The sequence below is a fragment of the Marmota monax genome, unplaced genomic scaffold (assembly GCF_021218885.2).
Source record: "Marmota monax isolate L192 unplaced genomic scaffold, Marmota_monax_Labrador192_F-V1.1 WCK01_AAM20220418_F8-fsc00206, whole genome shotgun sequence".
In the NCBI taxonomy this organism is placed as follows: domain Eukaryota; kingdom Metazoa; phylum Chordata; class Mammalia; order Rodentia; family Sciuridae; genus Marmota; species Marmota monax.
This window is the reverse complement of record NW_026694490.1, coordinates 1,699,838-1,810,831: the sequence shown is the minus strand read 5'-3', so window position 1 is coordinate 1,810,831 and position 110,994 is coordinate 1,699,838. Positions and strand designations below refer to the sequence as shown.

Below are 110,994 nucleotides of genomic sequence, written 5' to 3'. Positions count from 1 at the left end.
CATAAAGAAGAAAGAAATTATATCCTTTGCAGGAAAATGGATGGAACTGGAGAGCATTATGCTAAACAGTCAAGGGTCAAATGTTTTCTCTCATGTGGAAGCTAGAGAGAAAAAAAGGGAAAAAGAAAAGGGACAGTCTCATGAAAATAGAAAGGAGACCAGTGAGTAAAAGAGGGAATAGGGGGAAAAGAGGTGGTACTGGGTAATGAGATTAACCAAATTACATCGTGTATGTGTATGAACGTGTTACAATGAATCCCACTATTATGTATGATTAAAATGTACCAACAAAAAAAAAATTCTAAAACACTCAATTTTCAGTTTAGTAGAAAATATATACTTCATGAAACTTTCTCAGGCCTTTCTGTTTCCTCTATAAAAATATATCCTTACATAGGAAAATAGTTACCCCTAGGAAATCTGAGTTGAAACTAACACAAATAGTATTGATTCACATGTTCCTCTATCCATTCAGTGAAACAGAGCATTGAAGTTTTATAAATGGACATCCCTAGTAAATTATGTCATTTAAAGTATGAAAGTGAAATCGTTTTTCGTCTTAAATCATGTATGTATGTTCAAGTTTCAGTATGTATTGTTAACATATTGATCTATATTGTTATAGCACAGAATGTGTGTTAATGTCTGATTTCTCAACCAAAGTGTAAGTTCTTTGAGGGCAGAAACTGGATGTCAAATAAACGTATGTTATCTCTAGAGCAGTGAGTTTAGAAGGCATTATCAGTTCCCCATCCATCCTATCTCATCATCATTGACATCATCATTCACATCATAAGGAGCCATTTACTGCTCTGCAATTGCAAAAAGTCCTCTTTTCATGGAGTAGAGGTGGATGCCCAAATTTTTTCTGCTTGAAATTTTGCTTTAAACATATACCACATAACCAGAAAACAGGAAAGTTCCATTGATTTGGTCACACAGAGCTTCACTGTTGCTTTGAATATTGACCTAGGACCAACTCCTATAACATCTTGCCAGACAACTAAGGTCCAAGGAACAACTATTGGAGAGTGAATTATTGCACTTTCAGTCTTTATCCTAAAATTAGAAAGGCCTAACGCAAAAAAGACATAGAATGGATAAATTACACACACACACACACACACACATACACACTCATCCTATGAGGTATCCTTGTACTAAAAACAAGTATCCAAAGAAGTCTTGCTAACTGCATCTTAAACAGGAAGTTTCTTTTGAAGCTTAGGTTTGTACCATGTCCTGGAAAGGGTTTTCACTTTGCGCCTGAGAGCAAAGAAATATTTCTGTGGCTGACAGAAAAACAAAATTGCTAAAAGCAAAAGCCACATCTTATTTCCAAGAATGTGTTGACTTTTCTCCTCACCCTTCCTCTGCCACTCACAACGCTGCTTTGTTTGAACAACATCCTTGCCAAATTAAACCAGAGACTGACATGGAAATTAATATTCCTATGGCCACAACACCTTGCACTAATGCCTCCCACCCTGCTACACCCAGTCCCCCTCACCTCCCACCTCTGCCATGCCACCAAACTCAGAAGTTCAGTTCAAACCTAAGCCAATGTCCAGGTCCAAACCCAAACCAAAGGGATACTTAATTCCATCTAAGGCAATTTAAGAAGTGTTTCTCTAGTCCATAAGATATTTTTTTCTTAAAATATTAATAATAACTGTAATAGTGAGCACTAACTATGTACCAACCACGGTTGCTAAGCACTTGATACTGGTTACCGTGTGAACACATCACAAAAGCTCTATTATGAGATCAGCATTGCTACTGCCCTCATTTTACAGATGAAGATACAGGTTTAAAGAGACTAAGTAGCTTCCCTAGGTCTAAGCCCAACCTGTGTCTGTTTCCTTCATCAGAAACAGGGCCTACTCTCTGATGAGACATGGCAGCTGTCGTACAGCTATCTTGGCTCAGAATAACCGGAACAAAGACTGCTGTTGCTCAGACATTTAGCCACAACAAGGACTCTTTGGAGCCCCTGAAGCATAAGTAACTTGATGATTACCCCAATTCTGACTTGCTCTTGGGAAGTTTTTGTTGAGGTTTACTCTTGCCTTCACTCGCATAACACAATTCAACATTTACTAGAGGTTTGTGTCCCTTCCCCATTAACTTCCTGTAACCTGCATGATTAGGTTTAAATGGCTTTCTTTGGCAGACATCAGGCAAGGGAAATGACAAACAATCTTTTGCTTTTAAATTCAGACCTCTCCTGTGCCACTCCGACCTTCCACCCCTTCTAAACCCCCCCCACAACACACTTTTAACCTATTCCCCACCACTTTTCCAGTATGAATTTTCTGTTCCATACCAAGCCAATATGATTATCCCCTCAATAAGCAAGGCTTGTTCCCTACTCCCTGCCCACCCAAACCCAATTTCTCCCTCTACTCAATGTCCATCTTCACCCCAACTAAATGAGAATATTCCCTTCCCACACCCCACCTCTTTCTCTAACATCAGCACTCATAGTCTGACCAACACTCACTCTAATTCAGACCTTTAATCACTATAGTACCTGCTTTACATTTCTACTTACCTACTCTACATCCTGCTGTCTAGATGTTCAGAAACTACAGAAGAGCCAGTGTGGCAGGGCTCCTGCACTTTCTTTTATACCCTCCTGAACACCCTAGGACATAATGCTCAATTGATGAGCTCATTGGGTGCTCAGCCAATCCCTGTTGAGTTCATTGCTCATTAAGGTCTTGGCTGGTCTCTAGAGATACCTGCACAGTAGTTACTCAAGGACTGATTATTTAAATCAAATTAAAAACTAAGTGTTTAAGACACCCCAATATCACACTATCATAAAACTGGAAAATTAAGTTGAGCTGCTAGATGAGGTCTTGAGATATTCCTACTCTGTGTTAGGAACCAGTAAAAAGGCATCTGCCATTTCACTCAGAATACATTTTATCTCTTATTCACATAATAACCTTTCATAAACACACATAATAAACTTTAATTTTCTAGTCCCTTTTCTAGCATCTCTCCAATTACTCTTTGGCTAAGTGCCTATTATGAAATTTCAAAGTACCTCTTCCTTATTTTCTGAAAATGCCATATTTTATGTTATGATCATGTGATACCTTACCTTTTCATCAGTTAATTCATATCCTCAATTAAAAATTAATTTCCTGAATAGTAATATATACTTTATTTCCTATTGTCTCTTTTTTATTCCTGTTATCCTTCCCTGAAATTCTCTTGCTGTGTCCAGATTTTGATCATTTTTTCATCTACTCTTTTCAGATTCTCCATGAAACCTTTCAATCCCTGATATCATCTTATTCAAAACTCATAATAATATAGTTTGGGACATAAAGAAATGAAAACTCCCTTTTGAATGGTATCAAACTTTACAATCAATACCTGTTTTCTGACAAAGTTGTTTCCAGTCAAGCCTCATTGAGCTTTGCTGAGATCTCACCTAGGTAAGTCACTTTCTGTATCTAGTAATTTTTTAAAAAACAATACTTTATTGACTGCTTTTAAGATTAAGAGTCAAAGTTTAAAATGGTACTAAGCATTAAGAAATTTAATAAGTTTAATATGTATTTTGTCTATGTCTTTGTCTTATCTTCCCATCCAAACCCTACAGATAGGTGGGATTTTTTTTAACTTCCTCACAGTATTTGTGTTCTACACACATAGAAGTTGCTGTAAAAATAAATTTTAAAGTAACCCCACTTGTTTTGGATAACCTCTCCATATTACTTTCCCCAGTGCTTCACAGGAATGTTGTCCCTCTCGTATCACTTATCCTATTTATCGCTCTATGATTTCCATATTCTCCCCACTTCACTTTCTTCTTTGACCTTTCTTTGTTTCACTCCCTCTAGCTTTAAGTGGGATTGAGGCCCTATGCATCTCTGTATTGGGTGCTTAGAATAAGAACAAGGCTAAAACAAAGCCCTTGCCCTCTAGGACCTCACAGCTTACTAGGGGTCAAAGATAAATGAAAAAAAAAATGACCATAAGGGCAACAAGTTCTATAATTGAAATGTACAGTGTGCTGTTAGAGATAAGGCAGCCAAAGTGAACTACCTCTGACCTAGATGAGCTGGAGGAGCCTTCTCAGCAGAAAGGATGCATACAATTTCAACAGGCCAAGAAAGAAGGAAAGGTAATACAGAGTAAATATGTACAAAGGCACAAAAGCATGAAAGGAAGAGCAAGAAGATCAGTGTATCTAGAATGAGGAATCACAAGATGAATGTTTAAATCTAGGTTGAGGACACAGATAGGGTTTGTTTGTGATGGATATGGTATGCCAGGCTAAGAAGGTCAGACTGTATTCTATGCCAAGAGGGAGCCAGTGAAAGTTTATTTTAGAAAGAAAACAACCCTGATAGAATTTATTGCTTTGCCTGTTCTGTCTCTCATATTCTACTCTCTCCCTCCCTCCCTCCCTCTCCCTGTCTTCTCTCTCTCTCTCTCTCTCTCTCTCTCTCTCTCTCTCTCTCTCTCACAAACACACACACACACTCACACACACACAAACACTCATTTCTTATATTTACTTTTTCCTAACATATGAATTCAGAATCAACTTATAAATTGAATCTTCTATCCCAATCCTATTTTTTATTCAATTTTGTTTCCTCTCACTCCCTTGAACCATCTTACCCAAAGGCCCCTCCCACTCTGATCTAACAATGGAGCTCCTATCTATGTCAATTTCTTTGCCTGAGAATAAACCAAAGTTCACCACTCCCCAGACACCTCCCTCCTCTCTCCTTCTAGAGTCCTGAGTCTACACTATAGCTTCTAGCACTTTGTTACTGTATAGTGTTCCATAGTTTTCTAATTATCAATGTCCCCCTTCTCACCTCTACTAAACATAAATTATCAGGAAGCTTGAAAGTAAGCTCAAATAAGATGAAGGATCACACATGTCTTTCTCACCACTGTATCCCATATGCTTGCCTTCTAGTAGATGACCAATAAAGATTCCTGAACACACACAATTGTAATTAAGAATATTTTTGCTTGATGTCTGTCTCCTCCACTCCATAAAGGCAGGGATTTTTATACATTTTGTTCATTGATGTCTCTCAAGCACCTAAAACAATGTGAGGCACATAACAAATGCTCAACAAATATTTGTTGAATTAATTAGGATGTCAGGGATTTTGTCTTGTTCCCCACTATATTCACCATCTCTGTGTGACACAGTAGATGCTTGATAAATTTATTGAATGAATTAGGTCAAGGTCATGTCTTCTGTTACTCTATTGCTGTCACAGTTTTGAACACATGGCACATATTCAATATGTATTTGTGATTAATTGGATATGAAATAGTTTCAGGCTGGTTACTAAACTTTGTATTATTTTAAGTACAGTTCTTCCCTTGATGACTGAGAAGGAGTTACCAATTTGCTTATACACATTGAAGAAAAACCCTTTCAACAATGGTTAAACATTTTTTCATCTACAACCACTAATTTTTCAAGAGATATAAATATCAACTTTGCGGAAAGAAAGTAAAGATCCAGTCTGTACTACTCAAGAATAATCTCATTACTGAATATCAAGATGAAGAAAGCTTGTTTAGTTAAGAGAAACAGCTCTCCATCAGAGATGACTGGTAACTATTTAGCAATGGCTACAAATTTGCCTTGCATGTATCATTTAGATTTGCTTAAAATCATCCCACAAAAGCTTCTCTAGGCATGCTTTTCCTCCATTCTTAATATGAAAAATCAGTCTTGATTCTTCTGGCAAGAAAGGCATGGTAAAGTTAGTGAGGTAGCTCAGTTGTAGAATGCTTGACTGTCATGTGGGAGGCCCTGGGTTCAATTCCTAACACCACACACAAAGTGCATGTTATTTATTTATTTTTTTTTTTTTGTAAAGATAATTTTATCAGAAACTGAAGTCCTGATAAATTAGGTCATTGGCACAAGGATTTCAAAGCGTGCCTGGCCCTGTACCATATAGATGGTAAGGCAACTTGGAGTTTGAGAGTACTAAGAAATTATAGAAGAAATCTCCAGGGAATGTCAAAGTCAGCTAACACTCTTCTCTTTTCCTTGGAGTTTGTGAAATTCCTTTTCATTCAATCCTGATGTAATGCTGAGTAATAAAAAGTAGTGTGTTCTTCAGCACAACACATCTCTGGAAGTCCTTTAACCAGCCTCTGTTAGTCATCACTATACTCACAGGCTTAGGGCCAGTGCCAGTCACATTTCCCTCTGTTCTGCAGCAGACAGACGGAGTTCTTCTAATCCTTCTGTCTCTTCTTCCCCATCTCTCTAAAACTCTTCTGTAAGGGAGGAACAGCTATAGCTTTGGGGATAATATAGCTTTAAGGCAACTTTTGGCAAATGTTAACGTCCTAACATCTGGGCAGTGTTAACAGAATCCCGGAGGCCCAGACAAACCAGGAGCCACTCGTTCTAGGAATGTTAAAGTAGAAGTTTGTTGTTTCCCCCCCCCCCCCGGCTGATGAGAGGAGCAGAAAGGAAAGAGAAAGAGGAGGAGAGAGAAAGAACACAAAAAAACTAAAACACAGGTAAGATTTTCAATTAACTCTTCATACTACTCTACCTTATTTCACAGCTATGGACTGGTAAGGAGACCCAGGACTTGGACAAAGTGACTGGGGGTTAGAACGGGGAGAAGATGATCTTTTATGAAATTGGATCACATGCTGTTTTCATTTGTAACCTGACCTGGTTGCAGACAAATGTTCCCACTAACTTCTCAGCCCACAATAAAGGATGGCTGTCTCTGGTGAGTCACATTTTCAGTCTGAGATTGAGGAGGAGGTGGGCACGTAAAGGGTCACTGAGTATTAGGTCTGAAAAAAGGAAAATCCCTGCTGCAGAACAAAGGAAGTGAATTGAGGCTAGATGTGGGAAAAGGATCAGTGATGATTTTCTAGCTGTTCATTTTCCTGGTTCTTTCTTTAATCCCTTTTTACTTTCATTGCCTCTTCAATCCACCTCTTTTCTTTAGCTTTGTCAGGTTTTCTTTTCTTTCTAGCACCCTTTCTACGTATTACCATTTTCCTTACCTCCCTTATTTACTTTCACTTTTTTCTCTATTCAGCTTAATTGACACTCTCTAGATAAAATCTGAAGCCAGGTAGTAATGAACTGCAAAATGTCCTAAAGTGATGCTGGCCAGAGTCTGCCATCATTTTGCTTTTGCGTTTCTGGAACTGACTCCTCCTCTGAGCATGACATTTCATTGAAAGCATGTGGGTAAGTGGGTGCTTGCTGAAAAATGTCCAGTGACCAGTTTTTACCAATGGGCATCAAATTTTAATACTGTCATTTATGAAGTTTTTGCCCACTGGAACCAAAAAGTTCCCATCCCATTAAAGTGAAGGCAGACTGGGAAGTAAGAGGATAATTGGAACCTGCTCACCCTCTCCTCATGGACCCTAACCTCTCTGACTGGCTCAGCAGGGTGAAACTAGAAGGTTAGATGGGACTTGAAAGTCAGAAGCCACTACCAAACCACTAAGCCTCAAAACCCAAAGCTAGGAACAGAGCCAAGGTATCGTTACTGCCTGGGAGACTAGAGAAGGTAAACATCCAGTCCTGTCCAGTGTGAAGTTGGTAACAATAATTTCAATATATATTGATTAGTTCCCTATATGTCAGGTAATAATATATTCTATAAGATAGATGCTATTCTTATTTCCATTTTATAGATAAGGAAATAGAGGCTCAAATATTTAAGGAATTTGTCCAAGGTCCCTTAGCTAATAGGTGACAAAACTGGATTCACATTCTGATCTGTATAACTTCAGTGTTCAAGCTCTTAGACTATATGCTAATACTTTCTCAGATCAATGGTTAAGAAATACTAGATGAATAAATGAAACCATTAACTGGCAGCCTTTAGATCACCAGATTCCCTTCTGGTTCTGTATGACTTTATGTTAGCCTTTTCCTGGTCTTGTACTTAAGTGTCCATCCCCATAACTTGGTCCAAGGAACATCTTCATCTGATCCCACCAGGATCAGTTGAAGATAGTTCATTTAATGTCTAGGGAAAAGGGACCATAATAACAGTCTTGTTATTCTATAAAGTGGAACATCTTTATGTAGGGGATGGTATGGCAGGCATTATTAATTTTAAAATCTTTCTTTTTCCTCACAGATCCCATACATCTGCTTCTTCTCACTTTTGGAAGCTCATAGGCTTCTGAAAGCATTTTCCTTTATCTGGGTACTTTGGGCTACATACCCTTGTTTTTTATTTCCCTAATCCTCTCTTTCAAGGATGGTTGGTCAACTAATTCAAAGAGGAGCTCTCCCTCTGCTGCTCTTCCTAACTCCAGCAGTGACACCAACATGGTATGCAGGTAAGTTCTAGAGCTGATGACCTTTATTTCCAGGGAGGGCAGAGCTGAGACCAAGACCTGGAGAAGGGAAGAGTTAGACTATCACGAAAGACCTTTATTTTAGATATAAAGAAAAGCTACTAAAGGGCAATAAAGATGGCCAAATATTCCAATTAGCTACCAAGGATAGCCTTTGAGACACCCTAACAAGAGCTGTTTGAAAATGGGTTGTGAGAGCATAAAGCTGAGAAGGTTGGACAGCATGGCCTTTTAAGCTATTGTCTAACCTGCTTTTGCACTTATCTTCCTAAAAACTCTTCTCTAATCATTTCTTTATGAGTTAAATCTTTATTCAAATTATGACTCAAATACCCTTGTCAAGATTGCAAAAATGGAACTTAGACCAATTACCTCATTTGGGAAAAAAATGGGGGAGACAGGCAATCCATCATACTTCTTCTCTCTCTTTCAACCTCCAAGAACTTATGTATGAGATTGTGACAGCCCCTTTCTGGTAAAGCTGTTAATAGCAATACAGATCACATTCTCTTAATCAGGAATTTCCCAGTTTCTTTTTCTTGTTCCTTACTTCAGAAGGGATGGAGATTTCTGGATTCCTCAATGTTTCACCCTCTGTCCCCGGGGACAGAGAGCTACAAGAGTGGACTCAGTGAGGAGAGAGAAAATGGGAGGTGGATGGGGGTGAGGGAAGGATAATGAACTGACATATAGAGGTTTCTGATGGGGGCCCAGCTGGCATTCCAAGTGCTAAGAATATTCTGTGGACTGTAGTGTCTGCCCTCACAGGAACTGGGGGGGTGGAGGATAGGGGAATGAGACAGGCACAACCATTGGGATTAGGAAAATATCCAGAGATGAGTAAATAACAAACTGCTCTCATCACAGCCACAGTCATTGCAGCTAAAATTTTCCACATACCCTTAGCTCCTGGTGGAGGCCTTTGGCAGTAGCTTTGTTTGTCTGGAACAGCTGCATCAAGCTTTCATACAAATATGCAAACTTCTTCCTCTTTTTGGCTTAACCTGGCTTTGTAGGGGGTGAAGCACAAGGGCTGACATTGAGATGAAGAAATTCAAATGAAGCCCTTGGCAGAGTACACACTGTTTGGGGTTAAAGGTGCCCCAAGTCTCCAGGAGGTAAATATGCAGCTGTCCTCCCCAGCCTCCCACTTACTTCAGTTCAAGCATGGAAGACCAAAATCCAGGCAAAGATCACAGGACTAAGGGAACAAAGACAGATGGCTCAAAACCCAAATTTGAATAACTGTGTGAAACCTCATTGCATGCAAAGGCCTTTCCCAGAATAGAGAGCCTGGACTGTTGGAGTTCTGGGGAAATGGTTGTTTTTTGTTTTGTTTTGTTTTTTAATTTAGATTCATTTGAGGGTCTCAAAAGGGCTTGTTTGCAAAGGAGGCACTCCCCACTTTCCTGTGAATCACTGCTGCTTTTGAGGAGCCCAGGCTGGTGAGGTGTCTGACAGCCCTGCAAATCCTTCTTAGGAGACTACATAATTTGAGGTCCTATGATTCTCCCCTACTTTGCTAGCTAAGCCACTGGATTTTCCTCCAGGAAAAGGATCCAGGTATAATTAGCAAAGGGTGGGAAATTTTACAAATATAAATGAAGCCAAGAGAGGATTAAAAGTGTGTATTGGCATAGCTGTGCAGTTCAGGAAGTCAGAATGTATTTGTCATCATAAACTAAGCATTAATGAGGATCTTAGTCTTCAACTATCAGTTACATTTCCAACCATTCCTTTATGAAAGACCATGTTTAGAGGGTCTGACTGTGCTATGGAAGTTGAAGGAACCCAGTAACAGACCACACTGTAACCAACCACCGATTAATCTAAAGAATTGAGAAATGCTGTCCAAGCCCATTCCCCAGTGCCAATGAAGGACATGCAAATAGAATAGTGTACAGAGTTTGCTACTTTAGTTTCATTCTTATACTTCACCTCAATATCCCAATATATGCATAAAAATACTCAAAGGCAGGCAAGGAGGAAAAACGCAGAGGTATAAAGTATTAAGTGGTCTGAGCCCATTCCTGGTACAAAGGAAATTTGGCACTGGTCTACCTACCTCTGCACGCTGGTGGAGACTGTAATTATCTGATTGAAGCTTCTCCTCAGTTTTTCCACATCCCCTGTAATTCTGGATTGATGTAAAACACTTGGTGGCCTTCCTCCCCCTACACACACACACACACACACACACACACAGAGCTGGATTCCAAGAAAGATTGTGGTTTTTTAAATTCATGCTACACATTGTAAAAAGCTCTCCTCTACAATTATTTTTAGTGGAATATCTGACTTCAGAAAATAGGGGTCAAATAGACCTGAGCTGAAATGCCCACTCTGCTACTTACTAGCAACTTCCTTAATTACTCTGAGCCAGCCTCTTCCTCTGTACATTGGAGAGTGTTGATAGTATCTACCCCATTGAGATATCACAGTGACATAACATATGCTTAACCCAGAGTAGGAGATGAGTGATGTTGGCAGTCATTGCTGTCTTGCTGTTATTGTTATCCAGCCATAGACCTCTGACACTCCTGTTTTCTCTTCTGGTAAACAGCTGTTTGCTCCCTGCTGAGCATTTCTTCCCAAGCTAGCTCTGTAACAAGAGTGGGGAGACCTAATACTTTAGGGAGTCACACACATCTGGTCTCCTGTTTACAGGAGCTGTGAAGCTTTGAGGCTAGTACTAAACTGAAACAGCTGACAAGAATTCCATGCCTCACAAAGAAACCTCCCATGTGGGAAAAGAGAAAGCAGGGTAGATGAGGTCTAAGGAGAAATAAAGGGAAGCCAGAAGAAATTAATTGGGAAAACAGAAAGAAAAAACACGAAAGGGAAAGAGAAAAAATGAACTCTTTCCTTTGGAATGAAGGCAAACCAACAAGGACATGATTTCATAAGGCAAACTTTCAATTTGATTCATTCCCTTGTTCACCAAGTTGGACTGGTTTCCCAACACTCCCCACCCCACCCCCATCTGGACCTGTGGAGAGTAAAGGAACTTCATCATCTAGCCCACTGCTCCACCCTTTAGTGCAGGGGGCCCTCTTCATTTTCACAGAGAGGAGGCCTCCAGCTTGTGGTCTGTTTACACAGACACTAAAACTCAGCCTTGTTCTAAAAGCACACCTTCTCCTAAAAAATGGAGAATTCTCTCAGACTTCAGCACTGGTTGGTTATCCTATTCCTATGTGCATTAGAGCTCAGGGTGCGCTGGAAGAAGGGTTTCCTGAAACTTCACTCCGGAAAGAACCAAGTTGTTTTCCAATTAGTTCCTATTCATGACTGATTTCCTGCTGTCTGGTGGAACATACTGTTTAGTCTCCCAGACAGCTGCAGACCTGCCTCCACCAGGGAATGAATTGCTTAACTGGATGGAGGTAGATTAAGAATGTCCTCTAGTTCAGCCGTTCCCTACTAAAGCTCCTGCTGATTACAGGAACAGGAAATTTATCCAAAGGACTTTGCCTTGGGCTGGGTTATAACTCAGTGATAGAGGGCTTGCCTAGCACGCATGAGGCCCTGGACTCTATCCCCAGCACTGCAAAACAAAACAAAACAAAAAAGTAAAAGAAACAAAAAGTATTCTGTCTCCGTATTTCCCCAAACCAGGACAAAGTGCTCATGAGACTGTTCTCATTCATTCTTGCCTTTTGAGCCATCCATCTCTGCCTTGGCATGCCACCCCCAGCAATAGCAGTCAGGTGACAAAAATACCCCTGCACTGTAGACTAATGGGAGCTTGAACTATTTTCCTCTGAGGACTTTGAGCAGGCCTGTCACTAGCAGAAGGAAGACACTTTGGCTTTCTTTTTTCCTCCTACCTGAGACAAGAGTCCATCTTCTGAGTTTGGTCATCAGTGTCTCACCAAGAATCTCAGGTTGCATCAAGGAAATGGATCACTTATAATCCAGATTGACAGGACTGCTGGATGGTCAAGAATTTTAATTATTTTTCATTTGAAAGGAGTCTTTCAGTGCTGTTACTGTGTTCCCTGGCCATGAGCTTGCCTTTTACAGTGATCCTCTTATATACTGAAGGTCACCCACAGTAAATACAAGTTTGCAAGTCACTTGGCTCCCTGACCATGGAGTACAAAGTTGTGGGGGAGTTGGGAAGAATTTAGGAAGAAATATACACACCATCTTGATACTGTCTTCTTTTTTATAGGCTCAGGCTACTATCCAGATGAAAGCTACAATGAAGTCTATGCAGAAGAGGTCCCACAGGCTCCTGCCCTAGACTACAGAGGTAATCTTCACTTCTCAATCTCAGGAACACTCTCTCCCTGGCCTCAGGCCTAGGCACTTCCCTGAAGCATCCTCCTCCAGGCTTGGCTCATATGTGCCAAAAATGCAGCACAAGGAATTATTGAGGCTATGATTTTAAACATGAATTTGGTTACTGACATGCTGTGGGACCTTACCTTTCTAGCCTGAGGTTGTCCATCTATTATTAATCCTTAATATTGACTGAGTACCCCATGTATGCCTAATCCTATGCAAGGTAAGCCATTGTGTGATGCAAAGATAGGGGGTTTATCCTCCTTAAAAAGCTGATATTCTGTTGGGGGTGAAGGGAGGATAAAATTAGCACATGCCAAGCAAGTAAGCATGAGACTCTGTGGTAGCAGTAAATGCAATGGGAGTTGAGACAAAGAAGCCAGGAAATCATTCATGAATGATGACATTTAGGCTAGACTTTCAATGATGAATAGGATTTTGAAAACTGGAAAGGGGAGGGAAGGGCACTTGGCAAAGGAGGTGGCCAAAGATATGGAGATAAGAGCAGACCCATTACAGGAGGGAGTTAAGAAAAAAATAGCCTGACTGGAGGAGATGGAATGTCAAGGGAGTAATAGAAAATAAAACTAATATAAAGAGTGAGATCAAATTAGGAAAGCCTTTATGACATAGGGACCATTCTAAGGAGAGGCAACGGACCACCTGTGACAAATGCTAAATAACGATTCCTGCATTAAAAGGAAGGTTAGGCCAGATGATATCTAATATCCCTTCCATTTCTGATTCTCTGTTTCTATGCTTAGCATGTGATTGCAGAAAAGTTTAGCTGTTGTGCTAAAAGATATAAGGACCATATCACAGGTTTTTGCAGAGGGAAGCGACAGTGTAAATGATAATCTTAGAACACTAACCTGCTTATTCTGTTCAGAAAGTAAGGATTGGGAGGAGTAGAGCCTGCATCTGGGAGGCTCTCCAGGAACCAGTTATAGTAATGTTAGCTAGAGATGATAGAGAGTGTGGCACTGAAATGCAGAATAAGGATATGCTGTAGAATGGGCTGGGTTGCAGCTCAGTGGTAGAGTGCTTGCCTAGCATGTGCAAAGCCCTGGGTTCAATCCCCAGCACTGAAAATAAAAAGATGTACCCCAGATACACTTCAAAGAAAATGACCAAGATTTGGTACAGATTTGATGAACCAAGAAAGAAAGAAACTGATGTCTGAAAGCATCCAGTCTGAATACCTAGGAGAACTGTAAGACTCCTCTAAAAGACAAAGTTAAAAAAAAGAAAACTAGAGCTGGCTGCAGGGGTGCATACCTGTAATCCCAGTAACTCAAGAAGCTGAGGTAAGTCTGAGGACAAACTCAGCAATTTAGCAAAACTCTGTCTCAAAATAAAAAGGGCTAGGGACATAGATCAGTGGTAAAACACTCTTGGATTCAATCTCTAGTACAAAAAAAAAAAAAAAAACAGAAGCGACAAAGAAAGAAAACAAACTGGTTTGGTAAAGATACTCTATGAACAATTGGAAGTGGAAATATGAAGCTTTGTGAGTCCCTGACTTAGATGAATGGGCTCTGAGGAAGCAGAGAGCCAAGGTCAAAGCCTTAGAAGACATCTGTAGATATGAGTAGGAAAAAAGGAGCCAGCAAGGTAGAGAGAGTTAGCAGTCAGCCATATGAAAGAAGATCAGGGTAGTGTGTATCATATTACAGAAGACACATAAGAAGAGAGTTTTAGGAAAATGGAAAGGTTAAGAAATCAACTATGTCAGGTATTACAAAGAGATCACATCGAAGGGAGAAATTTTATTTAACAAAAAGAAGGTGACCTTTGACAAAACCATTTCAGTAGAAAAATGATCAGAGTTTTGGGTTTTTCTATGCCACTTTTTAGTTACTTTGTCTCTTCTTGTTATCAATGGTCCACACCCACTGCCTCTGCTTCAGTGCCCACTAAATTCTAAACTTCCTATAGTCTGTTTTCCACCCACCTACTAATCTCCAAACTGAAACATCTCTTGAAGACAGTAATTCCCTCCCATGATCAAATCACATAGCTTTGAGCTTTAGTCTCCTTAGTCTCTCCAACAGCACTGAGCAAGCCCCTTTCTTTTAAACCCCTCTTCCTTGGGATTCATGACATTTTATTACTATGTTCATAGCTGAAGCCAAGAAAGAAGATGGGTTCTCTGGTGGCAAAAATACAGAGAATGAAGCTGGGATCTTGGGCAACCTTGACTGGTCTCAAGCTCCTGGACTATATCTCCAACTGCTGCTAGACACTTCCATTTGGAGATATCTAAAACAAAATTCTTCCATCTTGCCTGAAGAAGGTTCTACCAGTTGACCTTCCTACTTCTGACATTCTCTTAGTTAGAATACCTCAGTATTACTTCTAATAGTAATAGTTCCTTTAATAGTTCCTTTTCCTCATTCACCAAGACCTATCATTTCATTATTAATCCATGGGAATAAAACTTTTATTACTTCACACATGAATAATGCTAGTTGCCCCTAACTGCATTCTCTGACTCGTGTTTTTCTCCCCTAAACCTAGTGTCCCACTATGACCATTTTTCTTTTTTCATTTTTCTGATACTAGGGATTGAACCCAGAGACCCTTAACAACTGAGCCACATCCCCAGCCCTTCTTTATTTTTTATTTTTAGACAAGGTCTTGCTAAGATGCTTAGTGCCTCACTAAGTTGCTGAGGCTGGCTTCAAATCTGTGATCCTCCTTCCTCAACCTCCTGAGCCACTGGGATTCCAGGCATGTGCCAGCATACCCAGCTCCACTATGACCATTTTTAATCAGAATCTGTCTCCATCTATCTTCCCAGCTTGACATCTTCTCACCCTTCTCCCCACTTGAAATCTGTGCTTCATTCAGGGTGAGCTTTTCCTTACTCTCTCACTCTCACTGAATATTGAGAGGTACTACTATATACCTCTTATGAAATCAGTATTTATTACCTAAACTACTCATCTGTACTGACTCTTTGATCTACTTTTTATTACTCTCAACAAAATATCTATCCATTTAACAGAAGGAGCCATGAATATCACTCCCACAGAGCTATGCTAAAAGTAGATGCTGACCGTCAGCATCCTAGGAACAGAAGCCAGATTGTAGACTCCAAATGGGATAGTAAAAAAGCAACAAACATAGAAGGTATTTTTGAGGGGTCTGGCAGCCCTATAATTAATATTATCTGCCTCATTGGCTATTTTTAAATTAGCAAAAAGGCCTTTAGAAAAATATAAGTCAGTCAGGTGTGGTGGTGCACACCTGTAATCCCAGTGACTCAGGAGGCTGAGGCAGAAGGATTGATTGCATGATCAAGGTCAGCCTTAGCAACTTAGTGAGGCCCTAAGCAAGTTAGCAAGACCCTGTCTCAAAATAAAAAGTAAAAAGGGCTGAGGATGTGGTTCAGTTGTAAAGTGCCTCTGGATTCAATCCCCAGTACCAAAAAAGAAAAATATAAGTCACATGGCAACATTTGGCCTTGGGGTCTAATGTCTTATAGCTCTCTTCAGGACTTACTCTCAGGACATAAAATGAATCAAACATAGTTATTAATGATGAGTGGAAAGGAATAGCCAGGAAAAGTACAACCTGAGGTCCCAACCTCCCTTGTAAGACCCTTGTCACTTCATAATCAACAGCTCTGCAACTGTAGTGATTAAGGACTTTCTGTAATTTGGTGTCCCAGATGACAATCATATGTGTCACAGCTACATGCCAAGACACTGGAAATCACAATGTGTTGTTATTTGAATACTGATGAGAGAGGGGCTCAAACCCAGACATTGATTTAGGAAATACAACTCATAGGACTAAATATTTTACATGTGTAGTTTTAATTGATTCTTACCACAGCTCTATAGAATTGATTTATTATCCCTTGTTTTACAGATCAGGAAACTGAGCTCATGGAAGTTAAATTTAGGGTCACAGAGCTTAGAGGAGACAAAACAGGAATTTGTTTATTTTTAAAAAAATTATTCTGTAGCTGTTGATGAACAGCATGACTTTATTTTATTTGCTTAATTTTGTTTGTGGTGCTGAGGATCGAACCCAGTGCTCCACACATGACAGGCAAGTACTCTGCCACTGAGCCACAGCCACAGCCCCACAAAACAGGAATTTAAACTCAGGTCTGTCTGAATTCAGAGCCATGCTTATTTCATCTCTTTCATTAAAAATGTAACTCACTGGGGCTGGGGCTATAGCTCAATGGTAGAGCACTCACCATGTGTGAGGCACTGGGTTCGAGCCTCAGCACCACATAAGGATAAAAAAATAAAGATATTGTCCATCTGCAACTAAAACAAAATTTAAAGATATTTAAAAATGTAACTAATTATCTAAAAAAGAAAAAAAATAAAAACAACTGCTAAGCAATAAAAAACATATGATTATTGTAGAGCAAACTGCCCATGTAGCTTGGTACCATTTTCACTAATCTTGCATTTCCTGTTATTCCCTTATCATGAAACAGCTTGGAGTCAGAAATTCTTCTCTCAGGTGCACACTCAGTCTGCTGGGCTGCTGCTTTCCTCACAGCTTGACTCAGCCCTGAGCAAACTAGTCACTCTGCCTGGGTTATCTGAAGGTAATTACAGAGAAGGACCTTTCAAACCTGTTGTCAGTGCTCTTTTCATTACAAGCCTTTTTAAAAAGAGAGAACCCTTATAGCTCTTTGGCCCTGGACAAACTCTTATTATGTGCCAGTCAGTGTACTAAATATTTTATGTTATTTCATTTAAACAAATCACATCCTTACTAGGTAGTGATATGGAAATATTTCTAAGCTACAACATCCATTTTATTTTTTTAAAAAGGTAATGGTAGGAGCTGGAGGTATAGCTTAATGGTAGAGCATTTTCCTGGTATGTGTGAAGCCCTGGCAGAGGTTCAAGCCACAACAACACACCAAAAAAGCAATGGTGGCAACAATAGACATGATATACTGCTCCATGTGTTATAAAGGAGGGGAAACAAGATGCTGTACCAACATTTGCATTATATGCATAAAGAAACTATTAACAATGGGGTCTTAGAAGAAAGTAAGATTGGGTGGGGACATTTTACTGAGTAATATATTATACCCTGGGGGGTTTGACCCATATGCATACATTACCTCTTCAAAAAGGTCAATATACCCTTCAAAATAGCTGCTGCAGTAGCAAATTTTGTACTTAGAAAAAACAAGGGTTTTAGAGAAAAAGTTCTGGTCAAATCCCAGCCCTATTTCTTATTTGCTGAGGAACCCTGGGAAAGTTACTTACTCATCTGTAAAATAAGGATAAATACCTACTTAGCCTCAGAGGGCTGTTGGGAGAACTATATGAGGTGATGTATATGAAGGAAAATTATGTAGTATGGTACCTAGTCATAGTAAGTACTCAATATAGACTAACACACATTTCCAAGCAGACATTCTCACCATACAGTATTTAATTTGTTTTGTTTTGTTTTGTTTTGTGGATTGAATCCTGGGGCACTTAGCTACTGAGCCACATCCCCCCAGACATTTTTATTTTTTTATTTTGAGACAGGGTCTCGCTCAGTCACTTAGAGCCTCACTAAACTGCTGAGATTGGCCTCAAACTTGCCATCCTTCTGCCTCAGCCTCCCAAATGGCTATTACTGGCTGTAATAGTCATGTGCCACCACACCCAGCTACCATGCAGTATTTAACCATGTTCTTAGTTTCAGTTTCCCATTGGCATTCTTTGGGTACAGTTGTTCAGCCAGTTATGAATCTCTCTAACTGTATTGTCACCCCTCCCATATTTCTTCCTCTCATCCACATCACTGGCATGAAAAGTATTGACACATGCTTCACGTCATTTCTCCTGTTCTACCAGTCTGGTGGCCCTACCCAAAAAGGAAATGAGGTCAGTCTGCAATTACTTGTTCTCGAGTGCTCCTGGAGATCATCACTTCTCTATCAGATCATAAGTCATACCTTTAAATATTCTAGAAAACTATGCTTTCAGTGTCACCAGGCTATAGTTCTCAGAGGCTACCTTCTTTCTTATTTGAAAATGGGGATTGTTGCTTTGCCCTTCACCAGCCTTCCAATGTTTTTTCTTTATGCCAGGATTCTTCTGGGCCAGCAAATTTGAACTTATTTACAATAGCTGGGCCTCTCTTACTGTCTCAGTATTTATCCTGAGCTTTCTATTTCCCTTTACCATGCTTGCTTTTTTATCAGTTTCAATCTGATGTGTATTTTCTTTGATGGAATACGAGAAAAAATAGAATGGAAGTGATTGCTGAGGTCCCAACCTCCCATTTAAGGTCGTTGTAATATGTGTTGTGGCCTTATAATCAACAGCTCTGCAACTATAGTGCTTAAGAGACTTTCTGTAATTTGGAGATGGTGTCTCCAGATGGCAGCCCTGTCACTGCCACAGGCTTGAAACTAATACTGGGAGCCCCAAACATGGCGTTAGTTGAAGAATAGTTTTCTCTCTGTCATCTGTCTTCATTCTCCAGCTGCACTCAAGCAGAAGCTCCAGCCTTTCTTTTATCCTATAGCTCCTGATGTGCTTTTTGTTAAGTCTCAGAGTGGTTTGGGTTTTGTTTGTTTGTTTGTTTTTGTCCCTAGGATTTGGGAATCAAATCAGCTCACATGGGGCTTTAATTTTCCCAACCTTAGGCAAACAGATGTGGTACATGCTGTATAATCCTCCTTGGACAGGTGGCCCTCCATTTGTTTACATGTGTCTCTTTAAAATCCAAACCCATTGAAGAGTCATTTATTTATTTCGTACAGTCTGTGAGGCATCTTTATGATACCCTGTAACCTCTTTTGCTCAGTACTGAACTGAGATTAGACTTTCATTTCTAAGCAACCTTCTTTGCTGTCACTTTCCTTTTCTATCTCTAATGTATAGTTTTGTGTTTTAAAATTTTTTTGTTTTACATTCACATATAGTAGACTTCATTTTGGGGGGAATATAGTTCTGTGTGTTTTGACAAATGCATAGAGTGGGATAACAACCAAGATAATACAAAATACTTATATTGCCTCCAAAACTTGCCCAGTGCTACTCCTTTGAGATTATCCCTGACCTCAACCTCTCATCTTCAACAACCACTGATCTGCATCCTGTCCCTATATTTTTGCCTGAATGTGTCCCTATAGCTTTGTCATATAATGGAATCCTACAAAATGCAGTCTTTGGAATCTGGCTTCCTTCACTTCCCAAACTGCTTTTGAGATTTATTTATGTTGTTGCATGTATCAGCGCTTCATCCTTGTATATGGATAAACTAAAGTTAGTTTAATCATTCACCCATAGAAAGACATATATTTCCAGCTTTTGGCAATTATGATAGAATAACTTTAAACATTTGTGTATATTAAAATATTATTTTCAAAATTTTAATTTGTTCTTTTTATACATGACAGTAGAATATACAAGGTTGGAATATATCTTATTCTAATTAGGATCCCAGTCTTGTGGATGTACATGATAATGAGATTCACTTTAACTTTAAAAAATAGCACATCCAAAAAAAAAAACTTTTCTGTATAGGATTTTGGTGTGAACTCAGGTTTTCATTTCACTTGGGAAAATACCTTAAAGTGTATTTCAAAATCATTTAGTAAACATATTTTCTTTGCAATAAGATTTATTATTACCTTCATAAGAAACTACTACTAAATCATTTTCCAAAGCAGCTATGTTTTTGCATTTCCACCAGCCATGTATGAAAGTTCCAATGTCTCTCTTTATTACTGCCATTTTTTTAAATTTAGACATTCTAATGTTTCTACTAATGATATCTCATTGTGGTTTTAATTTGCATTTTTAATGTCTAATAATGCTCAACACCTTTTCATGTGCTTATTTACCATCAGTACTTTGGTAATATGTCTGTTCATCCTTTGTCCATGTTATAGCTAGATTGTTTGCTTTTTTTACTGTTGACTTTTGATAGTTCTTTTTATATTTGAGATATTAGTCCTTTGTTGGATATGTAGTTTGCAACTATTTTCTACCAATTTGTGCCTTGTCTTTGATCTCTTAATAGTGCCTTTCATAGAGCAAAATATTTTAATTTTGACAATGTCCAACTTATTGACTTTTTATGAATTGCAGTTTTGGTGTTATATTTTAGACTTTTTCGCCTAGTCCTCATTCCCAGTGATTTTCTACTAAGTTTTTTTCCTACAAGTTTTGTATTTTTCTTTTTTACACTTAAGTACATCATCCATTTTGAATTAATTTTTGTATAATTTCTTGTATTAGTTTGTCTTTTCTTTTTTCCCTTTTCTTTTCTTTTCTTTTCTTTCTCTCTCTCCTTTCTGTCTTCCTATGAAGTTTCAATTGTTCCAGCTCCATTTGTCTGAAAGGTCCTTTCCTCCATTGTATTGTTTTGGCAACTTTGTCAAAAAATCATTTTGGTACACTGGTGTAGATCTATTTCTGAGATCGCTGTTCTGTCCCATTGATATGTTACTGCCCTTTTACCAACACCATACTGTCTTAATTATTATGATTCTAGCTTACTTTTCTCCTGTTGCTACAGTCCCCCAATGGTGTTACACATTAAATATCCAGGATGGAGAAGCCACATGCTACTCACCAAGGGGAGAAAATTATCACAGTAGCCTAGGTACTCGTTGCGAGCTCTCCTGTGACCGTGGCTTTCGACTGATTGGACGGAGATCAGTGCAATGCCTGCCAAACCGCCGTTGGTCTGGAACTGCCTACTGCAGGCGTAAGTTGCATGTGTGCACATGCTGACATGAGCATGAGAGATGCCAGCCAGTCACTGAGGGTATCTCCCTGGAGGTGTTATTATGCCTTTCTTTCAAGTTTAAATTGGGAATTTTCCAGAGCCCCCCCCCCCCTCCATTGAGGCATTTCCTCATGCTAACATTCTACTTTATTTTCTATTCCTGTAGTTACTGTCTGAGTGATTTGGGCATTTAAGTAACAGCCAGCCCTTCCAACTCAGGGAACTCAGAAGTGCATGTAGGAGGTTGAGGCTTGACCCCAAGGTCTGATGTGGACCTGGGCCTTCTTTTGGAGTTCTGGAGGATTTACAGTTTCAGATTCTTTCCCATTTGTGGTCAAGTTCTGTTCTTCCTGGCCTATAGCCTTAGAATGCCTTGCCAGTGAAGCTATGAAACGTCTGCTATTATTCATTTTCTTCCGAAAGTCAGAAAGGAGAATCCCTAAGGTTAGGAAATAAGGATATTAATAGACACACATCCCAAACCATGTCTCCCTTTAACATCCAAACCCCCAGCTATTATTCAAACTCCATAGTCTACCTCCTTTTAGCAGATGAGCTTTGAATATTCATGTGTCCATCACTGAATACTATTTGTAGGACATCCTGTATTGTATAGGGGGCCTGTATTGGTCACTGCAAGAGCTTACTCAATTCCTCACCTACCCTCAGGCCACTTATAGCCTAATGGGATAGAAATGTGTGCACATGAATGCTGTATACCTGGACACAGAGGACTGAGCATTCAGAGAAATGAGGTTGGTCAGAGAAGTTGGTGTGGAGTAGAGGAGAAGCCTGATAGCCAGAAAGAAGTCAGTACCATCCTCTGGGTGACTGTAATTAAGTTGTTTTAGGATTTAAACCCCATTATTTCCAAAATAAATTTGAATTGGCCTGACAAATTGAAATAAACAAAGCTATAAATTATAAGCAAGCATAAAACCAGTTAAAAGAACGGAGGCATGCATATTTCCAGGTTCCTAGATTGAGTTGATTATTACATTGAGCATTAAATCTAGCTTTGAGCTTCCTTGTAAGAGACAAAAGGACAAACACTTTGGATCTATTATTTTCACTGTCATATAATACTAAACAAACAAATTCATCTGAAGACACAAACTTTTCTCTTGGCTCTAATTTCAAGGAGATCATTTTTGCATAGGTTTTTACATATCAGATATTGGAAAACAAAAAAGGCAATAAACTTGAAATCTGGTTTGGCCAAGAAACAAAACGAAAGTAGCTTATATAGAATCTTCATTCAAAGTTTCAAATATTCAACTTATGCAGGATTTGAACTAAGACAATCTAAAGAAATATATAGCCCTACTTCTCTTAAGTATCAATTATCACAAACAAGACTTCCACAAACACAGGCTTACAATTATTTCATGGTGGCAGTCTCTGATACACCACGTGGTATCTAAAGCACACAGATTCCTCCTTAATCAAATACCACCACACCTGCCCTTCAGGCACTGGCCTGACTTGTACTATCACATGGACATAAAGCCATCCCACTCTGGCATGTAAGTGAGAAGTGGCTGTGCAAGCATTGGAATGATACTCAAAAGAAGCTTTGAGCATACTCAAGAGCTTATAGCATCTGAGGAACAAGAGATGAAAACTAACAACTGCTGAGGCTCTAAATGAGCCTAGAGGTTTATAGGCATTGTATCTGTTAATTTGTACAACAATGTTGTGAAGCATACACATTTTACAATTAAAAAAAAACACTGAGACTAATAGAGATTAGGCAATTTTTCAAGTCATAGAGCAAATAAGAGGTAGAGCTGGCATTCCAGCTCAGGTCTGACTCTGAAGTTCAAGTGCTTGGACAGGTAATTTACTTCTTTGAGACACCCCCACCCCCTTGCACATACACCAAGAGTGCTTCTACACCTTGTAATATGAAAATTAAAAAGGCAGTTCAGGGGGAAAGCAGTGTGGCATAAAAATGTAAAGCAGTTTGGGTCAGGTTTCTGTATATTCATTGTCTCTGATATGGTTCTCCATGAGCTAGATGCATCACCTCCAGTTAGTCCCACAGGCCACTGAGCTTGCCACTTGCTTCTCTCTTAGAGATGAGATGTCATGCACTGCCATTCATCGCTAGTGGCACCTACAGCTGCACAAATGGAGTACTTCTTGACTCCCGCTGTGACTATAGTTGTTCTAGTGGCTACCACCTAGAAGGTGACCGCAGCCGAATCTGCATGGAAGATGGGCGATGGAGTGGAGGCGAGCCTGTATGTGTAGGTAAATGCCAGTTGCTCCTATTTTTCCTGCTGCAAAGAGTCATCCTAGCATTATGTCCACAAGCAAAATGGAATTCTAATTGCAAAGATATTCCTGCTCACTATGAAGGGGGCCCCATGAGCACAAGCTTAACAAAATGATTACTTCCCCTAGAGTCAGGCTTCTTTCCCCAGTCTCCCTGAAAACCTTGAACTTTCTACTTACCCAGTGGTGTGTGGTATTGTTTCAATGGGTCCCCTCCAGGGAAGGCAGGGGGCCCACAAATTGACACTTGATTTTTGACCTTCATAGACATAGATCCTCCCAAGATCCATTGTCCCCACTCACGTGAGAAGATAGCAGAGCCAGAGAAACTGACTGCTAGAGTCTACTGGGACCCACCCGTGGTGAAAGATTCTGCTGATGGTACCATCACCAGGTGAGCTTCAGTAACACATGCTTTCCAACAGCATCTCCCAGTCCCTCAGTCTGTTCATATTGAAACTGCACAAGCTGAGACCACAGTGATTATGTTCTTCAGATCTCAATTCTAAGTATCTTTTTCCTCAGTAGCTCCTTCATCCTATCTCAATCAGGGTAACACTTCGGGGCCCAGAGCCTGGTTCTCACTTTCCTGAAGGAGAGTATGTGATTCGTTACACCGCCTATGACCGATCTTATAACCGGGCCAGCTGCAAGTTCATTGTGAAAGTACAAGGTCAGAAGAAAATTCTTCGGTTTTCACATTGTTCATTGTTCCTGCTCTACCCTGAGTTTCTATAAGCCCACGATGACCCTCTCCTCTCTATGCCTGAAACAGGCTTCACCAAAACAGGTTCATTAATGAAGCTTTCATTACATGTACATACAAATGCTACAAAAACTTTGACTCTTTTTTCTTATTCTCCTAAAACTAGATAAAATTCATGAAGATACTCTGTATCCATTTATTTTCTTTAAAAAAATAGTTGTAGATGGACACAATAGCTTTATTTTATTTTTATTCATTGTTATGTGGTGCTGAGGATCAAACCCAGTGCCTCACACATGCCAGGCAAGCACTCTACCACTGAGCCACAACCCCAACTCCCCCATTTCTTTTCTTGACTTTCAAAATTATCAAATCTCATCAATCTTCAATCTGAATCATTCACTTCTTCTGAAACAGGTAGTGTTGTCTACTTGATTCTTCCACCTTTGCTTTGTGTCACATTGGTTTGTTTTGCTTTTCTCATTATAAAAATAATTCATACTCATTACTGGATATCCAAAAAATAAAGAACTATATAAAGTGAAAAAAAAAAATCTATGACCCCATCATCTAGAGGCAATTGCTATTAACCTCTTGGCATTTCCTTTCCAGTCTTTTCTCTATGCATACTTGACAAACATAATACTGAGATTAGGCTGTGTATTTAATCATGTATCACACTTTTCATTTTTCATTAAAACATATTTTCCATATTCCTTTTTTATTTTATTTATTTTTATGTGGTGCTGAGGATCGAACCCAGGGCCTCCCATGTGCTAGGGGAGCACTCTACCGCTGAGCCACAACCCCAGCTCTCCCATATTCTTTAAGATTTCTTCAGAAATATTATCAATGACAGCATAACATTATGCTCTAAGAATATATCATGATTTGATTAATCCTCCCAGTCATGAACATTTACCACTCTTCCAACTTATTTCTACTATAAAAAGTAATTCTGCAAGGTGTTCATATTCATACAGGGCATCATAGTATCTGTAAACATAGATGACAATATTTTCTTTCACAGATTCATAGTTTTTTGAAGACAATGTATATATTAACCGGTGTTTCTAATCTCTGTTTATATTTCAAATTTAATTCCTTAAGAAAGGAAAATTCTTGCTCTATCTCCAATCACTGGAAATATAGAAAATCATCCTGATTATCTCAAGTCTCTTGTTCTAGAAAGCCCAGAGTAGGCACCTTCTAGAAACACCATAATCCCTAACTTAAATTTCTCCCTGACAGTGAGACGCTGCCCAGTTCTGAAACCACCGCAGCATGGCTACCTCACCTGCACCTCAGCAGGCGACAACTATGGCGCCACCTGTGAATACCACTGTGATGGTGGTTATGAGCGCCAGGGAACCCCCTCCCGGGTCTGCCAGTCCAGTCGCCAGTGGTCGGGATCACCACCTATCTGTACTCGTGAGTGAAATCAGGAAATGGGAAGAGTTAATCAAGGGTACTCTGGAGGATTCCCCCATAGCTTAGGGGTCTAATAGTGATGTGAATGATGTGGGAATAGGGGCTTCTGAGACACATCTATTATGAAGGGCAACATTCCACCTAGAATATGCCTACCCCAAGAAGAGTTTAAAATCTCCAAGTTTCTTTCAGGATTTCTTTCCAGGGAAGGGAGAAACAACCAGAAAGATTAATTCAAAAACTGGAACTCCTCAAGATGTTAGCATTACCAAATCGGTGTGAAAGAAAAGGACAGTCTCTGACTGACCATCTGCATCTGCCCTAGCCATGAAAATTAATGTCAATGTCAACTCAGCTGCTGGCCTCCTGGATCAGTTCTATGAGAAACAGCGACTCCTGATCATCTCAGCTCCTGATCCCTCCAACCGATATTATAAAATGCAAATCTCTATGCTACAGGTAAGGCCCACTCCCCTAAAGAGGACTTAGCTCCTTTATTTTACCTTCTTATCTTTCTCAAATCAAATTATTGCTTTCTGCAGCACAAATCCCACTTCTTCAAACTTTTACTTGGTAGCATTTGATCAGTTATATCCTAGATGTATTTAGTAGATTGCTAAAACCTGCTGTGCTTTTACTGAAAAGGCAACAAGGCCACTGAAGTGGTAGATGTGACTTTTGGGGGACTGGGTGAAGGTTGGGAAGGGAGTGTGACAAAGCACTCTAGAGAGACTTATAAGACAGATAAGATCAAATGTCAATTCTAGGAGTTAAATCCATTTGTGTTTTCAAGGAATAATAGCACTAAGGAACACTTAGATCAGAACCTGGTTCTGATCTACATGTTTTGCATATACTCATCTAATTCTTACAATAGTCCTTGTAAGGTATATGCTATTATAATCTCCATTAAATAGGTGGGGGAACTGAGACATAGTGAGATTAAGTGATTTACTCAGAGTCACTATATAGTAAGTGGTACACCTGGGATTGAACCCAGGCAGTCTAGCTGCAGTGTTTGTGCTCTCAACCACTACCAGTAGGACAGTGATTGTGATATCTCAAAGCAAAAATAAAGTTGTACGATGATTGTGTTAGCTTTGCATCGCTATGACTGATTTAGCAAATTAAAGTTTATTTTAGGATCATAGTTTCAGGGGTTCAGTTCATAGTTGGCCTACTCCATTGCTCTGGGCCTGAGGTAAAGCAGAACATCATGGAAAAAGGGGAAAGCAGAGGAAAACTCCTCAGCTCATGGCATCCAGGGAGCATGCAAGCAGTTACAGGGAAACAGGGACAAAAATATATAACCCCCAAGGGCACATTCCCAGTTACCTACTTCTTCCAGCCACATTCTACTTGCTTACAGTTACCAACCATATAGTGGTCCTTTCAAATTATTCATCCATCAAATGGATTAATTCACTGATTAGATTATGGCACTCATAATCTAATCATTTCACCCCCTGCCTTAACATAGGAGCTTTTTTCGGGGGATACTTCATATCCAAACCATAACAATTATTTTTAACATACTAAGAGATACCTAGCCAAACTCACTACTGGGGAAAGGAGAGGTAAATAGGACAGAATAGATATGACCATGAGGACTTATAAAAAGAACACACTAGGTTGCTAAAGAGAATGTTCTGACATGACTAAGTGGCTCTAGGGAGCTTCAAGGGGCCAAATATTTAGGTAAATTAAGCAGCTATTTAGGGGTTTCCTAAAGGTTGAATCATAGAAGTTGTCAAGTCAATGTTAAGAGGCCCATGACGGCAGCAGTTTAGCCAAAAAGGTGAACCTGGGAGTCTAGACCAAAAAGGACCTTATATCTCCATGGATCCAAAAAATAAAACAGACAAAATCAACAGTTTAGTTTAATGGGAAGCAAGAAAAAAAAAGGAATCTGCCAGCAAGGACAGTGACTTTGAGGTCAGGATGAGAGGAGGAGACCAAAGGCAAAACAGATGCGGGGCACCAGGGAATGTTCAATACTACTTTAAGCCTCATTCTGGCAACTGGCTAATTGGACCTTACTGGACAAAGCAGGACAAAGAGCCAGTATAGGTAGGGTTACAGGAGTTTGCTACCCAGTGCAAAGAAGGCAATTAAGGGGATAAAGACCACTGGCCATTATTTTGGATAAATCGACTGAGAGAAGGCCCTGGGATGTAGCCTAGTGATAAAGAGGACATACTTGGGTAAGTGGTATAAGTCCTCAGTCTGAATCTTTGCTCATCATCTTATTGTCATACAAATTTGGGCAAGTTACTTTTGCCTCTTCAGAATGACACCACCTACCTTGTTAGGTCTATTGTAAGGATTAAATTAGTTGATTTCTACAAAGTATTAAATAAATGTAAATAAATAAGAAACAACAGTAATTATTATCATATCACAATAGCCATCCATTAAGAACCTAAGTAGTTTAAAACCTATGAAAAGCTAAGCAATGATTGATTATGTTCCCACAGTAGCAGCTTAATAATTATGCTTCTCTTTTCTATTCCTCATTGTATAACCAGTTTCATACACTTCAGTAGAAGGAATGGAACAATTTTGTAGGACTGATGGAAGGAAAAGGTTTTGTAGATCTCATATTGTGATCAGTGTGATCCTATGATTGTATGATCCTATGATTGTGTGATCATTGCAGGAGAAGCCCCCTCCTGTCCCACACTGCCTCATGTGGTCCCAGAAGGAATCAATCAAGTAGCCTGAGATTTGAGGGCAAAGGCCTGTTCCATTAAATGTTCTCTCCCTCTTCCCAGCAATCCACCTGTGGACTGGACCTGCGGCATGTGACCATCATTGAGCTGGTGGGGCAGCCACCTCAGGAGGTGGGGCGCATCCGGGAGCAACAGCTGTCAGCCAGCATCATCGAGGAGCTCAGGTCCAGGCTGGGAGGCTATAGGTTGGGGATGGGCAGAAACCCTAGGCAGGACACTAGCAACAGAGGGTTGTGACAAAACTACTCTCTTGAATTACTTCTTGTGTTTGAACTCTTATGGATGCATATAGGTAAGACCAGAGAGTGATTCTTAACACTGGCAAGGCATGTGAATCAAATGGGGCTTGAAAATGCAATTACCAGGCCCCACCTTTGTGGTTTTTTATAATGGCACCTCAGGTAACTTTGAAGCACAGTCAGGACTGAGACAGTTAACCCAAACTTGACTCATAGCAGCCTGAGATCCTGTTGCTTCATGACTTTCTCTTTTTACTGTCTGTCTCCAAAAGGCTTCTTAAGGCACTAAAATCTGAATCATATCCATCAGCCCATAGGGAAGAGGTTAGAAGTGACAGGTGGTAGAAGTTGACTTTTCTCATCATCTATACATTATCAGCCTTCCAGTGCTTCCACATATACTCAGGGACAGTAAAGCCATCTGTGTTGTCTGTTCTAGAAACAATACCTGCCTCCAGGGCTCAATATTAGTGGGGATATTCAGTCTCAGTTAGAAAGACTAAGAAATACTCAGAGGAAGGACACTGAAGACTTGCAGCCTTGGATGGAATAGTTAATCAGGTAGTATTTATCACCTTCAGGGTTGCCATGTATAATGTGCATGTGTATCATCATGTCTATGATGGGCACCCCCTGGAGTTTTTCCATGCAGGATTCTTAGTCCTGCTTAAAGGAGTCTACAATAGAAGCACAGCCTGGTAATAACAAAGTTGCCCCAGCTGGGATGAGGAAGGGAGAGCTTAGCAGTGCTAAACACATAGAATCAGCAAGATTTGGACTTTAGCAGAAAAAAGCAAAGGAACTTGAGATAGATAGGTAGTAGAGGGGATGGAGATGGGATTTGGGAGAGACTAGTCCATCAGTGGAGCTGTGAAAGATCAGAGGGTAGTAGAGCCCTGTGGGACAAATGCCCAGACAATGTCTCACACCTTCCTGGGCTGCTCTCTCTAGGCAATTTCAGCGCCTTACTCGCTCCTACTTCAATATGGTGCTGATTGACAAGCAGGGTATTGATCGGGAACGCTACATGGGACCTGTAACCCCTGAGGAAATCTTCACATTCATTGATGACTACCTGCTCAGCAACCAGGAACTGATCCAGCGCCGGGAGCAAAGGGATGTCTGCGAGTGAACTTGAGCCAGGGCAAGGTTGATGTCAAGGGAAAATTACCCTAGTTAGCTGAAACTGAGGCCTAATAAAAGAAAGAAATGGTTTCCCACAGTTCTAGGGACAGGATTCTGAGGTGAGTGAGGTTTGCCAATCCAGAGATATTTCTAGACATCATTTTAGGACTGTGCCATAGTTTCCGTAAGCAAGTCTATGCTTCAGTTAGCACTGGAGGAGACTCTGAAGCTAAGCAGGGACTGAGTACAGGCTTTGAGCAGTGCATTGGGGGTAGGAAGTCTTCATTTCCTAACCCGGGCCTCTGCCCTGCTCTCCAAAGTCTTTCAGATAAGTAAATTCTAAATTGATTCACTTACCAGTTGTGTTTTAAATGCTTCCTATACCCAGAGGTGACAGCAGAGGGCAGCACCATTGCAAAAGACATCCAGTACACTTCAAGAAGTGTAGCTGCATTTTCCTTACAATTTAACTATCTCTGTGGCTGGGATGGGATGGCATGGATCTACAAAACATTATTGAACCTATTTGTCATTTCCCTTTGTAGGGCATTGGGCTAAAAATATTGTTTGAACTATTGCTTCATCAAGAGTTACAAAAACATTGCCATGGGAGGGAGTTTGGGAAGAAATAGCTAGTCACAGCATAATGCTGTCTCCTGGCCCTTCCAGCTGGCTCACAGGCAAGAACCTCTATCTACTGAGGCCTCCATTCCCCATAACAAAAGGTAGACAGTATTGTTCCTTCATTAGGGGAACCTCCTTCCCATTCCATGATCTAGGATACTTCAAAACTACCACTAAAGATAGTAGGGAAAGAAAGCAGACTCCACCTCAGGTATTAACTTCCTCGGATAGCCACAGAGCAGGTGGGAGCTACAGTGGCACAAAGTCAAGTCTTAAGGAGCAGGCCTGAAAGTAAATTGAGGATGGGTTATTGGGCTTTTAGAAAATGGAGCCCCAGAGTCCTGGTTTTTGTTTCGTATGTATATGTGTGAGCTAGGAGATGAACCCATGGCCCTGCATAGACTATGCATGCACTCTACCATGGAACTACATCCCCAGCCCCAGATTCTTCTTCAGTCCTACCCAATGGGGTGTCAATGTTTGAAAGAAAAGTGTTCTTCCCCTTGCTGTTGAGAACCTTCTTTTATAAGTTCATGGAATCCATAGTCATAATTAAGACTAAGCAGTCTTTTTCCTTTGATTTTAACCAAGGGTCATCAATGGAAAGCTAGAGGGTAGAGGAAATAGGCTGGCTGGGAGGCTCAAGCATTCACTATGTGCCAGTGCCATTCTAAATACCCTACTGACTCACTCTGAGGTCTTCACAAGAAACCTATAAGGTAGGAACTGTTATTTCCTCCCTTTTACAGATGAGAGAATTGAAGCTCAGTGAGGATAGGCAATCTACCTAAGATAACTAATAAGTGCCACTTATTAGTGACAGAGTCAGCATTAAAACAATAGCAGTCTGGCTCCAGAGTCAATGTTCTTAGTTTGCCATCTGGCTTCTACTTCTTTTTCTACTCCCCATTTAAAGTCAGTTGAACACTCTAAGCAAGAAAGTTTCCATCTTCTAAAATCCTACTCAGATACAAGACTCAGAGTAGTCCCTGGAGGAAAGAGGGAAATGAACATCTTTCCACCCAAGAAAATTTGCTCTTTAAAGCAGAGTGATAGGACATAAATCATGAGTCCAGAACATATGGGGGTAGTAGTGAGTCAGAGAGAAGCTATTTCCACTGGGGGTTTAGTGGAAATCTCATTTTCAAAATGCAAAATAAAATGTTAGGCAGCTTCTGGGTGGAATGGAACATGGAAGAAATGATCAAACTTGGAACAAAAAAAAAAAATCCCTTCTTCATCTTCCCTTCAGGGGAATACAGAAGCTTTGAAAGGCCAAGGGCGAGTTATGGGTAGAAGGCAAAATACAATGAGTTCATGTGGGAAATTTCTGGTTAGACAAGGTCTGTGGTTCCAAAGGCAAAGATTGCACACTGGGGAAGATAAATGCCCTTCCTTGTCTTTATCACTAATATTCCAAGTGGCAAGCCAGGATAGACTGCAAGCCAAAGGCCCAACAGATAACAGAGGGGGCTCATTACTCCCTGAGCAGAGTTCCCACCTGGGCCTGATTCTTGCATGTAAATGCTTCTCTAGCTTAAAACAACTAAAGAGCTATAATTTCATTTTGAGTAGTCAAAACAAGTCAATCTTGCTTTCTTTTGCTAGTTTTACTATAACCTCCTTTGTAGATTATGACTCAAGAAATCCCAATTCCTAAAGCAGGGGAAAGAGATTGAAGTAGGGTTGGGGTTGTGACTCAGTAGTAGAGTGCTTGTCTAGCATATGCGAGGCCTGGGTTCCATCCTCAACACCACATAAAAATAAATAAATAATTTAAAAAGAGAGAGAGAGAGAGAGACGGAAGCAGAACCAGGCCCACAGCCAGCCCAAAGGGACTAGCAAGATCCTGATATATACATATCTCTATTTCTCTCTTTAAACCTCTCTGGGGACACACATACATACACATACACACACACACACACAGTATAAAGTCACTAAGCTGGCTAAGTAATAACCAAAACATTCTGATTTTTCTATTTTGTAAGTTAAACCCATATTTTAGAAGAGATGAGTCATCCCTTCCTTTGATTCTTCCCATAACACACATACCATTCTCACATGCTTCAGTAGAATCAGACCTTGATTCGAATCTCAACTCTATCATAAGGACTCAAGTTTCCTCATCTGTAGGAAGGGAAGATTTCATACTGCATATGGTATAATAGAAAGATCAATATATAAAGTCTTATATCAAAAGGCATTTGATAAATATTAATACCTTTTTGCACAAGAGATCAAGAATCACTTGGCCTCTACCTAGAAACCCGGAGCCTAAATTCAGAGATGGGTTACTTAGCATCTGTGTTATTTATTTCTCAAAACTAAATGATGGGGACCTGGGGTTGTGGCTCAGTGGTAGAGCTCTTGCCTACTATGTGTGAGGCACTGGGTTTGATTCTCAGCACTGCATATAAATAAATGAACAAAATAAAGGTCCATCAACATCTAAAAAATATTTTAAAAAGACCTCAATGATGGTAGTAGAAGCAGAGGAAGAAGTCCCCAATTCCCAGAAGAATTGAAGAATCTAGAAAGAAGTGCTTATAACAGGGAATGTGTTTCTTCAGCTCCTATGTGAACATCTCTCCCCTACTCTAGCAAGGGAGGATCCATAAAGCCAAAGGTGGACTTCCCTTGGTACTTGAGAAATAGAAAAGTGGTGCCTCTTTTAAGATGGATTTTTAGTTCTCTCCGTAGATACCAAACATACAGGACAAGGGGTTCAAACCCAGGAAAAGTATCAGGCAGCAATGTGGAGAAAGGCAAATTTTCTTCAAATCAGCATATGATGATTAGGGAAAGGCATTTGTCACTCTGGTTCTTACCCTTCAAGCCACGTGTAGAAAGGAACAATAGTAAGTCAGGACATCATACACAAAGGCTTCCACAGAACTAATGAATGAAAACATTTGACAAGTCAGAAAGCTTTATTGAAGCACACATTCATTTCAAGGGTGGGAAACAAAAGAGCAAGTTACAACACAGGATCTCAAGTTATGCTTTTCATTACAGTGTCAATCCACACCAAACAAACCTTTTAAAACATTCCTCAGTTTAGTTCACACATGCAATAGAAACTGCCATACCTGCCCTCCTCAATCCAGTGGCCTTTTAGGACCATCAGCTAGCAACTGCCTCTACTGAAAGGGATTTTTTCTGGTATAGGCTCCTTCTACACACAAATTTGTGTGGAATACACTCATATGAATAAAAAGGTCAGTTTGTAAGAGTATAAGAAAGTGAAAGTTATTTTACCAGAACCCTCTTCAAAAAGCCTCAACAGTACCACACCCATGTTACATGTAGGTCAAGTTGAGGAAACAATAGAAAAAATGGGAGCTGAAACTACATCAGATAGGAGGTCAGAATAACTGGGAGATTCTCTATCCACGTTCTCTTGGAGTACTAACAGTCCCCAGTCTGGGCAAGCACTGTGCCATTTTAGATAGTCTTTAGCTCTTCTGACTGATACAGAGGTATGTGGACCATATTCTGCATAGCAACACATCTCAGACACAAACACTGAGGAAGATGTGGTACATGAGTGAAGATGTCTCATCTTTCATTAGAGAAGTGAGTTCTCTCTCAATTAACTGCTGTTATCAGTTTAAAATTCTGAGACATCAGTATGAGCTGTGAAACACTTTACCCTCAGTCATGCAAGTCCTCTGGGATCAGCCAGAAGGTCTCACTGGGCATGTTCATGACTCCGTCAAAAGGCCATTATCTAATTAAAGTGCTTTTCTAAACTAACTCCATTATAAGGATTCCCCAGAGGTCTAGTAAAGGCATATAGAACTGGAAGGAGCTGGGGAGTTTTTTTCATTTCAAAGAAAACCATACACCCAAGCAAGGTGAAAACTACTTAACAAGAAGAAAAGTTAAAAGCCAAGTTCCAGAAAATTATCCAGGTAGAACATGAATTAAAAGTATAAATTAGAGAGAAGGAGAAGACCTATTTACCTCTCTCCCATATTGCCCTGTCTTTAGCGACCCAAAACTGCTTCCTAGAACCTTAGCCTCAGATCAGGTACACCTTAAACTACAGACTAAAACTAATGCCAAAGGTAGCCAGGGCTCCCTGGAGAAATAAGAACAAAAATATTAAGACAGAAAATAGAAAGTTGTTTTAAAAGGTTTTTAAGTTAATTAAATCTCATAATGATGAAATAAAGAATGGACTCTGAAATATACTAGATTGTGCATAAATAAAAACATTTCAAAGAGGCCCTTTTTCTTGAGCCTGCTTTTTAAAGGGGAACAAGGCTGCATCACTCTAGCTAGCATAAGATTTGCAGAAATACGTGCTTGTACATACACATCCAACACACACACATATTAAATTAGAAATATTTGCTCTTAGTTTTGTCACTTCCTCTGATTTGCCCTGGCCAGGGCTGGACCTGTAGACTATGACAAGAACTCATAAACCCAGCTTCTGCTTGGCCATTGAAGAACGGAGTTGCAGAGTCCCTTCAGCCCAAGACCCTGGGTACTGTCGCATCTTCTGCCACAGGCTCACTTCTTCCCCAGTCGAGTCCATCCAGTCCACCACTTCCCCATTACTGATCCCTGAGGAGAAATACCAGAGAAGGCTGACCAGAGACCCCACTGCTTGACTGATCAATGATGGGTCATACAGCAAGGGTAGCTGCTCCAAAGAAAATGTGCTATGAAAATGGACTGATGGGGACAGCAATCTGGGAAGTATTCCCTATCGATCCTGCTCAGATATTTCTGTGCTCCTGAGACTATAAGGAGATTTTGGGTTGATGAAACAGTACTACAAATACCACAGGGTCACTAGAGACTTCTTATTCAGAGGATGATACAGAGCTCTGGTGTCTGGTGCCAATGCCAGAGCATTTGTCCTTCTATTATTTCCAAATGGATTTGAATTTTTAAAAATCTGAACAACTTTTTCTCTAGCTATAGACTCCAGCCTAAAGTTAGATGTGGCATCATTCCTATTCTTTTGTCCATTCATTCTTTTAATAAATATTTACTGAGTACCTACTATGTGCCAGGTATTCTTATAGCCTCCGGAGATACAATGATGAAGAAAGCAGAAAAATCACCCTGCCTTCAGGCAGCTTTAATTTGAATTAAAAAAGAAAATAAAACAAGAAAATTAACAAAAGATTGTGAGGATAATGTTATGAAGTAAATCAGCAGGGGGATTTAGAGTGTCTGGATTAGGACCTACTGTAGAACGAATGGTCTGAGGAACTCTTGGTGAGTTAAGACCTAAAGGATAAGAAGCAGCCAGTCTTTCCAGACAGAAGAAACAATAATTTCAAAGGTTCTGAGGTGGAAATGAGCTTGGTATATTTGGAGAAAAGAACTAAATTAGCATGGTTGGAGCACTGTGAGCAGGTGGGAGAGTGATATGAGAAGGATCAGAAAGAACAGAGGGTCCATATTATACCAGGGCTTATAGGCTTGGTATACACCCCTATTGTTTTATAAATATGATAACAAGTCACTGAATAGTTTTAATCAGGAGACTGACATGGACTAGCTTATATGTGTAAAACACCATTCTAGATGCTTTATGTTAGTTATTAATAAACAAGTAATATTTAAGGTCATGGGAATGCAGATTGTGGAGAGAGAAAAGAAGAGGACCTGAGACTAAGCCCCAAGAAATACTTGTATTTAGATTTTGAGTATAGAATGAGGAACCCACAAAGAAAACTGAGAAGTGAAAATCAGTTGGTTGAAAAGGAATCAAAGAGTACAAAATCAATAGAAGTATTTCAGGAAAAAGGGAGTGATCTTCTATGTTAAATAGTGCTAAAAATTCTAGTGAGATGAGAACAATACTTTGACATGCAAACAAAGAAAAGTTGAGGAAGTAGAAACCATTATTTTTAAGAAATTAGAGAGGGGACATGTAGTCAAGAAAAGGTTTATTTTTATTTAATAAGATTTGGAAACACCAGAGCATATCTGTATTCACCTTCAACAGGTAGGGAGAATGAAACTTATCATATGGGAGAGATGGAGATTACAGAAGTGAGGTCATTGAGAAGGGGAGAGGGTGGTACAGAACACAGAGAGAGATTAGCTTTTACAAGTGAGAACCTTTTATTCATTGTAACAGGATAGAATATGGCATTATACATATAGATATATAGGTAGGTTTGTAGATTGTGTGTGTGTGTGTGGTTTGTAGATTGTGTGTGTGTGTGTGTGTGTGTGTGTGTGTGTGTGTGTGTGTAAGGATGATGGAGTTCCTGGCTATCAGCATCACATTTATCTATATACATAATATCAATGAGTTCTGCCTTGCTCTAGGCCTGGCACGTAGAATGTACACAACAAATATTTGTTGAGTGTCATCTGAAAGGAAAGAAGATAAGTCCCATCATAGAGGAGCTTTGTGTTTCTGGGGGTGGGAGGTGCTGGGAGTGAAGTAGATAAGAGACAACTGAAGATGGAGGAAGAAAACTCTCACCAGTGCCAACACCTAGTCTGACCCCTCCCAGGAAATCATTGCTGGCCAGGGGCTCCCGGTCCCACACAGTAAGTTCCAAGCACATGTGTTGTAGATCTTCCAGCCTCACACCATTGTAGACAAATGTATGGTTGTAGTGGGGATTCAGGGTCTTCTTCATCACTGGAGTTTTACGCTTACTGGCCTTGTTCCTCGTAGGAAGGAGGTATCTGGCAGAGGGTGGGGAATAATCAACACCTACTCAAAGCTTGGCAGTATGTGTCTAAATTCCTCTTTCCCCTACCACAAGCCTAGCCCAGGAAAGTGAGTCAACACCTAGATCCATGTGCATGCACCCCTCCTTTGAATCTGTTGAAGCAGAGTTCCTACTCTCCCCACTAGATACTTCCCCTGATTTAATTCCTTTAACTTGGAGAGAAAATAAATATATTATTAGTCAGGCTTTGTCTATGCTCTACCAAAAATGAGTTTTATATATTTGCTTCCATTCCTCCTATGCAAGGTAAATAAAACAAATAGTAATATCTATTGATCTGGATTGGTTTGGTTTGACTTAGCTGAACATGATTTGCTAGAAAGCATGAGTCAGTGAGTGACCTATAATTTGGAGGGAGCTAGCATTGTTTAAAAATTATGGGGAACAAAGCACTGAGTCCCCAAATCTAGTCAGGGAATACAGATTCTTACCTAGGAATAATTAAGAACATGAATCAGAAAAAAGTCAGAATCTATCTGTCTACCACCCTCTTTGTATATTAGCACCACAGCACAGTCCAAACTGAGTTCAGGCCAGTGCAAAGGTGGTAGTGGAGGTTTTTACATTACCTAATTTCAGAAACATAGTTGGTTCCTGAGGGTGGTAGGACACATAAGCAGAGTAACAACAGGGGAAGGTCAATTGGATTTCTCTGTTAACTATCTTATCTTGAAACTTCCTAGTTTGGTGCTGGTCCAGGGACTCACCCCTTGACAAAGCTGTCTGAAGTCCCTCCTGATTTGGCAGCTGTCAGATTCTTAGCTTCTTTGATCCATACCTGGAGCTCTCCCCCTTCACCACCTTTATCTGTAAGGAATGTTAGATATAGCAAGTGAGCCCCTATACCTCCAGGTTTATCTTAAGATTGATCTGCATAGTCCTGAAGGTAGCAAGATCCATAAAATAACTGAACCATGCCTGACTTGTACTCTCAGTAACTAGCACAGTGCCTGTAAGCAGTAGGTCCAACCTATAGCAATAAACACTTATTGAAAACTGGCTAGTGCCAGACACTACCTTAAGCATTTAATTCTCAAAACAATTCTATGAGATACACACTATTACTATCATTTTATAGATGATAAAATTGAAGCTTGGAGAAATAAAGTTTCCTGACATTTGCTGAATGATTTTAAAAAGAGCTGGGTTTGGTGGTGTACTTCTGAAAGCTGAGGCAGGAAAATGACAAATTCCAGGCAAGCCTTGGCAATTTATCAAAACCCTGCCATGTAGTTCAGTGTAGAGCACACTTGGTACAAAAAACATACAAAAATGAATGAAATAATTAAAATTACAAAAAAAGAGAATCCCTCTGTTTGACTTCTTGATCCCATCCTTACTTCACAGATCTAATCAAGCAATATCAATCAAAACCCCCATCACCACTTTAATATTTCTTCCTCTACTGATCCCTTCCCCTCAATCTAGATATATGCTAATTTCATGTCTTTATTTAAAAATCCACTTAAAAGAAAACCTCCCCTCAACCTTATCTCTTCTTCCTCAGGCTATTCTCCATATCTCTCTTTTCTTTCACCATCAATCACCCTGGAGGGGAAAAGCCCACATTTACCACCTCTATTTCTTTGCCTCATGCACTCAACCTAGTTTCTAGTGAAATCTGGTTTCTGCTTCCATGGATCAGTTGAAAATGCAATGAAATACCAATGAGCTGTGTCTTCTCAGTCCTCATCCAGCCTGAGCTCCTTGTAGTATTTTAGTACTGTTAATACTATCAACAACCCCGCCCTCTTCTTCCTGAATCTCTCTCCTGAAGTTTCTCTCTCAATAAACCCTACTTCACTGACATTTATTCCTCTCTTATCTAACTGTTGCTGTTCCCTGTGGTTACTTTCTTGCCTCTCATCTCTAGTCATTCTGCACACCCTCCTCCCAGACCTCATTGTTTCCTCAAATCTTCTAGATTAGCCCTTGCTGGAGGTATAATTTTAAGAACTCTGATTTCCCATTGCCAACAAATCAAGTTGAATTTACATTCAAAGCCCTTCTCATTGGGACTTATCTCCAATCCCAGCCCCAGTCCCAAATAGACAAATATATACCATAACTCCAGCCCCACTGAATGAAGTCATTTACTCCCCAATATTCACACACAACCACACATTTCTCAGGCATTTTTAAAACCTATGCTCATGCTATCCCGTCTTCGGGGTATGTTCTTGTCTCCTTGTCCTCCCTCTTTTTCTGCCTGGCAAAATCTGAAGATCTAATTTCAATGTTAATGCTTCTTCAAAGCTTTCCTAAATGTAACTAGATAGAATTCATCACTCCTGTATCTGGGCGCCTTTTAGCACATGACTATCTTTCTTGCTAAGCTAACTGCCTCAAGGGAGAGCAAATATTATGTCTTATTCATCTACATGTCTGTAGTCACTAGCATACTGCTTGGCAAATTGGATAATTCTTCCTCACAGCCTTCAACTTCCTGTTTCTCATACTTTATTACCCTTTCCAACCACCATTCTCAGTCTCTAAGGTTTTGTTGTCTTTTTCCCTCTTAGCATCTTGCCGTAGCTGGACCAAGACCAACTTAGTTTAATATCCTGAAAAATAATTTTACAAAATGAATGCCAAGGCCTGGGGTTGTAGCTCAGTGGTAGAGCGGTTGTCTCGCATGTGTGAGGAACTGACAAAGGTTTGATCCTCAGCACCACATAAAAATAAAAATAGAGATTCTTTTTAAATGAACACTAACCCTAAAACATGTAGAATGTATACCTTTTCTACATTCTGGATGAAAATGTAGAAAAACCTTCTAGGGAAGAAGATCCAGGGAAGATCCCAGTCTAGTCTCTTCAACAGTGCCAGCACCAGTCTCATACAGATCCTGTGCAGAAGACTAAGAGCTAAATCTGGGGCCCCAAATAAAACTCACTTTTTTTCCTGTTGCCTCCAGCAGGGAGTTTGGAGGCTGGGATGTATTTCAATGAAACCACCAACTCTCCTTTGTGTAATGGTACACCAGTTGAAGACTCACCACTGATCTGAAACACAGGGAAACCCAACAGGTCAAGTCAGACTTCTCAGGAACTGTAGGGATTTCCCCCTGAAGTGATACTAAAAATATCCCTGAAGAATAGCTTCATAGCATAAGAGGATCCTTCTACTTCTAGATATAATCCAGGGTCCCTAGGCCATGTTCGCCACAGGCTTCTAAGGCAATTTCTTCCAGAAGAGAGGTAGAAGAACCAACAAAGGCTCTTCTACAATACTCACTATTGTGCCACTTTGGGAATACAATTTCCAGATTCTAATACTCTGGCCAGGCATGGTGGCACACACCTGTAATCCCAGCAAATTGGAAGGCTGAGGCAGGAGGATTGCAAGCTCAAAGCTAGCCTGAGCAATTTAGAGAGGCCCTAAGGACTTAGAGAGACTCTGTCTCAAAATAAAATGTGAAAAAATGGGTGCTGGGGGTGTGGCTCAGTAGTTAAGAAACCCTAGGTTCAATCCCCAGTACAAAAAAAATCAACCAATACTCTAAAAGGTCTGCCAGCACAGTTGCCATACAAACTCAGAAAGGATTGACACCATGATGGAGAATCTTGCTATCAGAATGGTCATTAATAGTCCCAAAGTGGAAACAATCAAAATATTAATCAATATAGTAAGGATTCAATGAGTGATTTTAATGCCTTCATGTGGCATATGGCATACAGTATTGAGAAAGTATGTAGACTTTGAAGGTGACAACTATGTCTGATGACCCAAGTATAAGTAAAGTAAGGTGGAGTGCCACTGCAGAAAAGAAACTACTCCTTTGGCTAACACCTTGAATGTGGACTTCCTGGGACTATCTGACAGGTTAAACCAGGAGTTACTTGGATGATTCTGGCTACAACTATATATCTTGGCTATGTGTCTATTGTCCCTTTATAGAAAATGATTTTTTCAGGTTAGATCTTAGCTGTAGGTAAGATGTACTTAATTATATGTCTACAAAATGTCTAACTTTTTAACTATTGGTTAAAAAGAAACCAAATTTTGTGATTTCATTTTTATTCTAACAAAAAGGAATACTGACATGTAAAGATCCCAAGACATACTATTAAGTCAATAAAGCAAGATGCAAAAAAAAAAACTCACTCGTATCAAAATGTACTCATGTGAATATATACATATACAAATAATGATGATTATCATCATCACTTTTTAAATATTTTTTTAGTTGTCAATGGACCTTTATTTGTTTATATGTGGTGCTGAGATTTGAACCCAGTGCCTCACACATGCTAGGCAAGCGCTCTACCACTGAGTTACAACCTCAGCCCTATTATCATCACTTTTATAGCACTTATAATGTGCCGACACTGTTACAAGCTTTTTTAAAAAATCATTTTGTTTGATCCTCAATACAGTCTCTATAGAAATGAGTTTATTATCCCCATTTTACAGGCTATGGAACAGAGGGATCAAGTAACTTGCCCAAGGTCACACATCTAATAATTGGCAGCACCAGGATTCAAATTCAGGCAGGTTGGATCCAGAGTCAATGCTTTTAATCATTATATACTGCATAGTAAAACCCAGAAAGATCTGGACAAACATTTGTTTCTTCTAGGTAAGGTAGCAAAATGGGGAAAGGAAAGAAGAATTTTCCTTTTTATTCTATATTGATTTCTACAGTGTTTTTAAAAATGAAAATGGCATGTATCACTTGCATGGTTTTTAAATACAAAAGGTATTTTTTTTTTTAAAAAAGGGCATGTGGCATGAGAGTACACAGCCCAGTGGCAGAGAGCTCACCTAGCATGCACAAGGTCCTGGGTTCCATCCCAGCACCAAAAAAATAAAAGTGAGCTTAGAGACATTTGAGAGCAAGGTAGAACTCTGTTACAAGGTTCAAATATGCTATATTTTCTAAAAATATGTATTATTATATTAATATTAATATAATATTATATTATTTTTCTTAACATTTGTCTCTACCATTAAAACCTAGATGCCATGAAGACAAGTTTCAAGTCTATTTTTGTTCATCCTAGTATGTCCAACCCTTAGTCAAAGTACCTGGGTGGATGGGGTTGTGGCTCAGTGGTAGAGCACTCACCTTGCACATGGAGGCCCTGGGTTTGATCCTTAGCACCACATAAAAACAAATAAATAAAATAAATGTATAAAAAATTAAAAAGTACCTGGTACATAGTAGGTACTCCATAAGTATTTATTTAATGAATTTATTGAGTGAATGAATGCATATCTGGGATGAGTAGCCTATCATCTCTGGCTTTGAGTGGCAGAATTGTTTTACTTTTTTGGATCTTTCTACAAGAATCTCTTCTTTATGATTTGGCTTTCAGACCAGGAGCTCCTACAGACAGGAGGTACTTTTTCACCTGCTGGTATTCATTAGGGCTCCTTTTAACTATGCCCTCACCACTGAGCATAACCTATGGGGATTATGCTTTCCTACCATCTTAAACACCTAAAGCATTTGGCATGCAAGTCATTATCTCAGTTTGGATCAATGTAACACATATCCAGAATACACAAAGTTTAGTATATGAGAGAGATACAGAAGAATTGGGAGAGATATGCCAGCAAGACAAAATGGAATGGGAACAAATGAATTGTTGGGGCAAAAAAGAAAAAAAGAAAAACCCAAAAACAACAAATGTAGAATGTTTTAAATTAAAAGAGAGGCCTGGGGTTGTGGCTCAGTGGCACAGTGCTTGCATAGCATACACTGGGTTAGATTCTCAGCACCACATATAAATAAATAAAAATAAAGGTCCATCTACAACTAAAAATATATAAAATAAATTAAAGAAAATATATAATATGGGGATGATGTTTTGTTGTTTATAAAATGTCTACAGAACTTATTAATTTCTAAATTGTAAACTTCAGTGCCCTTAAAAATGGAAGTTTAGCATTAGCTAGAGACTAGCATATTTTTTCAGTAGTGCATTTTCATTGTGGACCAAAATATTTGCAAAGAGTATAGACCTCCATTTTAATGCAGCTTCTTTTTTTTATGTAAGACATTTTTATTAACAGTAGTTCAGGATGGTTTATAGTGACATTTCCAATATAATATATATACTATAGGCCACTGATAGAATGATTTTCCTGCCAAATGCTTAAGAAAATCTAAATTTAACAAATTTAATAATAACATGTAGTAGCTGTGTTAATAACTGCTTTGTTGGTTTTTTAGTATTATTTTTAAATGAAATCAATAGTATTAATGCTTTTAGGACAACAGCTATAAAATTATTTGATATACACTTCATTGGACTCAGCAATATAGATGTTATCAGTGTGATTTCTTTTTTTTCTCTTCCACATTTTTATTGATGCATTATAATTATTCGTGATAGTAAGATTCATTAACAGTATTTCTAAAAAATGAAATTCACTTTCTTTTTATACACTTTACATTGTTTTAATTTGCAATCACATGCATATAAATTCTTTTATGATTAATTCTCTTAACATGGTATAAAGCTCAAAAGTTTTTAAAAAGACATGTAGAGAAAGCTAAATCTTCCCTCCATCTCAGACTCCCTTCCTAGAAGCCATCACCATTACTAGTATTGTGTCTACTCTTCCAAAGATATCCTATATTCATATATTGTTTTAAATACTTAAATGTTATCATAAAAAATGTTGTTTTCATATAGTTCTGATAATGAAGAAGTTAATTAAGTTATTAACTTATCTGTTTTGGCAATTTTATCTAATCAGAATGACAGTAATCTATTGAACTGTCCATTATATGCCAGGTACTTACTGGTACTTCCCATACAACCTTGCAAAAGAGGAATAGTATTTTTGTCTTTATTTTATAAATGAAGAAATGGAGGCTCACAGAAGTTAGGTGACTTCCCTAAGTTAATTTATAAGTTAAGTGACACCTAGCTGGCAAGTGACAGAACCAAGATTCCAATCCAGGTCTGCACTCAGATCCCAGGCACAATTATGCTACACTGCTACACTCTCACTTGAGGTGCCATCTCCAAAGTAAAATGTTCCCTAGCCTGTGTAAGCAACCAACAGTACAGAAATTGGAGCTCTATGAATTGCTTTATTTGCCACTTCTTTAGCAAGGTCAGCTTGGGAAAGGGGTGCAGATAAGGATACATCAAGCTTAGCAGGAAGAAAAGGTAAAAGTTAGGAATTTTAGGATAAACCCAGATTATGGAAGGTTAAGAGGCAAAGCCTGGAACATATATGAAAGACTTTTGAAGCAAATCCATGGCTATGTACTTTGCCTGCTTTACACAGAAAAGATTTCTCACCCTTGACATACAAGAGCTCCTGAAATTGCTGTCAAACTCAAAAATGCCATCAGGGTGTGCTAGAACTCTATAGTAGACTACATTCAAAACTGTTATCAACAGACCAGCAGAGGTCACTGCAGACAATTCTACCTCAGACCCAAGCTGTGGAAGCAATTGTTAAAGCTGACTACCTTTCCATGTAAAGGGAGACAATGATCCATTTTCTTATCAAGCTTCCAGGAATCCATCTGAACCTCCGCCTCTCCAAGGAAAGTGTTTCTGCCAAAACGACCATGATGCCAAACTGAAAACTGCAAGGTTCTTTGGGCCAGGAGAGATTCTGGAATCTCATACTGTGAAGGGAAAGTAGAAGTCCAAGATGGTTAGTTAGTAGTAATTTATCAAAATAGATTTTTTTTTTCCAAATCCTAAGTAACCCATACTTAAAGTCCATAGTCCTAAATATCAAATTACTTTAGTCCCTAAGCACTTTGAGTTTCCTCATCCAAAAAGCTTCAATTTACTCCATTTCACAAAAATCTACCACACTCCATGGGAAAACCTGGAAATTTAATTGATTTTTTGTTGTTGTTGTTGAGTGAATAAGGACACTGGAGCATAAAAAAATAATTTCCAAGGAGACTCTTTATTCCAAATAGCTTTTTAAAATGAATTTTTTGGCCACCTGAATCTCTAACCTTGAAATACTCCAAGAAAGCCAGATTACTTTTGTTCTCTTCTCTAAGAGGTCAGGATGTGAACAGATGCCTAGAGCAGATCCTCAGACACAAACATGGCGCACTGAAGCCCATGTCAACCAGCCATGTTGCAGAGGTATAGCTCTAGCCTAGCACATAAGACAGAACAAGGTCTTTCCCCTCTAGATACTTACCCTGAAGATTTCATCATACAGTGGATTGACAGTATCCCGTTTGATGCTAGTTTTTCTTTTCCCTTGGCGAGATTTATCAGGTAGAAGATAAGTCTTTACATATCTAGCAACCAAAGAGAGTACTGAGTAATTTGCTGTCTTTTCTCAAGCCTCTTCTTTCTTCCCTGCTCTCCATATAAATGTGCCATCATGAAATGCAATGTTAAAAATGCGGGTTGTGACTCAGTGGCAGAGCACTTGCCTTGCACATGTGAGGCACTGGGTTTAATTCTCAGCACCACATAAAATAAATAAACAAAAAAAGATATGTGTCCATCTATAACTAAAAAAAAAATTAAATGTCACATTAAGCCTAGCAAGATATGCTATTCTTGCTTTTTCCCAGTCTTGAGCCCTTTCTTGCACCCATCTATCCATTCCTCCAGGAAGTGATAACCTCAGTTCTAGAGTGCCCAGAGATGGGCTGGGGTTGTATTTCAGTGGTAGAGTATGTGAGGCACTGAGTTCCATCCTTAGCATTGCATAAATAAATAAATGTCCATCAACAACTGAAAAAAAATTTAAAAACAAGGCTGCCCAGACAAATGCCAAGGTCTAATCTATCATCTCAGAGCATCAGTTAAGTTCCAGAAGACTCACGGGTTAGAGCGTTTCTTGGCTTCATCAGCATAGGCCAGCTGGTGGCACTCCTTCACATGGATGACCAGAGTCTGTGTCTTCTGCTCAAACTTAAGGGAAAAGGCAATCTTGCCAGTCACAAAGATGTTCCCAAAATCACCAGCTTCACTATAGATGCTCATCATGCTGCCAATGGTACTCTGAAGATAAAACACCCACAAATGTCTGAGGAAGGCACACTCTGCCACCCACAATGCTCACACTTCCATCACAATAAAGTCACAGTCATCGAACAAAACAAAATGTCAGAAGCTCCTTCAAGGAGAAAATATAGCAGTCCTTTACCTAGAGGATGAGTCACAGCTAGCAGCACACTCACAATTATTCAGGTTAATAAATTAGTTTGTGGCTCACCTAGGCTTTTAGCTTCTCTTTTCCCCTCCTTTTACACATTTGATTGTTAATTTTTCACTTGCCCCAGAAAGTGTGCAAGGAGTAGAGGTAAGGTGCAATTAAGTCTATTTATAGTTTGTGTTATATATGTTAAACCATCGGGGCTGTGGCTCAGTGGTAGAGTGCTTGCCTAGCATGTGTGAGGCACTGGGTTCAATCCTCAGCACCACATCAAAATAAAATAAATGTATCATGTCCATCTACAAGTAAAAAAAAATAAGAAAACTTTGGCTAGAAGAGGTTAGTTACTAATTTAAATAACATGCCTTTATTATCTACATTATCTCTATTAAAACCTATACAGAAAAGAGACTGCCAGAATTGGGTGCAGGGATAGGAAGGAAATACCACCTGAAATACAAAGGCATTTTCCTCTCTGGTAGTGATTAGCTGTGTGGGCCTGACATTCTCTTCCTGTGTATGAGTGTGAAACTACTCACCCTTGTTCCCAACTGTTTCCCCTAAATAATATCAATCTTTATATGCATGATAGAACTAGGCCAATTTTTTTGCTTTGCTTTTGTTGGTGCATTATAGTTGTAAATATTATGTGGGGTTCATTTTCATATAATCATACATGCATGGAATTTAAGTTACCCTGTTTCAGTCCCCAGTGCCTACCCCTTTATCTCTACTCCCCCCTTTCCTATTCCCCTTCTTCTACTCTACTAGTCTACTTTGTGTGTATATATATATATATATATATATATATATATATATATATATATATACATACATACAGTGAACAGTGATGACAAATAAGATCACCTGAATCTTAGTCCCATACACACACACACACACACACATATACACACACACACACACACACATATACTGGAGATTGATTGGTGTTGATGAGTGCAGGAAAGGGAAACAACCTTCACAGCATCTCCTACAAAAATAGCTTTCTTTCTGGGAAGCCAGAAATGGGGAAATATATAAAAATAAAAATTCTTACATATGTGTTTACATGAAATCTCAAAGCTTTGCAACAATTATGGTTTTCACTAAAGGAAAATATTCATTTTTGAAGTTTATCTTTTTTGGTGGGGTGGATACCGGGGATTGAACTTAGGGGCTCTCGACCACTGAACCGCACCTCCAGCCCTATTTTGTATTTTATTTAGAGACAGGGTCTCACTGAGTTGCTTAGTGCCTCACTAAATTGCTGAGGCTGGCTTTGAACTCACCATCCTCCTGTCTCAGCCTCCTAAACTGCTGGGATTACAGGTGTGTGCCACCATGCCTGGCTCATTTATATTTTTTAATTGTTGCTTTATAGATACGCATAAAAGTGGAATTCACTGTGGCACATTTATAAATGCACATAGGGTGATTTTGTCATATTCATTCTGCATTTCCTTCCCTTTCCCATCCTTCCTCATTCCACCTCAATCTCCTTCAACTCTACTGATCATACCTCTTTCTTTATGAGATCCAACATGCCCCCTCCTTTTCTCTTACTTTACTCTAGCTTGGCTTTCTGAATCTGGCTTATTTAACTTAGCATGGTGTTCTCTAGTCCCATCCAAGTACCGGCATATGTGATAATTTCATTCTTTGTAGCTGAGTAAAACTCCATTGTGTATACATACAACATTTTCTTACTCCATTCCTCTATCGATGGGCACCTGGGCTGGTTCCATAACTTGGCTATTGTGAATTATACTACTCTAACCATCGATGTGGCTATATCACTATAGTATACTGATTTTAGTTCTTTAGGATATATACCAAGGAGTGGGATAGCTGGGTAATATGGTGGTTCCACTCCTAGTTTTCGGAGGAATCTCCATACTGCTTTCCAGTATGGCTATACTAATGTGCAGTTCTACCAACAATGTATGAGAGTACTTTTTACACCACACCCTTTCCAGAAATTATCATTCTTTGTATTCTTGATGATTACCATTCTAAATGGGGTGAGATGAAATCTCAGTGTAGTTTTGATTTGCAATTCCCTGATTGCTAGGGATGTTGAACATTTTCTCATGTATTTGAGTTGCTTCTTTTGAGAAATGTCTGTTTAGTTATTTTGCCCATTTTATTGATTAGGGTTTTTTTTTTTTGGTGTTAAGTTTTTTGAGTTCTTTATATATTCTAGATATTAATCCCCTATCAGAAGAGTAGGTAGCAAAGATTTTCTCCCATTTTGTAGGCTTTCTCTTCAGGCTCTTAATATTTCCTTTGCTGGGTAGAAGCTTTTTAATTTCATACTGTCCCACTTACTGACTCTTGGTTTTATTTCTTGCAATTTCAGGGTCTTTTAAGGAATTCAGTGCCTGCACCAATATAATGAAGTGCTGACCCTAAGTTAGGCCCTGATTCTTAAACATCATTTTAACTTCATGATCCTGACTGGTACCATGATCCTTAACCATACCCTGATGCCAACTAAACCTGCCAGAGCTCTTGTCATGATACTCACTTCTTTTTAATGTGAAAATCTGGAGTGGGCTATGATGAAGAAATCTGTTCCTGCTCATTTCATAGCTGAGTACTACTTAAAGGGAGAAGTTATAGTTACTGTTCACAAAGCTATATAGCCATACTGACCTAATGTAATAATATCCAGGGTATAGATAGGTTCAGGAAGTCATGTAGATATACACTAAGCATAAGACCATGACCATATAGTCCCAGATGCTTTGGGTTTGTGAAGGTATAGTACATCTTTGCTTGTATGGCAGAAAAAGCCCATTCATTCACCTCATGGTTAAGGATAAGTACAAACAAATGCATCTGCTTTACCTGGAAAAGGCATCTAAGCTGATTTTTGCCAGGTACTGAGTCTGCTCTAGGGAGTGTCTTCTTTCCTTCCTGGAAGTGTCTCTAACCACAGAACTAACAGAACTTACCATGGAGGATCCACTTTGCATGCTGCTTCTGGCTAGTTTCTGGCGATGCAACTTCACCAGGTGGTCAATGTCTTCTTCTTCTTCTTCTTCTTCTTCTTCTTCTTCTTCTTCTTCTTCTTCTTCTTCTTCTTCTTCTTCTTCTTCTTCTTCTTCTATTGCTTCTGATTCTGCCTCTTTTTCTTCCTGGAGCAGTAAATATAGATTAAGAATTAATAAAAATAATACCAGGGTGCAGGGGCACATGCCTGTAATCCCAGGGTCTCTGGAGGCTGAGGCAGGAGGATCGTAAGTTCAAACCCAGCCTCAGCAAAAGTGAGGCACTAAGCAACTCAGTGAGACCCTGTCTCTAAAGAAAATACAAAATAAGGCTGGGGATGTGGCTCAGTGGTGAAGTGCCCCTGAGTTCAATCCCTGGTATCCACCCCCCAAAAAAAGATAAACTTCAAAAACTAATATCTTTCCTTTAATGGAACCTTAATTGTTGCAAAGTTCTGAGATTTCATGTAAACACATATGCAAGTATTTTTATTTTGATATGGTTCCCCATTTCTGGCTTCCCAGAAAGAAAGCCATTTTATCATATTTAAAAAAGAATAAGATATAATTACTTAACATTTTTATAGGAAATATAACTCTTTTCCATTCAACTACTTCAACCCATCCATCCCTTTACATTTTTGAAATAAGTATTTATTTGAGCACTTAACTATATATCCAGCAATATATTAGAAGATAACAGAGAAAACAGTTATTTCCTTTAAGCAAAACAGGAATTGGATTTACTTCAGAAATTGGGGGCAATCAACATTCATGTTGCATTTTAAACAGATTGACTGAAAACAAATACTAAAATCACCTCTACATTTTTAAAAAAAAGATGAATGTATTGGCCAAATTAAATATATAATAGTACTTACCATATCCACGTTGAGGCCTGGGACAGATTTGCTTCTGTCTCCCAAGGAGCCACTTTCATGCCCCATATCTTCTGGGCGCAGATCTATCACAGATTTAGTGCATTCTGAGTGGAAGACCAAAAACCCAAATCAAAAGAGACCCACTCTACTCCATAACAAGAGCCCAGAAAGGATATTCAGAATTTCAGTCCTGAAGGCTATAAAGGGAAACTGGCTACCTGAAGGCCTGAGGATTTTTCTGGTGTTCTTCTTGAATATCATTTCACCCTCATCAACAGGTACCACATTTTGACCCCCTGAATGAATTTCCTAGGAAAGAATAAGGACAAAAACAATGCTAAGCAGGAAGTGTGAATCAGGCAGTATAGCGATACCAGACTTCAAACTATACTACAGAGCAATAGTAACAAAAACAGCATGGTACTGGTACCAAAACAGGCGGGTGGACCAATGGTACAGAATAGAGGACACAGAAACCAATCCACAAAACTACAACTATCTTATATTTGATAAAGGGGCTAAAAGCATGCAATGGAGGAAGGATAGCATCTTCAACAAATGGTGCTGGGAAAACTGGAAATCCATATGCAACAAAATGAAACTGAATCCCTTTCTCTCGCCATGCACAAAAGTTAACTCAAAATGGATCAAGGAGCTTGATATCAAATCAGAGACACGGCGTCTGATAGAAGAAAAAGTTGGCTACAATCTACATACTGTGGGGTCGGGCTCCAAATTCCTCAATAGGACACCCATAGTACAAGAGTTAATAACTAGAATCAACAAATGGGACTTACTCAAACTAAAAAGTTTTTTCTCAGCAAAAGAAACAATAAGAGAGGTAAATAGGGAGCCTACATCCTGGGAACAAATCTTTACTCCTCACACTTCAGATAGAGCCCTAATATCCAGAGTATACAAAGAACTCAAAAAATTAGACAATAAGATAACAAATAACCCAATCAACAAATGGGCCAAGGACCTGAACAGACACTTCTCAGAGGAGGACATACAGTCAATCAACAAGTACATGAAAAAATGCTCACCATCTCTAGCTGTCAGAGAAATGCAAATCAAAACCACCCTAAGATACCATCTCACTCCAGTAAGATTGGCAGCCATTATGAAGTCAAACAACAACAAGTGCTGGCGAGGATGTGGGGAAAAGGGTACACTTGTACATTGCTGGTGGGACTGCAAATTGGTGCAGCCAATTTGGAAAACAGTATGGAGAATTCTTGGAAAGCTGGGAATGGAACCACCATTTGACCCAGCTATTCCCCTTCTCGGTCTATTCCCTAAAGACCTAAAAAGAGCATGCTACAGGGACACTGCTACATCAATGTTCATAGCAGCACAATTCACAATAGCAAGACTGTGGAACCAATCTAGATGCCCTTCAATAGACGAATGGATTAAAAAAATGTGGCATTTATACACAATGGAGTATTACTCTGCATTAAAAAATGACAAAATCATAGAATTTGCAGGGAAATGGATGGCATTAGAGCAGATTATGCTAAGTGAAGCTACCAATCCCTACAAAACAAATGCCAAATGTCTTCTTTGATATAAGGAGAGTAACTAAGAACAGAGTAGGGACGAAGAGCATGAGAAGAAGATTAACATTAAACAGGGATGAGAGGTGGGAGGGAAAGGGAGAGAGAAGGGAAATTGCATGGAAATGGAAGGAGACCCTCAGTGTTATACAAAATTACATACAAGAGGAAGTGAGGGGAAAGGGAAAAATAATACAAGGGGGAGAAATGAATTATAGTAGAGGGGGTAGAGAGAAGAGGGGAGGGGAGGGGAGGGGAGGGGGGATAGTAGAGGATAGGAAAGGCAGCAGAACACAACAGACACTAGTATGGCAATATGCAAATCAATGGATGTGTAACTGATGTGATTCTGCAATCTGTATACGGGGTAAAAATGGGAGTTCATAACCCACTTGAATCAAAGTGTGAAATATGATATATCAAGAACTATGTAATGTTTTGAACAACCAACAATAAAAATTAAAAGAAAAAGAATAAGGGAAATAAAATGGAAAAGGAAATTTGGGCAGGTGGTAGGAATGAGTAAGAAAGGATCGCATGAAGTAGAATAAGCTTCAGATTTTCAGTCAACTATGACAAACTTACAAGAAAGATTAAATGTATGGAAGTACTACAAAACCTATTTTCTCATGCATTTCAACTAAACCCTTAGGAAATTCTCCAAGATGAATCTGAAGTGAAATTTGTTTAGCTGAATTTCTGATTTGAATTTGGCCTGAGGGGGCTGGGGTTGTGTGTCAGTGCTGGAGCACTTGCCTAGCATGTGTGAGACACTAGGTTCGATTCTCAGCACCACATACAAATAAATAAAATAAAGGACCATTGACAACTAAATACTAATAAATGAATAAATAAATTTGGCCTGAGTAAAGAAAGAAGGAAAGAAAGAATAGAGGAGAGGAGATGAGAGGGGAAAGAAAGGAAAGAAGGAAAGAAGTTCTGGAGGGAGGGAGGAAGAGGGAGGAAGGGAAAGAAGAGAAGGAAAGACAAATAGCCTGGTTTACCTTTTCAACTTGAGATTTAGGGGAAGACATCTTCTTCCATTCTGGAAAGAGGCCAGATTTATCCAGAGAGTCTCTCCTGGAGGCAGATTCAGAAGTTAGAACTAAGTTACCTCCTCCCCTTCCTCTTTTAATCAAGACTCAAAGCTCTAGCAAGGAGGGAGAGTCACTGGCTTGGGGTCATCATAGTAACCAAATCCAAAAAATACACTTCATATCTGATTTACCTTGAAGGAATGCAGAAGATCAAATATGCAACTTTATACAAACACAAACACTCACACTCCCATTCCTAAGGGGCAGTGGCATCAATTGCTTCTGGGCTAGGAAGAATCCTCCAAGGTACAGCAGACTGGGGAACTTAACACACTCCAGGAAGCTATACCCAGAGCCAAATCAGTAGAAGACCTACTGAAAGACTTCTGGGGAGAAAATACTGCATTCGATTTCCTGAGGACAGAAATCAGGAACACTCAAGGCATAGGAAACATGCATTCTGATGCTAGAGAACAAAATGGGAACTTAGGTTGAGCAGAGGTAAGGGAAGTGGGAAATAGTAAGGAAAATGGGGGAAACCCAACCTGGAGGTGCTGTCTGAGTCAGCTATGTAGCTATCCAAACTCTCACTCTCAGCCTCTATCACACTCTTTCCACTTTTCTGCTTTGGCACTTCGAATGGCATGCTAGAATAAAAACAAAGAGTCAATATTTAAAGGAAATCAGCTCTCCTGCCTCCAGTAGGACCTCCTTTCTAATAATTCATTCACTACTGTAGCCTAAGTGATTTTTCTCAAATAAGTATGAGTAGATTGTAAAAACTTCACAGGTTCCCTATTTCTGTTGGGACTGAATTCAAATTACTTGGCCTGGCAGGAAAATCATTATGATTTGAACCCTGCTCAGTACTCCAGCCTCATCTTTCACCCTCCACTCTTCTTTGTACTTTCGTTCTGGAAAGAAGAAGACCTTTTGGTTCCCTGAATATCCCAAAGTTCTTTCTCTTCCTTCTTTTCTTTGCCTGAGGTGTTCTTTTCACAATGGCTACTTTTCTTCATCTAGCTGAATCTACTCCTTCTTGAGGTCTCTCCTTATGTCAATTCCTCCAGATTTCTCTGACCATATCCTAAGTCTGGATTAATAAACTTGCTCCCCAAATACCCCAATTCTTGATAACATTCATAACATATGTAAGTATTTATGTCTTTAAAACAAATTATTTACTTTGTTAAATGATTTGTTTAATGTCTTTCTATTCCAATAGACTAAGTTACATGAGATCAGTGACCACATAGCTTGTGCACCACTGTGTTCCCATTGCTTAGAAGACAGGTTAGCATAAGTTAGATACTCAAATGTCTGTTGATCAAATTCTTGAATAAATTCCTTCAATGCAACTTAGGTAGATCCACAAATAATCAGTATGTCTTAAAGACAGAATGCAGAAGTCCAAAGTGGCTTTAAAGCTTAATTATCATAGTGAATGATGAACCTAAGCATTTAAAACAGCAGCCCTCCTAATAAGGTTCCAAGTCCTGAGATTGTATATGATATATAGAGAGTTACTGTGGTATATTCATAAATGTACAAAGGAAAGTTATGTGAGAATCATTCCACTCTCTTTCCTATCCCTGATCCCCTCCCTTCCCTTCATCCCCCTTTGTCTAATCTACTGAACTTCTATTCTTCCTCTCCTTCCTTGTTGTGTGTTAACATCCACATATCATAGAGATAATCTGACCTTTGGTTTTAGGGGATTGGCTTATTTCACTTAGCATAACAGTCTCCAGTTCCATCCACTTACCAGTAAATGCCATAATATCATTCTTCTTTCTGGCTCAGTAATATTCCATCGTGTATATTACTACATATAGGTTGTTTTCATAGCTTAGCTATTGTGAACTGAGCTACTAATAAACATCGATGTGGCTGCATCACTGAAGTATGCTGTTTTTAGCTCCTTTGGATATACACCAAGGAATGGGATAACCGGGAAAAAACTGTGGTTACATTCCAAGTTTTTTTAGGAATACCATACTGCTTTCCAGAGTGGTTGCACCAAATAAGTCAATACAATACTGCCATGTGTAACTAAAAAGAACATTTTTTTTAAACAGAGATATCTGTACCTCCATGTTTATTGCAACATTATTCACAGTACCTAAGAAGTAAAGGTAACCAAAATGTCCATCAACTGATAATTGGGTTGAAAAAATATGGATATATACAATGGAATATTGTTCAGCCTTTAAAAAGAAAGAAATCCTGGACTGGGGATATAGCTCAGTTGGTGGAGTGCTTGCCTTGCGTACACAAGGCCCTGGGTTCAATCCCTAGCAACACACACACACACACACACACACAGGAAATCCTGTCTTTTTCTACAGTATAGATGAACATGGAAGACATTATGCTGAGTGAAAAAAGACAGACATAGAAAGACAAATACTGCATGATCTCACTCATGTGAAGTATAAAGTCTAACTCACAGAGACAAAGAGCAGAATGGTAGTTGATGTTGAAGAGTACAATGATGGAGAGTTACTGGTGGGGCTGAGGAAGTCAGAGAAAGTGTTGGTCAAAGGGTAAAAATTTCAGTTAGATGGGGGAACTTTAAGCTTTGGTTAAAAGCTTTTGCTTTCTTGTTTGCTTCACTTTAAAGGATTGTTTTAATGTTTACATTTTATAATGAACACATATTACCTTTTATTCAGATAAAAGGCAAGGAAATATTATTCCCAAGCTTTAACAAGTTTTTAACTTAAAAAATAAAAATAAAACAGCAGTCCTCATATCTAAAAGGCAAAATATCATCCCTGGGCCTCTTATCTCAAAGAATTAATAAGAAAAGCAGGAAAAGGGAAAAAGTCATTCTATCTCTAATATCTCAGTTAATTTCCCTTGACTCCCAGATCTCTATACTCCCAAGGTTTCTTCCTTTAAGCTCACTGGCTGCCCCTTCTCAGTTTCCATTTCTGGTCCTTCCTCCTCTCTAGGAACTCTACCATTTGGATTGTGTCCAGGCTTCTTCTCAGGGTTGCTTCTCTTCTCCATCTAGCATTACTCTTAAATGATCTCATCTTGTATCGTGGCTTTAAATATCACCTATAAGCTTATAACTTAAATGTATGTCTTAAATGCAGACTTGTTTTTCCAATAGTCTACTCAGCCTCTCCAACTTGGATGGGTCAAACACAAGTCTAAAACCAAAGCCTCAATCTTCGCCAAAACCTGCTCTTACCTCAATCTCATCAAATGGAAACTCCCTTCTGTCACTTCTAAGATTGAAAATTTCAAGAATTATCCTTGACTCCTCTCTTTATCTCATAATACAAATAAAATATGTCAGCAAATCCTCTTGTCTCTATCTCCAAAATACATCTAGAATCTCATCAGTTCCCATCCCTTCCAGTGCTATTATTCTGGTCCAAAGCATTACTGTTTGGCAAGTGAATGGTTGCAATAGCCTCCTAACAAATCTCCCTGCTTCTTTCTTTGTCTCCAGTCAGTCCATTCACAACTCAGTGGCCAAAAAAGAGCCTGGAAAATATAAATCAGACAGTTCAGCAATTCCATTCCTAGATATAGACCTGAGAACATTAAAAAACATACATTCATGTAAAAACATAAATGTTCATATCAACATTATTCCAAATAGCCAAAAATGTGGAAACAACCCAAATTTCCATCTATGGATGACTATATAAAAATTTTGTGTGTATGTATGTATGTGTATGTATGTATGTATGTATATGTATGTGTGTGTATATATATATATATATATATATATATATATATATATATATATATATATATATATATATATATAATATTATTCTCCTATAAAAGGAAATTAAGTTCTGATACATGGTGCAACATGAAGGAATCTTGAAAATGTTATGGTAACTGAAAGAAGCCAGACACAAATGGCCACATTTTTTATGACTCTATTTGTATGAAACAGAATACAAATTAGGCAAATACAGAGAGATAGAAAGTAGAAAATGGGGAGTGGATGCTTATTGGGTACAGGATTTCTTTGGGGGGTGATGAAAATGTTCTGAATTTAGATAGTACTTTAAGAATGTAGTGCAACCATCACTACTAACAACCACAGCATTGAACACCTTAAATTTGTTAAAATGATGGTTTTATGTTATGCAAATTTTATCTCAGTTTTTAAAAAGAAAAATGAGATCATGTCACTCACTCAGAACCAATTTTCTCATACACAGTATGACAGTACTTTCAAGTGTCAATCAAGTTTTATATGATCTGCCCCATCTCTGAATTTATCTCCTCCCATTTCTACCCTACTCACTCAGTTCCAGATTATCCAAAAGTATCAAACACAAAGATCATTTTAGTATCTTTATACCTACTGTTTTCTCTGCCTGCAATGTTCTTCCATAAGATAATCTCAAGGTTTGTACCTTCATTTGCTTATTGCCTTTGCTCAAATGTTACCCCATTAAGACTTTCCTTATCTAGCCTAAAGAAAACAACATATTTATATATGTTGTGTGTCCCTAGCATTTCCTTTCATTTCAAGTCTCCTTAATTTTCTCCATTGCACTTGTCAACACCTGATATACTATTTGTTTACTGATCGTGTGTGTGTGTGTGTTTGTGCGTGTGTGCTTACTACCCTCAAATTTAAAGTCTGCTAGCAAGGGAATAGTTCCTGGCACATGGTAGGCATTCATATGTATTTATCAAATAAACCAACAAAATAATAAATGAACAAAGAATAGTATCCAAATCTACAACATCCTACCCAGTAAAGAATAAACTTTCCAAGTTGTCACATGATGTTTGAGATAGTTCTGTGAAAACAGACAGCAGGGGTTGAAATCCTAGGGCTTGCAAGAGGTCATTCCTTTAAAAAAATGGATTAGCTTTATAGTACAAGGCACAGCAGGGAGCTTGATTTTATTTTTTTACTTTAAAATCATTCTTTCCTTCCCTTTGCTCCAAAGAAAAAAGAACTCCTACAAAATCGTTCCTCCAGAGAAGACGTTTAACAGTGACCCATGGAGAGTGGTTTTTGCTTGTGTTTTTTCCTAAAGATTAATGTGCACTGATCCAGAGCTAATACAAACAACCCCAGGGCAAAAAAGCAATTATTTGACATCTGTTCTGTAAAAAATAAACTAAGAGATGGGAGTCCTGTGCTCTAGCTATCTGTATGATCACAGGTAAATCACTTATCCTGCTTTCTTTTCTGTAAAAATAAGGGGGTTGAATTAGATTATCTCTGGGGCTCCATAATTTTATGGGAAAGATCACTTATGTCACTTAATCTGTTTCCATGTTTAGGATAAATAAGAGTCTTCTGGGTCCAATGAGATTAGAGGTCATGGACAGCCAGAAGCAGTAAGTTTCAGAAATTACATTCTGACTGATGATGTCAGATGTGTTAATCAATTTCAGCAAATAAAAGCCATTCTTATCCTTATCCACAAAGTAAAAAGGGGCCTCTTCACCCAGAACAGATGAGTCACCAAACCAGGACTGTGATGATAACATCACAGTACATACATATAATGAAACACCACACTTATATCTTGGTGCTGTCATGGAAAGAAGTCCATGTTATATTTTTCCTTTTATTCTTTGATTTATAATTGACATAAATAAGCTACATGTTTAAAAGTGCAACTTGATGAGTTTTTAATTTTTTTTAGTTGTAGATGGACACAATATTTTTATCTTATTTATTTTTTTATGTGGTGCTGAGGATTGAACCCAGTGCCTCACACATGCTAGGCAAGTGCTGTACCCCTGAGCCACAACCCCAGTCCCAATTGATGAGTTTTGACATATGTATATACCTTTAAAAACATAACCACAATTAAACTGAGGAACATTTATTGCTCCAAAAAGTTTCTTTATGCCCCTTGATAATCCCTCCCATCCCCCTTGGCCCTGTCCCCTGGCAAATAAGAGTCTTATTTCTTATTTCTGATAATCTGATTTCTGTTATGAAAAACTTGTTTGTATTTTTTAGAATTTTATATAAACAGAATCACACATTACAATGCTCTTGACATATCATATTTCATACATTTGATTCAAGTGGATTATGAACTCCCATTTTTACCCCGTATACAGATTGCAGAATCACATGGGTTACACATCCACATTTTCACATACTGCCACACTAGTGTCTGTTGTATTCTGCTTCGTAATGTTTTGAACAACTAATAATTAAAAAAAAAAGACAGACACAAAATAAGAAAACCTTCATAACATAAAATCACATCAAAAAGGCAGACTATAGAATGAGACGGACATCATTACCCTAGGTATGTGTGTGACTGCACATGAGGTGTGATGCTACATTGTGTACAACCAGAGAAATGAAAAGTTGTGCTGCAATTGTGTACAATGAATCAAAATGCATTCTGTCATATATCCCTAATTAGAATAAATAAATAATTTTTTAAAGGCAAAAAAACCCAGAATCACACAGTAGGTACTGTTTTGTATGATGCTTAACACTTGGTATTATTATTACTTTAAAATTCATCCAGGTCATTACTGCATGTATCAATAGTTCATTCCTTTCCGTAGCTGACTAGTTTTCCATTGTATAAACAAACCCAGCTTATCCATCCACCTTTTACTGGACATTTGGATTCTTTCCAGGTCTTAGCTATTACAAATAAAGCCGCTATGAACATTCCTGTACAATTCTTTGAATGAACATATGCTTTTGCTACTCTTGAATAAATACCTATGAATGAAATGGCTGAATCACAAAGTAGGTACACATTGAACTTTTCTTAGGACACTGCTAAATTTTTTCAAAATGCTACACCATTGTGTGTTCTCATAAGCAGGTTATGAGAATCCTAATTGTTCTACATCCCTGCTTATAAGTGGTATGGTCAGTTTTTTTTAATTTTAGAGGGCATAGTAGTATCTTATGGTGATTTTAATTTGCATTTATGTAATGACTAAGAATGCTGAACATCTTTTCATGTGCTTATTTGACATCTATAAATTGTGTTTGGTGAAAGGTCTGTTCAAATCTTTCCCATTTCCTATGGGACTGTCTGAATTACTGAGTTTTTAAAGTTCTCTCTTTATATATATATATATATATATATATATATATATATATATATATAATCATCCTTTTTAAAAATAGAGATTAAAAGTTTAGGTACTCAACCTAGGTATGTGTGCTTAGACAATTTGGTAATCCATTTGCCAAAACTATTAATGACTTATAACAATAATTGGGGCAGAGGCAGTTAGATTAGTAGAGGACTTAATTTATATATTTTTAATATCGTATAAAATGTGATGAAATTCTTTCCCTTGGGTTGAGGGAAAGTTAGGGGAGAAAGGCACACATACACATACATACATAAGCCTAAAATTGAACAGCAGCAACCAAAGAGGCAAGGTATGGCTTCAAGTCATACAGTTCAAAAATTCATGGTGAAAATAGAAGATTCAGCTCAGAAAAGCTCCTTCACAATACTTCCCAAAGTGGTACTGAGCAGAGTGTGTGAGTAGGCCGACCTAAGATAGGTCAAGAAAAACAAAAGTCCTCAAGATTTATAATCTCATGTGCCTCTGTAGAACCTCAACAGAGGCAGACAAGACTGTTCCACAGACACTGGCATGAGCTTGAGGATTCACCCAAAGGTGGGCCAACTAAGCCTCCATGAGAAAATTTAAAATAATTTAAGGAAATTAAAACCAGGACCACAGGCTGCTTTCCACCCCTTCCATCAAATTACAAGCAATGACAGGCATCATGGTGCATGTCTGTAATCACAGCAACGAGGAAACAGACAGGAGGATCACAAGTTCCTGTCCAGTCTCAGCAACTTGGCCAGACCCTACTTCAAAAAAAAAAAAAAATGACCAGGGATGTAGCTCAGTATTAAAGTACTCCTGGGTTCTCAATCCCCAGTACAAAAAAAATGTTACAATAAAAGAAATACAATAATCATTTCAATAAATGGTGCCAGGAAATTGGATATCCATATGAAGAAGAATGAAACTTGACCCATATCTCTCACCAATTATAAAATTCATGTCAAAATGGATTAAGGACTTTAATTTAAGACCTGAAATCATGAAACTCATAGGAAAAAACATAAGAGAAATGTTATGGGACATTGGAATGGGCAAATATTTTTAGGGCAGGGCAAAGGAAATGAAAGCAAAAATAAACAAATAGGATTAGATCAAACTAAAAAGCTCTGTATAGCAAAGGAAATAATAAACATAGTGAAGAGACAACCTACAGAGTAATTGAAAATATTTGCAAACTACACATATATCAAGTGATTAATATACAGAATATAAAAGGAACTCAAAGAACTCAATAAAAACTCAATAAAATAATAATCCAATTAAAATGAGGAATGCATCCAAATAGACATTTAGGAAAAGAAGACATCCAAATGGCTAATAGGTGTGTGGAAAAATGTTCAACATTACCAATCATCAGGGAAATGCAAATTAAGACCATAATAAGATTATCATCTTACCCCAGTAAGAATAGCTATTACCAAAAAGATAGAAGACAGCAAGTGCTGGCAAGAATGTAGAGAAAGGGAAGCCTTTTATGCTGTTAGTGTGAATGTAAATTAGTGTAGCAACTAGGGAAAACAGTATGGTGGTTCCTCAAAAAATTTAAAAAAACTACCTTTTGATCTAGTAATCCCACCACTGGGTATATATGCAAAGAAAATGAAATCAGTATGTCAAAGAGACATCTGCATGCAACACTCTTCACAACAACCAAGAAATGGAAAACAACCTGAGTACCATCAACCTATGAATGAATAAAAAAAAATGTGGTATATATACACAATGGAATACTATTCAGCCATAAAAACAATGAGGGGCTGGGATTGTGGCTCAGTGGTAGAGTGCTCACCTAGCATGCGTGAGGCACTGGGTTTGATCCTCAGCACCATATAAAAAACATAAAAAATAAAGATACTGTATCCACCTAAAACTAAGTACTAAATATTTAAAAAACAATGAAACTCTGCCATTTATGAATAGAACTGGAGATCATTGTGTTAAGTGAAATAATCCAAGCACAGAACTATGGCTACATGATCCTCTTCACATGTACAATCTAAAAAATTGACCTCATACAAGTTGACAGTATAATGATAGTTACCAGAGGCCAGGAAGAATAGAAGGAAAGGACAGTTGGAGAAAGATTGATTAATGAATACTAATGTATAGTTAGATGGGAAAAAAGGAACACTGGTATGCTATTATACACTCAGGTGACTATATACGATGATAATGTACTGTGTATTCTTTTAAAAAAATAGAATATTTTTTAATGATTTCATCATAAAGAGGTGATGACAAAGGAGATACAGGTTTACCTGGTTTGAACATTACACAATGTGTGCATTTATCAAAACATAACATGGTACCCCATAAATGTATACTTTTATGTATCAGATGAAATTTTTAAATTTAAAAATAAAATTTTAAAAGTATGATCATAAGCTATATAATGCTATTTTAGTCAATGATGGACTGATGGTCCAATAAAGTAAGTCATATCACACAGTGACATCATAGTCATCTTATTTTGCACATGTGCACTCTCTGATGCTCATATGACCACAAAATCATCTAATGATGCATTTGTCAGAATGTATCTCTGTCCAAGAAATTGACTATATACAGAAGGCAGTGTTCAGTTCTTATCTACCTACAGTATAGCTAAGTGTGGTTGACCAAATAAATTGTTTCATACTGAGGTCAGAAGTTTGACCAGAACAATTCACATAACCTGTGTCAGAGCAAATAAAAGATATAGACAAAACTTTCCCTATTAGACACTAGTAAAATGAAATAAAGTGGTCTGCAGACATGAATAGCCATAGAGTAGGGAGAAACAAAAAACTTACAAGATATACAAAGAACCTAGTGTGGAGCAGAATATAAACCTAGAAAAACAAATAGGGTTTTTTTTTTTTGTTGTTGTTGTTGTGAGTACTTTACAGTACAGGCAACTTAATACAAATTTGATCAAAACTACACTGAAATTCCATCTCAGTCAGAATGGCAATTATCAAGAATACAAGCAAAAATAAATGTTGGTGAGCATGTGGGGAAAGAGGTTCAATTATACATTGCTGGTGGGACTGCAAATTGGTGCAACCACTCTGGAAAGCAGCATGGAAATTCCTTAGAAAACTTGGAATGTAAAAAAAATAGAAAATTAAGAATGGAACCACCATTTGATCCCATTATCCCACTCCTTGGATTATATGCTTAAAACCAGATGAATGGATGAAGAAAATGTGGTATATATACCCAATGGAATATTACTCAGCCATAAAGAAGCATGAAATTATGGCATTTGCCAGTAAGTGGATGGAACTGGAGAATATCATGCCAAGTGAAACAAGTCTATCCCAAAAATCCAAAGGCAGAATGTTCTCTCTGATACGTGGATATACTAACCCACAACAAGGGAGGTAAAGATTAGATGTTCATTGGACTAGACAAAGGGGAATAAAGGGAAGGGAGGGGGGATGGTAAAATAACAGATAATGAATCAATTGGACATATCTTTCTTATCCTCATATTTAAATACATGACAAATGTAACTCCACATCATGTACAACCACATAATGAGATCCTAATCGGAACAAGTTATACTTATTCCATGTATGTATAATATTACAAAATATATTCTACTGGCATGTAAAAAATAATAATAAATGGTAAAAAAATAAAAGAAAAAAATTTGGAGAGCCCAATTAAAAAAACAATTTCCAAGAAAAAAAGAATACAGATTGGATAAAAACCAAGAGCTCAAATATAAAATGATAAAAAAAGAAAATAAGAGAAAAAAGAAGACTGAAAGCAAAGTAAAAATATTGAAACCTAAAAAAACAATTCATTCAAATCATTAAAATTAAAAACAGCAAAAGACAAGAAAAAAGGATAAGGAAATGAGACAAGGATAAGGAGAGGAGAAAGAAAGAAAATGGTGAAAAAAGTGATAGCATGAAGGATCAGGTTTAGTTAATCATGGTTAACATCATACAGTAAAAAAACTAAAAAGCAGTGGTATAGAAATAGAGGATAAGGAAATCCAATACCCCTGAGGTGGTGAACTTAACTTATAAAAATTCCCACAATGAAGAAAGAACTCATCAAGGATATACCACAAATCAGGAAAAATGATACAGTAAATCCAATCACATGCACACACATATACCCACATGCATACTTGTGCACATGTGAACACATACATACAAAGTTGCCTACAAGGAAGGAAAACAAATCGTGTTAGTATTAGACTTATTCACAGTTATATTCAATAGCAGAAGGTAACTTAGCAATGTCTAAAATATTATGAGGGAAAGAAAATGTGACCCAAGAATATAATACTCAGCTAAGATATCGTTCAAATATAAAAAATTTGGCAAATGCTCTTAACACGAAAGAATGCAATAAATACTACAAGTCCTTGTTGAAGGAACTTCTCAAAGATGAAATCCAAACAATCAAGAAATAAAGAATGCAGAAATAGATACACCATGGTACAATTGTCAGCATATAATCCTTTTAAAATTAAAACTAAACAAACTACTTTTAAAAGATAATGATTTATGATCGTGTAACAATTTAAATGTTATAAACCTTGATAAAATCTAAATGACTTGAGTGGCAAATAGGAATAGGGCAAAAGAATTGAAAGGAAACATAAGAAATCTAATCTCTTCCTCTTTCAGAGCAGAGAATCAAATGATAATGTTTAATATTGAAACAGGAACTTTCAAAAATGATTAACTGACTGCTAACGAAAGATTAGCAATTCTTCCATTTTATTTTAGTGTGTTATTCTGTTAAATTCAAACAAAATTAAATGAAATGATTTTGGAGCTGTGGATGTAGCTCAGTGGTAGAGCACTTGCCTGGCATATGTGAAACCCTGGGTTTTTTCCCTTGCACTGAAAAAAAAAAGGAATGACTTTAATTTATTATATGATGATCCAATAGTATGAAGTTTCTTCAGTCTATCCATCTAGTCATCTCTCTATAGATAAAAGATATATTAAATGATTTTCACATAATATATCATGTGAAAACTGGGGTAGCAAGGATCTCAGTGATTTGTGGCTTTCTTCTTTCTCATTTCCTGTACTGTTTAATTTTTTTAATTTTTAATTGATTTTTTTAAAAAATAAATGACAGCGGAATGCATTACAATTCTTATTGCACATATACAGCACATTTTTTCATATCTCTGTTTGTATATAAAGTAAATTGATGCCAATTCATGTCTTCATACATGTGCTTTGGATAATGATGTCCATCACATTCCACCATGCTTTTTTTTTATTGGTTGTTCAAAACATTATAAAGCTCTTGACATATCATATTTCATACATTAGATTCAAGTTGGTTATGAACTCCCAATTTTACCCCAAATACAGATTGCAGAATCACATCGGTTACACATCCACATTTTTACATAATGCCCTATTAGTAACTGTTGACATTCCACCATCCTTGCTAAACCCCTGCCCCCTCCCTTCCCCTCCCATCCCCTTAATGAATAAATATATGAAAAAATGTTCATCATCTCTAGCAATTAGAGAAATGCAAATCAAAACTACTCTAAGATATCATCTCACGCCAGTCAGAATGGCAGCTATTATGAAGACAAACAACAATAAGTGTTAGTGAGGATGTGGGGGGAAAGGTACACTCATACACTGCTGGTGGGACTACTGTTTAATTTTTTAAAATAATGATTATGTGTTATTTTTATTTGCCTTCAGCTTGTTCTTATGAAGTAAATATGCCCAAATGTTACTATTTACATGTTACTGTTTACATGAGTTTTAGAATTAGGATTGATTTTTCCCTTTTACCCTTTTCTGTGTATTCCAAATATTCTTGTAATGAAGATCTATGAGATAGAAGAATTTTTAAAAAGTAATAAAAGAATTAAAGGAATGTTGTAGCATTTCGTTAAAATACTTGGTTCTCACCTGGGTTCCTGCTGTTGCTCCTGAATAATCTTTCTTCCTGGCCAGATATCACCCATCTGTGTCTGATGAAGGAGGGAATGTCCCACTGTCTCTCTTTTATTTGCTTAAAGACAAACAAAAGCATATCGGGGCGGTGTTGATGAGTGTAGGAAAGGGAAACAATGCTCACAGCATCTCCTACAAAATCATAACAATTGCAGAAGGGATGGAGGTACAATCTTTTATATTCCCACAAACCAGCTAAGCCCACGGAGTTAAGACTCCACCATTCAGAACACACTAGGATCTATGGCTAAGGGTAAGTCCTACAGGGAACCATCCCTAGAAAAGCCCAGTACCTGCAGGTTTACGCCGCAATGACATCCTGATTATCTCACTGCCTGTGCGGTAAGCAAAGCGGTTCACTTTCTGGTCATAAAACCAGTCTCCAGTTGCTTTCTTCAGCTCTCTGGGAAGGAATGAAAGAAAATAACCAATGTGCCAGGTATGGTTATGCATGCCTGTAATCCAGGTTACATGGCAGGCTGAGGAAGGATTACAAGTTCAAGGCCAGTCTGGGCAAGTTAGTGATACCTTATCTCAAAATTAAATCTAAAAAAGGCTGAAGATGTAGCTCAGTGGTAGAGCAATTGCCTAGCATGTGCAAGGCCCTGAGTTCAATCCCCAGCACCAGGGGGGATAAATGCAGAATGGCTCCTGTCATTCAACTAACAAAGACTGAGGAAAAGAATTGAATACCATAGTCAGGACTCTTACTCAGCCATAGGTTAACACTCACATTTCTTTGGCGCACACCTTGCACCTCCAGGTACCATTGCTTTCCTGGATGCGGCAGTCCCGACACACCAGGTGATTACAACCCCAACAAGTGTTGGTCTTGGGAGTCAAACGGCCCAGACTCTCTTGGCACCGGGCACAGGTCCGATCACTGTAGTGTTGGCTACCCCTCTTGGCCCCTTTCCTTTTGATTTCCAGTAGTTCATTCTTCAGTCGCCTGCCAAGCCCCAAAAGACAAGCACAAGTGGATTCAGGATCCGTGTAGGTCAGATGGAGAAGAGTTGAGGGGCAAAGACACACTATTTGATTCCGTGAAAGCAACAAACTCAGAGCTCAACTTGACCCAACAAAGAATTGTAAATGTCATGTACACAATTTCCTCTGAAAGTCAAATGAGAAGCAAAAAGAAAAGCCTAGATATCACTGGTCAAGGGAATGGGACCTTATACTATTTCTGGGACTCTTACCTAATCCTTTTCTCATCTGCTTTCCGAAGCTCCTCATCTCGCTGTAGAACATTAAGGATTAAATCCCTTTCCACCTCAGACAGAAAAGAGAGGTCTAATATCTCTGACATGATGTATTCTACTTTCTCTTGTACTCTTTCTTCAAAGCAACCGAACAAGGAGAACTTCCAGCGTTGCCTGAAATGAAAGAACAACCCATTTCACACAGATGATTTATTCCAGAATAGGCCCACAGCTCTAGAGCCTTTCAGTAGGCTACTTTCCTCTTGAACTAGGCTAAAGAGACAAAACAAAAGTATCTAACCTATTTACCATTCCACTTCCAACTTGAGTCATGCCCTAAAAATGAAGATTTTTTGATTTTTCAAGGAGTTATTCATAACTGTGGGAAATGATTGGATCTTTTAGCATAAGCATTAGAGTCTAGAAAGAGCACAGAACAGTCAAACTCTCAATCTACCAAGTGGATCCTCAATCATTCAATTTTCATTACTTTAAATGTTCTCAAGTAACCCAAATAAATAGGCAGCTGGTCTCTGTAGTGTAGGGAAAAATCACATGAGGACTCCTGCCAGTTTAGTCCAATTTCTCCATTCCTGACCAGCTTCTACATTCCTGTATTCAGTCAGTATGGGGCTATGCTTCAAAAAATTACACTACCTACTCTACCTCCCAAAGTTCTTCTTGTACTATCACTACAACTGAAGAATATATTCCACCATTTCATGAAGATTTGTTGAGCAACACTCTTTCAGGAATTATGCAGAGTGCTGGAGATACAGATATGAATAAAGACTCAGTTCTTGCCCTTAGGAAGTTTGCAGAGTAATGGGGGAGACAGACACACTGGAGGACAGTAAAATATATCAAGTGCTGTCAGGGGTATTATAAATTAAGTACATGGGAATTCAGAGAAGGAAGTAAGTAATTCTGTCTTACATAGAGAAGGGGAGAGAGATCTATATAGATGGGAGGGTTTTACATAAGATTTGGATTTTGCATTATCAAACAGAGAACATATTTGTTCATGGAGGAAAAATGGTAAGAAAGTTAAATTGGGACCTAATCATAAAAGTTTAAATACTCTTTAAAATGAAGAATTTAAAAATGTATTGTATCAATAATTTGAATCCAACAAACATCTTTGGTTTTGCTTTTTGATGTTAGAAATTATATGATTTAATTCATTTTACAAAGATCGCTATTTATAGTATGAGAGATTTATTCAAAGAATTAATTGAAGGGCATTTGGTAGCACCCAGCACATTCTAAAATAGGCAATAATAAGAATCTACATAATAAAAATAGTCACATAAATATTATGGAAGGGCATATTTATATAAGAGTGTTATTGCTACATTTTTAAAAAATTTTAATTAGTTATACGATTAGTTATATGATGGTAGAATGCATTTATGTACTTTGATATATCATATATAAATGGGGTATAATTTCTCATTTTTCAGATTATACATGTTTAGAATCACATCACTCATGCAGTCATATATGTACACAAGGTAATAATGCCTATTTCATTCTACTATCCTTTGTATCCCCATATCCCTTCCCCTCCATTCACTCCCCTCTACATAATCTAAAGTAACTCTATTCTTCTCTAGTGCCCCCCTTATTTTGAATTAGCATCTGCATATCAGATGCAACTTTGGTTTGGGGGGATTGGCTTACTTAGCATGATATTCTGCAACTCCATCCATTTACCAGCAAAAGTCATAATTTTATTCTTCTTTAAAGCTGAGTAATACATTAACAATAAAAAAAGTTCTTTTTTAACATTTATTTTTGGACGGAATTGTGACCACCCACAGAACAGGCCCAACGGCCTGCTGAGGGGCAGAGCCGCCCCCCACCCCCCGCGCCTGCCAGGTAGGTGGAACTGTGACCACCGACAGAAAAGGCCCAGTGGCCCGCGGAGGGGCAGAGCTTCCAATCACTCCTGTAAGGTAGGCGGGCCTGCGACCCACCGGCAGAAGAGGAGCAGCGGCCTGCTGAGAGGCAGAGCCGCCCCCTCCCCCTGCGCCGGCAAGGTAGACGGAACTGTGACCACCCACAGAGCAGGCCCAGCGGCCTGCTGAGGGGCAGAGCCGCCCCCGACCCCCCGCGCCTGCCAGGTAGGCGGAACTGTGACCACCGACAGAAAAGGCCCAGTGGCCCGCGGAGGGGCAGAGCTTCCAATCACTCCTGCAAGGTAGGCGGGCCTGTGACCCACCGGCAGAACAGGAGCAGCGGCCTGCTGAGAGGCAGAGTCGCCCCCTCCCCCTGCGCCGGCAAGGTAGACGGAACTGTGACCACCCACAGAACAGGCCCAGCGGCCTGCTGAGGGGCAGAGCCGCCCCCCACACCCCGCGCCTGCCAGGTAGGCGGAACTGTGACGACGACAGAAAAGGCCCAGTGGCCCGCGGAGGGGCAGAGCTGCCAACCACTCCTGCAAGGTAGGCGGGCCTGCGACCCACCAGCAGAACAGGCGAGGCGCAGCGGCCTGCTGAGAGGCAGAGCCGCCCACTCCCCCCGCGCCTGCAAGGTAGACGGAACTGTGACCACCAACAGAACAGGCCAGACCTGCAACCGACAGACAGAACAGGCCCAGTGGCCTGAGGAAGGGTAGAGCCGCCTCCCCCCCGCGCCTGCAAGGTAGGCGGACCTGCGACCCACTGGCAGAACAGCCCCAGAGGCCTGCAGAGGGGCAGTGCAGCTGCCTGTGCCTGCAAAGTAGGCAGAACTGCGACCACCGACAGAACAAGCCTAGCGGCCCACAGAGGAACAGAGCCGCCGCCCGCCCCTGCAAGGTAGGCGGACCTGCTACCGACAGGCAGAGCAGGCCCAGCGGCCTGCCGGCGTGGTAGGCACATTGCCCCAATTGGAGGAGGGACAGAGCCGCCGCCCGTGCCTACGAGGGAGACTTTGAAACTATACAAGACCAATATAAATATATAGGGGGAAAATTCAATAGCACAACAGTTTCACCAAGTAGAAAGGAACGCGAACAGTATGAAAAGACAAGGAAAGAAAGGACAGCAAGCAATGCAGGTCAACTCAACGTTAGAAGAGGTAATAGCTGCAGCAGATGGAATGTCAGATAAAGAATTCAGGATATACATGCTTCAGATGATCTGGAGTCTCAAGGAAGACATCAGACAGCAAAATCAGACAATGAAAGATCACTTCAACAATGAATTACATAAACAAATCCAAGAAGTAAAAGATCAACTATACAGGGAGATAGAGGTTATAAAAAACAAACAAACAGAAATCCGAGAAATGCAGGAAGCAATAAACCAACTTAAAAACTCAATTGAGAATACCACCAGCAGAGTAGAACACTTAGAAGATAGAACATCAGACAATGAAGATAAAGTATTTCAACTTGAAAAGAACATAGACAGCTCAGCAAGACTGTTAAGAAACCATGAGCAGAACATCCAAGAAATATGGGATAACATCAAGAGGCCAAATTTAAGAGTCATTGGGATACAGGAAGGGACAGAGTTTCAAACCAAAGGAATGAGCAATCTATTCAATGAAATAATACGAGAAAACTTCCCAGACTTGAAGAATGAGACAGAATCCCAAATCCTAGAAGCCTACAAGATGCCGAATGTGCAAAATCATAAGAGACCCACACCTAGACACATTATAATGAAGATGCCCAACATACAGAATAAGGAGAGAATTTTAAAAGCTACAAGAGAAAGAAAGCAGATCACATTTAGGGGTAAGCCAATCAGGATAACAGCTGATCTTTCAACACAGACTCTGAAAGCTAGAAGATCCTGGAATCACATATTTTAAACACTGAAAGAAAATGGGTTCCAACCAAGAATTGTGTTTCCAGCGAAATTAAGCTTCAGGATGGAAGATGAAATTAAAACCTTCCACGATAAACAAAAGTTAAAAGAATTTGCAGCTAGAAAACCATCTCTTCAAAACATCCTTGGTAAAACATTACAGGAAGAGGAAATGGAAAATAACAATGAAAACCAACAGTGGGAGGTAAAGGGGGGAAAATAGTCAAAGAGGAAAACAAACCATGTTTAGTAACAGAAATAAACAAATATGGCTGGAAGAACAACCCATATCTCAATAATAACCCTAAATGTTAATGGCTTAAACTCACCAATCAAGAGACACAGGCTAGTAGAATGGATCACAAAACAAGACCCAACAATATGCTGCCTACAGGAGATGCATTTGATAGGAAAAGACATACATAGGCTGAAGGTGAAAGGTTGGGAAAAATCATATCACTCATACGGACTTCGGAAACAAGCAGGAGTGGCCATACTCATATCAAATAAAATAGATTTCAAGCCCAAGTTAATCAAAAGGGATAAAGAGGGACACTACATACTGCTTAAGGGAACCATACACCAACAAGACATAACAATCATAAATATATATGCCCCAAACAATGGTGCAGCTATGTTCATCAAACAAACTCTTCTCAAGTTCAAGAGTCTAATAGACCACCATACAATAATCATGGGAGACTTCAACACACCTCTATCACCACTGGACAGATCTTCCAAACAAAAGTTGAATAAGGAAACTATAGAACTCAATAACACAATTAATAACCTAGACTTAATTGACATATATAGAATATACCACCCAACATCAAGCAGTTACACTTTTTTCTCAGCAGCACATGGATCCTTCTCAAAAATAGATCATATATTATGTCACAGGGCAACTCTTAGACAATATAAAGGAGTAGAGCTAATACCATGCATCCTTTCTGATCATAATGGAATGGAACTGAAAATCAACGATAAAAGAAGGAAGGAAAAAGCATACATCACTTGGAGAATGAACAATAGGTTACTGAATGATCAATGGGTTATAGAAGACATCAAGGAGGAAATTAAAAAATTCTTAGAGATAAATGAAAACAGAGACACAACATATCGGGATCTATGGGACACATTGAAAGCAGTTCTAAGAGGAAAATTCATTGCTTGGAGTTCATTCCTTAAAAAAAGAAAAAACCAACAAATAAATGATCTCATACTTCATCTCAAAATCCTAGAAAAAGAAGAGCAAAACAACAGCAAAAGAAGTAGAAGGCAAGAAATAATTAAAATCAGAGCTGAAATTAATGAAATTGAAACAAAAGAAACAATTGAAAAAATTGACAAAACTAAAAGTTGGTTCTTTGAAAAAATAAACAAAATCGACAGTCCCTTAGCCATGCTAGCGAAGAGAAGAAGAGAGAGAACTCAAATTACTAGCATACGGGATGAAAAAGGCAATATCACAACAGACACTTCAGATATACAGAAGATAATCAAAAATTATTTTGAATCCTTATACTCCAATAAATTAGAAGATAGTGAAGGCATCGATAAATTTCTTAAGTCATATGATCTGCCCAGATTGAGTCAGGAGGATATAGACAACCTAAACAGACCAATATCAATTGAGGAAATAGAAGAAACCATCAAAAGACTACCAACTAAGAAAAGCCCAGGAACGGATGGGTATACAGCAGAGTTTTACAAAACCTTTAAAGAGGAAATAATACCAATACTTTTCAAGCTACTTCAGGAAATAGAAAAAGAGGGAGAACTTCCAAATTCATTCTACGAGGCCAACATCACCCTGATACCTAAACCAGACAAAGACACTTCAAAGAAAGAAAACTACAGACCAATATCTCTAATGAACCTAGATGCAAAAATCCTCAATAAAATTCTGGCAAATCGGATACAAAAACATATCAAAAAAATTGTGCACCATGATCAAGTAGGATTCATCCCTGGGATGCAAGCCTGGTTCAATATACGGAAATCAATAAATGTTATTCACCACATCAATAGACTTAAAAATAAGAACCATATGATCATCTCGATAGATGCGGAAAAAGCATTCGACAAAGTACAGCATCCCTTTATGTTCAAAACTCTAGAAAAACTAGGGATAACAGGAACATACCTCAATATTGTAAAAGCAATCTATGCTAAGCCTCAGGCTAGCATCATTCTGAATGGAGAAAAATTGAAGGCATTCCCTCTAAAATCTGGAACAAGACAGGGATGCCCTCTCTCACCACTTCTGTTCAACATAGTTCTCGAAACACTGGCCAGAGCAATTAGACAGATGAAAGAAATTAAAGGCATCAAAATAGGAAAAGAAGAACTTTAATTATCACTATTTGCTGAAGACATGATTCTATACCTAGCAGACCCAAAAGGGTCTACAAAGAAACTATTAGAGCTAATAAATGAATTCAGCAAAGTGGCAGGATATAAAATCAACACGCATAAATCAAAGGCATTCTTGTATATCAGCGACAAATCCTCTGAAATGGAAATGAGGACAACCACTCCATTCACAATATCTTCAAAAAAAAATAAAATACTTGGGAATCAACCTAACAAAAGAGGTGAAAGACTTATACAATGAAAACTACAGAACCCTAAAGAGAGAAATAGAAGAAGATCTTAGAAGATGGAAAAGTATACCCTGTTCATGGATAGGCAGAACTAACATCATCAAAATGGCGATATTACCAAAAGTTCTCTATAGGTTTAATGTAATGCCAATCAAAATCCCAAAGGCATTTCTTGTAGAAATAGAGAAAGCAATCATGAAATTCATATGGAAAAATAAACGACCCAGAATAGCAAAAACAATGCTAAGCAGGAAGTGTGAATCAGGTGGTATAGCGATACCAGACTTCAAACTATACTACAGAGCAAAAAAACAGCATGGTACTGGTACCAAAACAGGCGGGTGGACCAATGGTACAGAATAGAGGACACAGAAACCAATCCACAAAACTACAACTATCTTATATTTGATAAAAGGGCTAAAAGCATGCAATGGAGGAAGGATAGCATCTTCAACAAATGGTGCTGGGAAAACTGGAAATCCATATGCAACACAATGAAACTGAATCCCTTTCTCTCGCCATGCACAATAGTTAACTCAAAATGGATCAAGGAGCTTGATATCAAATCAGAGATACGCCGTCTGATAGAAGAAAAAGTTGGCTACGATCTACATACTGTGGGGTCGGGCTCCAAATTCCTCAATAGGACACCCATAGCACAAAAGTTAATAACTAGAATCAACAAATGGGACTTACTCAAACTAAAAAGTTTTTTCTCAGCAAAAGATACAATAAGAGAGGTAAATAGAGAGCCTACATCCTGGGAACAAATCTTTACTCCTCACACTTCAGATAGAGCCCTAATATCCAGAGTATACAAAGAACTCAAAAAATTAGACAATAAGGGAACAAACAACCCAATCAACAAATGGGCCTAGGACCTGAACAGACACTTCTCAGAGGAGGATATACAATCAATCAACAAGTACATGAAAAAATGCTCACCATCTCTAGCAGTAAGAGAAATGCAAATCAAAACCACCCTAAGATACCATCTCACTCCAGTTAGATTGGCAGCCATTATGAAGTCAAACAACAACAAGTGCTGGTGAGGATGTGGGGAAAAGGGTACACTTGTACATTGCTGGTGGGACTGCAAATTGGTGCAGCCAATTTGGAAAGCAGTATGGAGATTTCTTGGAAAGCTGGGAATGGAGCCACCATTTGACCCAGCTATTCCCCTTCTTGGTCTGTTCCCTAATGACCTAAAAAGAGCATGCTACAGTGACACTGCTACATCGATGTTCATAGCAGCACAATTCACAATAGCAAGACTGTGGAACCAACCTAGATGCCCTTCAATAGATGAATGGATAAAAAAATGTGGCATTTATACACAATGGAGTATTACTCTGCATTAAAAAATGACAAAATCATAGAATTTACAGGGAAATGGATGTCATTAGAGCAGATTATGCTAAGTGAAGCTAGCCAATCCCTAAAAAACAAATGCCAAATGTCTTCTTTGATATAAGGAGAGTAACTAAGAACAGAGTAGGGACGAAGAGCATGAGAAGAAGATTAACATTAAACAGGGATGAGAGGTGGGAGGGAAAGGGAGAGAGAAGGGAAATTGCATGGAAATGGAAGGAGACCCTCAGAGTTATACAAAAGTACATACAAGAGGAAGTGAGGGGAAAGGGAAAAATAATACAAGGGGGAGAAATGAATGTCAGTAGAGGGGGCAGAGAGAGAAGAGGTGAGGGCAGGGGAGGGGAGGGGGCATAGTAGAGGATAGGAAAGGCAGCAGAACACAACAGACACTAGTATGGCAATATGTAAATCAATGGATGTGTAACTGATGTGATTCTGCAATCTGTATATGGGGTAAAAATGGGAGCTCATAACCCACTTGAATCAAAGTGTGAAATATGATATATCAAGAACTATGTAATGTTTTGAACAGCCAACAATAAAAAATTAAAAAAAAAACATTTATTTTTAGGTGTAGTTGAACATAATGCCTTTATTTTACTTACTTATTTTTATGTGGTGCTGAGGATCGAACCCAGGGCCTTGCATGTGCTAGGCAAGCACTCTACTGCTGAGCTACTCCCCAGCCCCATGAACGAAAAAGTTCTTAAACAGAGAAATCATTAAACAAAATAATGCTTCCATATAATAGAATACTATGCAGCCATTCAAAAAATGTGGTAGATAGATACATATATGGAAAATATGTCCATGAGTGACAAGAAGTAACTTTAGGATAATAAAGAATTATCTCTTTTATAAAGTATCTAAACATTTGTATATTCAAAGAATAAGATCTAGAATAAAAAACATAATCATTAGTTTTTCTTGGGGAAATTTGAGAGGAGACCATTTTATTTTATTTTATTTTATTTTATTTTTTATTATTAGTTGTTCAAAACATTACATAGCTCTTGACATATCATATTTCATACATTTGATTCAAGTGGGTTATGAACTCTCATTTTTACCCCATATACAGATTGCAGAATCACATCGGTTACACATCCACGATTTTACATATTGCCATACTAGTGTCTGTTGTATTCTGTTGCCTTTCCTATCCTCTACTATCCCCCCTCCCCTCCCCTCCCCTCCCATCTTCTCTCTCTACTCATCTACTGTAATTCATTTCTCTCCCTTGTTTTGTTTTCCCCTTTCCCCTCACTTCCTCTTGTATGTAATTTTGTATAACCCTGAGGGTCTCCTTCCATTTCCATGCAATTTCCCTTCTCTCTCCCTTTCCCTCCCACCTCTCGTCCCTGTTTAATGTTAATCTCTTCTCATGCTCTTCCTCCCTGCTCTGTTCTTAGTTGCTCTCCTTATATCAAGGAAGACATTTGGCATTTGTTTTTTAGGGATTAGCTAGCTTCACTTAGCATAATCTGCTCTAATGCCATCCATTTCCCTGCAAATGCCATGATTTTGTCATTTTTTAGTGCTGAGTGATACTCCATTGTGTATAAATGCCACATTTTTTTATCCATTCATCTATTGAAGGGCATCTAGGTTGGTTTCACAGTCTAGCTATTGTGAATTGTGCTGCTATGAACATTGATGTAGCAGTATCCCTGTAGTACGCTCTTTTAAGGTCTTTAGGGAATAGTCCGAGAAGGGCAATAGCGGGGTCAAATGGTGGTTCCATTCCCAGCTTTCCCAGGAATCTCCATACTGCTTTCCAAATTGGCCGCACCAATTTGCAGTCCCACCAGCAGTATACAAGTGTACCCCTTTCCCCACATCCTCGCCAGCACTTGTTGTTGTTTGACTTCATAATGGCTGCCAATCTTACTGGAGTGAGATGGTATCTTAGGGTGGTTTTGATTTGCATTTCTCTGACTGCTAGAGATGGTGAGCATTTTTTCATGTACTTGTTGTTTGTATGTCCTCCTCTGAGAAGTGTCCGTTAAAGTCCTTGGCCCATTTATTGATTGGGTTATTTGTTTTCTTATTGTTTAATTTTTTGAGTTCTTTGTATACTCTTGGTATTAGGGCTCTATCTGAAGTGTTAGGAGTAAAAATTTGTTCCACCTCTATTTTTTCTTCATCTCATTATTTATCAATTCCAAGTAATGGGTGGACAGTAGAAAAAACCAAAATAATCAAATGGGAACTGAGGAGAGAATCTTAAAGTAGTAGTCCTAACCCTACCTGACTTTTTTAAAAATCTTGGCCCCATTTGTAGTTGGGTCATCTGGCCCCGTCACTGTGGCTGTAAAACCAGGGCTAAGCATACTACTTTGAAAGACACTGAAACTGGAGGAAACTTGTCACAAAAACCCTATCAGCTGCAAAACTGCTTGTGCCACCAGCAGACTGGTGTAAGCATTCGGGGTCTGACTAAAACTCCAGAACTGCTCAACCTGAATAACCAGAACTGCCTCTCTCTGAAATTTTAAATTCAAGAATCCCCACTTTCCAACTGTATTATTCAGCTTTCTGTTACTATGACAAATACCTGAAAAAAACTTAGAAGAGGAAAAGTCAACTTTGGCTCATAGTTTCATAGAACTCAGTCCAGAGTTGGCCAACTCCATTACTCTAGGCCTGAGGTGAGGCAGAATATCATAGTAGAAGGGTATGGTGAAGAAAAGCTCATTTATGTCAGCCAGGAAACAGAAAAAGATTGAGAGAAAGGAGCCAAGGACAATATTTAGTCCTCAAAGGCATGACCTCAGTGACCTACTTCCTCCAACCATGCCCCCACCTGCCTACAGTTTCTACACATCCCAGTAGTCCAATTACTCATCCATGAAATGGATTAATCCACTGATGATGTTATAACTCTCATGACCCAACCATTTCCCAAAAGCCCTACCTCTGGACATTGCTACATTGCCTTCAGCACATGAGGTTTTGGTGGACATTCCAAATCCAAATCATAACACCAACTACAGTTCATGACCACTATACCCATTCTTCAACCTTATCAAGACCAAAGTCTCTTTAGCCCTAATTTTCTTTTAGTCCTCTTACCTCTTGTTAATATCTTCTTTTCCTACACATTCTGGATTTAGACAGTTCAACTTCTGACTATCTCTCACCAGTATATTCCATATCCATGTAATTTTGCTATAGCTTAGATTTGGATTGTCCCCTGAAGACCCATATGTTAAATGCTTGGTCCCTAGTCTGGTGCTAATGGAAGGTAATGGAGCCTTTAAGAGGTGAGGCCTAGTGGGAGGGCTTAGGTAATTGGGGGCAATCCTTCAAGAGGAGAACCTGGTTTCTTCCTCTTTCTTTTGTGCACTCGACTATGAAGTAAATGGACTTTCTCAGCCACAGAAGCAGAGATGTGCTATACCACCACAGACCCAAAGCAAAGGGGCCAACTGATCATGGTCTGAAATCTCTAAAACTGTGAAACTAAACAAATATTTCCTCTTTATAAGTTATCTCAAGTATTTTATTACAGTAAAGGAATGCTGACTACCACAATGTTCATCCTTCTACCACAACTGCCCCTAAAAATCCCAAATCGATATCAATGCCTGCACAGTTTACTACCATAACCACATACTATGCAACTCCTTATCTAAAGTCTCAGCTTTATTTTTTTTGTAGTCACCCACAAATCCTGTTCCTTGTACTTGTTCAGTTTGCTTACCTAGTCCCTTTGGGTTTTATTTTAAGCCTTTGTTTATTTTACATTCCCACTTTCTTTCCCTCTAGACCTATTAGGCATCCTTGTCTCACACTTGTAAAAAAAAATTTTTAAGCCCATCAACCATGAATTCTATTAGCTCTCTGCTTTCTCTTCCCCTATCACTTGCCATTCTCACTCCTTTCAGAAGCTATATCACACCCCAACCCTACATTCAACCACGGATAGCTTCTGTTTCCAACACTGACCCTGTTTCAAGCCAGCTAAATTGAAATGGGTGCTTGCAGAATTGGTAATGGAGAGAAGAAAACAGAATAGGAAGAAAAATTAAAAGAGAAAAAAGAAAACATAGGGGTAAAGGACAAACAGAATAACAAAAGGTAAGATGGTTAAAACAAGTTCAAATATATTGATAAATATAAAACACATATGACCAAAACTTATCCTTTAAATACAGAGAAAACAGACTCAATAAAGGAAAAATATAGCAATGTGTTATATATAAGGGGGATATCTAGAATATAAATTCAGGGAAAGATTGAAAGCAAAAAAATGGAAAAATATGTACTAAGTAAATGCTATCCCAAAAAAAGGTTTAGGTAGCCATATTAATATCTAAATGGATAAGAACAAAGTATCATGTAATTTTATATTTTTTGTTATTTTATATTTTAAACATTTTTTTACTGTGCTTTTTTTCTTGTTTGGAGAAAAAAATTACATTATTAATTGAGTTTGAAGTGATATAGGAATACATATCTTGGTACAAATAAGAATTTCTGAGTTAATAAACTGATCATTTTTATTACCTTCAGATGACATGATAAAACCAACATCCAAAGCCTTTTCTGTCTCCTGTTTCTTTAAAACTGTGTTGGAATTGCTGTAATTGGGGAGCTGTTTTTTATTCATGAGTAGAAAAAAAAAACTAATAAGTTCACACTTATCTTATAAAACCAGGCAGGAGAGCATGGTTTTAATATTAAATTCCTATTTTTACAATTATCATACATTAAATAAAAAAAAAAAAAATATCTAAATGGAAAAATTCAAGACAATAAAGAATAAAGGAGAGGGAAGATGTCAAACATACAGATAATAAGCCTGTATGTAGTAATAAAACAACTTTAAATAATAAAGGAAGATTAAGTACAACTACAGAGAAATTTAAAACTTGACCATCAAACTGGTAGGTTAGCATACCTCTAAATCATTATTTCAATTATTAACATTTCAAATAGAAAATTATTAAATATATAAGCAAGTTGAACAACAATATGAGCTTGATTTAATGGACATGTGAAAAATTCTATATCCAATTGGAAAATTACACTCTTTCAAGCACATATGAAATATTTACCCCACAAATTAACCATGTATTAGGCTGTGATTCAGGTCTCAATAAATCTTTTTTAGATAATTTTCATACAGACCATGATCTTTGACTTGAAGGAAATTAAATAAGAAATCAATAAAAGAATTTTTAATCTCAACACTTTTCAGAAATTTATGAAGGTACTTCTAAATAACCTGTAGGTCAAAGCACAAACCATAATGAGACTTAATCTTTCATTAAATCTTAGAAAAGAAACTTGCCTTTTGCCCCACCCCCTCCCCCACCATTCCCTATACTATGGGATAAAATATCCTCTAGAAATTAAAAAAGGGAATTGCGGGATAAAAATAATGATTTCATGTACAACGAATTAAGTGATATCATTTTGTGATACATGGTACCTCACATTTTGAAAACTCAAACTCAGAAAAATAATGTAGGTGCAAATACAGTTATATACAATAAAAAAGACAGATGTGAAGTTGGAGGAGCTATGACCATAAAGATACTATGAATTTACAGATACAAAGGTTTAATAGAGAAACCAAAGCTCAAGAAAACTTAAGGCCCTTTATTTCCATTCAGTCACAGGTGTGTAGTCAAAAGGGCAAGGATTACCTACAGGGAAGACCACAGCTCAGATAACATGAGTGTCAGAACCTGAGTTTGATGGTCAGTTTGTTTCATGTTAGTCCTGCAGTGTCAGGATTCAGATGAGTCAAGACTCAGATGAAATATTTTAACATAATATCCTTGTGGGACCCATGCTACCCACCAAAAAATATTTTAGAAAAGGTGGCTTGTTTAGTTAGCAATTTTGTACAATTATTACTAAAAATCAGGTTGTTTTTTAATGAAAATACTTTAAAAAGCAAGGGGAAAACTAAACTTTACCATCAAAATTGGAGGTTAACATATCTCTCTCATCTACTGATAGTACAAGCAGATAAAATTTACTAAATATATAAACAAGTTGAACAACACATTTGATTTAATAGATTTATGTACAATTCTACATATCCAACCTATTATCCTAATCTTATAGACTAAGAATAATGAATAAACATTGAAACTAACATTCACAGAACTGGTTTTCAAGAAGGGGAAGAACAAGTTATCTCAAAGTATTTGAGATTCTAAAGACCAGTTTTAAAAATGAAAAGGGAGCATGTAATAATGAAAATAGTGGTGTAAAACAGACTTGAGATCAAATCCTAGCTCTCATATTTATCATCTATATGACCTTGGGAAAGAACTTACAATATTTAAAAAGTTTCCAAAAGTATAGAATTCCATATAAGAATAGTACATATATTAAAAATCACTGTTGGTTTTCCAAAATTGAAAATTTATGTGAATTAGGAAAACATCAAGTAATAACTCTGCATGGGGCAGCAAATATACATCACATTTTGCTGTGTTAAATTTGTCGTGAACACTAATCCCCCTACTTTCCCAAACATGAAGGCTATATATAAATATAAAGATGATAATATTTGAGTTCAAAATAAAATTTCCACCAGAACTGATCTTCTTGAAGGCAAGACCTATATCTGGACCTCATATCTCCACGGGCTTGGCATAGGAGCCTGATATACCATATGAGCTGAATAAATATTTAGTGAATATTTTCAATCAGAAATCTATTTGTGCATATGTGTTTAAACTTGAACCTACAGAAGCTGAAGAGCAGTATTAGAGCTGAGAAGAAATTTTTATTGTTTTCCTGAGACAGTATGTGCGTTTTGGTTAAAAGCTTGGACTATAGAGCAAGACTGTCTGAATTTGAATCCCAACTTCATCACTTACTAGCTATGTAACCTTGGGCAATTTACTAATCTCTCAGTGACTCAATTTCTTCATTAGTTAAAAAAAGATAACTGTACCTACTCTTTTGGGCTTGTATTATACAGATTAAAGGAGTTTTTAAAATATGTAAAATGCTAAAAAATGCAAAAGCAGAGAATGCTCAATGTTAGCTTTTTTTCTTTTGAGGAGCTGGGGATCAAACCCAGGTCCATGTTCAAGCTATGCAGGTGTTCTTCCACTGAGTTACATCTTCAGCCCATATTTTGTCAGTTTATATATGTGTATTCATGTTTTCAGACTTAACTAGTAGGTCTTAGAAAATGACATTCATTTCCTTTTAGATAATACAGATGAACTGTGAATTAAACTGTATCTAGACATCATTTAAGTTTCAGGCTTTTTTTTTTTTAGATTCACTGTGGTCTATTCATATATGTATGTAGGAAAGTTATGTCAGATTTCAGGCCTTTTTTAAGTGAGTAATTATGCTGAAAACCTTATAAGTGAAAGAATAATTTCTGACAAATTAACTCATGTTCATGGTCTAAAAAGTTGAAGTGGCATTAAATTATTCCTCTATATGTACAAACTGTAATTATATGGTGGTTTTGTATAAAACTATAATGGATTATCACTCATATTCTACCAAAGTGATATGATAAAAATATTTTGCCATTTGGACTAAGGATAACAAATGATTTTGGCAATATTTATACCTCACTGAGCATGAAAAGTGAACCAGAGTCTTTACCAAGAAGCCTTAAACTGAACTGCTCTTGTTAAGTGATAATATATATTACACAGAAACTGATTAGTGATTTATCTATATTCCTGTATGCCACATTCTGTATACATTTGAATATAGTTATTTAGAACCAATTTAGCTATGTCAAAGAAGAAATGTGATGATGTCTACACTTTTGAAAGATGATAATTGAAATTGGGCTACATATTATAATTGGTCACAATAATTGCAGATTACAAAATATCATTTATCTTTTGTGCAAGATGAAAGAACAAAGGATGAATTTCTACCCTGCCTTAAACAGCAACAAATAGACAAAATACATAAAGTAATGGTTTTCAAGACATTGAACATCAGTCAATGCAGGACTATGATCTCTGAGAGATGGGAAACAAATGCGTTGAACCTTTTGATTTCCCCAATTTACTGTCTCAAGAGAGTTTTCAGGCCATGGTACAGGAAGGAAGAAGCCTGGGAGAGTTTGGTGAACTCTCCAAGTTGAGAAAACAGCACTGAGAGTCTGAAAGAATCCAAATAGCTAGAATTCATAACATACAGCATTGATAGAACTGCATAGAGAAAGGTATTTAAAGACTACACCTAGTCTCCCTGACATATTCAGCAAAGGACTGATAAGTTCATGGAATATCTGTGAGGAAACTACTCCAGGAAAAGAATCACCTGAAAGAATTCAAAAGTACCATACCTGTTGCTCACACAGGGACAGCAATAGTGCCTATTCTCATCAAACTGGAAAACCTTATGATTTACAGCATACTGGCTAGAGTACTGAGGGTCTCAGTAGTGAGAAATAATTAGTCCTAGACCAGTGCACTGCTCTGGTCCTGCCTACCAAATCTAAACAGAAAAACCTGAAAGGATCAATCTGTTTCCAAGCAACTAAGTACATCCCAGAATAGAACTCAAAAATATCTACAGTAATATCAAAATAGGTAGAACCCAACAAGTTAAAATTCTCGATATCTGGTACCCAATAAAAATTACCAGGCACACAGAAAAGGAGAAAAATAGAATCTGTAATGAGAAGGAAAATAATTCAATTAAGATAACTGACATAAATGTTAGAATTAACCAAGTCATTAAAGCAGGCAGTTATTATAACCATATTGTATATGTTCAAAAAGTTGAGGAGAGACACGGAAAAGATTTTTTTTTTAAAGACTTAAACCTAGAGATAAAAACTACAACATCTCAGATGAAAAATGCACTGGTTACAATTAACAACAGATTAAATATTATGGTGAACTTGCAGACACAGAAACTATCCAAAATGAAACACAGAAATAAATTTAAAAAAAATAACAGAATTAATGAGCTGTGGGATAACTTCAAGCTGCCTAATGTACATGCAATTGGAGTCATCGAAGGAAGTGGAGGCACTGAAAAAATACTTAAAGAAATAATGACCTAAATTTGATGAACACTATAAATTGTCAGATCCCAGAAGCTCAATGAACTTCAAGCACAAGAAACATAAAGAAAACCACTCCATATGGTCAAACTGTTTAAAACCAGAAATAACAAGAAAAATCTTAAAAGCACTCTGGGTAGGGGAAGGAGGACACTTTACATAAAGATGCACAAAGATAATGATGAAAGCAGATCTATCATTGGAAACAATTTAAGTGTGACAACAATGGAAGGGCACCTCTAAGATATAAAAGGGAAAAAATTTCATCAATCTAAAATTCTACACCTAACAAAATATTATTCAACAACAGAGGGAAATAAAGGTTTTTCATACATGCTAAAGTTGAAAGAATTAATCATCATCAGACCTGCTCTATAAAAAATGTTAAAGGAAGTCCTTTAGGCAGAAGGAAAATAATACAAAAAGGAATGAAGAATACATGTAATGGCAATTATGTGAGTATAAATACTTGTATTATTTAATTTTATTTTAAAAATATAATTGAGGGCCTGGGGTTGTGGCTCAGTGGTACAGCACTCATCTAGCATGTGTGAGGCACTGGGTTCAATCCTCAGCACCACATAAAAATAAATAAATAAAATAAAGGTATTGTGTCCATCTACAACTAAAATATATACATATATATATATATATATATATATATATATATATAATTGATTCTTTAGAGGAAAACTAATAATGTATCATGAGGTTCAAAACATATGTAGAGGGGCTGGGGTTGTGGTTCAGTGGTAGAGCACTCGCTTGGCACATGCGGAGCCCTGGGTTTGATCCTCAGCACCACAAAAAAAATAAATAAACAAAATAAAGTTATTGTGTCCAACTACAACTAAAAATAAATATTAAAAAAAACAAATGTAGAACAAAATTCGAATTCACATAACCTGATTTCAAGACTTATTATTAATCTAAAGTAATCAAGCAAGTGTGATATTGACATGAAGATAGACAAATAGATCAGTGGAACAGAATAGAGAGTTCAAAAATCAATTGTTATGTTTAGAGTCATTTGTTTTTTCTTATAAAGCTACAAGACAGTTCAGTGGAGAAATGATAGTCTTTTCAACAAGTAGTACTGGAAAAACTGGATAGCCATATTTCAAAATGCAAAGATTTCTGACATGAAGCCAAAAAATGATGCAGAACATAATAAATTAGACTTCATCAAATTAAAACTTTGGCTATTTTAAAGATAATTAAAAGAAAATTAAAAAACAAATCATATATTGGAAGAAAATAGTTGTTAATGACATTTCTGATAAGGACAAAATATCTAAAGAATTCTGAATACTCCATAATTTTAACACCTCAAAAATTTTTAAAAATATACAACACTTCACCAAAGAAGATATGCAAATAGCAAATGAGCATATGAAAAGATTCTCAATGCCATTAACTATTAGGGAAATGCAAACTAAAACCACATATCTCTATGTGCTTATAACAATGGCTAAAATAAAAAAAAATATATACCAAATGTTGGGCAGAATTTGAAGCAACTGAATCTCTCAAGCACTACAGCGATGTGGAAGAGATATAGAATGTAAAATGGTACAATCACTTTATGAAACAGCTTATTTGTTTTAAAAAAAATTAAACATGCATTTCCCATATGACCCAGGCTTTCCATTTTCAGGTACTTACCCAAGAAAAGCAAAAACATATGCCCACCCACACAAAGACTTGAATGTGAATGTTAAGGACAATATCGTTCACAATAGACAAAACTTAGAAACAACACAAATGTCCATTAAGAGGTGAATGAGTAAACAAATTGCAGAATAGCCATTCAGTGGTATACTGCTCAGCAATAAAAAGGAATGAACTACTAACACACACAGTAACAGAGATGAATCTCAAAATAATTATGGTGACTGAAAGAAGTCCAGCAAAAAAGAAAACACAGTGCAGAATTTCACTTGTATAGAACTCTAGAAAATGCAAATTAATCTATAGTGACAGAAAATAGATCAGTGGTTGGAGGTGGGCAATAGAATAGAGAGGAACAGGAAGAAAAAATGACAACATGGTACCAGAAAACTTGTAGAGGTGTCATAGTCCATTTTGTACTGGCATGACAGAATACCAGAGATTGGATAATTTATAAATAAGAAATCTCTTTGACTTAGTTCTGGAGGCCACAGGTGGTAAGAGGCTCGCTCTTCATCATCCTGTGGCAAAAGGTAGAAAGGCAAGAAAGTGTATGCACACAAAAGAGAAAAGGCAGGGCAAAGGACAAGAGGGGCCAAAATTACTTATATAAGCCACTGGCACAATAATGACATTAATCCATTTATGAGGATAGGACCTCATAACCAAAACACCATTAGGCCCCATGTCCCAACACTGTGGCATTGGAGATTAAGTTTCCAACATATGAACTTTGTGGAAACACAGTGAAACCACAACAGGAGGTAATCATATGTTCATTATCTTTCATGGGTATTCATAAATGTCAAATTTATTAAATTTTATAGTTTAAAATATGTGTAATTTACTGTATATCAATTATGCCTTGATAAAATTATTTAAAATTTTTAAAGATTATATGTAACTTTCTTCTTGTAATCATAAATTTTATAATTCCAGAATACATATAAGGTACCAGAAGATTTTTAATTAATTTAAACAATAAAATATTTTATGCCATGGTTTTTAAAATAGAGAATAAGCAATACAAAGTATACCTGAAATATTTCCATTATTGTATGATTTTATTGCATAAAAATATGTTTCGTCTTGTAACTCATATGAAAGCTTTCAATGAGTTGTAAACAATTTGTTAAAAATTTAAAATGTAACATGCTCAGAGCAGGGAAGATGGTGTAGCAACAAAACATTTTTATAACTGGTGCCTGGAACTAGAATATGAGTGTCATTATTTACTAAGTTCATCCAACAACACACTCCTTTTATTTTTAGACAAATCTTTTGTGAAGTATCAGTCATTAAAATCAAGTACAAAAATAAACATAAATTAGAATTAGATCTTCAAGTAGCTGTATCTTAAACCAAGATTTTGTTTAAATGAAGCATACTTAATGTCACCACTCTCATCAAAATGAGAGCAAAGGTTACTCTACCATTAATAAATATTAAAATTAAGATTAAACAGTGTTCATCTTTCATCCTCTATGTCCAGCTTTGTACATGCTTGATAATATACTATTAGTATAATGTTAAATTTATAACTTACAAATAAATAAATATATATCAGGGGTTATCCAAATTTTGGATGATAAGAGTAAAAGATCAAAAAGTTGGAGAAATTTTTCCAAAAGGAGAGTTGAGGGAAACCATTCTTACAAACTGCCATATGTTTCCGTGATTCTACTTACATATAGAGAAGATTTATTTTAATTAGGAAAGAATAAGTCATTCTGATGATTATAATCTATGTTGCCATAAGGCATACACAGCAGCCTCTATTAACTATCACCAAGGCAATGACAATATCCAAAGCAGATCCATCTAAAGCACTGTCACAATTAATATTACTTTAAGTGTGGGTCTTCAAACACAAGTGAAGCGTAGCTCAAAGGCTAGCAAAATCTAGTACCCAAGGTATGGGCATAGCTTTATAGTTTATAATCTAAAGGTAAGAGCTGATTTTAGAACACAGAAAAATGAAACTATATCTGGAGTATGTGTTTGAGTCCCTAGAATTTTTTTAAAAATCCTTATAGAGAGGCTGGGGTTGTGGCTCAACAGTACAGTACTCACCTAGCACATGTGAAGCACTGGATTTATTCCTCAGCACCACTTATAAATAAATAAAATAAAGGTGTTGTGTCCACCTACAATGAAAAAATGTTTTTAAAAACCCATATAGAAAAGAAAGCTTCCAGGGCCAGGCACAATGGTAATCCTGTAATCCCAGTGACTAAGAAGGCTGAGGTAGGAGGATCAAAAGTTCGAGGCCTGCCTTACCAATTTAGCGAGACCCTCACCAACTTAGCCATACCCTGTCTCAAAATAAAAAATAAAAATGGCTGGAGATGTAGCTCAGTAGTAAAGTGCCTCTGTGTTAAATCCTCAGTACAAAAAAAGTAAAAGAAGAAAGAAAGAAAAGGAAAAGAAGAAAGAAAGAAAAAGAAAAGAAGAAAGCTTCCAAGGACCCAGGACTTCCAGAAATCAGATATCCCCTTGTCTGGATCTACCCACCTATACAAAAAGGTACTAGTTGATAGCATCTTACTGGAAATATCTGAATGGGCATGCAACACTGTTTTTAGTCAATACAATATTGACATCGGGATACTGTATTGGTATTGTATGAACTGCTCCATTCAAATTTAAGGCGATATCTCTCCTAGAAGTTTATAAATATGCTTATGAAAACACATGTGTTTAGCTATGTATTCTAAGCTACTCAAACTCAAAATAGATTCAAATTGCAAAGAGGCTAAGTCTAGCTTCTCACAAGTTTCAATGTATTTTTAGATATAAACCCCCACCCAAGCTCCTCCTGGCTCCTGAATTAAATGATGTAAATAGATCTCTCCCCAAAGATTCCTCTGTGATACCTCCTTCTGCTGTCCTGGTAGTTATAACTGAATGTCTGTGTGGCTTCTACGTCTTTCCCTGGCCTGAAGCTTTGTACTCTGCACTGTTTATAGAATGTGAACTAGTTGGGAGGGCACCATGTGCCAAGTGCTATGCTAGCTGGCAAAGGATAAAAGAATAAAGCATAGTCCATGGCCATAAAGAGCTCACGGTCTAGTGAAAAGAGATACTTAAACAGATAATCATATAAAAACATGGTAAGCAAAAAATATATATGCATGGGATATTGTGAGAATACCAAGGTAGTGCACTTAATCCAGCATGGGAAAGGGAACGAGAAAGGATATCCAGCAGACGCACATGAACTGGTTGTAAATTAATGTGTAGCAGTTGGTTAACCAGGAGAAAGAGGGCTTTCCAAGAAGACTGCATAGCATTTGCAAAAGCATGGAGGCAAAAAGCAACATAGTATGAGCAAGCAGTGCAGTAATGCTGGCTGGTAATTGTATGGGAGAATGTGGAAGGGGCAGGTGGAGACCACATCACAAGAGGCAGGGGGAGTTTGATATGCTATATTCAGAAACAATGCTAACTGGCTTTTGACAACAGGAATCATTGAAGTGTTTTATATAAGGCAAGGACCTGTTAGAGAACTCTGACACCAAGACAGAATGTGAATTTGAGGAGGATGTGGCATAAATCCAGGGGGAACATGATGAGATCTAAAAGTAGAGGGTAACAATAGTAGAGAGGGAAAGGGGCATATTACAAACACAACAATGATGTAAAATCTGCAGGACCTGTAAGTGTCCTATAACACAGAAAAGGACTAGGAGTTCTGATGTGCTACATCTCTAATTAAGAACAGTATAGCATAGAATAGTGCTTAAAAGTACTGGGTCTGGAACCAGGCTGCCTGAGTTCAAATCCCTCCTTCACTACTCTTTTAGTTGTATGAACTCTGGGCAGGTTGTTTAACTTCCATGAGTCTCAGTTTCCCCATTTATAATTTGGCAATAATAACTCCTGCCTAAGACTGTGAAGATTTAAGTATGTATCATGAGTAAAAAGCATGGAATAGAGGACTGGCCTAACATAAGCACCTAATATTAGTAGCTGTTTAGTTTTAATTATTATTAACTTTATGCTTTGGAAAATATATGAGCATATGGCTGTTTTGACATCTTTCTACGAAATTTGAGAAATCTAATCAGCATTTTTGCCCAGATGGAAAGTCACAGTACCTCTCTGCTTGGGGGTAGACTGACAAGCATAAATATTAAGCAAATGTTAGTAATTAGATATGATCAGTTTAAAAGATATTTATTTATACACTGTTCCAGACAGGATTTAAAGTGTCTTACAAAGATACATAAAACATAACAAAATAGCATGAATTTTAAAATTTGGATCAAAAGGAAGAAAAACAGGAATTGAGACAAAGTGAAAAATCAGAATCAAGGCTCCAAAACCAAAAAGCAATCAAGCCTTCCCAGTGATTAACTGGGGTCTAGACCCCCATTGGCCTACCCATGGAGCACATTCATGGCTCACACAACAAGCCCTAGGGCTTGCCCCCACTCAGTCCATTTTCAGAAGTATTATACTAGCAAGTTGAATTTTGTTTTTCCCTAACACTGAGACATTTATAACTAGCTCTCAATTTTGCAAGATTCTGATTTATGTTTTGCACTGATTTTGGCTACAAATGATCCCTTTCAAAATTTATTCCATAAAAGTAGGGTTTGCAGGTGCTGAAACATTTTGCAGTTTTTGCTCCTATTGAGATATACACCAACTGATGAAGATGATGGTGATGACGATGATGACAGCAAACACTTCTATAATGCTTATTATGTACCAGGCACTTTCCTAAGCACTTTATATACATGCAGTTATTTAGTCCTGACAATCACACTATGAGATAGATATTAGAATTGTAACATCTATCTTGTAAGAATTGTTATATCTATTTTATATCTATTACAATTATTATATCTGTTTTACAAAAGGTATTATAATTATTATATCTATTTTATTTTATATTTGGGAAAGTGAGTCCAAAATTGAGTAAATAACATGCCCAAGGTCAATGCCCCTTAAGTGACATAATAAGTGACAGTCTACTTTTTGGGCCCAGGCAACCTGGCTCCAGGGTCCTAGCTTTTAACCATTAATTATGCTAAAATGTCTTTTCAAATTCTGCAAATATTACTCTGTGTGGTAATATTTGGAAAATGAGATATTTTACACTTGGGAACTTGGAGTGTTTTTTTAATCTTTTTTATAACTTTATTTTGTTTATTTACTTTTATGTGGTGCTGAGGATCACATGTGCAGTAAGGGAAGCACTCTGCCTCTGGGCCACAACCCCAGCACTTGAGGTGTTTTTTAAGCTCTCAGTTACTAACAGATCAATGATTGAAAGGTCCTCAGTCTGGCTTATTTTCCCAGTCCTGTGAACTGTCCTCTACACGCTGAAGAGGACCCTTTGTCCTCTTCTAGACATCTCTTCTGAAGGATGGCAAGAGCATAGTGGTTAGGGGTAGCAAGAGTAATTAAAATATCTCTTTTGTTAGCTCTTAGAATCACATATGGGAACTAATTCCTCTAGATGGAATCCACATGCTTACCTTTCAATACCATCAAATTATATTCATAAGTGGTTTGAGGAAATTCCCACTTCAAATAATAAATAAGTCCTAAAGGGAAGCTGAACATTGTAATCTACATATTTTTTCAACAAAGTAGTTGTTTTGGATATGTGGAAATGTGATCTTATTTTCATGATTTCACATTTAACCCCAGCTCCTCAGCAACTCAAGGCATCTTAAACCCACCATCAATCCTAAGGAGCAAACCTCCATAAATGTGATCCATAAAAGTTTAAAATAGCATAAACTGAGGCCATTTCTCCAAACACCCCACCTGGCTACAGGGGAAATTTCAGGATAGGGATATAGCTCAGTGATACAGTGTTTGCCTGGCATACATGAGACCCTGAATTCAATCTCCAGCACTACCAAAAAAAAAAAAAAAAGAAAGAAAAGAAAAGAAAAAGAAAAATCACATTTAGCTTTCTGAAAACTTTTGAAACCTATACTGGAAGCTTCCAGTCAGGCTCCATAAGATCCCAATAATAATGTTGATGGGTAAAGAATAGCCAATTCACCCTCTTCTCTGCCACAGTCCTTTCCTTAAGAGTTCAGGAGTTTTAAAAGACCCAGAAATTCCCAACTAAAAGAAGAGGGGTATAGTTCAGCTTAGTGGCATAGCACTTGCTTACCATGTGCAAGACCCTAGGTTCAATCTCTCACTCTACAAAAAAAAAAGGATATTGTAAAATCAGATCATTTATATGCACAAAACATTTTTGAAAAGTTTGATAAGAGTCAACACATTATTGTTTTTTAATCAGCCCCATTGCTGCATAGAACACCACTATCTTTCCTTATTCAATAAGCTTTGATAAAGCACATCCCCACAAAGAAGACCCTCTTATCCTGCCAGGATCACAGACGGTGGAGATACCTAAACTGAACTCTAGTTAGCATCTGAATGTTTCTTGAAAGCCACGTTACCTAAAAATCACCCACACTCAGTCCCCTTAAATGGTTAGTGACTAATCCAGCCCATGTTCACACATAAGTGTGATTTCATGCATTTGGTTTCTTTTTAATTTTAGGGATGCTGTGATCTAGCTATGGTCACAGAAACCTTCAGCACAATCAAATATCCTGTAGCCAAACTTAAATAGAACTTCATACACATCAGATAATTTTAAAGTGTTAAGGCCTCTAAGACATTAAATAAATGCTAATTTATTTCAAGTAAAATATCAAGAAATATATACATGAGCATATATATATATATATATATATATATATATATATATATATATACACATACAAATGGCTAGGTATAAATTTGAAAATAATATAAAATAAATGTAAGGTATTAACTTACTGTAAGCCCTCTTTCCCTCCTAAACTGTTCAACCATAATTACTTTACACATGGCATCAAATCCCTTTTGCAAGATTAGTACAGATATTCTCAACATCTGTTCTACAGCTAGAAGCAATGTTCTAATATTTAAAAAATAAAGTATAAAAATTAAAACCACTTAAACAGTTCAAATTAGATTTGTATATATTTGTTTATCTTTAATACTGACATAGTACATAAAAGTGCCTTAAAAATTCTAAGGAAGAAGAGGTATAAATTCTCATAATTCATTTAGTATACTTTAAAATAAAACAAAGCACCCAAAATGTTTAGATATACTTTCCTAGTCCCAAGTATGTAATATTTGACCCTGGTATTATTATTAATTCTAAATAGAACTACATGCAGGAATCAGCATATCAACGAAGTACCCTTTTATTGTATAAAAATAAAGAATCTCTTGCTAGGCACAGTGGCACACGCCTATAGTCCCAGCAGCTCTGGAGTCTGAGACAGGAGGATCGCAAGTTCAAAGCCAGCCTTGGCAAAAGTGAGGCAACTCAGTGAGACCCTGTCTCTAAATAAATACAAAAACAGGCTGTGGATGTGGGTCAGTGGTCTAGTGTCCCTGAATTCAATCTGCAGTACCAAAATAAAATAAAATAAAGACTCTCTACAATTATTACATGTGAATTAAACATTTAAAAAGTAAATAATCTCCCCCACTAGACTGTAAGCTATATGAGAGAAGGGACTTGGTGGTTTTGGGGTCTGTGGGGGTGCAAGATTTCATTTTGTTCATTTCTTCAATGCCTAGGGTGCTAACTGGCCTGAAAATGCACACAATAAATATTTGTTGAGTAAATATTTGTTGAATAGCATCAAGAATACCATGTAACATTCAACCACACCCAAGAGCTTATCATTTAAGACTCCACCACCTTTGATATCATTAATTCAATACTACTCTCTGACTATAACCCCCTAACCTTCTAATCTGTTCACTTAGTGACTCCCCCCAAGCCTCTTCTCAGTCCTCATGGGGGCAGTCTTCCATAGATCCTTCTACTTTCATCTTGTCAGTTTCCTCATGTCTTCCCTTCCTTTTCTAGAAGGTTTGGATTCTATTATTTCAACTGCACTCTCATCCATATCCTGAATAACTCATAACTGCATTACAAATCTGAGGTACTTTATGCCTACACAGGGACTCCTGATATCTAGTGAAGAGCAAAATCCATCTGGTAGATTATTATCCATATGAATTATTGGTTACCAAGCTTACCTCAACACCCCCTGGCACTGCAACTATGCTTCCCTGGTCCTTGCTCTCCTGTTCCCCATGATAACTAATCTAAAAACCGTCCTCAGGTACCTCAAATATCCAACCCAAACTCTGTCCCATCTCAACTCCTGCTCTAAGAGATTGGTCTTACTTTTTACATCATAGAGAAATATAAATGTCATCAGACAAGTGCTTCCTGCCAAATATATAAATCTATTTTCACCTAGACCTCTTCAGGATAATCCTCCACTTCATTCTGGATCCTCTCCCATCTGGCATAAGTACTTTGCCCAATAAGGACTTTCCTTTATCATTTATCCCTTCCTTCCCACCAGCCTTTAAAGATACTAAAGTTCCTCCTAAATTATTAAAAATAAACTTCCCATATCTAAACCCTTCCCCCACTACTACCCTTTCTCAGCTCTTCAAAAACAATATCCATAAAGAATTATCCATATACACTCCTTCCACCTCCTCATCTCCCCAATTACTTCTTAACCCACCACAGTCTAGTTTTCCACCCCACATTCCCCCAAAAGTGTTCTAACTAGGGTCACCAAGAGTTTCCTAATTCAATGGAAAATTCTTAGTCTTTATCTTCCTAGACCTTTCCTAGTCTTCAGCACCACTCACCCTTTTTTGATAAACCTTATTCTACTGATATTCAACATAATATAGTCAACATATACTATAAATATATACACATATATATATGCTCAATGTCTGAAACAGCAAAAAATTAAAGAATATAAATATCAATCTATAGAAAATTAATTAATTATGGTTCATATACACAATTGAATATTATACAGTTGAGAAAAAAGGAGATAGTTCTATATATCTGACACTGAACACTTGCTATTGCATATTAAGCAAAAAATACCTTACAAAACATATATACTATGATTCTACTTGTATTTCTTTTTTTACCCGTAAGTATAGAAAGACTGGTTGGATGAATGGATGGAAATAGTCTATCTAGGCATGGAAAAATGTCTGGAAATAGACACAAATTTAACATTGTTGCCTCTGAGAAATGAGATTAGCAGAGGAGAACAGTTGATTATGTTAGCTTTTACCTGGTCAACCAATTAAAAAAATACTCAGATCTGTCAACACACCAAACTAGGTAAGAAAGAAGTTCAAAGGAGATAAAAAATGAATGGCCACAAAGACTGGAAGGAAAGACTTTGGGGTTTCCAGAGATGAGAGAAGAGGAAAAAGAAGGGTAATTCATGGTTTCAAACAAGAAAGAAATCTGCTAAAATCAAGGAGAGGTAAATATCCAATAGAGAGCACAAAGAGATAATTCTTAAATGATGAAAATCAAGTGGGCAACAGATGTCAAAAAGAAAACATTTTACACTCACAGGCAATAAAGTTTTTTTTTTTGTTTGCTTATCAATTCAGCAAAAAATTTCTCCATAATGTCATTTATTGCTAGTTTCTCTCCCACCCCTGATCCAGAATCACATTCAGTTGTCAAAACTCTTTGGTCTCTGCCTTAGTTTGTTCAGACTGCTATAAGGAAGTGTCACAAACTGAGTAGCCTAGTAATAACAGAAATAAAAATCAGCTCTCTGTATATGCAGGTTCCATGTCTACAGATTCAACATCTGCAGATATTCAGAAAAACTGCATCTTTACTGAATGGTACAGACCTTTGTCTTGCCATAATTTCTTAAACAGTACAGCAATATAGTATAACAATTGAGTACAGTTCATTTACATTGCACCAAGTATTATAAATCATCCAGGGATTATTTAAAGTCCATGGGAGGATGCATATAGGGTCTATGCAAATCAACTCAGCAAAATTTTATAAAGACAATGTTAAGTTTTTAAAAAGGAAGGTTTAAGAGGTACTCTCATACTTTGCTGGCAAATATAAATTAATAAAACATATTAGAAAGCAACATTACATTTTTATATCTAAAAAAACTGAACTTCACAGAACTTACAACAATTGCAATTAATAATACTGGTAGGGGGACCGGGGATTGAACTCAGGGGAACTCAACTACTGAGCCACATACCCAGCCCTATTTTGTATTTTATTTAGAGACAGGGTCTCACTGAGTTACTTAGTTCCTCGCTTTTGCTGAGGATGGCTTTGGACTCACAGTCCTCCTGCCTCAGCCTTCAGAGCCGCTGGGATTACAGGCATGGGTCACTGCGCCCGGCCTGCAAATAATAATTAATTACATTTAACATATGCCTACTCTGCTGAAATAAGCTCCAAAAAAAGCCATTGTCTACCTTCATCTCTACAACATCTCAAGTACATGGATGGATGGATGGATGGATGGATGGACGGACAGACAGACAGACCTACTGTAGGATCCTGGCATAAGGTTGGCAATCAGTGGGCAGATTGTACATTCTCAGTAAATCAATCCATACTTTCTGATAAGCTGCTAGCAACAGTTAAAGACACTGATACTAAAGCTATTTTAATGCCTGAACTGGTAGAGCTACAAACAAGGAAACAGTGTAGACACCATGGAAATGTCATATCTCTTACAAATTATTCCTGTTCAAGGTCTAGTCACCCAGATATGAAAGTCACAGTGGCCCATCATTTCAAGTCTACTTTTGCTAGCACCATCCAATCTCCTGCCTTCTCATATTTTAGTCATAGTCACCCAGACAAATCCCTTAAACTAGATTCTCTGCACTTTGTTTCTAGACCTGGGGAAATGAGTGCCACTAAAGAGAATGGGATAGACAGGTTCTGTGACTGGAGGTAGAGACAAATTCAAATTATCCAAGCCTCTTTTTGTTTATTTTTCTAGCTTTATGGGAGTATAATTGACAAAAATGCATGTATTTGTGGTGTACAACATGATACTTTAATCTATATATGCATAATTTTGATAATGTACCCCTACAGAGTTCTTTTCATCCCACTCAAATGCCATTTCAGACCTTTGTAAACAGGGGGTGTCACCTTCAAAATTCTACCTTTACACAGTTCCTTCTCCACAGCTTCATCAGTCCTGCACTCTTTCCCTCCCATTTCAATGAAAGAACTACCTCCCTTTCTCTGAGGCCAGTCTTTTCATCTTTTCTCCCTTTTCATTCTGCAATGCACACACCCCACCCGCCCTCAACTTGCTCAAGGACCTTGCATCATCAAGCTCTATGCTTTATCTATACATAAATTGTCTCATCTCTCTCCTGTAGTTAAAGCAAAGCAAAATTAAAAAGACTTTTCTGGTTCCTCATGCTCTACTGACTCCTTCCCATCACATCAGACTGGCAAAAATTCAAAAGACTGTCACAGACTAGGGACATAGCTCAGTAGTATAGAGCTTGCCTAATATGCATGGGAGGATGTCGCTTTGGCTTTGCCTATTCAAAATATTAAATGTATAAATATTTTATTTATTTATTTTTAATTGATGTGATAATTGTCTATATTTATGAGAAATAATTTGATATTTAGGTCTATACATTCTTAGAAAGATTCAGTTTAGCTAATTAACATATCTATCATCTCACCCATTTATTTTTTCTTGTGGTAAGAATGTCAAAAATCTATTCTTGGGCTGGGAATATAGGTCAGTGATAAAGTGCTTGCCTAGCACATGAAAAGTCCTAGGTTCCAACCCCACAACCACAATATATATATATATATATAAATAAAACAATTTTAAGTATATTCTACATTATTATTAAACATGGTCACCATGTAGTGCAATAGATCACTAAAATATACTCCTCCAGTCTAATTGAAACTCTGTACACTTTGATCAACATCTCCCTGACCCCAAAATTCTCCTACTAGAAAGCCAACCCTCAGAAATACTTGTGTGTGTATATCCTTAAGTATTATGCAAGGATATTCATTGCAGCCTTGTGGTTTGGACTAGGGTCATAGGCAGAGGAGGTAGAGGCATGTGGCAGAATACATGATACAGTCTGAAGATCAGATTGGCAGGACTTCCTCATGAATTAAATGTGGCGGTGGTGTAAGAAAAAGAAAGAAATGAAGGGTGACCCCATGTTCTTGGGTTAAGCAATAAATGGATGATGGTGCCATTTTACTGAGATAAGGGAAGCTAAAGGAAAGGGTTGAGAATGTGAATGCAATGAGGAGTTGTTTCAGCTATGTTATATTTGAGATATTATTAAACAGACAAGAAGAGATGTCAAATAGTTCAGTGAAGATATGAAACTAATGCTTATAAGAAAGGTCCAGGTCAGAGATATAAATTTGGGAGTGATATGTACCTTGATAGATACTATTTAAAGCTTTGAGGCTAAATGAGAGCCTCCAGGATCAAGAAAACTCCACTGACTTGAGTTCTGGGTAACTCCAAATGTTTGAAGTTTATGGAGAGATTGAGTAGTTTCTTGTACAAACTTGAGTTTGTACAAGTTCAAAAGTTCAAAAGAGATTGAGTAGTTTCTTGTACAAACTTGAGTTTCAAAAAAATTAGCATATATTAAATGGTAAAATATTTACCACATTTTCCAGGGCTCAATTCCTTCCAAGTCTGTTTTTTAAATTTTTTTTATAGTTGTAGATGGACAGAATGCCTTTATTTAATTTGTTTGTTGTTATTTGGTGCTGAGGATTGAACCCAGTGCCTCACACATGCTAGGCAAGTGCTCTACCACTGAGCTACAGCCCCAGCCCCCCAGTCTGTTTTTTGTTTTGTTTGTTTGTTTGTTTGGTACTGGAGATTGAACTCAGAGGAACTGAACCACTGAGCCACATCCCCAGCCCTATTTTGTATTTTATTTAGAGTCAGGGTTTCACTGAGTTGCTTAGAGTAATAGCTGGCTTTGAACTCACAATCCTCCTGCCTCAGCTTCCAAAGCCACTGGGATTACAGGCATGCGCCACTGCACCCAGCACCAAGCCTGTTTTGAAGGGATTCTGGCCTTTTCCTGAACCTTTCAAAACACATTTAAACAAAATAGCACTTTTTTGTTTTCTGTCATACAATGGTTTTCCCACTTACATTGTCCTCCTAGTATAGAACCTAGTATAGAATTAGTCAAGTACTACATAAGTCACACTCAGCTATTGCTTTACCATAAAGTTTATAATTCAGTAACTATCTCACACCTCAAAGGCTAAGGGTGACTTGAGGCCAGAAGCCTAATTTGTGGCATCTATTATTCTTTTGAGCTGTTCACTTCCCTGTTGCATAGTAACTTTCTTCAACCTCTTCCTGACCTTGCCAAGTGCCCAAAAGGCCTCAGGACATCTGGCAATCCACACCCCCTCCTCCCAATGTGCAGCCCTCATTCCTATCACCAAGAAGCACAACATCTTTTCATTTTTACTTTTAAACTTTAGAAGTTTCCATCCAGAGACCCATGCTTTAGAAAAAGAGAGAGGAAGCACTTCCAACTAGGTCAAAGTTGTCATCAGGAATGTAATCTCAAAGCAAAACTCTGTAGAAGGAAAGCTGTAAGAGAACTGGGCCTGGGGCAACCTTACACCTGTAGTGTGACAAACTGGGCAGTTTTAGTTTCAGGCCCAGGAGCATACAAAAGAGTACCAGTTCCTAGAATGTGAATGTCATTCATTAATTTATTTCACAAATATCTGTATGCACCAATGATATCCTAGGCACTGTTTTGAGTCCTGGGGTCTACCAGTGAATACAACAGACAGCAGTCACTGTCCAATTGAACTTTATGTTATGGAGGGGGGGGAAACAAATAATAAGCAATAATAAGGTAGGGAAGGAATATAAAGAATGTTCAGGAATGGGTTGCAAGTTTAAATACAATAGTCATGGAATGCCTTGCTATGAAGGTAACATTTCAATACAAATTCCCAACTATGGGGATTCAAGTGCCTCAAGATTGTGTTTCAATCCCATCATCACCACACGTCAACCCCCTTGAAAGCATAGTATCCCCAGTTCCTAGCACAGTTAATCTCTTGTGCTTAAGACAAAGGGAGTTCCAACATCCAGACCTTGCCCTTAGAAAGGTTACAACCTGCCAAGTGCAAAAACAACCAAGAGTGGTGTTAAGGGCTTTATTGAGTAAAAAAATGCTTTAAACAGGATAACTAGTAATTCTGCTTGCAGGAAGGGAGTGTATGTTCAGTAAGTTTGTCACAAAGGAAGTGACTTTAGAGCTAAATCTTGAGAGATGAACAAGAATTAATGGCAAGGATAGGGGTATGGGTGACAAATCAGCTTTTCAGGAAGAAAAACAAAAGAAAACAGTTTGCTGAAATTCCCAGAGCTGGAGTTGGGGAGGACATCTTCCCTCCCACTATTATGGCCTAAGATACTCTATTCATCCCACAATAAAACAAGTACACCAACACCCTCATGCTCTAAGGAATGGATGTGGGGAAATTCTTATCACTTGCCACCCCATTATTTCTCCCCTAGCCATCAGGAGATGATGAAGCTGAGTCAGGTGTACATCCCTAGAATCCAGGGTCATGTTCTCCTAACTTCAGGACAGTTAACACTGAGTTAAAAGCCCAAATTTCATTCATCCAGGTACACTCAAAAGTATGTTTTTATAGTGACAATATGGCAAGCAGCCTTGCCCTGGAAATGAAGAGGGTAAGACATTAGTGCTGTAAGTAGTCCAAAGCCCCCACAGTGCACCTATGATGAAACTAAAGGCCAAAACATATGCTTGAGCTTAAAAGAGAAGTTTCTAATTACTTAGTCCTCACCCCTGAGCTATTAGTGTTCCTAACATCCAAGACAGTAGTGATAATGTGACCGGATAGGAACATAAGCTGTGCCCCCATCAGAGAGTGATTTAGTGCAAGGCACTTAACCTCCAAATCTCCATCATCCTGGTTATAACTGTAAAGTACTGCATTGAGTTATCTTGAGAATTGTATGAGATAATTATTATGTAAAGAACTTATTATCATGCCTAGCAATAAATAAGTCTAACAACCATTATCAGGAGCAGACTTTACGGGGAAATGCTCAGAGTACCAACCAGAATGCTATATACACTCACTGATAAATTACCCTAGAACAGGCCTCCAAGCTCCATGTCACTGCTTTAACTTAGAGTAAAGCATCTGAAATTGTGTTACCAGAAATATTCATCCCCTACCCAAAGAGCCTCATAAGTCATCAGTGGGCTTTTTCTACTATCATTTTTTTGAAGGGGCTTACACACACACACATACACACACACACACACACACACACACACACACGGGGGAGAGAGAGAAAGAACCAGAAATTTTATTAGGGCCACAACTCTGCAATAGACATAGTTATTGTGGGTAAACAGTTTAGAAATAGTTTAGGTCATTATTCCCTACAAGTAACGGATTTATGAGTGGTGGGGGTGGGGAACTGAAAGAGCAGAAAAGAAGCCAGTTAAAAATAGGAGGTCCAGGAAGTACTGAAGACTAATTTCTGCCACAAATGTACAGGATCTAGGGTCACCCGGCCAGAAGCAATATCTGGAATGCTAGATCCTCTGGTCCTGAAGAAGCAGAATACTAGGGGAAGAAATGGTTAGTGAGGAACTGATTATTTTTTAAAGCTACCAGAATTCTAATCGATTTATTTCACCACCAAAACCCCATCTTATCCAACATTAAGGGCAGGAGAAATACCTTCTGCCCTTTACAAACCATCACAGAAGATAGAAGTGTTCTATGTCCCTAGTGTGGGCTCTGGATGTGCTCCCCCAGGAGCAAATCACCACAGCCTGCTTGACAGGTAGCAAGATAAAGCAGTTCAGCCCCAGAACACAGATCTGGGACCCCATTCCCAGGCGCAGAGAGCTCACTGAGGCAGAACCAACCGGCTTCCCGCTTTTACCTGTGGATGACCAGCTGAAGACAGGGAAGCCAACGCCTCGAGGTCTGAGCACAGACAGGGCAGGGCAGAGACCCCTTGCGACTGGGGAGCGCTGCGAGAGAAACCAAAGAAAAGGTGACAGGCCGTCTGGAGTACAGTTCCCGCCAGGAGCTCGGCCCCACCCCCGCCCACCCGGCCAGCTCTCTGGAGGGGCTGGCTGGCGGGAAAAGTCTAAGCACACCGCGCCAGGGATGACAGGGATGAGGCAGCACCTAGAGAGATATGGTCCGTGTTGACTACGTGTGGACTGAAGAAGTTCAAGAGAAAGAAAAGTGGCAGGAGGGACCGCCCCAAGCAGACGGGACTCAAAGCGTTGGGGGTGCGGTCCAAAGAGACCCACAGGACGGAGGGTACAGTCGGTCAGCTAAGGAGAAGGAAAGACGGAAGGGGGCTAGCGAAGGACTTAAGTCTCTGATATGGGGGTGGGGGCGTTTAGCAGCAAAAAGGGGCTGGGGGTCCAGAAAGAGTCCTGGACAGAGGGCGAGGGGGCGGCCACTGGCTGCGGACTTACCTGTCACCTGCAACAAGTGCCGCGAGAGGGCTAGTCGTCCCAGTGTCGGATTCAAGGGAGGGTCTCTGGCTCTGGGAAGACCGCAACCCTGCGCCGGGCAGCTAGCCCAACTCACCCTCCCAGGAGGCGGAAAAAGCTGCAACTTTCCCTGGAGGGGGAGGAGCTGGACTCTTAAAGGGGCCGCACAATGCTCCAGGCTCCTTAGGAGGGGGCCCACGCAGCCTGAGGGTGAGCCAAAGCCTTAAGACACTGGAGGAATGTCTTCCAGGGGTAGGAAAAGGAGCTCAGGGACTGGATCTCAAGCTAGACATGCTTCCTCCCCCGTTTACTTCCATCTGTGGTCACTCTAAGATGGTAATATCACGTACCTCTCTTCTCTTCAGCTGAGCCCAAAGTTGTAAAATTGTCCTGTACTTCTAAGAAAATAAAAGATTCTCAACTATATAATTTGGGAAAATAAAATATGTGGCATCTGATTCTTTGACTTTCAGCCTTTTATAACAAATATAAATACCCATCTAAAATAGAAATGTTTTGAGCAAAAGAACATAGAGTAAAGTTGCATATTCGTGCTCTAGGACACAATTGATTAAAATACTCAATTCACTAGTAATAAAAGAAGAGCAAATTAGCACAATAATGTGATTATTTGGCAAACAATTTCGTGGGTTTTTAAAATAACATTTAATAATGACAAAGTGACCACCAAACAAATTCTCTCAAAACTGCTGGTGTTTGTTGGTTTAAAGCCCTTTTAGAAAGCACGTGACAACTATGAATCAGTAAACTTTAAAATGTTTATATCTATGCAATAGTTACAAATCTCCCCCTTCTTCTCCCTCCCCTCCTTTCTTCATATCAGTTATTACACGTACTCAAGTCTCTCATCTCCCATCCCCAAATAAATCTGTTCAAGCCTCTATCCTATCTACATATGAGGCTCATCTTCCAGCAAATTTATTGAAAATGTATTTACATGTGTGTTTGCAACTTTCATTCCCTTATTTCTCATTCATTTTTCAGCCCCCAACAGTCTGTTTCCTTCCCCCACTGAAACTGTGCTTAACCAGATATCCAACCAATGACCTCTGATTTAACAAATCCCTCAACAAATAAATAACTAAACAGGGCATTATCAGCCCTTGTCTTTCTGGACCTGTCCTCTTCATTCAACAGTGTTAAACATTTCATCCTCCTTGAAACTCTTCCTGTAGCATCTATGACAACATTTTCTTCTGCTTTTCCTTCTACTACTTCAGTCTCATTTACAGGTTCCTCTTCTGCTATCTGATCTCTGAAAGTCAAACATTCTCAGGGTGAGAAAAAAATACAGTCTCTCCCTAAATGATCCCTTTCACTCACATAGCTTTAATTATCAACTATATGGCCACAACTGCAATTTTCTAATTCTACCCAGACAGCTTCTATTTTCTTGACATCTCCATGGGTATGTCCTATAGTTACCTCACATTCAACACATCCAAAGCTGAACCCACCATCATCAATTCACTTAAATTTACTATTTCTACAGTATTTTCTATCTCATTAAAAGACAGCATGTCACTCAAGGCACAAACCTGGCATCTAGCATAGTACCTGGCACATAGTAGGCCCTCAGTAACAATAATATAAGGAAAAAGAGATGTACAAAAATGTTTTGTCCAATTATGTTAATCCTAGTATTATGTAGAATAATAAAACCCTAGGGAAAAATAGCATGATTCAATGGTTGAATAAAAAGCATGATTCAATGGTTCAGTAAATTATGCTAAAGTCATAAAATGGAACATTATATAGACAAACTGATATTTCCATGTAGTTTATTATGCCAGGGAATGCTTATGTTATAACATTAGTTGAGAGTAGTATACACCATTTAATATAAAATATGATCCCAACAATTAAAGGATGGGATATGCATGGGAAACATTAGAAGGAAACATGCAAAATTTGTAAGTGGTAAAACTAAGTGAATTTTTGTTTTCCTCTTAATTTTCTGTGTTTTTCAATTTTCTTATAATGATCATAATGGCTTTGGTAATTTAAAAATCTTTTTGAAAAATCTTTAAAAGGCAAAAATCATTTTAATTCTTGCAAACAAAACAATAAAAATCCAGTCCCAGGCTCTGAAGCCTGGAAAACTCAGTTTTCTTTCATACTTTAGCCTCTCAGTACCCTGCCTCCACCCTGAAGTGTGAAGCAGCCACTTCAAAAAGGAAATCCTTTTGTTTTGTAGCTTTGCCAACTCAGACCTTGAGGGGGTGTTCTGCTATGTGGTCCACTCCCAAACAGGGACTGTGGTGACTCCTTTGCAAGTGGTGCTTGACAGGAGCTGGAAACATCTTCAGCCAGAAGTAACATCAGAAAACATTTAGCCCAGCCCCCTTATTCCTCAGGAAAATTTTGGTTTTACTTCTTTCTATGTGTGCAGTTTTCTCACTCTCCAACGTCTACTTCACTAAAGAGGATGTGAGAATCTGACTCCTCTAAGTGGATCTCACTGACCCAGTTACAAATCACAGTGTGTCAAACATCAACAATAAACCAAAACAAAGTTAGAAAAGTTAGCACATATTCTCTGCTTTGCAAACCGCTGTCTATTTCTATTGATCCTACTTGTCTGCCACAAGAATTCTGTGCTCAAATTTTTATATTAAATATTGTGAGAGGTCCAAAGCAAACAAGTCCAGGCACTATCCTGTACAAAAATATAAACAGGAACTTATGGATTATGATCCTACTTACAGTATGTAAACTCCTGTCTGTAGTGAATGATTGGATTCAATGAGTTGTTCAATTTTGCCACGTTGAGGATGTTCTGGCTACTGCAAACTTGAAAATATGGAGATTTTCCTCAGCTCCCAGAGACAGAATACCTCAATATTTAGCAATTTTTCTTTTTTAAAACTCTTAAGAGTTTCAAAAATACATAAACATATAGAGAATAATTTTAAAATGATATGCCCACTACTAAACTGAAGAAATAAAGCATTGCTAATACAATTAAATCCCCCTATGTTTTTCTCCATTGCAAGGATTTCACTATCTCAGATTTTAGTCTTGATCATTCTAGGTGTATCTACATAACATTTACTATATATGTGTCTATTGCTGAACAATATGTAATACTTTACATAAATAGTATTACTCTGTAAGTACCTTCTGCAATTTGCTTTCCTCAATTTTATGCTTATGTGGCTTATCCTTGTTAATAGATATAGCTATAGTTTATTCATTTTCATTGCTACAAAGCATTCCATGGCTTAAAGATATTGTAATTTATAGTCTCCTAATTATCAGATACTTTATTTTTTTAAAAAAAGCTTCTTTTTTAAATCTTTATTTTCTTTATTTTTAAATGTGGTGCTGAGGATTAAACCCAGTGCCTCATATGTGCTAGCCAAGTGCTCTACCAATGAGCCACCACCCCAGCTCCTATAAGGTATTTTCTAATTGCCAAAGTTTTAATTCTGATTTTCAGGACACTCCCTCTTCATCTCATGTTGAATAATAGTTTACTTTAGTAAACAGAGAGAGAGAGAGAGAGAGAGAGAGAGAGAGAGAGAGAAGAAAAGAAGAAAGGAAAAAGCAGTCTTCCTAACAAAGTAAATTTAGTGTACTAGTTGTCTATACTGAGTCAGTGAGTACAGGCTATAAAAATTAGGTGCAGTCTCTCAGTCAAGATGAGCATTTACCAATTTGCACACTATTGACATTTTTGACAGGATACTTCTTTGTTTTAGGGTGGAGCGAGCCATCCTGTACATTGTAGGATACTGAGCAGAATCTCTTTCATCTATCCATTAAATGCTAGGAGCTTTTTTCCAGTTGTGACCACCAAAAATATCTCCACATACTGATAAATGTCCCCAATTAAGAATGTCAACATTACTGATATGTTCCACAGGCAAAGCACTTCAGTAAGTGCTAAGAAAAGATAGAAGAACAAATGCTGGAAGAAAACATTCATTCAACGATATGTATCAATTGCTATGTGCAAAGTATACTGTGCTAGGTAAGCACTGCAATTTGGGTGACCCTTTCCTCAGGAAGTTCACTGTTTATTGACTGGAGTGGGGAATAAGGGCAGGCAAATTATAAACATAAAATTATAACATAATTTGGAAAAGGCAAAGCTAGGGAGATACTCAGGATATGTGGGAATGCATAGGAAGACCATTTGCATCACCCTGGTAGGAAAGTAGACTGTGAAGAGTCCCTGGAAAAAGTAATAGCTTCTCTGAATCTTAAATATTGAGTAGGAATTAAGTAGACCAAAAAGGTAGAAAGGAATTCCAGTAACACAAAAAAAATACCATAAGTCAAAGCAAAAAGGCTAGAATAATACTAGATATGTGCAAGGAACTACAGGTACAGTGGTGTTGTTAGAACATAGATATAAGGAAAAGGTGATGATAGATGAAACTAAAAAATTGTGTATTAGATTTTTAGGGCTGTCATAACAAAGTACCAGAAACTGAGTGATTTAACAACATAAACTTTTTTCTCACAGCTCTGGAGGCTAGAAGTCTGAGATCAAGATGTTTGTAGGGTTAGTTCTTCCTGAGGGATGTAAGGAAAAATGTGTTCCATGACTCTCTCCTAGCTTGTATGAATTTGGAGACACACTACTCATTACAGATATGCAGAGACTAAAATTTCAGAGACATTGTGAGTCGTGTTAAGAATTTTGGCTAAGAATGGTGGTAGACATTGTGAGTCGTGTTAAGAATTTTGGCCAAGAATGGTGGTAGATGCCTGTAATCCCAGTGGTTTGGGGGGCTGAGTCAGAAGGATTGCAAGTTCAAAGACAGCAACAACTTAGCAAGACCATGCCTCAAAATAAAAAGCAAAAAAGGCTGGGATATGGCTTGGTGGTTAAATTCCCCTGGTTTCAATCCCTGGTGCCAAAATAATAATAATTTGGGATTTATTCAGTAGCTAATTATAGTCATCCATAAAGCCCTGGATTTCCCTGCTCTGCTATTTTTAATAACATCACTCAAATCAGTTTTCATCCTTTTTATGGCTAAATATTATTCCAATGTATAGATATACCACATTTTTATATAATTATAAAATGATATTTAGGTTGTTCCTAAATCTTGACTGTTACAAGCCAAAGCAATCCTGAACCAGAAGAATGATGCTGGAGGTATCACAATACTTGACCTTGAATGATACTACAGAGCTATAGAAACCAAAATAGCATGGTATTGACCTTAAAACAGACATGAAGACCAATGAAATAGAAGACACAGAGAAAAATCCATACAGATATGGTCATCTGATACTAGATAAAGATGCCAAAAAACATATGCTGGAGAAGTGGAGCTGGGAAAACTATATATCTATCTGTAGAAGAATGAAACTAGATCCCAGTCTAGATCAGAAACTTTGCATGTGCTATAAGAAATCTAGAGCAACACTTCAACATATTGGTGCAAGTACCGACTTCCTTAAAAGCTCAAGAAATAAAACCAAGAATCAATAAGTGGAACAGCACTAAATTGAAAAGCTTCTGCACAGCAAAGGAAACAATTAAAATCATGAAAAGACAGACTACATAATGGGAGAAGATCTTTGCCAGCTGCTACTCTGACAAGAAATTAATACCCAGAATGTATATATAGAACTCACAAATGTTAACATTAAAAAAACCAAATAACCCAATTAATAACTGGGCAAAAGAACTAAACAAACACATCTTTAAAAAATAAATACAAACAAATATGTGAAAAAATATTCTATATCCCTAGAAAACAGGGAAATGCAAATCAAAACTACATTGAGATTTTTACCTCATTCCAGTTAGAATTGTGATCATTAATAATACAAACAATAAGGGCTGGGGATGTAGGTCAGTGGCAGAGTACTTGCCTTGCACGTGTGAGGCACTGGGTTCAATCCTTAGCACCACATAAAAATAAACAAATAAAATAAAGGCATACTGTCCATTTATAACTACAAAAACTTTTAAACAAAAACAAAAAAATAATACATACAATAATAATGATGGTGCAAATGTGGGAGTAGGGGGAGGTATGCTTATACATTGCTGGTTGGGACTACAAATTAGTACAACCACTCTGGAAAGCAGTATGGAAATCCCTCAAAAGAGTAGGGAAAGAATCGCCATATGACCCAAGTGTTACATTCTTCCATATTTATCCCCCAAAAAACTAACATCAGCAATATTCTAGTGATACAGGCATATTAATGTTTATAGCAGCACAATTCATAATAGTCAAGTTATTGAACCAACCCAGATGCCCATTAACAGATGAGTGGGTAAAGAAAATGTGCTATATATGCACAATGAAGTTTTTCTCATCCATAAAGAAGAATAAAATTATGGCATTTGCTGGTAAATGGATGGAGTTGGAGAATATCATGCTAAGGCTCAGAAAGCTAATGGTTGAATGTTTTCTCTCATATGTGGAAGCTAGAGTGAAATAAGGGAGGCAATTGAGAGGATAGTCAATGAAAATAGAAGAGAGATCAGTGGAGTAGAGGAAGGGAATTGAAGGGGAGGGAACAAGGACAGGAAAAGGGAGGAATGGTGGAATGAAATTGACCAAATTATGTTATGTACATATATGAATATACCATTGTGATTTTCACCATTATGTATATCTATAAAGCATAAGTTTTTTTAAAAAAAATCTATAAATGAATAGAGGAAAGACCAGTAGAATACACAAAGGGAAACAGGGAGAGGGATGAGGGAAGAGAAAGAGGAAATACTGGAGACCCAAGTGGAGCAAATTACATTCCATGCATGTATGATTATGTTAGAATGATCTGCAATAGTATGTATAACTATAATGGACTAATAAAATCATTAAAAAGAAAAGATAGCTATTAAAAATAATATTCCTATAAACATTCATGTATGGCACTTTTATGAACACTTGTTTTCAAAACACTTGTGAATGTACCCAGTAATAGAATCACTGGTTCACATGGTAACTTTATGTTTAAACTTTTGAAGAATCATACTGATTTCCAAAGCAGCTACCCCATTTTCCATTCCCATTAATAATAGATGAGGGCTCCAATTTCTCTACATACTATTTATTTATTTATATTACTGGAGATTAACACTAAGGGTGCATTACCACTTAGCTACATTGTTAGCCCCCCCGCCCTTCTTTTTATTTTATTTATGTCTCGCTAAGTTGTATAAAGTTCCGCTAAATTGCTCAAGCTGGCCTCACATTTGTGATCCTTCTGCCTCAGCTTCCCTTGTAATTGTGATTGTAGTCATACACCATCACACCTGGCTTCTAGCCTTTTTTACTACAGACATTTCAATCAGTAGGAAGTGGTATCTCATTGTGGTGTTGATTTGTATTTTCCTAATAACTAATAATGTGATCATCTTTTCATGTGGTAAATAACCTTTAGTACAAATTCTTTGAAGAAATTTCTATTCAGATCCTATGTCCATTTTTATTGTTCTTTTTTATTATTGAATTATAAGAGTTCCTTAATATTTTACTTATACTTTTGATGTAGGTAGAAGGAAGGGAGAAAGACATTATTGGAAGGGAGTTATCATAGAGTAGTATACAGTCATAAACAGCAGTTTTATTGTTTGATTCCAGAGGAGAGTTAAGTTCAGGGGCAAACTTGCTGAATTGTGTTGAGGATGCATCCTTTGTCATTATAGCCAAAATTGTATATGTTCAGTACCCGTTTGTTCTTTGGAGGTTGGTAATGCAGGGCTGAAAACTTTTAATATTAATTTTCAAAGATTCATTCTGAGTGGCCATTGATTTTAATTAAAACACTTTTCAAAACCATTTTACAATATGCAATGAAAACTTTTACTTTTATTTTCCTTTGACCTTCTAGCAATGTTTGACACTGCTGCCTGCTTGTTCCTTTTTAAAGTCTCCTCTCTTATGGTTCTGAAACATCACGGCCTCCTGGTTCTCTTATCTCTCTGACTCTCTTTCCTAATCTTTTCAGACCCCACTTTTTCCATACTCACCTTAACACTGAAGGCTTTCACATTAGTTTATTCAGAAGAAGTTTGAGAGCATTAACATTTGCTGGTACATATTATGTGTACTTTCCAGAAGCTGGAAATGCAACAGCAAACAGACAAGATTTTGCACACATTGAACTTAGACATTCTAAGTCAGAGAAAAATAAACAATAGCATTAATAATAAGCACACATAGTACTTACTACTATTCTAAGTACTGTTCTAAAGTACTAATCTAAAATACACAAACACACACATGCACACACACATTTAGTCCTCATAAAACTCTATGATGTAGATATTATTATTATTATATTTACTGATAAAGAAACTGAGGCACAACAAATGTGAAAGCCTACTTCACTACTCAGACTTCTTCCCACTTTCATGGTATCAGTCATAAAATATAATAAATAAAAGTATTGATCCTTGGGGTAGACAATGCAAAATGCATTAATCCACAGTTAAAACCTATGTGTCAATCAATTTCCAGCCTTCCATACCTGAAAATTAATTTGTTGATTAGGGCAGAGGGGTGGGAGGGAAAGGGAGGGGACAGGGGGTTAGCAAGGATGGTAGAATGTGATAGACATCATTATCCAAAGTACATGTATGAAGACATGAATTGGTGTCAACATACTTTATATACAACCAGAGATATGAAAAATTGTGCTGCATATGTGTAGTAAGAATTGTAATGTATTCTACTGTCATTTATTTTTAAAAAATCAATAGAAAGTAAAAAAGATTAAAAAAAAAAAACCTGAGGCACAAAGAGACCAAATGGTTAACTCAGTATTTTAAGCCAGATAGTACAGCTTCAAAGTCCATATTCTTAACTAGTTCTCTATACTCACCTCAGCAATAAACAAATATATATATATATATATATATATATATATATATATATATATATATACATGCATATACATGCAAGATATATATTTGTTTATGTGTGTGTGTGTATCTCTACATAGATATGTAAAAGGGTGTTCAATGGGAATTTTTCTGTTGTTTTTCAATGTTTTGACTGAGTTCTCTAGATTAAGGAAATA

At 37.9% G+C, this 110,994-nt stretch overlaps 2 protein-coding genes across 2 annotated transcripts; one reads left to right on the top strand and one right to left on the bottom strand.

The window, feature by feature from the left end:
- Positions 1 to 6,194: 6,194 nt before the first annotated feature.
- On the top strand, positions 6,195 to 30,243 carry Srpx2 (sushi repeat containing protein X-linked 2). Its single transcript, XM_046419201.2, has 11 exons — positions 6,195 to 6,537; positions 8,261 to 8,343; positions 12,539 to 12,619; positions 21,166 to 21,357; positions 23,458 to 23,634; positions 23,926 to 24,052; positions 24,210 to 24,331; positions 25,616 to 25,795; positions 26,121 to 26,254; positions 28,570 to 28,691; positions 29,718 to 30,243. The coding sequence occupies exons 2-11, from the start codon at positions 8,262 to 8,264 to the stop codon at positions 29,896 to 29,898; spliced, it is 1,398 nt and encodes a 465-aa protein (XP_046275157.1). The 5' UTR covers positions 6,195 to 6,537; position 8,261; the 3' UTR covers positions 29,899 to 30,243.
- Positions 30,244 to 33,429: 3,186 nt separating this feature from the next.
- Sytl4 (synaptotagmin like 4) lies at positions 33,430 to 102,073 on the bottom strand. The gene is made up of 18 exons (XM_046419200.2): positions 101,944 to 102,073; positions 101,394 to 101,484; positions 67,040 to 67,216; positions 66,574 to 66,789; positions 66,134 to 66,243; positions 65,796 to 65,898; positions 53,364 to 53,465; positions 52,786 to 52,861; positions 50,441 to 50,531; positions 50,223 to 50,326; positions 49,306 to 49,488; positions 46,016 to 46,194; positions 45,377 to 45,479; positions 44,676 to 44,837; positions 40,134 to 40,242; positions 37,945 to 38,044; positions 36,982 to 37,190; positions 33,430 to 35,093 (listed from the first exon to the last, which is right to left on the bottom strand). Exons 3-18 carry the CDS (start codon positions 67,147 to 67,149, stop codon positions 34,945 to 34,947), a joined length of 2,106 nt encoding a protein of 701 aa, XP_046275156.1. The 5' UTR covers positions 67,150 to 67,216; positions 101,394 to 101,484; positions 101,944 to 102,073; the 3' UTR covers positions 33,430 to 34,944.
- Positions 102,074 to 110,994: the final 8,921 nt, after the last annotated feature.

What these genes read in the sequence shown, in the direction of transcription:
- Srpx2 (XM_046419201.2), top strand. Translation starts at nt 8,262, where the DNA reads ATGGTTGGTCAACTAATTCAAAGAGGAGCTCTCCCTCTGCTGCTCTTC. An exon ending in TCCTGCCCTAGACTACAGAG is followed by an intron (nt 12,620 to 21,165) that starts GTAATCTTCACT and finishes CTGTTGCTACAG; the next exon opens with TCCCCCAATGGTGTTACACA. An exon ending in TGCAAATCTCTATGCTACAG is followed by an intron (nt 26,255 to 28,569) that starts GTAAGGCCCACT and finishes CCCTCTTCCCAG; the next exon opens with CAATCCACCTGTGGACTGGA.
- Sytl4 (XM_046419200.2), bottom strand. Translation starts at nt 67,149, where the DNA reads ATGTCAGAGATATTAGACCTCTCTTTTCTGTCTGAGGTGGAAAGGGAT. An exon ending in TGTATGATGAAATCTTCAGG is followed by an intron (nt 44,838 to 45,376) that starts GTAAGTATCTAG and finishes TTCCCTTCACAG; the next exon opens with TATGAGATTCCAGAATCTCT. An exon ending in CAGACTAGGTGTTGGCACTG is followed by an intron (nt 35,094 to 36,981) that starts GTGAGAGTTTTC and finishes ATTTCTCCTCAG; the next exon opens with GGATCAGTAATGGGGAAGTG.